Raw genomic sequence first — 144,179 nt, 5'->3', positions numbered from 1 at the left:
CTGTGTATCATATTGCAACTAGCTACCTAGTCTAGCCTATGTGTAGTTATGGAAGCCAATTTACAAATACTTATGTTAAATTTATGATGTGATAACAGCACTGATACAATAAAAGGAGCATGTTGATATTAATATTCACAGCACTCTTTTACTGACTTAACCAGCTCTTGCTCCTGGTTATGAAGAAGTTGGGAAAGGTCAGTTAAAGTAATACTAATTTTGAATATGTTCAAAATTTCAGGAGTTCGGCTGGAGTCCCCACCTCAGCTCCACCCGTGCTGCTCCATACTGTTCAGTTTGTCAACAATTTTGTATCAGTCAAGTATCAGTGCATGCCCCATCTCATGTAAGTCTTTCCATTTGCCTCCAAAAGCACTTTGGTGAGCATCTTTTGGTAGTAACACCCCTTTGTATATTGAAAATAAACTGATAAATAACAGTCTAACAAGCTCGAAACAAAACATCTACTTCTGTCCTTGTTTCCAAAGCTAGGAAAAAAATACTCTTCAAATTCTTTCTATTACAAAGTACTTTAACACTGACTCATATTTTGGACCATCTTCATCACAAAATGAATGGAAAATGAAAATACATCATATACTAGGTTATTTACAATATTATCTTCTCACTTCTTCCCAGTGAATACTGGCATTCGTCAGGGATGTGTTTTGACTCCTACACTGGTCACCCCTTGCATGGACTTTGTGCTGGATAAGAAAACCAGCGGCTTAGGTGCCGTTGTTTGCGAGGGATATTTTACTAACCTTCTTGACCCCTTCACACATAACACGACATTGGGCGAAAAAAGCAGAAGCCGGAAGAAAGTCAGCGAACAAAAAAACAAAATGGGGAACCGCGAAACATTCCACCTGCTGTCGGAAGGATACACGGTCAGTGATGGTTTCGTGCACACCCGTGCACAGTGGGGGGGACCACACACCAAAAACAAAAGCAAAGCAATTTCTAATATTTAATCCCTCTTGTCGAGTGGACAATACAAGTATGAGCCTTCTGTTCCTCTGTATATGACCTATGGTCAAAGATGTACAGTCATGAAATGACATGAAGGAACCAGTGCGCTCTTATGTCCTCATCTGCTGGCCCCGCGCAGGTGTCCACCGAACACACACGTGTTGTAGGGGGGCGCGATACACACACACACACGCCACGTGTTGGGGGAGTGAGCTGACACACTGGAACACATGTTGGGGTAAACAGCACACTCGTGGGGCACTTAAGCAATTTTTAAAGACAGCTCGAATGTGGTCATCAGCACTTGACTCTCGTGCCAGCAGCATGAATAGCCCTGCCTTTTCTAAGTGTCCAGTGAGTGGTGTTGGATGTTCATGTGTGGCACCTGGAATCTGGCCGACACCTGCCGAGAGGGGCTTGAATGGGCACTCGCTGTCTTTCGGCCATCGGTGTGCGCGAATGGTTGTGGTGACAGCTGTATGAGGTGGCTCCGATTTTTCACGATTGGCGTGCATTTCCTCCTTTGTGTGCCAGTTGGCTTCAGTCGTGTTATGTGTGAAGTGGCCCTCTGTCTGCAATTGTCCTGGATCAAGAATAAGATCGAGGCATTCAATGACTTCCTCTGTGAAAGGCTTTAAGCTTTGGTGTCAAGATTGTAGAAACAGTCACTCATCTCAGCATTAACACATCTCTGTGTCCTCAGCCTTTGAGATCAAGAGATCCCTGGGAAGAGCTTATGGAGTCATGAAGCTGTTGAACAGTGGTGTTTGGCAATTTGCAGAAGAACAAAGGTCCAAGTCTTTAGAGTCTAGTTTAGTGGTGCCTCCTGTCTTAATGTGTGGCTGTGAGTGTTGGATAATAATAACCAGGAATGACTGGATTTCTTTAGGACAACACCTCTTGAGATGATCCTTAGGTACCACTGGACTGACTATCTCAAATGAATAGTTATGTAGGGAAACTCAAAGGAAGAGTATCACTTGCATTGTGAGGTAGCACTGGCTTTGACATTTTGAACATGTGGCACATTTCTCTGCATATGATCCAGCATACAGATACCTTGTGTGGAGGACCCCAGGGACTGCAGAAAGCCAATTAGATGCGGTGTTAGCTAGATGGCTACTTTAGAGAAGTGGGGATAGACTGGTTGTCTGTCTGCATCGGTATTTGCCATTCAATAACCATGCAGCAGCATTGGTGCATGCTCCCAGACCTGACATGACTTTCTGACAGCGATGATAATCACTGACTGAGAAAGCTGATACTACTGTTTACACCAGACAATAATGCACAGTGCCCTGGCTTTCATTTAGCCAACTAAAATCTAGTTTTTGGATAAAGTTGTTCACAAGCTTGTGATAAGAAATTTCGCACTGAAATAAAGTTAAGACATAAATCTTTGTATTGATTAAGGAAAGACAGGGAAGTAACAGTTAAGGAAGATGTTTGCAGCTGTGAACATTTTGACATAGTGTCATGACCCCAACCTACACCACGTTTAAGGGTTGTTAATTCCAAATATCTTGTTACTGTCTTGGCAGAGTTTATCTGATTTTTTTTTTTTAAATCAATCGACGACTTTACATAACATTTATTTTCACCGGAAAATCATGTGTCATTTCGGTGTTGCACATTTGTAATGTCAACTGCTGACTTTCGGAACCATTCAACACCCATCTTAGCAGCTAATAAGCTGGTAAATATATACATGCGATATATGTTACTAATTGCTGCCACCGTGTCTGACATAATTATTCGAGATATTCCTGCTACAGTCACCTAAATGAAGGATGTTCACTAGCGACACAGCTAGGCTTAGCTTCACTGTTAGCACTGCCGAACAGACATGATTCCAGACAAACCTTAACCGGTTTTCCACTTCTGTTTCGTCTTTCTCCGTAAACACGACTCTCCAACGCCTGAAGACGCATTTCCAGATTATCTACCTCGACTTTTTTGTCCATTCTTCGCCGCAAAATTACCCAAGAGGGTGGTGGCTACTAGATCTTCTTCTTCTATGGCGTTTAATGGCAACTGGCACACTTGCTGTTGCATTGCTGCCACCTTCTGTATCAGTCCGTTATAGCAGTACTAAATCCTAGATGAGTCCATCGTATTTTAAGTATTTAAAAAGTCAACACTTCCCCCTCTCACTTGACTTTATGTCTAAAATACTTCCTACAGAAACGTCTTTCGGGCCTATTCTTCTAAATTCTGAGAGAAGCTCTTGCCTTTCACTGGAATATTTATTTTACTGCATGAGAACATGCTGCACTGTCTCTGGCTGTTGACATTATAAACATAGTCCATCCTGATGCTTTCCTAGAAGGACGAGCATCAAGAAAGTATGACCAATTCACACAGATACCTTTGCATTGCTGCTACACTACACCCCATACATCCAAGCACTAAGGTGTCTGTCAAAAAAAAAAAAAAAATCTAGACATACTTGGTACATGTTTGGGCAGGGGCCAGGTCAAAAACAAATGCTAAGACATTTGACCAGCTTAGATTAGAAAATTATACCTGTGCCAGTGGTGGAATTGATGATCTCCCTCCCACAAGCAGTGTTATGAGAGGTCACATCCAACGAGGAGCCTTCCTGGTTCACAGGGCATGTCAGCTTCTGGCAACAGCTGGCGAACTTAAGCCAAACCTAGAACCAGTGAGACATGGATGGGAGGAGCACTTTGGAAAACTGTTGCCATCAACATGCCTCAAGCCCTTCCCCCAAAGATTGCTTACAGTTTGCAAATGTGCAGGAAAATGTGACACATTATGCTGTGGGTGCATTCTTCTGGAGTAGTGTGTATTATATTCTGTCATGGAAAGACAGAAAACACTTCTTACAAAAACATGACACAGAAAGACTAACCTGCAAGTACATGTGATATGGTACACTATGGCCTATTTCTTATTTGATTTGATTTGATAGTTTCAATCAAATATACTGCCGTACCACCTCTGAAGCAGCACAGATGATTAAAGAAGATTCCAAAATTTGGAAATTGGTGGAATTGCAAAAGGTTTAGAATTATTAATTACCATAATTTGAGGCAATTCACAACAAAGCAATTGATGGAGTTGAAAGCATCAGATAGAAATGTGACAAAGTGAACAGTTTAACATGTGTGCCATCTCAATTTTTTTCAGGAAGCAAACATTTGGAGAGGGAGGGGGAATTCATGTTTGACACTGTGCAACATTATAAGCATCTGCAATGCTGCATTCACATGTTGGTGATAGAAAAACCATCACCTCTGGTGGCGCTGCCCTGTGGCAACCCAGACTCCTGTTGTGGCTGCTGTGTTTTAACTGCTGTGTTTTTAAACTCTTAAACATTTTAATTGTTTGGATTGTTATTTGTTAGTGTGTGTGGGGAAAGCACCATGGCGTTATTTATGCACCAAATTTTTATAATTCTGATTTTTTGGGAATTGCTGAGGATCTGCCAAACTTTTCCGAACGCGGAAGCAGGTGAGCGATCACTCGCCTACACCAGAGATGCTCTTCTTTCCCTGTGATCTGCTGGAATCATGCCTCCGGCTGATCTGCCGGAGACACTGAGGATACAACAGGCCCGCAGAGCACATCATCGGAAAAGAGGCAGACGAGGAGGAATACACCAGCGTCTTCGCTGAAGAGGCAACAGACCGTCGCTGCCGGGTATGATCCTGTGCAATGCGCGGTCTCTGAGAAATAAGATGGAGGAGCTTTGTACCAATGCCAGAGTAGGCTTTGAGTACCGGGAGTCAGGCCTGCTTGTGATCACAGAGACATGGTTACATGCGGATATTCCAAGCTCCCTTAGTGATGTGGAGGGTTTTTCGGTCATTCGAGCGGACCGGAGCACATCCTCAGGTAAAAGCTGTGGAGGAGGCATCTGTGTGTTCGTCAATGAAGACTGGTGCAGGAATTACACCGTCAGGGAGACAATATTAAGAACGCTTACAGGGCCAGAGCAAAGCCTCCTCTGTCTAATTCAGATCATAACATAATACATCTGATCCCAACTTATAACACTGTGTTGAAGAGCAGCAAGCCACAGATCAGGACAGTGCCTGTTTGGTCAAGTGATAACATAGAGGCTTTAAAGGGATATTTCCTCTGCACAGATTGGGACATTTTTCATACTCTGGACATTGATGAGGCCACGGATACTATAACAGACTACATACAGTTTTGTACTGATTGTGTGGTTACCAGAAAGGATATTATTATGTATCCAAACAACAAGCCTTACATAACCAAGGAAGTTAAAGACTGTATTAACCGTAAAAAAAATGGCTTTTAAGAATCAAGACCGGATGGGGTTAAAAACTGCAAAAAGAACTGAACTAGATGCTAAGGCATGCAAGGAAGAGGCACAAGTGTTGTGTGGGCCGCTGAAGAGGAGGTACTGCTGGCCCACTACCACCAGAGGGCGCCCTGCTTGGAGTGCGGGCTCCAAGCACGAGAGGGCGCCAGACCCAGAGGAAGTGACAGCTGTCACTCATCCTCTGCACCAGCTGTCACTCGTTTATCATCACCACCATATAAGCCGGACTGCAACTCCACCTCCCCGCCGAGAAATCGACTACCAGTACTAAGGTAATTTCTCTGCTGAATTTAAACTGTGACTTACGTCTGATCTGTTTGCAGCCGTTGTCCTGTGGTGCCCTTTCAACTGGGTTGGCGGTCCGTGAGAGAAGCGACGTCTTCGCCTCTCACTCCATCCAGATAAGTGGTTACAGGAGCTGCTAGTGTGTTCCTAGTTTGGAGGTGTAGGTGCTCCCTCCTAACTGTGTTTGGACTGCGAATTACTGAGTGTGCGGACTCACACTCACACATCATCTTTCTGCTTTCTGCCAGCAGTACCAGGGTCGACAGCCGAAGACAGAGGCCACCTGGGGACTCGGGACTTGGCGGCTCCGGTGTTCTTCAGGCCGTTGGTGGTGGAAGCCGTGTGGGACGCGTCTTCTATCTTCGAGCCTGCCCACACGTCACCTGGTGTTTATTGACTGTGAAAATTAAGACACGTTTCGTTGTGTAATATCACAACATTAAATTGTTACCTTTTGGCTTACTCATTGTCCGTTCATTTGCGCCCCCTGTTGTGGGTCCGTGTTACGACACCTTCCCAACACGATTTCTCGGCCATCGTCATGGACTCCGAGGGGCGTCAACTCCAGCTTGAACGGCCAATGGAAGAGCCAGGAGCGCAGGCGTCAGCGGGAGGCGGGTTGAGTGAGCTGCAGCAGATCTTAACCGCCTTCAAGGCCCGGTTAGAATTAGTGACCGAGCAGAGTGTCCTCCTTAATCGGAGGGTGGAGGCTCTCACCGCCAGGGTGGAAGCGTGCGATCAGGGCGCCGCTGCAGCCACTCCTCTGGCTGGTCCTGGGCCTGTATCAGACGTTCCACTGGTCGTTCAACGAACCCCCCCACCATCCCCTGAAGCATACATAAGCCCTCCGGAACCGTACGGGGGCTGTGTCGAGACGTGCGCGGACTTCCTCATGCAGTGTTCGCTCGTCTTTTCACAGCGCCCCGTCATGTACGCATCAGACGCTAGCCGGGTGGCTTATGTTATTAATTTGCTTCGAGGAGAGGCACGCGCATGGGCTACGGCGCTTTGGGAGCAGAATTCACGGCTCCTAACGTCTTATACTGGGTTCGTACGGGAATTCAAACAAGTGTTTGATCATCCCAACAGAGGCGAGACCGCTTCGAACGTGCTGCTGTCAATGAGACAGGGGCGCCGTAGCGCAGCCGAGTATGCAGTCGACTTCCGCATCGCGGCAGCGAGGTCCGGCTGGAATAACGTTGCGATCCGCCTTTGTAAATGGACTGTCCCCGGTCCTTAAGGAGCACCTACTGGCTAAGGATGAACCGCGGGAATTCGACGGGCTGATCGATTTAGTTATACGTTCAGACAACCGTTTAAATGAGCATCGTCGGGAGCAGGCCGGGGGGCGTGACCGGGCACGAGCCGTCCCTCCCCCTTCCGGTTCCGACAAGATGACGTCGTCCCCACGCTTCACTGCCAGAGAGCTCCGTGTGGCTACGGCTCCCCCTGCTGAGGAGGCTAGGGACACGAGCAGGGCCAAATTAAGATCAAAAATCAGACAAAGGAGGCTGGCCCGCGGGGAGTGTTTTGTCTGCGGCTCTTGCGAGCACATGCAGAAGGACTGCCCTAAAACGGTCAATCTACAACGCCCGTCCTTAGAAACTGGGCTAAGGGTGGGTCATAACACGCACGCGGGAAAACCCCGCAAATCAGCACGAATCCCAGTAACAATCCTTTGTGGGGATTTAACCCTTCATGCCCCAGCACTGATAGACACAGGGTCTGAAGGGAATCTGCTGGACAGCAGATGGGTAAAGGAAGTAGGGCTCCCTCTGGTGGCTCTGCCGGCACCATTGCAGGTGCGAGCACTAGATGGCACCCTGCTTCCATTAATCACACATCAGACACAACCAGTGACTTTGGTTGTGTCTGGGAATCACAGGGAGGAGATAGTGTTCCATGTAACACCTTCTACCTCCCGAGTGATTTTGGGCTTTCCATGGATGGTGAAGCACAATCCCCGGATTGATTGGCCGTCTGGGGTTGTGACGCATTGGAGCGAAACCTGCCACCGGGAGTGCTTAGGATCCTCGGTTCCTCCCGGCACCACGGCTAATGAGGAGGTCAAAGTTCCCCCCAATCTATCGGCGGTGCCAAGGGAGTACCACGATCTTGCTGACGTTTTCAGCAAAGATCTGGCACTCACTCTTCCCCCGCACCGACCGTATGATTGTGCCATCGATTTGGTCCCGGGCGCTGAGTACCCGTCCAGTAGGTTGTACAACCTCTCACGTCCGGAACGCGAATCAATGGAGACCTACATCCGGGACTCCTTAGCTGCCGGGCTGATCCGGAACTCCACCTCCCCGATGGGTGCTGGTTTCTTTTTTGTGGGCAAGAAAGACGGCGGACTCCGTCCATGCATTGATTACAGAGGGCTGAACGAGATCACGGTTCGCAACCGATACCCGTTACCTCTGTTGGATTCAGTGTTCACGCCCCTGCATGGAGCCCGAATTTTCACAAAATTGGATCTTAGAAACGCGTACCACCTGGTTAGGGTCCGGAAGGGAGACGAATGGAAGACGGCATTCAACACCCCGTTAGGTCATTTTGAGTACCTGGTCATGCCGTTCGGCCTCACTAACGCCCCCGCGACGTTCCAAGCTTTGGTAAATGACGTCTTGCGGGACTTCCTGCATCGGTTCGTCTTCGTATATCTGGACGATATACTCATCTTTTCCCCGGACCCTGAGACCCATGTCCAGCATGTACGTCAGGTCCTACTGCGGTTGTTGGAGAACCGGCTGTTTGTGAAGGGCGAGAAGTGCGAGTTCCACCGCACTTCTTTGTCCTTCCTGGGGTTCATCATCTCCTCCAACTCCGTCGCCCCTGATCCGGCTAAGGTTGCGGCGGTGAGAGATTGGCCCCAACCGATAAGCCGCAGGAAACTACAGCAGTTCCTAGGTTTTGCAAATTTCTACAGGAGGTTTATTAAAGGTTACAGTCAGGTAGTTAGCCCCCTGACTGCCCTGACCTCCACCAAGGTCCCCTTCGCCTGGTCGGATCGGTGCGAAGCCGCGTTCCAGGAGTTGAAACGTCGGTTCTCGAGTGCACCAGTTCTGGTGCAGCCTGATCCTGATCGCCAGTACATAGTAGAAGTGGACGCCTCTGACTCAGGGATAGGAGCCGTGCTGTCCCAGAGCGTGGAGGCTGATAAAGTTCTCCATCCTTGTGCCTTTTATTCCCGCAGGTTGACCCCTGCTGAACGGAACTATGACGTCGGCAATCGGGAACTTCTTGCGGTGAAGGAGGCTCTTGAAGAGTGGAGACACCTGCTGGAGGGGGCATCGTTGCCCTTCACGGTTTTCACGGACCATCGGAACCTGGAGTACATCCGGACCGCTAAGCGGCTGAACCCCAGGCAAGCCCGCTGGTCTCTGTTCTTCGGGCGCTTTGACTTCCAGATCACGTATCGCCCCGGGACCAAGAACCAAAAACCAGATGCATTGTCCCGGGTGCACGAAGAAGAAGCCAAAGCGGGGCTGTCGAACCCCACCGAGACCATCATCCCCGAGTCCACTGTCGTGGCCACCCTCACCTGGGACGTGGAGAAGACCGTCCGGGAGGCCCTGACAAGGAGCCCGGACCCGGGAACTGGCCCCAAGAACAGACTGTACGTCCCACCAGAGGCAAGAGCTGCCGTATTGGACTTCTGTCACGGGTCCAAGCTCTCCTGTCATCCCGGAGTGCGTAGGACCGTGGCAGTAGTCCAGCAGCGCTTCTGGTGGGCGTCCCTGGAAACCGACGTCCGGGACTACGTCCAGGCCTGTACCATCTGCGCCAGGGGCAAGGCAGACCATCGGAGGACGACGGGACTCCTCCAACCCCTGCCAGTGCCTCATCGCCCCTGGTCTCACATCGGCCTGGACTTCATCACGGGCCTCCCGCCGTCCCAGGGCAACACCGTTATTCTCACGATAGTGGACCGGTTCTCCAAGGCGGCCCACTTCGTGGCCCTCCCGAAGCTCCCGACAGCCCAGGAGACGGCAGACCTCCTGGTCCACCACGTCATGCGGCTGCATGGGATACCATCGGACATTGTATCAGATCGTGGTCCCCAGTTCTCTTCGCAGGTGTGGAAGAGTTTCTGTAAGGAGCTGGGGGCCACCGTGAGTCTCTCGTCCGGGTACCACCCCCAGACCAACGGCCAGGCAGAGCGGGCTAACCAGGAGTTGGAACAGGCCCTTCGCTGCGTCACCTCCGCGCACCCGGCGGCCTGGAGTCACCATCTGGCCTGGATCGAGTATGCCCATAACAGCCAAGTCTCGTCTGCTACCGGCCTCTCCCCTTTTGAGGCATGTTTGGGGTTCCAGCCCCCATTGTTCCCGCTGGTGGAGGGAGAGGTCGGTGTGCCCTCGGTCCAGGCCCACCTCAGGAGGTGCCGCCGGGTGTGGCGGACCGCCCGCTCTGCCCTGTTAAAGGCCCGGACGAGGGCCAAGACCCATGCGGACCACCGACGTTCCCCGGCCCCCACGTACCAGCCCGGGCAGGAGGTGTGGCTGTCGACAAAGGACATCCCCCTCTGTGTGGACTCACCCAAATTAAAGGACAGGTACATCGGACCATTCCCCATCCTCAAGATCATCAACCCGGCCGCAGTGAAGCTCCAACTCCCAGCTTCACTGCGGATCCACCCTGTCTTCCACGTGTCCCGTATTAAGCCACACCACTCCTCGCCCCTCTGTGCACCTGGACCTACGCCGCCTCCTGCCCGGCTCATCGACGGGGAGCCTGCTTGGACGGTCCGCAGGCTCCTGGACGTCCGTCGTAAGGGCCGGGGGTTCCAATATCTGGTGGACTGGGAGGGGTATGGACCTGAAGAACGCTCCTGGGTGAAGAGGAGCTTCATCCTGGACCCGGCCCTCCTGGCCGATTTCTACAGACGACACCCGGACAGGCCTGGTCGGGCGCCAGGAGGCGCCCGTTGAGGGGGGGGTCCTGTTGTGTGGGCCGCTGAAGAGGAGGTACTGCTGGCCCACTACCACCAGAGGGCGCCCTGCTTGGAGTGCGGGCTCCAAGCACGAGAGGGCGCCAGACCCAGAGGAAGTGACAGCTGTCACTCATCCTCTGCACCAGCTGTCACTCGTTTATCATCACCACCATATAAGCCGGACTGCAACTCCACCTCCCCGCCGAGAAATCGACTACCAGTACTAAGGTAATTTCTCTGCTGAATTTAAACTGTGACTTACGTCTGATCTGTTTGCAGCCGTTGTCCTGTGGTGCCCTTTCAACTGGGTTGGCGGTCCGTGAGAGAAGCGACGTCTTCGCCTCTCACTCCATCCAGATAAGTGGTTACAGGAGCTGCTAGTGTGTTCCTAGTTTGGAGGTGGAGGTGCTCCCTCCTAACTGTGTTTGGACTGCGAATTACTGAGTGTGCGGACTCACACTCACACATCATCTTTCTGCTTTCTGCCAGCAGTACCAGGGTCGACAGCCGAAGACAGAGGCCACCTGGGGACTCGGGACTTGGCGGCTCCGGTGTTCTTCAGGCCGTTGGTGGTGGAAGCCGTGTGGGACGCGGCTTCTCTCTCGTCGGGCGTCTTCTATCTTCGAGCCTGCCCACACGTCACCTGGTGTTTATTGACTGTGAAAATTAAGACACGTTTCGTTGTGTAATATCACAACATTAAATTGTTACCTTTTGGCTTACTCATTGTCCGTTCATTTGCGCCCCCTGTTGTGGGTCCGTGTTACGACACCTTCCCAACAACAAGGACAATATTGAGCAGAATTTTGCCTCAATGGACTCTAAAAAACTTTGGGATTCAATGAAAGTGGCAGCTAATATGGTAATAAAAAGGAAAAGCTTTGTAACAGATGATGATCAGGAAAAAGCGAATGAGCTCAATGACTTTTATTTAAGATTTGAGGCTCAGGATTTTTCTTTGGATCGTGCTAACATTTTAAATTCCATTTCATCTATTGATTTGCGCCCCAGGTTAGTAGTTGATCCAGGCAAAATTAAGTTACTTTTTAGTAGGGTTCAGAAAAATAAGTCTGCTGGCCCAGATGGCATCTCAGCTTTTCTTTTAAAGACTTTTGCAGAGGAGCTCACACCAGCCTGGTGCCCGGTTTTCCAGCAGTCTGTAGATCAGCACACAGTTCCTTTACTCTGGAAAAAGTCAATTATTGTTCCAGTACCCAAAAAACCCTGCCCAACTGATTCTAAAAACATCAGTACTGGTGTACCTCAGGGGTGTGTCAGTTCGCCTGTCCTTTTTACTCTCTATGCTAATGATTGCATTAGCCACTTTCATGGAAATCATGTTAAGTTTTCTGATGATACTGCCATCCTCAGTCTGCTTCATAAAGACTCAGATCCATCACTGTACTCTGAGGAGGTGCAGTCTTTTGTCCACTGGTGTGATGCTAATTTTCTTACTATAAATGTAAAGAAAACTAAGGAGATGATAATTGACCCTCGTTCTATTGGTGATCATACCCCTCTGGTAATCCATGATGAAGAAATCAATCAGGTCAGCTTTTACAGGTATCTAGGCATTTACTTAGATAACCAGTTCAGCTGGGAAACACATGTCAATAACTTATGCTCTCATTTACAGCAGAGGTTATATTTTCTGCGCAGACTCAGGGCATTTGGGGTTGATCAGAAAATCTTGTTTTTGTTTTATCAGGCTGTTTTGGAAAGCATTATCCGGTATGGGATGTCATCTTGGTATGGTAATCTTTCTGTCCAGTTAAAATCTAGGCTTGCTTGTCTGGTGAAGACTGCTATGAAAGTTGTAGGGAGGATGGGAAACTCTTCCCTGCAGTCCATGTATGAACAGTCTGTTCTCAAACAAGCGCAGCGAGCTTGTCAGATCCTTCCCACATCCTCTATCCTGAGTATGAACTCCTACCGTCTGGTAGACAATACAGAGTCCCTCAGTGCAGATTGAATCGCTTTAAAAACTCATTTGTGCCCACATCAATTAGAGTCTTAAATATGGTTCCTGGGATAGGTAGTAGGATTGTGCGTTAATGACATGGTGGCATTGTAATTTTAGTGTTATTTATTCACTGTTAGTATTTTCCTTAACCATATGTGGGAGATGGCTGTGCAATAGGGGTATGTGTTTTTAGGGATATATGCAATATGCATGAATTATTTATGGGAGACCGCTGTGTAATACGGGTGTGTGCAATTTGGATATGTGTATTAGGGATGTGCAATATGTATGATTAATGTGTGTATTAAGTTATGTAATATGTATGAGTTATGTAATTATGTCATGGCAGTTTTACTTTTTACTTGTGCAGCTCTTGGAGTCTAAGACAAATTTCCCGGAAGGGACAATAAAGTGTATCTTATCGTATCGTATCGTATCGTATCATACTGGCCATCATAGCAGAATTCCTGTCTTCTGAAGCTGCAGACTCTGTGATGGCGTGAGGCGTTGTCATTTTTCAATGCTAACAAGCAATTTACATCTTTCGAAGATAGAGTTTTAGCATTTTGCACAACATTATATTAAAACAGTTAGCCCGGGCTCTGATGGCAGCTTAAAAAATACATCTTGTGAAGTTACAGATTACTTCCACTCTGTGATATCACACTAATTTTCTACATTTACCTCATTAAAACCAGGCCCATCTTTCCTCTTCATTAAATTTTCTCTCATTGGAAATAAAGTAACTTTCGGTTTACCATCTGCCGCTTAAAGCCAAAATGTGAATGCAGCATTAAAGTCATGCGTTGATGATTTCATTTTGGTTTTCATATAAATGTGTTTAGTATGGGATTGTTCACTGTAAAAAAGTTCCCTTGTTTTTATGGAAAACTAAAATTTTTACAGAATTATATAAAATTGCAGTGAATATGTAAATGGTTTTACATAAAATATGTAAATTTTACAGTGTAAACCTGCTGGAATTTTGTCTATTTAGAAGATAAAATCTCTCCAAAATGGTCACCTTTTGTGTAACTATCCTCAAAATGCAGTTTAAACGGATACGTTGTACAGCACCTCTTTTTTCAAACCCTTAATTATTATTTTAATGTATTTGTGAAAAGTCTCATCTCTAATGGTATTGTACAGTTTTTGGTATTACAGTTTTTCTGTGTTTAAATTACAGTAATCTGTAAATTCCACAATGGTATATGATTATTTTAACATGTTTTTACTGTTAAATTCACAATTCACTTTCGTTCCACATTTTACACATTTTTGTTGTAAATTAAACATGACTGACGTTTTTCTTTTTACAGTTTTTTAATGTTATGATTTCACTGGATTTCCTTGTTAATTTCGCAGACTTGTTTTACAGCGTGGAGATTTTTAAAAATTACTGTAGAATTAAGATTAATTATGATTTCACATAATGAAAATCCAAGGAAGAGTTTTATTATTATTATTATTATTATTATTATTATTATTATTGATCATTTTCTGCCACAGAGTGAAGCTTCCCCTTATCTGCCTGGTGCAGAAGATGAGGAAGAAGATGATAATGATGATGATGAAGAGGAGGAGGAGGAGGAGGAAGAGAAGAAGAAGTGATTTTGAGGCCAATCAAGTTTTTATTTGTTTTTTATTGAACAACAAATAAAATAATAAATATAAACAGCAGACATTGTCAACATTCATTCAGTTTATTTTTTATTTTATCATAATCATGATTTTACCATTAACTGATGTGTGTAAAAACACATATAGTTGTTTTTTCCTTAACAGTGTATTACAACTGAGATTTATTTATTTATTTATTTTTATCATTTTAATAAAATATTTCCAGCTTAAATGAATATGGGTTTAGCAGTTCCAGTTTATCATCCAGTTTCCAGACTGGATGAGAAGAAACTCCACATTGTCACTGGTCTAGCTGTTCTAAGTGATCATCTGAGGAACTAAAACAATAATTTTTAATTTCACTTCATTCAGAAGAATTAATATTCTTTAATCAGGAAAAAAGGAGGCAAGTGCAGATAATAAGTTGAACCTGAAATGTGCCTGATGCAGGAATATAATCTGATTCTAGTGATTTGTTCTGTGTTATGCTGTTGAATGTATGGAGATAATTTATTTTACCAACTCTGTGACTTTTGGTTGGAGATCACGATTGTTTTAAAGGTGCACAGTGTTTTGTTCCATCCCTGATGCCTCGGTCCTGTTCTGTGGGTGCAGCAGCTGAGAGTGATTGAGGCATTTTTGATTGAGATATAATGCAAAATGTACACCAAATGGGCTTTTCAACATTTAATTAAAAAGTCATCAATCAGCAAGTACCAAGTCAAGTCTTAAGTCATAATGGCCACCAATTGTTTGCAAGGTGAGTTGAGACTTGGTTATACTTGGTTAAAAGACAAATACATTTGAAATCCTTCATGCAGACTTTGTTTTGCAATCAAATTTATAATAAAATTACACACAAAAGGTAGGTAACAGTAAATGTAAATATCAATGAATCAAAATTGAGGTAGTGGTGCATGTCACTGTTTTTACATTGCAATTTTACAAACATAAAATTAATGTATTCAGACAGGAAGGCAAACTGGGTTGTACAGGACAGTCAGGTGCTTAACAGTTGAGAACATAAAGTAGTTGAAGAAAGGGATTAAATAAACAGAGATGGCCAACACATATACAGGGCTGGAAATTTGAACCTGCCTGGTCATACCCACAGACACACACACGCACGCATGCATGCACACACACACACACACACACACACACACACACACACACACACACACACACACACACACACACACACACACACACACACACACACACTGCTTTGTGAACGTGGCGAACGTTTTAGACATAAGCCAAGTTTATCCCAGACAGACAGACAGACAGACAGAATTACCGCTATATGTATATAGATATAGAGGAGGGAAATCCGCACCCCCCCAGCCGTTAGAACCGAACTGCGACGATGGTGGACAGGCAGAGGAAATATTAGCACACATGGGAGGGGCCACACAGCCCCCGCCCCCTCTCAAAGTCTACATTATTTTAAATGTTTAAAAATCTTGAGCTTTATGATGTCATCCATTGGCTGCAACGTCATCCACACTGCTACACTGTAGCAGTTTTCAAACTTGGTGAGAAGAAAATCCACACTGTCACTGGTTTAGTTGCTCTGACTGATCAACTGAGGAACTTTTTGAGCAAAACTGCATTTTTTTTTTTTACTTTTAATTTCACCTCATTCATTGGACTCCACATTCTTTAATCAGGAATATAAGGGGAGGTAAGTGGATAATCAATGGAGATAAACCTGAAATGTGCCTGATGTAGGACTATAATCTGACGTGCACCTTGTCTTTGGAGATCCACAGGCTCTAGATTTGGAAATGTTTATTAAATAGATAGCTGACATTTTTCAAGGGTGGTAATAAATTCAGCAAAGTTTCCATAATGATTTTAACAGAAAGTGCAGGAAATTAAAATAAGAAAGTTTTGTGAATAACTGTATTTATTATTTGGCACACACACACACACACACACACACACACACACACACACACACACACACACACACACACACACACACACACACACACACACACAGAGGCCACTTGGCTTTTTAATGCATAGATTGTTCGTTGTGTGTTGTGCTGTTGATTGTGGTGAGGGAATTTATTTTATCAACTCAGTGACTCCTGGCTGAAGAACATGATTGTCATAATGGCCACCAATTGTTTGCAAGGTGACTTGAGACTTGACTTGGGACTTGTGTAAGGGAGGCCAGCAGGTGTCGCTGTGCAGATGTAGTTAGTAAACCTCACTCCCAACAGCTCAAAAAAAAGGATTCTCTGGTCACAAGGCCAGAGCCCTGGGTTTTGGCCTTCTGGTTAGAGAGTCCGACTCCCATGCCAGAGCTTGTGAGTTTGCATCCCGAGGGGAGCGAATGGGCGGAGTTATAACAACACAACACAGAGTGCAGCCGCAACACTTGCAGATTGATGGCTTGAGAATGACTTGATGGTGACTTTGTCCCACCTCTGAGATGAAAGAGGACTATCAGAATCTGGTGCAGCTGTGTGCTCTGTCAGTGCCCTCCACTGTTTTTCTTGGCAATTTTCCCTGTTTATTAGCAGATTTACAGACCGAACTGTGAAGATAGTGGACAAGCAGGGTAAATATTAGCCCATATGGGAGGGGCCACATAGCCCCGCCCCCTCACACTGTCTACTTTTTTGTACATTTAGAAATGCTGTAGCTTTGTGATGTCATCCACTGGCTCAAACGTCACTGTTGCAGGACAGCAGTTTCCAGGCACAAAGAGAAGAAAATCCACATTGTCACTAGTTTAGCTGTTCTGAGTGATCATCTGAGGAACTTTTGTTTCTCTGGGTGCCTTTATTGTTTTTCTCACTTTGGTTAGTTTCGGCATGCTTGAGTAAAACAGGCATTTTTAACAACATTCAGAAGAATCAACACTCTTTAATAAGGAGGTAAGTGTTGATAATAAGTGTAGATGAACCTGATATGTGCCTGATGTAGGAATATAATCTGATTCTGATGGTTTGTTCTGTGTGGTGATGTTGATTGTGGAGAGGGAATTTATTTTGCCACCTCTGTTAAACCTGGCTGAAGCTCACTCGGGAGATTCATCCTTTATCTGGCTGTCTTTGTGCGCCTGATGGAATGACGGTGAAGCGTAAAACAGCGCCCCCCACAGACACCTTAGAAAAGACGACTGTCAGGGTCGGGAACAACTGTGTGCTCTGTCACTGCCATCTAGTGTTTACATTGGCAGTTGCGTCTGTTTGTGAACAGGACCAATCTGTGAAGACGGTAAATATGAGTGCATATGGAGGAGGGAAATCCGCACCCCCCCACCCGTTAGAACCGAACTGTGACGATGGTGGACAGGCAGAGGAAATATTAGCACACATGGGAGGGGCCATACAGCCCCCGCCCCCTCACAAAGTCTTCATTATTGTAAATGTTAAAAAATCTTGAGCTTTATGATGTCATTCATTGGCTGCAACGTCATCCACACTGCTACACTGTAGTGTTGCAGGACACAAGTTTTCACACTTGGTGAGAAGAAAATCCACAGTGTCACTGGTTTAGTTGCTCTGACTGATCATCTGAGGAAGTTTTTGAGCAAAACTGCATTTTTTTTTTTTTTTTTACCTTTAATTTCACCTCATTCATTGGACGCCACATTCTTTAATCAGTGGAGATAAACCTGAAATGTGCCTGATGTAGGAATATAATCTGACGAGCACCTTGTCTTTGGGGATCCACAGGCTCTAGATTTGGAAATGTTTATAAAATAGGTAGCTGACATTTTTCAAGGGTGGTAATAAATTCTGCAAAGTTTCCATAATGATTTTAACTGAAAGTGCAGGAAATTAAAATAAAAAAGTTTGTGAATAATTGTATTTATTATTTGGCGCGCGCGCACGCGCGCGCACACACACACACACACACACACACACACACACACACACACACACACACACACACACACACACACACACACACACACACACTGCTTTGTGAACGTGGAGACCGTAGAAATGTAAAGAGTTTATCAATGTCACTGTGTCAGTCACAAAGCAGATATTTTTAATGCATTTTAAAGATCATCTCTTTATGTGTAAAGCCCTTGACTCTGTAGAAATATATTTCATATATTTTTTTTAAATAATAAAATTAACAAATTATAGATAGAAGTGCAGAGCATCATGGATAGATGAATGTGAGATTTTGGTGCAGCTGTGTGCTGTCAGCGCCCTCTATTTTTGATATTGGCAAGTGTCCATTTGCAGGATATTAACTGACAAATCTGTGATAACAGTGGACAGGTGAGGTAAATATTAGTGCGGGGGGGGGGGGGGGGGGTCTGGATGTGGAGAGGGGAGCTTCCATTGACCCCTCCCACACACAGTAACACAATAAAGTGAGACTGCTGTGGGATCTTTGTGACATCACACACTTGACTCAAACGTCATCCACACTGGTACACTGAAGTGTTACAGGACACCAGTTTCCAGGCTCAGTGAGAAGAAAATCCATTGTTTGTCACTGGTTTAGCTGCTCAGAGTGCTCATTTGAGCAACATTAGTTTCTCAGTTCGCATTTGTTGCTGTTTTTACTTTGTTTTGTTTTGTCAGTGCTTGAGTAAAAGAAGCCCTTGTTTAATCTTCTGTTTCACCTCATTCAGAAGAATTAAAGAATTAAAATTCTTTAATCAGGATTATAAGGAGGTAAGTGTTGATAATAAATGCAGATACCCCTGAAATGTGTTGGATGTGGGAATATAATCTGATTCAAATGGCTTGAGGAAAGATAAAACAGAGGTGGGATGAAGTCACCATCAAGTCCCTTTCAAGTCATCAATCAGCAAGTCCCAAGTCAAGTCTTAAGTAATAATGGCCACCAATTGTTTGCAAGGTGACTTGAGACTTGACTTGGGACTTGCAGACTGATGACTTGAGAATGACTTGATGGTGACTTTGTCCCACCTCTGAGATGAAAGAGGACTATCAGAATCTGGTGCAGCTGTGTGGTCTGTCAGCACCCTCCACTGTTTTTCTTGGCAATTTTCCCTGTTTATTAGCAGATTTACTGACCGAACTGTGAAGATGGTGGACAAGCAGGGTAAATATTAGCCCATATGGGAGGGGCCTCATAGCCCCGCCCCCTCACACTGTTTTGTACATTTAGAAATGCTGTGGCTTTGTGATGTCATCCACTGGCTCAAAAGGCACAAAGAGAAGAAAATCCACATTGTCACTGGTTTAGCTGTTCTGAGTGATCATCTGAGGAACTTTTGTTTCTCTGGGCGCGTTTATTATTTTTCTCACTTTGGTTTGTTTTGGCGTGTTTGAGTAAAACAGGCATTTTTAACAACTTTCAGAAGAATCAACACTCTTTAATAAGGAGGTACGTGTTGATAATAAGTGTAGATGAACCTGATATGTGCCTGATGTAAGAATATAATCTGATTCTGATGGTTTGTTCTGTGTGGTGATGTTGATTGTGGAGAGGGAATTTATTTTGCCACCTCTGTTAAACCTGGCTGAAGATCACTCGGGAGATTCATCCTTTATCTGGCTGTCTTTGTGCGCCTGATGGAATGACGGTGAAGCGTAAAACAGCGCCCCCCACAGACACCTTAGAAAAGACGACTGTCAGGGTCGGGAACAACTGTGTGCTCTGTCACTGCCATCTAGTGTTTACATTGGCAGTTGCGTCTGTTTGTGAACAGGACCAATCTGTGAAGACGGTAAATATGAGTGCATATGGAGGAGGGAAATCCGCACCCCCCCCACCCGAACTGTGACGATGGTGGACAGGCAGAGGAAATATTAGCACACATGGGAGGGGCCACACAGCCCCCGCCCCCTCTCAAAGTCTACATTATTGTAAATGTTAAAAAATCTTGAGCTTTATGATGTCATTCATTGGCTGCAACGTCATCCACACTGCTACACTGTAGTGTTGCAAGACACAAGTTTTCACACTTGGTGAGAAGAAAATCCACACTGTCACTGGTTTAGTTGCTCTGACTGATCATCTGAGGAACTTTTTGAGTAAAACTGCACATTTTTTTAGTTTTAATTTCACCTCATTCATTGGACTCCACATTCTTTAATCAGGAATATAAGGAGGTAAGTGGATTATCAGTGGAGATAAACCTGAAATGTGCCTGATGTAGGAATATAATGTGACGAGCACCTTGTCTTTGGGGATCCACAGGCTCTAGATTTGGAAATGTTTATAAAATAGGTAGCTGACATTTTTCAAGGGTGGTAATAAATTCTGCAAAGTTTCCATAATGATTTTAACTGAAAGTGCAGGAAATTAAAATAAAAAGTTTGTGAATAATTGTATTTATTATTTGGCGCGCGCGCACACACACACACACACACGCACGCACGCACACACACACACACGCACGCACGCACACACGCACACACACACACACACACGCACGCACACACACACACACACACAGCTTTGTGAACTTGGCGACCGTAGAAATGTAAAGAGTTTAACAATGTCACTGTGTCAGTCACAAAGCAGATATTTTTAATGCATTTTAAAGATCATCTCTTTATGTGTAAAGCCCTTGACTCTGTAGAAATATATTTCATATATTTTTTTAAATAATAAAATGAACAAATTATAGATAAAAGTGCAGAGCATCATGGACAGATGAATGTGAGGTTTTGGTGCAGCTGTGTGCTGTCAGCGCCCTCTATTTTTGATATTGGCAAGTGTCCATTTGCAGGATATTAACTGACAAATCTGTGATAACAGTGGACATGTGAGGTAAATATTAGTGGCGGGGGGTCTGGATGTGGAGAGGGGAGGTGCCATTGACCCCTCCCACACACAGTCACACAATAAAGTGAGACTGCTGTGGGATCTTTATGACATCACACAGTTGATTCTGTGTAGGCTCTCAGTTGTCCAGGTGGTTTCCATAGTAGAGAAGCTTGAATCTTTGACTGGACTGGGTTGCTTGACGCGAAGACGTTTCGCTTCAAATCGCAGGAGCTTCCTCAGCTAAAATTCTTGCTCTGGTGGTCTGACTTCTGTCTTGACTCTTGTAGAGAAGAATAATCAAGAAGTCACAAAAGCTGGAGTTTTATCCCCTGTTTACAATGGGGTACTCAGGTCAAAGCAGTTTCAGTCTTTTGTTCATGGTAAAGAGTCATTCACATCATCAGCAGAGTCATCAAGGGAGCCATCAGGAGAGGGACAGCTGCCCTGTCATTAGGAGGGTACTAACTAGAGCACAATAGGTGCTAATTAGAGCTATTGTTTAGTCATCAGCCTATAGCAGTCTGCCTCTCGGTAGGAGGGGTCTGGTTAGGTTTAAAACTCCAGCTTTTGTGACTTCTTGATTATTCTTCTCTACAAGAGTCAAGACAGAAGTCAGACCACCAGAGCAAGAATTTTAGCTGAGGAAGCTTCTGCGATTTGAAGCGAAACGTCCTCGCATCAAGCAACCCAGTCCAGTCAAAGATTCAAGCTTCTCTACTATCACACACTTGACTCAAACATCATCCACACTGGTACACTGAAGTGTTACAGGACACCAGTTTCCAGGCTCAGTGAGAAGAAAATCCACTGTTTGTCACTGGTTTAGCTGCTCAGAGTGCTCATTTGAGCAACATTAGTTTCTCAGAGCGCATTTGTTGCTGTTGTTAATTTGTTTTGTTTTGTCAGTGCTTGAGTAAAAGAAGCCCTTGTTTAATCTTTTGTTTCACCTCATTCAGAAGAATTAAAGAATTAAAATTCTTTAATCAGGATTATAAGGAGGTAAGTGTTGATAATAAATGCAGATACCCCTGAAATGTGTTGGATGTGGGAATATAATCTGATTCAAATGGCTTGAGGAAAGATAAAACAGAGGTGGGATAAAGTCACCATCAAGTCCCTTTCAAGTCATCAATCAGCAAGTCCCAAGTCAAGTCTTAAGTCATAATGGCCACCAATTGTTTGCAAGGTGACTTGAGACTTGACTTGGGACTTGCAGACTGATGACTTGAGAATGACTTGATGGTGACTTTGTCCCACCTCTGAGATGAAAGAGGACTATCAGAATCTGGTGCAGCTGTGTGGTCTGTCAGCACCCTCCACTGTTTTTCTTGGCAATTTTCCCTGTTTATTAGCAGATTTACTGACCGAACTGTGAAGATGGTGGACAAGCAGGGTAAATATTAGCCCATATGGGAGGGGCTTCATAGCCCCGCCCCCTCACACTGTTTCGTACATTTAGAAATGCTGTGGCTTTGTGATGTCATCCACTGGCTCAAAAGGCACAAAGAGAAGAAAATCCACATTGTCACTGGTTTAGCTGTTCTGAGTGATCATCTGAGGAACTTTTGTTTCTCTGGGCGCATTTATTGTTTTTCTCACTTTGGTTTGTTTTGGCGTGTTTGAGTAAAACAGGCATTTTTAACAACTTTCAGAAGAATCAACACTCTTTAATAAGGAGGTAAGTGTTGATAATAAGTGTAGATGAACCTGATATGTGCCTGATGTAGGAATATAATCTGATTCTGATGGTTTGTTCTGTGTGGAGCTGTTCATTGTGGGGAGGGAATTCATTTTGCCACCTCTGTGACACCTGGCTGAAGAGCACCTCGGCAGATTCATCCTTTATCTGGCTGTCTGTGGGCGCCTGATGGAATGACGGTGAAGCGTAAAACAGCGCCCCCCACAGACACCTTAGTTCATTTTTCATTACAGAAGAAAAAACGACTGTCAGGGTCGGGTACAACTGTGTGCTCCGTCAGCGCCATCTAGTGTTTACATTGGCAATTGCGTCTGTTTGTGAACAGGACCAGTCTGTGAAGACGGTAAATATGAGGGCACTGTGCCCGGCACTGCCCGGGTTAACCTGTTTTAGACATAAGCCAAGTGCCAATCATTTTAATCAAAACAACTGCCCAACATTTGTTTTTGTAATGCTGATGTCTTATAAATATAATAGTTAATGGGCTAAAAAAAGACAAACACATTTGAAGTCCTTTATGCAGTATTTGTTTTGCAATCAAATTTATAACAAAATTACACACAAAAGGTAGGTAACAGTAAATGTACAAACAGACGAGTTAATTTGAACAACTGTTTTTATCGCCCAACGTGCAGAAATGAAAAAAATGCTAGAAAGAGTTACAGAACAAAATATCTCCAACACGTGAAGCTGAGGTGGTCTCACTTCGCGAAGCACATGGGGCCCGTCAGTTCCATTCCAGGATTGTCTGTGCAAAAGTGGAGCGTGCACTCTCTTACGTGCAGCATGCATACTATTTGTTGATAGAGTTGAATCATATCCACTGATAACAAACCTGACTCCTGAAGACTGGTGAATGAAAGAAGATGATATGCTTCTAATCTCTCTTGTCTCCTCTTAGGTCCTCTGCAGACTGCTCGTACTGTCACAATGAATGGGCACCTTAAGAGGACGTTTGACGAAGTGCACAAGGACCCATGTTGCTCCTCACCCTCAACCTCCTCCTCTGCTACTTTGGGTTCTAGTCCCAGCAACCAAAGCTCACCAGCAACAAATTTCAGTGAGTGTCCCAGTCCAGCTAAAGCACTACGTGTATGTGTGTGTGTGTGTGTGTATGTATATATATATATATATGCTAGTGATCACGTTGGCCTGTGACTCCATCTCTGTTTCACCACCTTATAGCTGTACTTTTGTGCTCGAGATTTCACTTTACAGGATGTAAGGGTGTTGAAATCTTGTTTGCAGTATCCAGTGTTGCCACAGTTACTTTGAAAAAGTAATCCAATTACTGATTACTGATTACTCCTTGAAAAAGTAACTTAGTTACTTTACTGATTACTCAATTGGAAAAGTAACTAAGTTAGATTACTAGTTACTTTTTTAGTTACTTTCCCCAGCTGCCGACAACAACCCTCTGCCACCTCAAAATGACAATACCTGTTTTGCCAAAACTCACTTTATAGTCACCCTTTCTTGAATAAAATGAAAATAAATATTTGTTTTACAAAAAGTAAAATAAAGACCTCTTTCTTGACCTCATATTTAACTATTGACAGCACTGCAACAGTAAAACTTGCAGTTTCTAACCTACATTGTTTATAAATGTAACTATAAAATTCATTCTAACATTTAAATTATCTCTAAACATTTTACTTGTCGAAATTATTATTATTTTAAGTAGTATTAGTAGTTGTAGTAAAAAAAACAGCTTCAAAACTGGACCTTTAATCTAGGGGTGTTGTGGGGGCGTGGGGCAAGGATGTGCCCCACGCCCCCATTCCATTTGGATTCGCCCCTGGTTTGTCGTTTGAGCACAAAGAATGGATAACATTTATATATGCAGAAAACATGACCAGATTTACAGGTAAGAAAGTTTTATTGTTTTCACATAATGTGGTCCTCAGAAAGAGAGTTTAGGTGCATCTGAATAGCAGCAGATCGAGCGGCTCAGCTCAGAATTCTAAATAAAGGAGAAAGAAAAGCACGAGTCGTAGCTGCTGCTGCTGCAAAAAAAAAAAAAAAGCGGACGAAAAGCTCACAGCTCGCTTAAAGTGGGCAGTTCAGTCGAACCCCGACCTCCTGCCCACGGACCAAGTTTAATGCTGCTATCGACCCACAATGCAAAAATAATAGTAACGCACAGTGACTTGGAGAAGTAACTTTAATCTGATTACTGATTTGGAAAGATTAACGCGTTAGATTACTCGTTACTAAAAAAAAGTGGTCAGATTAGAGTAACGCCGGCTCAATGGCAGTATCATAGTGTCATTTAATTGAGTATGATTGGCCTTATGAATATGTCCTTTTTCAATCTGTTCAGCAGCACTTTCACGTATCCGAAGAAAGTGGCAGAGTATTTTGCCACCTAGTGGTGCAATTGTGGCAGTGTGCTTTTGACAAAAAGTCATGTACTCAAGAGTAAAAAACATAATCAAGACCAACTGTTTCTCTATCCACAGCAACCTCCATCCTTAAGAAGTCCAAGAAAATACAGCGGACCAATGTGACCTTTGGCCAGGTGACAGTATTCTCCTTCCCTCGGTGTCAGAGCTTCATTACGGTTCCCAGTCAAGGAGGCTGCACTCTGGGCATGATGCCGCACCACAGCACATGCCACAGATACACACTTCCTGAGTTCGTCATGGAGCAGCAGTCCCAGCGCCGGCAAAAACTCTTGAATCGACTCAAGGAAGACAAGCTAGAGGCTCTCAAATGGAAGGTGAGTCTTCTGCTGGTCAATATTATCAGTTATCAAGTTGTTCACCAATGAATATGGCTTTATACAATATGGTGTATGGTTTTCTGAAGGGTGTATAAAGCCATATTCATTGGTAAAACAACTTGATAACGATTTTATCATATACCTATAAATGATAAATGTTGTATGGTTTTCTGAAGTGTGTATAAAGCCATATTCATTGGTAAAACAACTTGATAACGATTTTATCATATACCCATAAATGATAAATGTTGTATGGTTTTCTGAAGGGTGTATAAAGCCATATTCATTGGTAAAACAACTTGATAATGATTTTATCATATACCCATAAATGATAAATGTTGTATGGTTTTCTGAAGGGTGTATAAAGCCATATTCATTGGTAAAAACAACTTGATAACGATTTTATCATATACCCATAAATGATAAATGTTGTATGGTTTTCTGAAGGGTGTATAAAGCCATATTCATTGGTAAAACAACTTGATAACGATTTTATCATATACCTATAAATGATAAATGTTGTATGGTTTTCTGAAGGGTGTATAAAGCCATATTCATTGGTAAAACAACTTGATAACGATTTTATCATATACCTATAAATGATAAATGTTGTATGGTTTTCTGAAGTGTGTATAAAGCCATATTCATTGGTAAAACAACTTGATAACGATTTTATCATATACCCATAAATGATAAATGTTGTATGGTTTTCTGAAGGGTGTATAAAGCCATATTCATTGCTGAACAACTTGATAACGATTTTATCATAAACAGTAGTCCCTCATTTATCGTGGGAGTTACGTTCTAAAAATAAGCCACGGTAGGCGAAATCCGCGAAGTAGTCAGCGTTATTTTTTACAATTATTATAGACGTTTTAAGGCTGTAAAACCCCTCACTACACACTTTATACACTTTTTTCAAACAGGCATTAACATTTTCTCACTTTTCTCTCCAGTGTAAACACTCAAAGTTCAAACCTTAGTAGAAAAAAAATAGAACGTTTTCCTATAAATAATTACAATGGCTTTTAGAACTAATGAATTTAATTTTAACGATCAACCTACGAGGTTGGACACGTAAGAAATTATTAATAGTGACTCACCAGTATTTCATAGTTCCTCTTCGTCGTGGCGCTGCTCTGCTGATTGGCTGATTATTCGGGTGGTATGAAAAATATTACCCGTCCATGAAAAGGGTGTATTGCTATTTATTCTTTAGTGTTTTATCCAATCATATTGGCGTATCATTTATAGGTATATGATCATTTACTTAAACCCTCCTCATGGTACAAAGGTAACAGTTTCATATCTAAAGGTGAAGACTGCGTATCTCTCTCTTTGAAAATGATCCTTTTTATGGAAGTATTCATTCCTATGGAGTTGATCTAATTCTTTATTCAATGGTATTATTCAATGTTCATTTTCCATGATGAATTAGAATTAGCCAAACGTGGCTTTGCTAACCTTCAAATAAGAATTTCTTGAAGACTCTGATAGTTTATGAGCCAGTTATCAGTTTTGACCTAATTGTTCCCACATAAGGTGACAATCCAGCCTCAGTGTACCATGGCCTACACAAAAATGTATGAAAACTATCCCAGGGTGGTAGCTGTCGCCAGCTGGGAGTCAGTGAAGAATTACACAGAGGTCAAAATGTAAAAATGCTTCAATCATGTTGAAAACTATACTACATTATTTGTCTGATCATAATGATTCCAAAAAGGTATAGATTGGACTATCTATGACTTAATGTTGTGGAGTTAGGGGGTTAAAACAGCAAAAATGGTGACAAAGGTCAGTTTCAGTTTGTACAGGGGTCAAAAGTTAAAGTTGCTCCAATTTCAGTAAAAAATGATGCAAGTTACTGGTTGACATAAAAGGATTAATAAATTAAATAGTCTTGACTGTGTTGAATGTTTGGTCTCCAAAGTAAAGGTTAAACAAGGTCGATGTCCACTAGATTCTATGACTTGTGACATATGTTACTCTGTAACATGATAACAAAGCATGTCAGATGGTACAAACTATTCCTTTTTAGAACCCTATTAACACAAACAGTAACTGTGAATTGTTACATCACCATAATGTTCTCTTTTTGTCTCACCAGCTGACTAACAAAGGAACCCAGAAATGCCAGTTTGCTGAGCAGCTCACAGTCAATGACATTCATGAGAGCTGGGTCAGCATCAATGACGTAAACCCGGACGAGGTCTCGTTTCCCCTGGCATACACACCTAGTCGCCGTTCTGCACTGCTTAAAGCAGCTGGTGTGCAAAACTTAGACATGGAGGAGGAGACACAGCTGGAGAACCTGAGGATCTCCAGGCTGAAACGTGGTTGTGACTGTAAGGGCGTCTGCCAACCTGAGACCTGCAGCTGCAGCTTGGCGGGCATCAAATGTCACGTAAGAACAGTTTGCCTGTAAAACTTCTGCTCTGTTGGATTTAGTGACTCAATACAAGCGCCACCTGTTTTATGTGTATTTGAGTAGTAATGTAACTACTTCCTCACAGGTCAAACGTTCTGCTTCGATATGTGGCTGCACCATGGACGGCTGTGGGAACACCAAAGGTCGCATCCACTCCAACCCCATCAGGGTGCAAGACCACTGCATGCAGACCCTGCTGAGACTGAAGCTGGAGAAGAGACTGAAAGAGCGTTGCACAGAGAAGATGGAGGAGGGGGACGAGGAGGACGAGGAGTACGAGGATGCTGCTGAAGCCCCCCTGTTGCAGACGGTTCCCTGCAGCCACCCCAGGAGAACAAGCCCTTTCCTTTATCTTTCTTTGTGTTTTTCATCATGTTTTTGCTATTTTGTTTATTCTTTGTTCAGTTATTTTTTAGCATGACTGAATACGCAACACAAGAATAATCAATGTCACTTTAAATAACAATCAATTTTTCTATGCATCTTTTTTATTAGGAGTAATGAAGTATAAACCTGAAGAGTCCGACCCCTAAAAAAAATAAAAAATTTAATTTACAAAAAATATTGGCTTTTCACTTGAACTTAAACACTGTTGAGACAACTAACAAATAAGTATTCAGACAAACAAATAAACAAAAGCATTATGTTCACAAGACAGCAAGGTGTCTTAGTGGTTAGCACTGGTTGCCTCACAGCGAGAAGGTTGTGGATTTGCTTTCCATCTGGTCCTTTCTGTGTGGAGTTTGCATGTTCTCTTGTATTTGTGTGGGTTTCCTCCGTGTGCTCTGGCTTTCATATATACAAAGACAAGCATGCTGGGTGAACTGGAGACTTTAAACTGACGGTGGGTGTGGATGTGTTTGTCTGTCTGTCTGTTTCAGCTCAGGTCACTTAAAAACATATAAATACACTCTAAAAATTCAGATAGAAGAAATCAAATTTGAATAACATATATTATAACACTATGCCCTGTGATAGACTGGTGTCCTGTCCAGGGTGTATTTGTCCTCATGCCCTGTGGCTGCTGGGAAAAACAGCCATCCTGGGACTTAACTGGAGTATGTAGGATATAGAAAATGGATGGCTTATGGATGGCCATTTTGCTCCTCAACATAATGATTCACCATGTTGTGTTTCTTTAGCATTTGTTTGAATTTATTTATTGAGGTGGATATTTTAAGGCGTCAGTTTAAGGAACAATTGGACACTTGGCAGAGATCGAGTCCCTCACTTCCAACCCTGCCAACATTGTGGTCCAACTTCGGTTTCATACAAATATACAAAAAAAAAAAAAAAAAAAAAAAACAACAACAACAACAACAAAAAAACAAACAGACTGTGTACTTCCTCAGTGTAATGAAAAAAAAAATCACGTCAAATTAGTCCAGCTCTTCATGCCTCCACACAGCTTACAGTGGAGTGGATTTGTTTTGTGTGTGTGTTTTAGAAGAATTAGCACCATCAATTGCTCCTTCAAATCATCATTTGTCAGCAAAACAAACTCAGCATGTTTAGCTAAACACCGCCCCCACTAGTGGGCAGGGTTCACAGTGTGCAGTGGTACAGAACGTATGGAACCAAATTTGCACACAAAATGCAACTAAAGACAAATGGGACAAATAATCCATGTCACGTGACAGAGAAACCACCAACCAAATGACAAGGATCCACTCCACCATTATATAACAACTGTTTTGTAGCTACTCCAGAAAACTGTGGATTAAAATCTCACAGCTCGCTGAATGCGTTGGAAGTGGGCAGTTCAGTCAAACCCCGACCCCCTGCCCACGGGCCAAGTTTAACGGTGGAATTAACACACAATGCAAAAATGATAGTAACACACAATGACTTGGAGAAGTAATTTTAATTGGATTAGAGTTGCACGTTTGTAAGTTACTAGCACGTTACTGACATCACTGCCAGTCAGCAACAACCTCCAAGTCTCCATTTGAATATGTCGAAAGTACAGACTTCAAACAATATACCAGTTTTTATATTTTGTTGCAACTCAACACAAATGGAACAAATAATCCATGTCACGTGACACACAAACCACCAATCAAATGACAAGGAAAACTTGAATGATGATTAATAATTTTCGCTATGTTTTTTTCCTGAATGTTATGGTCAGTTTTGGTGCATGTTTTTGCAGAAACGCACAGCAAACGGGACTTCCACTTTCTCGTTGGCTTTCCCTTGGTGCAGCAGTTACAGGGGAAATAAACACGACTTCTCCTTTATCATTGAGGGATAAATGTATGACCTAAACCAATCAAAATCACCAGCTTTAGTTTTCACAAAAAGGTTTGATTTTGTGATTCATAAAAGTTTTCAAACATGTGGTCTCTTTCCACAAACACGATCACCACAGACATTCAGTTGTCAAGTTGGAGAAGTCATTATGAAATTATTCCTTCATTCATTCTCTGTACCTGCTTATTCCACAATGAGACGTTAAGAAATTATTATTATGATGATTGTTATTAGGATTACATCTCCCAGCTGTCTTGGGAATGCCTTGTAATGCCCCAGGAAGAGTAAGTACTTGGCTGAGGATAGTGAAGTGTGGGATGAGCTGCTTAGTCTGCGGATACCACGATCCAGACACAGATAATAATCAGAAAATGAATGAATGATGGATTATCTATTATCTGGGCCGAGGTCATGGTTTAGTAGTAGAAGTACTAGTAGTAGTTGTAGTAGTAGTCAGATAATAATTGTTGTTATTGTTCCTTTATTGTCATAATGAAATCAACATAATTTATTTCATGATATGTATGTTGTGTGGGCCGCTGAAGAGGAGGTACTGCTGGCCCACCACCACCAGATGGCGCCCTGCTTGAAGTGCGGGCTTCAAGCACGAGAGGGCTTCATAGCAACCGGGAGTGACAGCTGTCACTCGTCATCAGCACCAGCTGTCACTCATCCACATCACCACCACCATAAAGGCCGGACTGCAACTCCACCTCCCCGCCGAGAAATCAGCTACCAGAAGAGGTAATTTCTCTGCTAACCTTAACTCTGACTTATAGTCTGATACCTTTTTGCAGCCGTTTTCCTGTAGTGGTGCCTTATCTGTGGGATTGGCGTTTGGTGTGATCACCGACGGCTTCGCTTCACACCCCAACCAGATAAGTGGTTAGACAGGAGCTGCACGAGTGTGTGATTGGAGGTGGAGGTGCTCCCTCCCAAAAGAACACAGACTGTGGGATTACTGAGTGTGCGAACTCACACTCATCTATACTGTTTTTGTTCTCTGCCAGCAGTACCAGGTCTGACAGCTGGAGACGGTGGCCACCTGGGGATCCAGGACTTGGCGGCTCCGGTGTTCTTCAGATCCGTTGGTGGTGAGGGCCGTGTGGGATCCGGCTCGGTTCTGGACGGACGTCTCCTATCCTCAAGCCTGCCCACATGTCACTCAACATATAATTGTTTGTAGTAGCAAAACTGTATTTGTCTGTATTCCGTTGTGCACTTCACAACATTAAATTGTTACTGTTTGGCTTATCCATTGCCCGTTCATTTAACGCCCCCTGTTGTGGGTCCGTGTTCCTACATCTTCACAACAATGTAGTTAGTTTGTCATTTACAAGGCAACACATGGTGATGTCATCTGTGTCTTCATTTGGAAAGCTGAGGTTTCTTCAGTGCATCAATTGAAATATGTGTGTTTTAAAGACAGGCTTGTTTATTCATTCATTGGAAATACAACACCTGATCAATGTTTAGTTGTCCAAAATGTAATTTCAATAGGTGTATCTGTGACCAATTCCTCATAATAGCCATTCTCATTATTTACTCAATATAACTACTGGATTAAGTTTTGACCTTGACCTTCAATCTCCTTGACAGAACCTCAGTCATTCTACTGAGTTTGGTCCAAAGTGGATCAAAACTTTGCCAAAAAGGATGAAAAACTACAAATAATTTATTAGGCAGTGTATATTTTGCCGGATACGGTAAACACGCACCTAGGGATATTTGACCGGATCTCCTCACTGATTGGCTAGTTCAAATGTCATTGTAGAGGGTATTTCAACATGGTGGTGCCCTCGGCATTGAGTGTTGGTGCTAATTTTTCATCTTTAAATGCCATTTTGGGTGCGATAAAGTTGTTTGAATTGGAACAGAAAATCACCTACTGGTGCAGGGATTCTCAGACGCTAAAAGCAACGCAAAAACGTGGCATAGCCATATCCGAAACAATTTCCACCATGTGGCGAAAATTATTTCCACAGTGCCTGAAATTATTTCACAATGAACTACATAAACAAAAATAACCACACAACGAACAAAAGACAGAACTCTGAGTGGAATAAAATCATAAAATAATTGAATTTATTTGAAATGTCCACAAAGGACAAAACAGTGACACATAAAATAATCCTGGTGTGTTACAGTAAAGCTTTAGCTTTGTGTAACAGCCATGTAATAGCTAACTAGCTAACTAGCTGTGTAGGAGTCATCAGCCGATCACTATAATTCCAAAATGCACAAATTGTCTCAACCAGCTCATTCCATTGTAAAGCACACACACAAAAAAAATCTAATTATACACAGCATTATATCAACAAACCACATTTTTCCCCGCAGTCATCACAAAATGCAAAAATCAAAACATGAAACAGCAAAGAAAAACACATTTGGAGAAACGACGCCAAACGTCACGGGACAAAATTTACAACTAATAGTTTGAGTATAATGTGTGAAATAATGGTTAAAAGGTGAACCAAAGGAGAATCTCCTACCTGCGTGTGAAGTTTGAGCGGTGATAAGCTTCTGAAATGTGACTTTTGAGTTGTAACGATCGATGGTCACCGCGGCCACAGGCCGCAGCTCAGCGCCTCAGCTCCACTTAATGACACAAAAATGACAAGGAGCCAACAATTTACCACCACAGCTTCACCACATGACTGCAAGAATGGATTTCAATCTGATCAATGACCAAAAATTGTATTGATCTTCAAAAAATGCAGATGTCTGTGACTTTATTTAAATTAAACCTGTAAAATTTATTCAAACTATAACAGACGCGTATGTGATGGAGATACAATTTTATATAGTGTTTGCCTTTTTATTTTATTTCGTTTTAGAAAAAAATGGTGGAAAATATTAATTGTTGAGTTGATTTGTCAGCGTATTTGTTTATTTGACATATCTGTTGTGAAAGTGTAGTGACACGGACCCACAACAGGGGGCGCAAATGAACGGTCAATAGATGAGCCAAAAAGTAACAATTTAATGTTGTGAAGGTGCACAACGAATACACAGACTGTCAGAGAGACAGCTGTCACTCCCGGCTGTGTCCGTGGCGGCAGCGCCCTCTCGTGCCTGAAGCCCGCACTTCAGGCAGGGCGCCCTCTGGTGGTGGGCCAGCAGTACCTCCTCTTCTGGCGGCCCACACAACAATATCATGTGAGTTCTTAGTTTGTTTTTTTAACACATTTGCAAAAAAAAAAAAAAAAAAAAAAAAAAAAAAAAAAAAAATTTCACATTGTCATTATTGTGTGTAGAATTTTAAGGGGCAAAAATGAATTTCATCCATTTTGGAATAAGGCTGTAATATAACAAAATGTGGTGGAAAAAGTGCAGCGCTGTGAATACTTTCTGGATGCACTGGATCTGACGCACTGGAAGGAATCAACCAAAAGCAAACTGAAATGCTATTTGGGCCTAAAAAACAAAACAAAACAAACAAAAAAAACAGTGGCACAATACTGATTCAAAGCTCAGGAAATCCTTGACTATATGCTGAGTCAGTGAGTACAGCCTCACCATGAAAAAGCCAGTGTTGTGAAAGTGTAGTGACACGGACCCACAACAGGGGGCGCAAATGAACGGTCAATAGATGAGCCAAAAAGTAACAATTTAATGTTGTGAAATGTGCACAACGAAATACAGACAATCTCAGAATATAATTACAGTCAAATCACAAAGGTGACGTGTGGGCAGGCTCGAGGATAGAAGACGTCTGTCCTGAGAAGAGCCGGAACCACACGATTTCTGCCGCCACTGAACCTGGTGAATACTGGAGCCGCCAAGTCCCGAATTCCCAGGTGATCACCGTCCCCGACTGTCGGATCTGGTACTGCTGGCGAGAACAAAGACAGTCAAGTGTAGGTGTGTGCACACCCAGTAACAACAACGGTGGGAATGCCACCTCCACCTCTCACTCAATATGTAGCAGAGTACCGCAGTGATTCCTCAGGGAAAAAGAGTGCCGTCCAGCACTCACTCAGCTTCCACAGAAAGAAGGACCGGTACTCCTGCAAGCACTCACAATGTACAGATATATCGTAAAACAAATGGCTGAGGATATTACCTCCAAAGAAGTACGATATCTCGGCGATGAGGTGGAGATGACGTCTGGGTTTTATGGAGTGCGATGATGAAGAATGAGTGACAGCTGTCAGGAAATAATGAGTGACAGCTGTCACTCCCGGCTGTGTCCGTGGCGGCAGCGCCCTCTCGTGCCTGAAGCCCGCACTTCAGGCAGGGCGCCCTTTGGTGGTGGGCCAGCAGTACCTCCTCTTCTGGCGGCCCACACAACAGCCAGCACAGACAGACCTGGTCCAAAGAAGACAGACTGTGCACTCACTGTGGTCCAACGGACTAAAACCACCATAAACCCAAACTCTCTGTACACCCCAGCACACACAACACAGAAACACACCTGTCTATTAAAAAAGGTTGCAGTGTTCAGTTTCTATTTGTACTTAAACTTTTAATTGCAATGTTTACATATTTCTACCTTGAAGTTATTTCTGAGTTCTAACTTCTATATACTCCTTTTAACAGCAAAACACATTATTCTTAAAATTTAAAGTTAATTGTCTTGTATGTACATAGGCCCTTTTAATGCAAAATTATAACAATGCACAATTGTTTACATGCCTTATGTTTTATAGTCTTTCTCATGAGGTGAAAGCACAATTTTTATTAGTATTTATTTTATTATTTGATTGCTGCATTCCTTTGTTTTATGTTACACCTGCTTTAGCAATGTAATGCCAACAAAGTGCATTTTGAATTGAATTGAATTGAAGTGAATGAGAATCACATGGATTTGAGGGTGTTTTTTGGAGGTGGAGCTGTCCACGGTGCTGACCTGTTCTTTCAGCCTTCGTGCTCAGCAGCGGACAGACGTCCCGATTTATAAAATCTCAGAAAACAGCTGCAAAGCGCGCGGGAAGGAAAAAGTTTTGCGCGTTGGGGTGGAGACAGATTTGCGGTGATTTACTCAGAGTAAATGTGCAGTTCAAGGCGACCTGTAATGTGACGTAGAAAGCAGCATCTAAATCAGGATTTTGTGCGTTTATGAACTCAAGCGCAAATGAAATTAAATCAGCACCTAAATTACTGAACTCAGGTGCAAAGTACCTCTTTATTCATATGTAATATCCACGGAACACAACTCTGTCCTTGAACAGTAGCATCGTTTATTGCTGACTATATTAGTATATACATGATCATTATTATTTCTTTAAAGTCTGATGTATTTTTTGAAACTGATCACACTCGGTGCTGTTAATACGTCATCTGGCAGGCTGCTGCTCCATGGATCAAACACGATCATTATAAATGACAGTTTCCTCTAATCCAGACAAAACCTTCTTTCAAATCATTTCTTAGAGCAGGAGTTCACGTGCACTATGTGTCATGCGCTTCTTTACGCACGGACTGTGAGACAAAACTGTGTTCACATGCTGACAAAGAAAGAAAGAAAGAAAGAAAGAAAGAAAGAAAGAAAGAAAGAAAGAAAGAAAGAAAGAAAGAAAGAAAGAAAGAAAGAAAATCTGCTGCTGATGGCATCGATTTGCGAGTTTGAAACTTTGTCGTTCACTGATGCGCTTGACAGTCTGATGGTCCACATTACCGTCCCAGCACACAATAAATAAATAGGCGAGAAGGTTAAGTGTTCCCCCCAAAAAACCAAGGAACTTGTATTTTCAGGGGAAACTGTTTGTCAGTTCTCTGGATTACTCACTTTTTCAGTCAATCGCCCATCCCTATTTATTACCCACAAAACAGTGTGTAACTGCAGTTTTCCACACTGTGCACCTTTTAAATCTGATGTGGATCTTGTTTCAGCCTGCTGTGGTCTATCATTTAAAGTGAATCATTGTGAAATAACTGACAGACAGTTGTCATATTTGTCTCATAAAGAATCAAACAGACAACTTGATAAATGTCTGAGGCCAGTCTAGTACCCGTACTCTTTTAATACAAAGCTACCCTGTTGTAACATGTGCAGAATGTTTCTTGGCATTGTCTTGCTGAAATAAGCAGGGACGTCCCTGAAAAAGACGTTTCTTGGATGGCAGCATGTGTTGTTCCAAAACCTGGTTGTATCTTTCAGCATTGATGGTGCCAACATAGATGTGTAAGTTGCCCATGTCATGGGCACTAACACACCCCCATACTATCACAGATGCTGGCTTTTGAACTTTGTGCTGGTAACAGTCTTTTTCCTCTTTTGTCCGGAGGACACAACATCCATGATTTCCAAAAACAATTTGAAATGTGGACTCCTCAGACCACAGCACACTTTTTCACTTTGTGTCTGTCCATTTCAAATGAGCTCAGGCCCAGAGAAGGCGGCTGTGTTTCTGGATGTTGTTGATGTATGGCTTTTGCTTTGCATGGTAGAGTTTTAACTTGCACTTGTAGATGTAGCAGCAAACTGTGTTAACTGACAATGGTTTTCTGAAATGTTTCTGGGCCCACGCGGTAAGATCCTTTACACAATGATGTTTTAATGCAGTGCGGCCTGAGGGATCGAAGGTCACGGGCATTCAATGTTGGTTTTCAGCCTTGCCGCTTACGTATAGAAAATTCTCCAGATTCTTTGAATCTTCTGATTATATTATGGACTGTAGATGATGGAATCCATAAATTCCTTGCAATTGAACACTGAGAAACATTGTTCTTAAACTGTTGGACTATTTTTTCATGCAGCTGTTCACCAAGTGGTGATCCTCACCCCATCTTTGCTTGTGAACAGCTGAGCCTTTTGGGGATGCTCCTTTTATACCCAGTCATGACACTCACTTGTTTCCAATTAGGTGTTCTTTGAGCATTCATCAACTTTCCCAGTCTTTTTTGCCCCATCCCAACGTTTTTTGAAACATGTTGCAGGGATCCATTTCAAAATGAGCAAATATTTGCACAAAAACAACAAAGTTTATCAGTTTGAACATTAAATATCTTGTCTTTGGATATCTATATTCAATTGAATATAGGTTGAAGAGGATTTGCAGGTCATTGTATGCTGTTTTTATTTACATTTTACACAAAGTCCAAACTTCGTTGGAATTGGGGTTGTAGATTTACATAAGTTTAATTAACTATAAATGGTCAAAAAAACTTTAACAATTACATTTTTTAAAAATTATTTTATTTAAGTTAGCAAAGTGAAATGGTTTAAGGCAATCGTTTCCTCAAATGGCTTGACTTCAACTAACTCATTGAGTTTTACAGTGTTCTAATAAAATTATTATAGTAAAATTAAATATATCTCTTGTTGTTTCTCCTCTTCAATTCACAAAAAAAAAATGATTTTGTGATTCATAAAAGTTTTCAAGCATCTTCTCTCCTCCCACAAACATGATGATAAGCATAAATTGTCAAGTTGGATAAGTCATTATGAAATTATTCATAATGACTTCATTTTCTACACCTACTTTTTCCAAGATGAGAAGTTAAGAAACTATTATGATGATGATTATTATCGAAATTACATCTCCCAGCTGGTTTGGGAATGCCTTGTCTTGCCCCAAGAAGAGTCAGTACTTGGTTGGGGTCAATGACGGCTCCTGATTACAAAGTTAAATAACAGCTCAAATAGTTCATTGTACTAAAGTCACAATTAAAGAGTTGTACTGCAAAGGGAAAGTGTAGCAACAAAGACTTTTACTCTGAAAGTCAATTGGGTACCAAATAAAAAGGGGATAGTTTCATTTAAACTTATTGTGAAATTACAGTCATCTGACAACCATCTGCTGACTGTAATGTAACAGTGGGACAGTCCTGTCATCTTTTTACACTCATAAATGGTTGTCTGTTACAGTCAGCACACTGTACAATAACGGCACCCTGCTGCCTGCTCCAGCTGGCAGTCTGTTCATTTGTGACAGTGTGATTTTTGGCTGTGATGCTTCAGATTGTAAACACTTCACTGATCTCTGTATGGATAAAGTTCAAATGCGTGCCCCCCCCCCCCCCCCCCCCACACACACACCTTTCACATGGTCGAGTATCTGTGCTCCATTGAAGTCCAACAGTGTCTTTCCTCTCTTGAACACTTGTAGGAGCTCTACTCCACACTGTGATGATGACCTGTCTCATCTCACCAATTCACAATTCTCAGAAGTCATGAAGAAGAGTGTCTGTCTGTCTGTCTGTCTGTTTGTCTGTCTGTGAACAATTTGCTGTTTGTCAGAGCTGCAGAACGTATTCTGTTCCATATGTGCCCTGCGATGGAGTGGCATGCTGTCCAGGGTTTACCCCGCCTCATGTCCCATGACTGCTGGGATAGACTCCAGCACCCCCCCCCACCCCCATGACCCTTAATTGGAGTAAGCGGGTATGGAAAATGAATGGATGGATGTGCCATGTGTACATGACAAACAGAACATGTGACCAGTTACCAAAACGTGGCTCCTAAGGGGAACAATTTCATAAGACATCTACAGCTGGATGTTTTGTTTTGACCTTACCAATCGATGCACTTGACAAACTGATAAGATTTGGAAGAGCATGAACACTCCATTTATATGTGCCTTTTGAGAACTGACCTGATGGATTGTGTTCTGTGCTGAGGCTGAATGCTCCCCTCAGCTGAGAACAGTGAGGTGGTCTCACTTGGCCAAGCACATGGGGCCCATCAGTTCCATTCCAGGTCTGTCTGTGCACAACCTGAATGTGCACTCGCTTACGAGCTGTGCAAATGCAGCTTGATTTACCATCAATACTGCTGCATCTTATCAACTGATAGCAAACCTGACCCCTGAAGGCTGTTGAATGAATGTCAGTAATCTCAAAGAAGCTTCCAATCCTTCTTTTCTCCTCGTTGGTGCTCTGCAGATTGAACACGCTCTCATGAGTGGGCAACTTAAGAGGACATTCGAGGAGAAGACTGAGGACCCATGTTACTCCTCACCCAACACTTTGGATTCCAGCCCCAACAACCCAGGTACACCAGCAACACATTTCAGTGAGTGTCCTCATCTGACACAACCACAAAATCACAGAAAGAGCTAAGGCTATTTGTGGTAATTTATGTGTTCTCATTTTTATCATGGTCAACTGACTCATCTTTACTGCTGCACCGTGGCTCTGATCACACATTGACACATCCAGGGCGGAGTTGAAGGAATTCATTGAGTTGGCAGAACATAAAACACTTAACACTTAATTTCATACTTCTTCAGTTAATACTGATTTTGAACTTTAAAGTTGCAAAGTGGGTTATTATATTATGCAGTAGGTGGTTGCCTTGGTTTCTGGCTCCATCTCCTTCTCACTGCTTCATAACTTCAGTTTTGTGCTTCAGGTTTCACTTGGCAGGATTTAAGGGTGTTGGAATCGTGTTTTCAGTGTAATTTTATTGGGTACATAGTAACTCCTGGATGATGTTCGGGCCAATCAGTGTGTTGCAGTTGAGTTCTGATGTTACCCCAAATGCAGAGAACAGGCAGGATATTTTCAAACAGTGTTCTTAATCAGTGTTGATTTCAGACCAAGTTCATACACAGGTGAGCAATGTTCAATGCACAAATTCCAAAAATCTGCAGGCTAAACTCAGGAAATGCAGACAGGCAGTGTAAGTGAACAACTGGAGACCAAACTTACAAAACATGAATGCAAAGGCAATTGGCATATCAGCAAGCAAGTAACAGAAAAGTAGGATTTCAGTACACTGGGAGGTGATTACAGCAGCAGGTGCACATACGGCTGAATGAATTCAGGTGTGAGCAAACAGCAATAACACAAACCAAAGAAGAACAGGGAAGACATTGTCAAAATAAAACAGGAAGTGGGACAAACTGACAAACCTATAGAACAAAACCAAACATCAATAAAACTTAGAAGACTGAAACCATAATTAAGGATTAAATCAGAACTAAAAATGCTAAATACTCATAAGGAAGAACTCGGATATAATTACTATACCAGAGAACAAAAACTTAACCAAAACTGGAAGTATTTTATGTACAAACCTGAGAACACAGCACAAGATATGAAAAAACACCAGGGACAGACAGCAGGAACATAAATCTGTGTCCTTTTTCAGTCTGTTCAGCAGTGTTTCCACTCACCACAAGAATTCAAGTGGCACAGTGTTGTGACACCTAGTGGTACAACTGTGACAGCATCTTCATGATGAAAAGATATGTATTCAATTTTTTTTTCTCGATAAAATCAATTCACATTATTTCTCCATCGACAGCCATGCCCACCCTTAAAAGGTCCAAGAAGACATGGCAGACCAGTGTGACCTTTGGTCAGATGATGATGTTCTTCTTCCCTCGCTGTCAGGGCTTCACTGCAGTTCCACGTCAAGGAGGCTGTACCTTGAGCATGATGCTGCACCACAGCACACAACGGATGTACACACTGACTGAGTTTGATGAGGAGCAGGTTTCGAGCAAAAATTCTTGAAATGAGTCAAGAAAGTCGAGCTCCAGATGAGTCTTTTGCTTGTAATTGTTTTCCTTTAACTATCCTAATGGCACAAAAATTACAAGTCTAATGCCGAAGGGTGCCCATCTTTCTCTTTAAAAAATGACTTTTGTTAACCTTCAAATGCACATTTCATGAAAACTCAGGTACATTCTACAGGTTTTTAGACTGTGCTGCAGTACACTGGTGCTGCATCTGTTTGTGCATACAAGAACAGAAAGTGCAGCACAGAAGACGTCACTTGTTTGTAGACTGTTAGCACAGCAAAGCATAGAACAGATTTCCTGTTCTGAATGAGTATGACAGTATATATAAAACTGAACTGAACAAAAAGTTCAAATGGGTTTATTTATATGTTATTCTGTCTGCCACAATCACACACACTGTTTTTGTTTTTAATCTCAGTCAAAGTTAATGTTCTTGTGTTCAGTCTCATGAGAGCTTCACACTGACCTTTGAACTTTCACAAACATTTGAAGCTGCAGAATTAACAGTGAAACAGCTTAACCCAAGAGATTCATCATGTTAAAGTCAGAAGACCTCGACCGGTTTATTGTGCATTCAGACTGACAGTAAAACTGATTTCAGGTTAATATAAGTGAATTGTTTCATTTCTACTAATGTCCTTGTTTTGTCTCACCAGCTGTCAAAGAAAGAAAGTTAACAGTGCGGGTTTACTGAACAGCTCAAAGTTGAGAATATTCCTCAGAGTGCGCTCAACATCAGTCATAAACTTGAACAAGCACTGGATTCCCCGATTCCAAAAAGGTATAGTTTGGACTATCTATGATGGAATGTTCTGGAATTATGGGCTAAAAACAGCAAAAATGGTGACAAAGATCAGTTTTAGTTTGTACAGGGGTCAAAAGTTAAAGTTGCTCCAATTCTAGTAAAAGGTGATGTAAATTATTAGTTGAAATAAAAGGATTAATAAATGGAATAGTTTTGACTGTACTGAATACTTGGTCTCCAAAGTAAAGGTCAAACAATGTTGACGCCCTTTGGATTCTATGACGTGTGACATATGATACCTCTTAACATAACAAAGCATGGCAGATGGTGCAAACTATTCCTTTTAAAAATACTATTAACCAATAATTTGCATCTTTTTTTTAACCAAAATTGAAGCAACTTTAACTTTTGACCCCTGCATAAACTGAAACTGACCTTTGCCACCATTTTTGCTGTTTTTACACCATAACTCCAAGGAATTCAGTCATAGATAGTACAAACTATACCTTTTGGAATCGTTATGATCAGAGAAATAATGTGGTATAGTTTTCAACATGATTGGAGCATTTTTAAATTTTGACCCCTGTGTAATTTTTATTGACCCCTGTAGCTCATTAGAGGTCAGCTCCAGGATGGCTCCATATCTGAAAATAAACATTAAGTTAATTTAGAATATGTGTGCCAAATTCCATGCTTTTATCACAAAATAAACAATTTTTATGTAAATTTTAGCTAAGCTGCACCACTATGGCATTGGAGAGCGAGGTTTACTGACAGCCATATGCACAGCAACGCCTGCTGGCCTTTGTCACAAATACAGTGGCAGAAATTACATTTTCTTATATATCTTTTATAATCTCATGATTTGTTAGCTTCCTGATGCCAGATTTAGAGCTACCATTAATTATGCACGAAAGACTTAATATAAAATTGAATTGATCAAGTTGTTATATATTTTTTTTTTAACAAAATAAGAAGTATGAGCCATTTGGAAATTGCACTGTTGAGTGGCTGTTGTTCTGATTCTCTCATGAGTAGCATAGCAGGAGTGTTCAGAGTGAAGTGAAGAACCACAACCTTAAGCTTTATCTAATCAGTATTTTATCTTTATCATCCTTTGTCCACTGCACAAATGTGTGTCGGCCCTAAGCTGTCATCAGTGATGATGGACATCATTGTTATGTGTTGGGGGGTTTGGCTGGATGTTTTTGTGTTGTTTTCTTTTCTTTGCTCTCCAGGTGGTATGCAAACTGGTTTTTGTCTGTGGAGAAGGTGCTGGCAGAAGAGTCCTTCACCCTCATCAGCATTATTAGCTGCACCTGTGGATGATGCTCACGTGTAAACTTAAAGACTTTCAGCTGAAGCAGATAATGAGATGGCGTTCTGCATTTAAGCCATGAGTGGTTCAAGCAGAATTGCCGGGAACTCGACCTTGTGACGTTCGTTTGTGAGACGCTGAGGACCGCGCCAGGGTTTGACACATCGTGCCTGTGAAGGAGGACGGGTGAGGGACACATGCTGTCAGCACACATCAGAGGTGATTATTGTCTGAATGATCGTTAATAGTAATTTGGCATTTTGTTACGCAGTATATTTGAACATTGATGAGAATTGTGCAGTTTGCGTCTCACTGCCGTGGCGTACGGACTGATGATCCTCCACCTGTTGTGAGAAGCTGCTCATTTACATAAAGCTTAAATTCAGACCTGAATGTGTTGCTGATAGTGTGTGCCTTTGAAGGATATTTGTTGTAGCTGCTGACTTACCTCACCTTTCCCATCCTTCACAGAGTCAGTTTGTCGTATCCACCTGGGGGGTGTTCGGTGGTGAGTCTGGGTCCAGAAGCGTCGGGGTTCGATACTTTTGGGCGCTGGAGAGCGCGCCGTCCTTCACTCCGCCAGACAAACCGCACATTTATGTTGTACACAAATTATTGCACAAAAGGGAAATAAATGTGTTTTGTTTTTGGAACCGTTTTCTGGTTATTTTAGCGCTGGGTTCAGTCAGACGCTGGTCCGCTCCTCAACTCGCGTCTGCACATAACACATCATGGTCCATTAAAGATAAAATATTTATTAGAATAAGGTTGAGAGTGCGTTCTTCACGATATACTATTGTTCTGATTCCCAAGTATACAGTATAAACCCAAAAACAGTAATCCCACATTTTTGTTTTCCAGTGTTTTGAAATGACCTTGAATCCAAGCATCAGGGGTTCTGTAAATGACACAAAAAATCTATAAATTAATATAGCAAACAAAATATATGTTGAATTCAAATGTTCACCATTGTCTAATATGTATTTGAAGTCAGCATCATTTCAGTGTTCAAAACTAACCTTGGTTTATTGTCCAAAGTCTGGCTGAGGAATAAAGGCAATGGAGTGAAAATAATGCATGAAAGTCCCCCTATTATTCAAGGATTCTTCATTGTCATACCAATACTTGCTTTCACATGCCACGATACAAAATTAGGTTTCAAAAGGTCCCAGGCGTTAAATAAACTAGAACAAGAATGAAAAGAAAAAAAAAGGTATTACCGTAGTCATGAGCACCATGGAAGAATAATTGTGCAAAATGTCAGTTGTGCAAGTACAATTATTGTGCAAATAAACAGGTGTGCAGCAGTGGCGCCAGCAAAAAAAAATAAATAAATAAATAAAAAATTCTAAGGGTGGTTAGTGGGGGCTAGGCAAAATCTTAGGGTGGCATACCCGACCAAAAAAAACAAACAAACAAAAAACTATTTGATATACTGAATTTACAGTATATTATATTTAAACACTGATTTTTTATTATTGCAATCACACTTTAATTACATTAACTTAATATATTTGGGTTATTCAACTATTCATGACAGAATACAATGACTGAGACAAATTTGACAAGACTGTACTGTTATTGTTTCTTGCAGACTAACAGGCCAGCATCAGGGTATGGAGGGCACCCTATATCACCATAAGATGGCGCTGTTGCACTAAGAATTTCAGAGCAGGATTATCCTTCGGTTCTTGTGCCTTTTAGCAAAAACATCCACGGATTCATCAAGATTTATGGCCTTTGACCTTCTGGATTCTATACTCAGCAACCCTAAATTACTCAAACGTTTATCAGACATTGAGTTTCGTAGCACTGTCTTAATCAATTTTAAAACTGAAAAACTGCGCTCACAGGCTGCAGTGCTCACAGGTAATGCAAGTGCAATCTTGCAGATTTTGAACATCTCAGGGAATACCTCGGCATATGCTTCCAGGAAAACAGTAAGGTCTAATAAACTGGATGGTGTATCAACACCACCAGTTTTCTTTCTCTGCAAGACTCTTTTGAGTTGAGGGATTTCATGTTCAAGATCATCTGTCTTACATTGTATGTTGTTGTTGTTGATGATGATGTTGCTGTTGCTCTTGTTTTAACACCGTTTTCACATTATTAACTGTTGTGATTTAAAATATATTCCCTAAATCCACACAAATCCAATGCGCCCTCATGTGGTGGCTGAGGGGTGGCTCACCTAATCTGGTGTTGGCTGTAGCCACCCCCAGCCACCACATGGGGGCGCCACTGGTGTGCAGAAGTCCAATTATTGCGCAACTAAGGTATTAACAGATGTGCACATGGCCGAGGTATTATGACCTAATGAGAGACAACCGCCTCCCTTAAAAAATAAATAAATAAAATAAATGAATGACCAGTAGAGGCTCTTGCTTGCCTCTACTGGTGGTTGGCTCTCACTGCGGTATTGTATCACTTCCTGTTCCGGAGCACAGCGGTGTTTTTCTGTATCTGTTAAATGTGCGCAGTTAGATTGATCTAGTTATCTAGATTACGATTTGTTTCACAGTGTAATCTTCACGTGCCTTAACTAAAGCACTCCTTCTGCTGAATCACCTCTAAATTATTTACACATTATTCACTTTGCGTGTTTTTAGGAATCCGCTAGCTTAGCGCAGCTACTAGCTCTTAGTCGGTTTAGCATGGCGGCTTCTCCTGTCTCTCCCGCACTTTTCTGCTCTGGGTGTGAAATGTTTAGTTATTCCTCGGCCTCTTTTAGCAGTAACGGTACTTGTAATAAGTGTAGCTTATTCGTAGCTTTGGAGGCCAGGCTGGGCGAATTGGAGACTCGGCTCCGCACCGTGGAAAATTCTACAGCTAGCCAGGCCCCTGTAGTCGGTGCGGACCAAGGTAGCTTAGCCGCCGTTAGTTCCCCCCTGGCAGATCCCGAGCAGCCGGGAAAGCAGGCCGACTGGGTGACTGTGAGGAGGAAGCGTAGTTCTAAACAGAAGCCCCGGCGTGTACACCGCCAACCCGTTCACATTTCTAACCGTTTTTCCCCACTCGACGACACACCCGCCGAGGATCAAACTCTGGTTATTGGCGACTCTGTTTTGAGAAATGTGAAGTTAGCGACACCAGCAACCATAGTCAATTGTCTTCCGGGGGCCAGAGCAGGCGACATTGAAGGAAATTTGAAACTGCTGGCTAAGGCTAAGCGTAAATTTGGTAAGATTGTAATTCACGTCGGCAGTAATGACACCCGGTTACGCCAATCGGAGGTCACTAAAATTAACATTGAATCGGTATGTAACTTTGCAAAAACAATGTCGGACTCTGTAGTTTTCTCTGGGCCCCTCCCCAATCGGATCGGTGGGCTTCATAGATAATTGGCAAAGCTTCTGGGGGAAACCTGGTCTTGTTAGGAGAGACGGCATCCATCCCACTTTGGATGGAGCAGCTCTCATTTCTAGAAATCTGGCCAATTTTCTTAAATCCTCCAAACCGTGACTATCCAGGGTTGGGACCAGGAAGCAGAGTTGTAGTCTTACACTCCTCTCTGCAGCTTCTCTCCCCCTGCCATCTCCTCATTACCCCATCCCTGTAGAGACGGTGCCTGCTCCCAGACCACCAACAACCAGCAAAAATCTATTTAAGCATAAAAATTAAAAAAGAAAAAATAATATAGCACCTTCAACTGCACCACAGACTAAAACAGTTAAATGTGGTCTATTAAACATTAGGTCTCTCTCTTCTAAGTCCCTGTTGGTAAATGATATAATTGATCAACATATTGATTTATTCTGCCTTACAGAAACCTGGTTACAGCAGGATGAATATGTTAGTTTAAATGAGTCAACACCCCCGAGTCACACTAACTGTCAGAATGCTCGTAGCACGGGCCGGGGCGGAGGATTAGCAGCAATCTTCCATTCCAGCTTATTAATTAATCAAAAACCCAGACAGAGCTTTAATTCATTTGAAAGCTTGACTCTTAGTCTTGTCCATCCAAATTGGAAGTCCCCAAAACCAGTTTTATTTGTTATCTATCGTCCACCTGGTCGTTACTGTGAGTGTCTCTGTGAATTTTCAGACCTTTTGTCTGACTTAGTGCTTAGCTCAGATAAGATAATTATAGTGGGCGATTTTAACATCCACACAGATGCTGAGAATGACAGCCTCAACACTGCATTTAATCTATTATTAGACTCAATTGGCTTTGCTCAAAATGTAAATGAGTCCACCCACCACTTTAATCATATCTTAGATCTTGTTCTGACTTATGGTATGGAAATAGAAGACTTAACAGTATTCCCTGAAAACTCCCTTCTGTCTGATCATTTCTTAATAACATTTACATTTACTCTGATGGACTACCCAGCAGTGGGGAATAAGTTTCATTACACTAGAAGTCTTTCAGAAAGCGCTGTAACTAGGTTTAAGGATATGATTCCTTCTTTATGTTCTCTAATGCCATATAACAACACAGTGCAGAGTAGCTACCTAAACTCTGTAAGTGAGATAGAGTATCTCGTCAATAGTTTTACATCCTCATTGAAGACAACTTTGGATGCTGTAGCTCCTCTGGAAAAGAGAGCTTTAAATCAGAAGTGCCTGACTCCGTGGTATAACTCACAAACTCGTAGCTTAAAGCAGATAACCCGTAAGTTGGAGAGGAAATGGCGTCTCACTAATTTAGAAGATCTTCACTTAGCCTGGAAAAAGAGTCTGTTGCTCTATAAAAAAAGCCCTCCGTAAAGCTAGGACATCTTTCTACTCATCACTAATTGAAGAAAATAAGAACAACCCCAGGTTTCTTTTCAGCACTGTAGCCAGGCTGACAAAGAGTCAGAGCTCTATTGAGCTGAGTATTCCATTAACTTTAATTGGTAATGACTTCATGACTTTCTTTGCTAACAAAATTTTAACTATTAGAGAAAAAATTACTCATAACCATCCCAAAGATGTATCGTTATCTTTGGCTGCTTTCAGTGATGCCGGTATTTGGTTAGACTCTTTCTCTCCGATTGTTCTGTCTGAGTTATTTTCATTAGTTACTTCATCCAAACCATCAACATGTTTATTAGACCACATTCCTACCAGGCTGCTCAAGGAAGCCCTACCATTATTTAATGCTTCGATCTTAAATATGATCAATCTATCATTGTTAGTTGGCTATGTACCACAGGCTTTTAAGGTGGCAGTAATTAAACCATTACTTAAAAAGCCATCACTTGACCCAGCTATCTTAGCTAATTATAGGCCAATCTCCAACCTTCCTTTTCTCTCAAAAATTCTTGAAAGGGTAGTTGTAAAACAGCTAACTGATCATCTGCAGAGGAATGGTCTATTTGAAGAGTTTCAGTCAGGTTTTAGAATTCATCATAGTACAGAAACAGCATTAGTGAAGGTTACAAATGATCTTCTTATGGCCTCGGACAGTGGACTCATCTCTGTGCTTGTTCTGTTAGACCTCAGTGCTGCTTTTGATACTGTTGACCATAAAATTTTATTACAGAGATTAGAACATGCCATAGATATTAAAGGCACTGCGCTGCGGTGGTTTGAATCATATTTGTCTAATAGATTACAATTTGTTCATGTAAATGGGGAATCTTCTTCACAGACTAAAGTTAATTATGGAGTTCCACAAGGTTCTGTGCTAGGACCAATTTTATTCACTTTATACATGCTTCCCTTAGGCAGTATTATTAGACGGTATTGTTTAAATTTTCATTGTTACGCAGATGATACCCAGCTTTATCTATCCATGAAGCCAGAGGACACACACCAATTAGCTAAACTGCAGGATTGTCTTACAGACATAAAGACATGGATGACCTCTAATTTCCTGCTTTTAAACTCAGATAAAACTGAAGTTATTGTACTTGGCCCCACAAATCTTAGAAACATGGTGTCTAATCAGATCCTTACTCTGGATGGCATTACCCTGACCTCTAGTAATACTGTGAGAAATCTTGGAGTCATTTTTGATCAGGATATGTCATTCAAAGCGCATATTAATCAAATATGTAGGACTGCTTTTTTGCATTTACGCAATATCTCTAAAATCAGAAAGGTTTTGTCTCAGAGTGATGCTGAAAAACTAATTCATGCATTTATTTCCTCTAGGCTGGACTATTGTAATTCATTATTATCAGGTTGTCCTAAAAGTTCCCTAAAAAGCCTTCAGTTAATTCAAAATGCTGCAGCTAGAGTACTAGCGGGGAATAGAAGGAGAGAGCATATCTCACCCATATTGGCCTCTCTTCGTTGGCTTCCTGTTAACTCTAGAATAGAATTTAAAATTCTTCTTCTTACTTATAAGGTTTTGAATAATCAGGTCCCATCTTATCTTAGGGACCTCGTAGTACCATATCACCCCAATAGAGCGCTTCGCTCTCAGACTGCAGGCTTACTTGTAGTTCCTAGGGTTTGTAAGAGTAGAATGGGAGGCAGAGCCTTCAGCTTTCAGGCTCCTCTCCTGTGGAACCAGCTCCCAATTCAGATCAGGGAGACAGACACCCTCTCTACTTTTAAGATTAGGCTTAGAACTTTCCTTTTTGCTAAAGCTTATAGTTAGGGCTGGATCAGGTGACCCTGAACCATCCCTTAGTTATGCTGCTATAGACGTAGACTGCTGGGGGGTTCCCATGATGCACTGTTTCTTTCTCTTTTGCTCTGTATGCACCACTCTGCATTTAATCATTAGTGATCGATCTCTGCTCCCCTCCACAGCATGTCTTTTTCCTGGTTCTCTCCCTCAGCCCCAACCAGTCCCAGCAGAAGACTGCCCCTCCCTGAGCCTGGTTCTGCTGGAGGTTTCTTCCTGTTAAAAGGGAGTTTTTCCTTCCCACTGTAGCCAAGTGCTTGCTCACAGGGGGCGCCTTGGGGCAACTGTTTGTTGTGATTTGGCGCTATATATAAAAAAAAATTGATTGAATTGATTGATTGATAAATATATGTCTGGTAGAAAATTGAACCTCTCAAGAAAGTGTGATATACTATACTGTATAACATTATGATAAATTATATTTTCTCAAATATTCATTTTGGTATTGGTAACTTGTTTGCAGATGATGTAAGTTTATGAAAAAAAAGGGAAAAATGTTGAATTTATTGTGGGAAAGTTACAAGAAGCTGTAACACAAGCAGAAGATTGGGGAAAGAAGTGGGGCTTTAGGTTCTCTGTTGTTCATGTTTTTTTTTTAATTCAAGCCATGTTCTAATACACTGTAATAAATATTCCAGAGAAAGGCAAGAAATTGTTAGAATTTGGAATAGTCCTGAAAGAGGTTGTAGGAAGTATTTTAGATAGGTGGGGAGGGGGCAGTGTGTTTTTAGTACTTGAAAGACATTGGACTCATCGAGAGGATTTAGTACTGCTATAACGGACTGATACAGAAGGTGGCAGCAATGCAACAATAAGGATGCCGGCTGCTGTTAAACGCCATAGAAGAAGAAGGAGAAGAAGAAGAAAAAGAGTCGCTGTTTTTCCGGTGACAGCAGGGAAATGACAGCACAGTGCAACTCGGCCTTTTCGTTCAGCTGATTTCAGAAGATACATAAAAATAAGGTTTCCTCATTCACACAAGACTTTAATTTGTGATCACTGACCTCAATCCTCAGTAGCCACGAGCATTTGTATACTGTAAACAACTTGTTTTGCCTCTACGTATGGAATTAGTCTACTTAGCTTTGCAGCTAACGCCAATTTTGTATTAAAGCTGCGTAGCTAGACAGGTTGGAGTAAGTTTCGAAAATGTAAGACTTAAATGTTAAGTTTTGAACTTTCCTGACGGTGAATACATTTTTGGAGTTGTCACAGCTGAGTCAGTGTCGTAGGTCGTTTTGCTGTTGCTGAAAGTTTGTGGTTGTTAGCAGGAGGCTGTCTGCCTTTGAACTTGGAGAACTGATTCTTTATGAGCCTCCGGGAGCTGCAGCAGCATGGCAGATGACAAGGATGTGTTGAGGGATGTTTGGTTCGGCCGGATCCCCACCTGTTTCACTCTGCACCAAGATGAGGTTACTGAGAAAGAGGCCGAGCCTTACTATGTAAGTGTCCACTTTGTGCTTTCTTTCATCCTTTCCTAAGAGTCCCATCCTGAAATTACAGCTATGTGATCGACAGAAAATATGTCAAGTGATGCTGGTCATCCATTGTTATAACACTGTTGCCTCACAGCAAGGAGGTCATGAGTTTGATTCCCACCTGTGGCCTTTCTGTGTGGAGTTTGCATGTTCTGCCCATGTTTGTGTGGGTTTTCTCCGGGTGCTCCCTCCCACATTCAAAAGACATACAGGTTAGGTGAATTGGAAAGTTTATAATTAGCCAGGTCTCTCTTGCAAAAGAGATCTCTATCTTGGTGGGACTAACCTGTTTAAATAAAGGTTAAAAATATCCAAGGTGATCCCCCCCCCCCCCCCAAAAAAAAAACAAAAAACTAGAACCCATGAAATTGTAATAAATCCTACAAAGGATCCCCAAAGTTTATCTTTGTTGCTTTGCATAAAAATCATGTTCTTTCAAAATTATGCTCCAAATGGTATGAATTGTTGGCGAAATAGGCCATTTGCTCATTTTTAGATTAAGTTAGCTTTAGCATTAGTTCATCCTAGATTCACTTTTGTTTAAGCTCTGTTTTCACGTTCATGGATATGCATATAGCAAAATGCTCCCTGGGCTAGACCGTCTTCGTTTCAGACCTGGTTTTTCCAGTCTGTATGTTTGAAGGGCTGAAGCCTGGAGAGTTTTGTGGGGCACAGCCCTTAGAAGGGTGTAGACCCTTACTTGAGACAGTGCCAGTATGAGTCAGCCATGTGATAGATTGGTGACCTGTCCAACGTGTACCTTGCCTCTCACCCAATAATGGTTGGGATAAGCTCCATACCATCTATCTCAGGGGTCTTCAACTCCAGTCTTCAATGGCCAGTGTCCTGCACCTTTTTAGATGTGTCCCTGGTCCAACACACCTGAGTCAAATGGCTGAATTACCTCCTAGTTCTCCAGAGTGCTGCTAATGACCTCATTAATTGTCTGAGGTGTGTTGAAGCAGTGACACATCTAAAAGTTACAGGACACGGCCCTTAAGGACTGGAGTTGAAGAGCCCTGATCTATCTGGACACATTCATACATTCTTTTCTTCTACAAACTACAAGACATTCAAGTAAAATTAGTTCATCTTGTCACCACTTGTCAGGATCACTGACAACCAAGTGACACACATACTTCTTAATTTTATGTGTATTCCTAAAAATTTAACAATTAATTAAAGGTGGTTGTGTTTTTAGCTTTTTTTTTTTTTGCTGTTTTAACTGTCAGTATTCCTCACAAACTAATTATTTTTAAACTAAGTGGAAATGTCAGTAACGATCCATCTGTGGTTCAATGATAATTATCAGTTTTGGTGTGAGTGTTTTAATACACCTCAGAATGAAAGCACATACTGTAATGAGAAATTATGCTTTTTTTTGTTGGTTTTTATGTTTATATTCTTACACTTTGCATCACCCCTGTGGGACTGACATAACACCAAACCAGTCACAATCCTTATTTGGTGATTTTTTTTTTTAAAGTACGTATATGATGTGGTAATTCTTTAACCATCCCTGTAGGGTAATTTTTATAGCCTGTGGGCCAGATACAGATGTGGATCAAATATTAGACCCTGTTTGGGTTTGGAGTAGTTTGGGCTTTAGCATCTACCTCAAGAGACTGGAGTAATAAGGAATGGATCCTGATTGTTTAATTGGAAAATAGCCTACTGTACCTACTGAGGTGTGTTTTACCATTCAAGTGCCCGACTACTACTGTGCCTATGTGCCACAAACCTGACAGTGTACAAATTTGTTCTGGCCTAAATCTGGATAGTGATTCACATGTAGCAAATCATCAGGTCTTGGCTTAGGCGTTTGTTTGGGTATATTCAGTAAATCTTGGTTTTCCATGCCGTTCCAGATCACCAACCAAATAGGTTTGTTTTTGTTGTAACACCCAGTATTTCCAGATATGGAAACTGTCAGTTATGTTTTGTTGTATACTAGTTGTGTTGCTACTTGTCCCACTTTGGTAGCTGCAACTACCACACAAGAAGAGGAAGAAACCCTCAACTTATGCCTGATATAATTGGAAATTCATTTACAGGCAGCATGGGTACCTAACACACAATGTAACACCTATATAACACATTATTCTTGTTTTAAAGGTTGCATAATACTCTGTGAATTTACTCCTACATGGCAGTTTAGCTTGTAGTGTTCAGTATACAGGAAGTATTTTGACTGAGTGTTATTAGTAAGTATTAATAATGCTTCTCTTCCTTTTTAGCTGCTGCTGCCCAGGGTGAGCTACCTCACTTTGGTTACAGACAAAGTGAAGAAACACTTCCTTAAAGTGGTGAGGGTGGAAGACGTGGAGGAGATGTGGTTCGAGTATGAAGGGACGCCCCTAAAATGGTGAGAGACAGCTTGTTGGATGAAAACTGTGAGAACAGATGATCAGTTCTAACAAGGTAAACCAGGGTCGCCATCCTTCTGTCCTTATTAAATCAAAATCTGTTCCAAATGATTGATTATAGATTCGATACTGTGACCAGTCTTGTGAGTGTCTCACGCAGACCTTTGAACGTGGAAGTAGCAGCATAACTGCTTCACTCAGCCGTTTCAGAACTTTAAAAACAGGCGACTGACCAGTGATTAGTACATTTAGATTGATGCAGGGGTCCTTGTATCTGTATAGTCACGTATTGTACTTTAAATTTAATTTGATTCATTGGTGAATTGTTACACCATTGTTTAGTGATTTATAACATGCGCAGTAAAAATATGACATGATTATCCTCTTCTTATTTCAGAAGAAACAAGTACCGCTGTAGCTTCCTTCATGTGACATATGTGGGGAAACTCAATTTTACGTCAGCACTGACTTAATTGAACAGTCTGAAAATAGGTAGTTGCAGGATGCCACCTTGTGGTTATCTGCTGTATCAACATTTTCTGGCCTAGCACAGCCACACAAATTGTCATTAGTCTGCAACCACTCTGTTCCCTTTCAATGTCTAAGGGGTTGTGGCAACACATGGAGGGCACAATATCTGTGGGTGCGTTTTGCTCAACCTATCATGACAATCCGTCAAAACAACGAAATGTAGTGTTAGTTGAGCAATACAAAAAGCTCATATGACCTGTAGTTTTGTTCGCTGCCACTGTGTCGGGTTAGATATGCTGAAAAGCTACTGCAAACATTAATAACATAACTGTTCATAAAAGCGAAGTGAGTCAGTGAGGATTTTTGACCGCCAAATAAAAACTGCAGGCACAAATGGATTGCACATCTACATCACCTTCTGTGGTGCATGTGTTCCTCCATAACACAGCTGTTTGGGGATATGCTGAACAAGAGTGTTAGGAGTTTATGGATAGCAATTTGATGAAAATGAATACTGTATTTTCCGGACTATAAGTCGCACCGGAGTATAAGTCGCACCAGCCACTTTATCCATTATAAAGAAAAATAAACCATAAATAAGTCGCACCGGAGTATAAGTCGCACCAGCCACTTTATCCATTATAAAGAAAAATAAACCATAAATAAGTTGCACTGGACTATAAGTCCCATGGACATACAGGTATGTTAACATGAAAAGTTCAGATGATAATATTGTGACGGCTACCGTTTTCGGATGCATATTTAACCAGTCTTAACTTGTAATCTGCAGAGTATGATTTTCTTTTTGGTGGCATTTTTTCGGGCCTTCTCCGTTGTCTTGTTAAGTTATCAGTAACGTTGAAATTTTTATTTTTCTATGGTAGTCAGAAGTCGCAGGAACAGTCACACAAGCCTCGAGTGCCCTCTCGTGAGCTGCATTTTACCTACGGATATGTTTGTATTTTGCGGACCACATTGCGAGCCAAACCATGCAGCGCCTGCCTGCGCAGCTCATGACCGCCCAGCGGTGTCGATACAGCTCCTTCCAAGTGCAGACGCTAATCCTCTGCCGTCGCTCAGTGCTCCCATGCAGCTCTCGGCGTCAACTCTGCTCACACTGATATCCAAGGGTTGAAGCTGTTTTGTTAGCTGTCCCGGAATAAACACCATGTTTGTCTGCTTCAAACGCTTTTCACAATCATCAACGCCAGCTCCTTCCAAGTGCACACGCTAATCCTCCACCGTCGCTCACCCAGTGCTCCCACGCAGCTCTCAGCGTCAACTTAAACACTCTGCTCACACTGATATCCAAGGGTTGAAGCTGTTTTGTTCGCCATGCTGGAATAACAGCAAGCACCGTGTTCGTCAGCTTCTCACGCTGTGGGTGAGGTGAGGAATACGCGTCCAACGTTCTGTTCTCTGATTGGTTATCGCGACCAGCATAACCTATAGGACGGCCACCATACTACAGTGCCCATGATGCATTGCATTTCCTTTTCTGGTGGCCATTTTAAAACATAGATTGACTCTGTCACGTAAAATTGTTTTGTTACAGTAAATTAATTGAGATCCTACCGGTATATTTTTCATTTATAAGTCGCACCGGAGTATAGGTCGCACCCCAGGCCAAAACATGTAAAAAAGTGCGACTTATAGTCCGGAAAATACGGTAAATGGACTTTGAGATTTTTTTTCATAAGAGCAATAATTACAGATATTTTTTTCAACAGTGGAAAATGAGACAAAAAAAGAAAGCCCCTTTGTAAACAATCTAAAGCTATGTTCAGACTGCAGATGAGATGTGGTCCAGATCAGATTTTGTTTTTGTTTAACTCATATGACACAGATTTGTTTGTTTGTTTTTTTAAACTCGTGTGACTCAGATCTGTTTTTTTTGTTTTGTTTTGTTTTTTTGCAGTGCGACTTCAGCTTGAACAATCAAATCAGAATTTATGTTGTTTTCATGTCACTTGTTATGGGCTTTTGTCACAAATATGCGTAGGTGGTAGTCATTGTGTAAATATCCACATTCTGAAATTATGGATGAAATCAAGTTCATTTCACAATACTGGCACTCCTGGTTCCAACCAGAGCATACATTTGTACAGTGAGGAAAATAAGTATTTGAACACCCTGCGATTTTGCAGGTTCTCCACTTAGAAATCATGGATGGGTCTGAAATTTTCATTTTAGGTGCATGTCCACTGTGAGAGACATAATCTAAAAAAAAAAAATCTGGAAATCACAATCTGAGTTTTTTTTTTTTAAACAATTTATTTGTATGTTACTGCTGCAAATAGGTATTTCAACACCTGTGAAAATCAATGTTAATATTTGGTACAGTAGACTTTGTTTGCAATTACAGAGGTCAAACGTTTCCTGTAGATTTTCACCAGGTTTGCACACACTGCAGCAGGGATTTTGGTCCACTCCTCCATACAGATCTTCTCCAAATCTTTCAGGTTTGGAGTTTCAGCTCCCTCCAAAGATTTTCAAAGATTTTAAGTTCAGGTCTGGAGACTGGCCAGGCCACTCCAGGACCTTGAAATGCTTCTTACGGAGCCCCTTCTTAGTTGTCCTGACTGTGTGTTTAGGGTCATTGTCATGCTGGAAGACCCAGCCATGACCCATCTTTAATGCTCTTACTGAGGGAAGGAGGTTGTTTGCCAAAATCTCAAAATACATGACCCCATCCATCCTCCCTTCAATATGGTGCAGTCGTCCTGTCCACTTTGCAGAAGAGCACCTCCAGAGTATGATGTTTCCACCCCCATGCTTCACGGCTGGGATGGTTTTCTTGGGGTTGTTCTCATCCTCTAAACATGGTAAGTGGAGCTGATTCCAAAAAGCTCTATTCTGGTCTCATCTGACCACATGACCTTCTCCCATGCCTCCTCTGGATCATCCAGATGGTCACTGGTGAAGTTCAAACGGGCCTGGACATGTGCTGGCTTGAGCAGGGGGACCTTGCTGCTCTGCAGGATTTTAAACCATGACAGCATCATGTGTTACTAATGTAATCTTTGTGACTGTGGTCCCAGCTCTCTTCCGGTCATTGACCAGGTCCTCCTGTGTAGTTCTGAGCTTTCTCAGAATCATCCTTACCCCACAAAGTGAGATCTTGCATGGAATCCCAGACTGAGGGAGATCGACAGTCATCTTGTGTTTCTTCCACTTTCTAATAAATAATCATAACAGTTGTTGTCTTCTACCAAGCTGCTTGCCTGTTGTCCTGTAGTCCATCCCAGCCTTGTGCAGGTCTACCGTTTTGTCCCTGGTGTCCTTAGACAGCTCTTTGGTCTTGCTATGGTGGACAGGTTGGAGTGTGATTGATTGAGTGTGTAAACAGGTGTGCAGAATAAGAGGGCTTCTTAAAGAAAAATTAACAGGTCTGTGTGAGCCAGAATTCTTGCTGGTTGGTAGGGGTCAAATAGTTATTTGCAGCAGTAACATGCAAGTAAATTATTAAAAAATCCAGATTTTTTTTTAGATTATGTCTCTCACAGTGGACATGCGCCTAAGATAAAAATTTCAGACCCCTCCATGATTTCTAAGTGGAAGAACTTGCAAAATTGCAGGGTTTTCAAATACTTACTTCCCTCACTGTATGTAAACGTTTGGGCACCCCTGATGATTTCCATGATTTTGCTTTATAAATCATTGGTTGTTTGGATCAGCAGTTTCAGTTAAATATATCATATAGCAGACAAACAGTGATATTTGAGAACTGAAATAAAGTTTATAGGACTTTCAGAAAGTCTGCAATAATTCTTTAAGCAAAATTAGTCATCTCAGGTTTGTTGGTTTCTGAGCATGGACAGCCCGCTTAAAATCACACCACAGATTTTCAATAATATTCAGGTCTGGGGACTGAGATGGCCATTCCAGAAAGTTGTACTGGTTCCTCTGCATGAATGCCTTAGTAGATTTTGAGCAGTGTTTAGGGTCGTTGTCTTGTTGAAAGATCTAGTCCCGGCGCAACTTCAACCTTGTCCCCAAAATAAAATGATCTACATTATAAATTAATTTTAGCTCATAGTGTAGCCTGCTATCTGATCAGCCAAATATGTGTGCGGCTGTGGTTCATTCATGCATGCCATGAACAGCACCAAGCCGAAAGTAGACAGAGATGATCTGTTGACAGCCACCTCACAGACATTAAGCATTGAACACCTTTTACTGGGTGGTCTATGACTGACAAAGACGTCACACACAGAAATATGAATGTAATTGTTTAAAACCATTTCAGCGACGTAAAAAATAAAAAGTAATGTGACTTGTCTTCAAGAAGAATTCATTTTTCTGATAAACTAAAGCCACCTGGAGACTGTGACTCAGAATAATAATAATAATGATGATGGTGGTACATAGTTATGATTGTAATCTTAGTTTGGTAAAACTCAAAAGCGCGTGTGCTTTCAGTGAGATGTTGCAGATCATAACAGCCCAAACACACGCACACTGGTGTCGCCGACCAAATGGTCTGCCCTGTCTTCACTGCGCATGCGTCATCAGCCGCAGTTCACCGAATATCACCACGTTTCTGCTTAAAACTGCACTCCAGTCATCATCTATCTCAGCGACAGATATCTGAAGCTTTTGTACAACAATCATTTCAACATAAATTCAGCATTATTTCATCATAAGACTGAGGAAGCAATCAGAGTGCCACAGCTGCAGGAGCTGCAAGCTTTTGCGTTCACTGCTTTTCCATCGTTTCATAGCGTCACCAATTATCGCCTCGTTTCTGCTTAAACCTGACTTTTGAATGATTTAAGAGGTTTTACCTTGTCATCTAATGGTTAATAATCCCATTTATCAATTTGATCGCTTTGGGTGAAGAAAGTCCGCCTCAAAGGAGCTGCTGTGGTCACAAATGACACATGTGCAGTGGCGGACCAATTTTTAGGGGCGCATCGGTTGATATGCGACACCGGAACTGAATGTGCACTTTAAATAGCCCAAAAAGTCATGGAATATACAGACAAATGATGTGGAAACAGCATGACAGTTGAAAGGCAGCACTACGTGCACATGGTGTGACCGGGCCTGGTGCCAGACAACGGTAAGAGACAAGATCAGGGTGTGTGTGTGTGTGTATACGCAATCTGATGGGGTTTTTTTTTTTTTTTTGAGCATGCTGGTCAGTTCAGGATGGTGAACAGTTCACACTTCAGACGTATCGTTATCTTTGGCTGCTTTCAGTGATGCCGGTATTTGGTTAGACTCTTTCTCTCCGATTGTTCTGTCTGAGTTATTTTCATTAGTTACTTCATCCAAACCATCAACATGTTTATTAGACCCCATTCCTACCAGGCTGCTCAAGGAAGCCCTACCATTATTTAATGCTTCGATCTTAAATATGATCAATCTATCTTTGTTAGTTGGCTATGTACCACAGGCTTTTAAGGTGGCAGTAATTAAACCATTACTTAAAAAGCCATCACTTGACCCAGCTATCTTAGCTAATTATAGGCCAATCTCCAACCTTCCTTTTCTCTCAAAAATTCTTGAAAGGGTAGTTGTAAAACAGCTAACTGATCATCTGCAGAGGAATGGTCTATTTGAAGAGTTTCAGTCAGGTTTTAGAATTCATCATAGTACAGAAACAGCATTAGTGAAGGTTACAAATGATCTTCTTATGGCCTCGGACAGTGGACTCATCTCTGTGCTTGTTCTGTTAGACCTCAGTGCTGCTTTTGATACTGTTGACCATAAAATTTTATTACAGAGATTAGAGCATGCCATAGGTATTAAAGGCACTGCGCTGCGGTGGTTTGAATCATATTTGGCTAATAGATTACAATTTGTTCATGTAAATGGGGAATCTTCTTCACAGACTAAAGTTAATTATGGAGTTCCACAAGGTTCTGTGCTAGGACCAATTTTATTCACTTTATATATGCTTCCCTTAGGCAGTATTATTAGACGGTATTGCTTAAATTTTCATTGTTACGCAGATGATACCCAGCTTTATCTATATATGAAGCCAGAGGACACACACCGATTAGCTAAACTGCAGGATTGTCTTACAGACATAAAGACATGGATGACCTCTAATTTCCTGCTTTTAAACTCAGATAAAACTGAAGTTATTGTACTTGGCCCCACAAATCTTAGAAACATGGTGTCTAACCAGATCCTTACTCTGGATGGCATTACCCTGACCTCTAGTAATACTGTGAGAAATCTTGGAGTCATTTTTGATCAGGATATGTCATTCAAAGCGCATATTAAACAAATATGTAGGACTGCTTTTTTGCATTTACGCAATATCTCTAAAATCAGAAAGGTCTTGTCTCAGAGTGATGCTGAAAAACTAATTCATGCATTTATTTCCTCTAGGCTGGACTATTGTAATTCATTATTATCAGGTTGTCCTAAAAGTTCCCTAAAAAGCCTTCAGTTAATTCAAAATGCTGCAGCTAGAGTACTGACGGGGACTAGAAGGAGAGAGCATATCTCACCCATATTGGCCTCTCTTCATTGGCTTCCTGTTAATTCTAGAATAGAATTTAAAATTCTTCTTCTTACTTATAAGGTTTTGAATAATCAGGTCCCATCTTATCTTAGGGACCTCGTAGTACCATATCACCCCAATAGAGCGCTTCGCTCTCAGACTGCAGGCTTACTTGTAGTTCCTAGGGTTTGTAAGAGTAGAATGGGAGGCAGAGCCTTCAGCTTTCAGGCTCCTCTCCTGTGGAACCAGCTCCCAATTCAGATCAGGGAGACAGACACCCTCTCTACTTTTAAGATTAGGCTTAAAACTTTCCTTTTTGCTAAAGCTTATAGTTAGGACTGGATCAGGTGACCCTGAACCATCCCTTAGTTATGCTGCTATAGACGTAGACTGCTGGGGGGTTCCCATGATGCACTGTTTCTTTCTCTTTTTGCTCTGTATGCACCACTCTGCATTTAATCATTAGTGATCGATCTCTGCTCCCCTCCACAGCATGTCTTTTTCCTGGTTCTCTCCCTCAGCCCCAACCAGTCCCAGCAGAAGACTGCCCCTCCCTGAGCCTGGTTCTGCTGGAGGTTTCTTCCTGTTAAAAGGGAGTTTTTCCTTCCCACTGTAGCCAAGTGCTTGCTCACAGGGGGTCGTTTTGACCGTTGGGGTTTTACATAATTATTGTATGGCCTTGCCTTACAATATAAAGCGCCTTGGGGCAACTGTTTGTTGTGATTTGGCGCTATATAAAAAAATTGATTGATTGAATTGATTGACTTGAATATGTACTGACCACATTTAACATGAATAATGTGAACAGGATATCAAAAAAAGGATCTGGGCAGTAGATCAGAATTGCATTGACAGGTTTTCTGCAGATCCTTAAAACGTCATAAAAGGCATTGAATTCATCCAATTAAAAAATAAGGCCTTAATTGGTGTTAATCATAAATCAGTGTTTCAAAAGTCTTAAAAATGCCAAGCAATAGGAAGTAGGATTCTATTCATGTTTTCTTCTGATATTGCAGTTACAAATATCAACGTAAAAGGCAGTATCTTATATTATTTTATTCATTTATTTATTGTTGGGAAGCTCAAAGCAGATACACCAACAACTTCAACATCATGTAACGTGATGACATGGAGAAGGCTAAATTTATTGAAAATGGGCTTTTCAAAGAAAATTTTTGCAGTGCGGCTTAAGCCAGTACTAGAAAGCTTGTTCAAAGCACAGTGCAGGAAGTTTTTGAAACTGCACGATAGTAATCATGGCAGTGGAATTTCACATGCAATGTGAGAAACGCAAGGGTGCAATATTAGCGTGCCAAGAGATGCTAAGTATGTCTCAAGTCTGCTTTGGTTCTGCCCTCGTTATTGAACCAGTGCCCTGCATGCGAACATGTTCAGACACTTTAGAACACAGCGACACCACTTATGGAAATCAGGATTGTGCTAATTTATTGTACATCCAGAAACATGCATTTGGTTTGTCCCAAGATAATTCTTCAGTAGCTACTATGTCTCATGAGGTAACTGCGAAGTTCATAGCTTTTATGAAAGGGAGAGGGGAAAGTCCAAAACTTATTTTACTAGATTGTTTGCAAATATATCAATTAATACATTTTGTAATTTAATTTACAAGTTGAAAAGAGTGATAGTCTTTGAATTCATTTTTTTCCCCACAAATATATCAAAAGGTAGCATTGCAATTCAAGCATGGACAAATGATACAAGCAAACTTATTTTTTTCCTTTCAGGGCAAATTGAAGATTAGCTCAGGCATCATTAAAATGACTCGGAGGTGTTATTGGATTTGGGTGCAAGTAGGTGAAAATGTTTTTGATTTCCAAAAAGGGGTGAAAATTATTACAGTGCACACTCCCACTGGTTCACTGTGCCCTGTTCCATTACCTTATGTCAACATATGGATTCAATAAGTGATTCAAGAGCTGTTGATAAAGATCATTTGTGAGATGTGACGATTCACTCTCCGTGTTTAAAATTCTGTGGTGCAGCCAAGAGGGAAAATAATCATGTGAGTCGTACATAATAATCCATGTAATGCATTTTGGTGAGCCATAAAGTACTCGCTTACCACCTTGAGACCACAGCACTGACATCTCCAGACAGAATCTACTGCAGTGTCATTCATTTGCATCTGGGAAAATAGCATCAGCTGGTTTTAGTAATTTCCACATTGGTTTCTTACCAGTGATGTCAACATGCTGTTTCCTGCTTTGTCACATCTCTGCAGCTGATGTAATGCCCAGATCAAATGTTTAAGAAGCAGCAGTGCTCAGCCAGACTTTTTTCAGCTTCATTCATCTACTTCTGTGACAGATGCTAGACATTTTTATTCAACACTACCGTGAATGTTTGGATGCTGGCGCAGTCTTTGTTTTGGTGATCTTCCACTGTTTGTTGGAGCTGAAAAGAAACAATGAGGAAGAGTTTAACATGCACGCTTTAATGTTAAGAAATGGTTCCATCCAAACCAGGTGAGTGGTGTAGGGATTACAGCACCATTTAGTGTGGTTTTTCCTTTTTTTAAGGGACCAAAACTAATCAAGCAGGTGACTGACCTTGTGATTGCGTTCGCCAAGGACGTAATAAGATCACTGGCGCTTATTTATTTGTCTGTCTGTCTGTTATCAGGATTACGTCAAAACTACTGCACAGATTTTCACCACAGATATTCGGCCATGGAACAACCTATTAAATTATGGAGAATCTGGATCCGGATTCCGAATCAAGTTTCATTTTATGTAGGCTTTGAAATGTTACTTTTAGCAGGATTATGTCAAAACTACTGCATGGATTTTGACAACATTTTCAACACAGATATATATTAGGCCAAGGATGACTCCATGAAATTTTGGAGGTGATCTGGATCAAGATCCAGATTATAGTTCAAGTTTCACTTTATAAAGACTTTGAAGGGATTACTTCAAAAGTACTTCATAGATTCTCACCACATTTGCACCACAGATAGATATTAACCATGGAAGACTGCATTAAATTTTGGAGGTGATCCAGATTCTGGATCAAGATTTCACTTCATATACACTTTAAGGATTTCTTCAAAACTACTTCACGAATTCTCATCATATTTGCACCACAGATAGATATTAGGGCATGGAAGACTCCACTAAATTTTGGAGGTGATCTGGATCCGCATCCGCATTCTGGATCAAGATTTCCATTTATATAGGCTTTGAAGGATTTCTTCAAAAGTACTTTATAGATTCTCACCAAATTTGCATCACAGATAGATATTAGGGCATGGAAGACTTCACTGAATTTTCGAGGTGATCCTGATCGGGATTGGCAGATGTCAGAAATCTCTGATTGCTCTTGTTTTATTTGCAATTGAGTGGACACATCTAAAGTCGAAGGTTAAAAAAACATTGTCTGTTACAGCTGTCAATTTGCAAGGGATTTTTAGTGATCAGAGTAATCTGAGTTTTCATCTAGGAACTGTGCATACAAATGTTTCTAAGGAAAATGTGAGATTTATCAAGGTGTACTTTGACTTGAAAACACGCTTAAGGGTACTGCACCTTGTTGTGACATAGTGGCTTTTCTGAGGTACCATTCAACATGAAGAAATGGTAGTACAGTTGGATCGGCTAATAAACACAGAGGAGTAATGACATTATCTCTGCAGTGTAATCCACAAGTTTATTCATCATGCTTTGGAATATACACAGACAGATGTGAGCAATTACAACCCCAAATCAGAAAAACTTGGTATGATATGGGAAATGCAAAATGATCTTTACTTGGCCTTCTCCAGCTACTGGGGGTCCTTAAGAGCCAAGCCACCTGTGTGCTAGATCATGCACAGAGAAATGGGCAACATGGTGAAAATGTCAATAGCTGACATACCCTCACAATGTAAGTGATGCTCCTCATCTTAATCTGTCTTAGTAAACCCTTGTTTGATACAAAGTCATTCCAGCTGGACCCAAGGGTACCAAAGACATCCTGTCGTCACCTTAGGTAACTGGTTAGCGTCTGGGTCTCACAGCCATACAGCAAGACAGGCAGCACCGAGACCCTCGAGACTTAGACCTTCGCCTGCAAAGATATCTGCATCGCCAAATGTCTTTGTCCGATGACCTCATGGCTCCATAACCTCTTCCCAGGTGCCTCTTGATCTCAAAGGCCCAGGACACAAAAACATGTACGTCACTGCTAGGATACGTGAATCTCTACATTTCAATTTATTCAATTTATAACGCACCAAATCACAACAAAAGTTGCCTCAAGGTGTCTCACAGTTCAAAATTAAAATGAATGAGTAAATTAAAAGATTAAAAGACACTTGTAAAAGAATAAAACGGATAAAAAAAAAAAAAAATCTATACATTTTGACTTTTTCAACATATATAGATACACTTATGATGGCTGAGTCCAGAAATTGTTAAAAGTCTGAATCTTAGTCTTGATCCACGACAATCTCAAACACAGACACTCTGATTCCTCACTCAGCTTCTCAAGTGCTGCAAAAAGAGTATCCATGGATCCCTAAAGATCACAGCATCGTCTGTGAAATCAAGGCCAGTAAACCTTTTCTCGCCAACAAAAGCACCCATGTCACTGGTTTCCATACATAAGAAACACATATAAACAAAGGCTATACATTTGATGACACAGAACATGAAATATATTGGCTTCGTACTGTCTGCCATGTAAATGTAAGGATCCCTGTTTGTTTTTGTTTTATTTGCATTTTCCATATCTTGCCAATTTTGATTCCGATAGAAATCATCGGGAGCCCACCTGGGTCACCTGCAAGCTTGTGACAACTTAACTGGCTGTCTGCAATGTCCCGGGATCCCTGTTGCAAGCTGATTGCATTAGATTTGTATCCAGTCTATTATCCTAAAGCTCATTGCGGCAATACAGCAAGCAGGTGGCAAAATATTCCATCCCCTGAATAGGTGCCACCAGTGGCAAGGTCACTGCCAAATTCAGCTCTGTCCCTTTTCACGCCTTTGGATGCAGTTTGCGTTCCGATTTCTATCTGGAGCTCACCTGGAAACTGACAGGAACATGTCAGGAACATGGATGCTAAGGCTTTAGAAAGAAAGTACAATGTAAGTGAGGAAGCCGTCATTTATCTTTTGGCCGCTTGTTTGTCTGGAAGAACTGCAACTGATCGCCTGAATCTGTCACACTTGATCCTATATGGAACCATTATGGCTCAGTGATTTAATGATCCACACATTGATTTGGAATAAGTCTTACACCAGATGCCCTTCCTGATGCAACGCTAGATCTGCAACAATATGAAACCTAATGTGCTTGTTGTAGTGAAACCTGTGAAATAAATTACTGAATGGCAACAATGAGGTTTTTCCAACTCTGCTACCAATGCGCTGCATTATCAGACAGTGAAGGGTTGTCGTCTTCCTGTTGCACTTGTATCCTGTTTGTGGATCACAAAGGAGTATTTTATTTAGTTTTGCCTGCTCTGCCATTGACTGTTATGAGCTCAGATAAGGCAGAATTAACTGCAGCCATCCCAATTCCAATGTGATTTCTTTATTTATTTTTTCTTTTCCCTCTGTCTTTATTCGTCTAGCTATTGCAGGGCATTCCAAAACGTGTCAGTAGTACACTTGTTTTGTTTCCACTTCAGTGATTTAGAAACCTCTTTCTGCATCCAACAGGCTTTGTCTTATCTCTTTTGATTTATCTATGTCGCAGACAAATTTGACAGTTTTTTTTCAGCCATAAAGGGAAGATTTAGATGGTAAATGGTCATTTTTGGGAGGTTCTTGAAGTAAATGACACATCATATTCTCTATCTCAATGGTTCAGGCTTGAGTACAAGGATATTTCACAACTGGTAAAAAAAAAGTTCTAATAATTGATTTGTAACTTCAATTTGTTTATCAGTCAGTTATTCCAGGCACATTTGACAGATTTAAGTTTTTGATATACTGATTTTCTGCTCTACTGTGGTTCATATAACTGTTAGTTGAATACTTGGGTTGTGGACTATTTTAAATTGAAGGTGTCATTTTGGGTTCTGTGGTATAGTTTTACTTTTTTTTTTTTTTTTTTTTTTCCGGGCAGCTTATTGGGGGAAAAAATGTTAAGAAAACTATGTGAGTTGCTAATCCTCCATTGTCTTGTTTGCTGCTTCCTGATTCCAGGCATTATCCAATTGGTGTTCTTTTTGACCTTCATGCCTCCGCTGTCTTGCCTTGGAACATCACTGTGCACTTTAAGGTACAGTTAGCCTGTTGATCTGTCTGTGCCAATGCTGTTTCTGTTTTAGGTGGAAATTTAATATGTACTTTTGTGTATATGTTAATGAAGACTCAGATGTGTTGTCAATGACCAAATTATACAACTGAATATTAGACGGGGCCTTTGTTGATGAACAATGAATTTACTGTACCTACTTTATTTCTATTTTTTATTCCACGCGAGGTGTTTTCAGACAGGCTCTGTCAGGTGCACAGCAGTAGAAAAAACAGGCACGTATAATTCTAACTGAATGTGCATGTACAGAAACGTGGAAAAAGGATTAATATTTATCTGTTTTTTTTTTTCTTTCGTGATGACACGTTTTTAGTTAGTTCATGCTAAAGGTTGATATCATAACAGTAATCTGGGTGCAGATTAAGTGTCTGACATGATGCACGCTTTCTGTGACAGTCGAGCTGCATGTCCACTTGTGCTGAATTGACACTGGACATTTTAGAAGCCCAGAATGAGCCATCAGCCACAGGAAAATTATAAGACAAGTCTGATCTGTTCAGATTTGAACACGCATAAAAGTTTCTGATGAACTAGGAAGACATCAGTTGACAAGCAACTCATTTTGCGCTTTATAATAGCATTTTATAAAATGACCTTTATTAATAAAAATCATGGCACATAGCCCTGATCATTGCGTGCCCTTTGGCTGTGATATGATGATATTGCTCTTTTTTTTGTCCAGAGTTCATGTCCAACCTCATGTAATTCTGGTCATGTTACAGTGTATGATCTGCTGTTGCAACTGCGAAAACACCATGTTCATTGCGGGGCAGTCATGGGGTGGTCTGAGAGGTGTTTTTGCGTGGCCTTTGTGGTATTTGTGCATTTTCCGGGTTGGCGACTCTTCTGTGGAAATCAGGGCCAGCTTAATACTTCATGGCGACCATTGCGATTTTGATGGTTTGTGAGAGGATACAGAGAGGACTTTGTAAGGTCCTGGCAGGAGCTGAGCGCCTCTTTGGTGTCATGTGATATTCGATGCAATTACATGACCGCACAAAGATTGCTGGACAGACCCCGTCCCTGTGTAAAGGGGGTTTTAGTGACTTTCAAATATGATGGGGAATTTAACCTTGACACCATGACCTATGTAAATACTGTCAGGTCTGTGTGAATATCTGTTTGCTTTGAGAGCCTTCTTGCCCATATTGGCAAATGAAAGAATTACTTCTGAGATAAATGAGGTTTTTCTCAGAATTTTCCAGATCGTGACCTGCTTCACTGTCCGTGCAACTCTGTGATCGAGGCTCACTTCATGTCCAGCATCAAGGAGGCAGACGCTCTGAAGCATAAGGGCCAAGTGATCAATGATATGCAGAAGAAAGACCACAAGCAGCTGTGGATGGGCCTGCAGAATGGTGAGGGAAAACGCACACATTTGTAAAATCAGCTGTGAACAAGCAAGAGTGGCCTCCATTGGTCACCAACGCCCGGTGATTAGCAGCAAAGCTTCACAATAAACTTGGAAAGCATATTTGTATTGCCAGCGTGGCCCAAAGGAGATTTGCGTCTCCTCATCTGTATTGATATTTCAGTATGTCAGGACTGATTATGCAGTAGTTTTTTGGATGTACTGATGAAAATTTTGCAGACCCGCTCACTTGCTGACACAGTTATGGACTCTATTGTTCCGGTACAGGGAATAATCATGATGAACGATGACCATACAACACAGTCACACTCACTCTTGCCCTTTGGCACAGAAGAAAGACCATAAGCAGCTCCTGGGGAAGTGACACACAAGCACACAGTCATATTGTTCATGAATACTAGCATCCTCAAGATCTTGGGCACACTTGGGTTAAAAATAATGATTTGTTTCTTTACTGATTAATCTGTCACTTGGTTTAAAGATTAACTGATATTCTAGAAATTGACAGAAATTATTAAATTACCAAAAGCAAAAATCCTTTCATAAATATTTTTGCCATTAAACGTAGGGAAACATTTTTCATCATAATTTCCCTGGTCTTAAGGTTAATATTTCTGAACAATAAACATTACACCACTGGTATAGTAACAGTCATGGGCTGTGTATCATTGGGGGGTGGATTGTGAGGATTGCAACATTGATTATGAATAGTGTAGTGTTATTTCGCAAAATGCAATATAAAATCTAAAGGAAGAATGTTGAGAATGTAGAACCCAAAATTCTGCAAGTGAATTGTTGAACATTTCAAGTGATATTGTATCATTTTAATTTTGTGTCTTTTGTTCTATAGCTCTATAAGAAATTCTGATGTACTGGGATTTGAACTGTACAGTCACTTTTAAAACCTTCATTCATAGCCAGATAAAATGATAAAATATGTTAATGTCCGAAATCATTGATGCAACCCCAGGCAGAGTCAATTGAAAGTCTATCACGATCCTCAGTATCAAGTTGAGAGTGAGTTTAGACATGTGACAGTTTATCAAGACTGGTTATGAAACCCATGTATCTGTTAACTGGTCGCATAACTTGTGCGAGTGTTTTAAACTGTTCAATACACTCGCACACCTGTTGGAGTCTGATGGGGAGTGATGGCCACCAAGGTAGATCTTTTTTCTGACCATGGAGACCCCATTGCGACCAGCCTGCAACACTAGTGAGAGTGACAGCGAGCAGAGGCCGTATTTCAATCGCAACTGGGTCGTGGACTTTGTGTAAATGGGGTGTTAACAAATTCCCTCCCACACATAAATGCGTGTGCAAACATTGGAAGTACATTCACTGATTCACAGGTGTAGCGTATTTTCAGAAAATAAACCACACCTTTTTATTTGTATTATCTGCTCTTTAATTTTTTTATTTTTTGTAAATTTTGTGCCCTGTACTTTTTGTCATCGGTATTTGTTCTTTCATTATTGGAGTTTTTGTATAGTGCCTCATATAGTTATTATAATAATTAATATTAGTAATAATAAATGCTTGATTTTTTGGGGGGGCAGCACAGTGGATTAGTGGTTAGCAGAACCTTGCCTCACAGCAGGAAGGTCACAGATTGAGTCCCACCTGTGGAGTGTATGTTCTCCCCGTGTTTGCATGGGTTCCCTCTGGGTGATCCGGCTTCCTCCCACATCCAGACATGTAGGTTACGTAGATTGGAAACTTTAAATTGTTCGTAGGTGTTCGTGCGAATGTTAATGTGTGTGTCTGTCTATATATGGCCCTGCGACAGACTGGCATCCTATCCAGGGTGCCCCCTGCCGCACGCCCTGTTACTGCTGGTATAGGCTCCACCCCCCAACGATCTAATCTTGGAGCCCCTAATTGGAGTAAGCGGTTGAAGACAAGTGAGTGATTTTCTTTTTTTTTCTCCTTTTTTTGGTATACGAGTAAAAGTCGCACTGGAGTATAGGTTGCAGGACCTCCCAAACTAGTTTAAAAAAAAAAAAAAAAAAGAGACTTATAATCTGGAAACTATGGAACAAGTTTGCAAAAAGCGAAGGTGCCCATTTAAATTTACAGGTGTGTGTGTGTCTGCTTGCAGACACACACACACATACACCAATCTTCCGTCAGCTGATAGGAGTCTTTGAAGCCTCCACTTCCACAGCCTCTCCCACTCAAACCCCCACTGGCTTCCGATTGTGTTTCTCTCCTTCTGAAGCTCCAGCCCATTTTTCAGACATCTTGATTTCCTGTTGGCCTTTTGCTGTGATTGCAGTGTGTTGTGTAGGTGAAGTTGTCAGTGATGTGTGGGTGAGGTGGCACTAATGTGCTTGTGATGTGGGTGCGGTGGTTGGGGGGCCCTTGGAACCCTTCCTCAGTTTGGGTTTCTGTGAACCTCTTGCTGTCTAAAGTAAAGCCCAACATTTCCACAGCATTATTTGTATCAGTCCAGTAATAGGTACAATATGTAACACAATGCTGCTGGTCCGAGAAAATAATAATAGGGCTGCAATTAAGTTATGTTCGATGTAAAATCATCTTTTTTTGTAAAATGTATGAATTGCCAAGAAAGCACCAAAAAACATATCATCAGCTGTCACAAAATCAAACCAGTTCAGTTAAAAAATGTTGAATACAGATAAAAGGAAAGTAATTTTTGAGAAAGCATAGCAGTACAAAGTTGACAAATTTTCCTTAATAAATTAGCCACATCATTTTTTTTCTGTTTGTAGACAGTTAATTGCTGAATTGTTCCAGCTCTAAAGTCCATACTGCTTTACTTTCATGTTCTTTTATTTGCACTGCTGTTAAAACTCAGCCTTTCCTTCAGTCGTTTCGGAACAAAGCAATGAAAGTCCTCATCTTAACGTTCTATAAAGATTATTGCTGCATTAGTCTTACAAAGAGGTCGCCCAAAATTCAACCATTTGTTGCACAGACGTACATGAAGCACTAGCTAATAGTCTGACCCCATTGTGACTCACAGCCATGGTAAGGTTTGCTTTAGCCCACCAGGAAATGGTAAAATCCATTGTGCTCCACCTGAAACATGTAAATAATCAAAAGAAATCCTTTCAGGAAAGCAAACGGTTTATACCTACTGAACTGCTGGGAGGCTTAACCTGAAACAGATGGAGTGGTGAGTATGGAGTTTGCATTTACAGCAAAGAACAGCAGCAGCAAATTAGTTATGATTTCAGAGTAACCAGAGAACACACAAATGCATTTTGTTCAGTTTAAGTAGTGCAAAGTGTAGCTACTGAAATTATTTTAATTGTTTTGCAGGACACTTTTGGTTTCAAGCCGCAAAACTCCCATTGGTTATCTTTCCTCTACTAATCCTAATTTCTTCTTAATCCAAAAGGAAATAAAGAATACAAAATTTGCCTGACAGATGGAGGTTTTTCTGCATGTTTGTGTGTGTGCGTGAGTAGTTTAGGGAGTAGATAATGATAATGATGTTCTCTCTCTTTGCGCCACACATATGAACAGAACATAGTCCTCTCTGTTGCAGACCATTTGAAACTGAGAGATGAAACATTTTCTTCAAGTCAAAACTTTAAACAGTCAAATGAGATCATAAACGGAAAAGGGTGAAAGAGAGGGCTAAACTTTTTCTACCCAGGAGAGGAAAGTAAGACACTGTGCTTTTCAGAAAATTCATGTGAAAGTGAGAGATGAAGGGAGGTGGAGGGTGTGAAACTAGTGTATGCTGCGCTAGTTTCACTCTGTGTGTGGAAAGGCAGAGGACAAAGGTTAAAAATGTTGTTTATGCTATATTTTTCTTGTGAAAAAACACTGAATCTCTATCAGCAGATGCTGACTTGGTGTTCTTACCTCACTGACCATGAAGTCAACGAAGTAGTGCACCACATACAAGATCAATTAATTGTTGCTTGTGTATTTGCTCAGCGGGTGGGTAAGGTTTATGTCTTAGTTTGTGGTGTGTTGGAGCAGCCACTACATGTATTATTTTGATGTGGTGCTCTATACATGACTTGAATTGAATTCATTGTCGATGTCAACAGCTTCCCGGAGCTGTATTAGAGGCAACGTTCATTCAGCGATTGCATGATTAAGTCACACATCTTTGCACTGTTCATTGATTCATTTAAGTAGTTAAAAAATACCAAGACTTTATTGATGTTCTGTTATAGAGAAATGATTGGCAGACATTTTGGTTTTGTTCCAGTGGAGCTTCTGTGCTGCCTCAGCTGCAACCTTGAAATGGCCAGATCTCAGTGGGTGGGTACACCTTTTCGTTTCTTCACCAACATGGTTAGCATACTGAGCCAGTGGCAGCTGCTGTGGCAGCCCAGTGTCTTCCTTCCAATGGTGTTCGATGTCACACCTGTCAGTGAGCATATTTTGAAGCTGAGGATTACACTCAAGCATTCTCTTTGTGTTATGTTAGTTGTCTCAGTCTGCGTTCCGTGATGCCTCAATGAGCGAGACTTTTTATGTGCAGCGCATTGTGTGGCAGCACCCTGACATTGGGGTGAATGTGAGGCATTATTGTAAAGTGCTTTGAGCATCTGATGCAGATGGAAAAGCGCTATATAAATGCAGTCCATTAACCATTTCTCATGGAATAATTCTGGAGACTTCTGCAGAACTGTGGGGTCTACAGAAGTGCCCATTTTGTGAGTTCTAACTACAGATTTTGTGGTTTCCTTGAGGGTTCACTTGAAGTCTTGTAGACTCCTGTGTGCTCAGTGCTCAAGATTAAATATGCCAAGGATTCAAGATTCTCTCTCTCAAATCTACAAGGAATCTGGCTAGACCACTTGCAAACATGGACTGAAATAGGTGATGCCAATGAATTGTGGGAGTTTTTCCTTGTTCAGATAGTGAAAGTTGCTGAGGATTGTACTGCAGTTGCTAGTGTCCACAGGAGAAGGTGTTTCATATCTGAGGGCACTCTGAATGTCACTCTGAGGGGTCATGGAAGCTGTAAAACAGGCTATGATTGCCCTAATAGTAGATAGGGAGTCATTTGTCAGAGGAATCTTAGATCAGGAGACTCATCTGTGGGCTACTGACTCCCCAGTTTGCTTACAGAGGAATCAAAACACTTTATTCCTCCAAACAAACCTGTACCATGTCCAACTGCAGGAGTGGTAGATGGCGGCTTGGCCCTGATAGGTACCGCTTTTGTACTGTCTCATTGGACTGATTACTTGAAGCTTTTCTATAAAGCTGAACCTCCAATTTGAATGTTTATTATTTCAGGTGCCAGAGTTCTTGTGACTGATTCTCCAGTCAACTGTAAACCAACTGGTGTTTGAAATGTACATGCATGCAAGGATTTTCATAACAGGATTCACTTCCAGTTACTTGCCATTCAGCAACCACAGCAGTCTGGTTTCACACCTAAGAAGGCAACCATCGACCACATCCTGCATTAGTTTATTTCATGTTTTGCCCAAAATACTGAGTAATTGAGTGACTAAGTGCAACCCCCTTGTGCACTGTACCCTACTTTGGACTCAGATTTTTGTACTGTGTAAATAGGGTTACAGATTTGGACACTCCCCAAATATGCTGGTATAGTCCATATGCCATCGACAGACATAATAAGTCCCTCTATCTCCAAGGTGCTTAGGCCCAAACTGACCAACCCTAGCATGGTACAAACAAAAGTACCTTAGAATATGATGAGCAATGATTTTGTACCTTTCTAAAATTAAATTGTCCACTGTTTTCACCTTAAGGTCCATTATGTACCTAATAGGGTACTTTTTGAAAAATACCTCTTGGGTGCATGAAATTGTACCCCTTTTTTACTGCCTGTAGTCCCAGTAAGAGGACTGATCACTATAGCAACAGTGACCTCATTTAGATGACCTTTTTGTTGAGGTCATGTGGTCCTCCAATGCAGACTTTTACCTGGAGCCTGACGAAGAGTTTGCCATTCACAGCTTCTTGTTGAAAATGTTTTACTGTTATGCCTTTTAAACTGTCTTTATAATGTGTGTGTGTGTGTGTGTCTTAATCCAGATAAGTTTGACCAGTTCTGGGCTATGAACAGGAAATTGATGGAATATTGCTCCGAGGAAGAAGGCTTCAGATACATTCCCTTCAGGATATACCAGGTCTTTCACAAACTCGCACACCAGCAGATCGTTCAGTTTTGTGTTCTGAATTTTGAATTGGAGATGAGATTTGAAATTTTATTTTAACTGTCAGACCTGTAGATGGCGACAGAGGGCTGTGAATGTTTGATGTTTGTCTGACACATTCTGATGAGGCAGTTTGCTCCACACACAAGCAACAGATTATGGTTATTTCAGAACTTGCAATCACATAATACAAAGTGCTGAAAAGGATAGCTGGGTTGCTAATTTATCAAAAATGACAAAAGCCTCCTCTCTTGCATTTGTCAAATAAAAACCATCAGATTCAGAATGAATTTATTTGATGTCCCCTGATATTTTAAATATATTAGTGAGTATTTATTAGTTCACACTGTGTGTGAATTATAAATTTGACTAAAATGAAGTTAACTATTTTTTTTATCCTGTTCAAAAGAGAGTAATCATCCAGTAGCTATAATAATTGCTATAAGGAACAAGTTGTGTTCATTTGTAGCAACTTGTTGAGTTCTAGTTATGTTGTTTTTCAGTCTTGTTTGTAGATATTAGTTTCTGTTCTCCACGTGGATAACACAATGACACAAGGGGTTAGCATGCTTAGCTCCCCAACAGAAGGTCATCTGTTCAGGCCACTCATGCCGCATTGTCCTTGTACATCTGGAATTGCTTCAGGAAGGGCATTCAATCTAAAACGTGTGCCAAATCAACATGCAGACCAAAAATGGTCAACTGTGGTGACACCCCCCCCCCCCACCCCAATAAAAGCAAAAAATGAGAGAAACTATATATTGTGAAATCTACACATTTGCTGAAACAAAGTAATCTTTTTCATTTGTGCACTTCTTTTAAGTTAAGGTTCAGTTTACCCAAATTGTATCAAGACCCATTTTTGTTCACCAGCTGACCTCAGAAATTATGCCCCAGTTACTCTGCATCAGAGGTATGGCGTCAGATCAGTGTAAAAAATGCGTTTGGGTGTATATTATTTCACAGGCGTAGCTGTTAACTGCACGTGCACAAATTATCTCTGTGCGCATGTTAAAAAAAATGTGTTCAGCTGTATTATATTATTTACATGCATAGATATTAACTGTACACGTGAGGGGAAAAGGTGCTCAAGGGGATTTCTACTCTCTCGCTCGAAACTTATGGCACTGTGGGGGTTGGGTTTTGGCACTATGGTGGAGGGAACCAGGTCGGTACTGGCTCTGCTATGATTGGTCATCTCTGGAAAGTGAGGTTTGATTGACAGCCCTCCTGGTGGTTTCACTAATTAACTGATTCCATTTGCTCAAAGTTATGTTAATCAGTGAAATCACCTGGTGGAGTAGGTGGTTGCAAAGAAAACCTGCACCCTCTTGGCCCTTTTTGGCATCAGTGTGAGACCTCTGTGTCTGAATGTACAGAATTCTCTGTTGGAAGTATGGAAAAATCATTCTCTGTTAAAAATTGTTCACTGCAAGGACTCTTAATTATCTAATGTGCTTAGAACGTTTTTTTCTAGAAAGCTATGTTAATTGTCTTTTATGTAGAATATAAATTTTGATTGCTGTGAGTGCTATCAACTCCACTCTCACTGTTATGTCTCATCATATAAAATTTAAGTACTCTTCATAACTTAAAGTCACTATGTGGTATGTGTAAAACTTTGAGACACTGTAGAATTTTGATCAAAATGTTTGATTCTTTTTTCCTTTTTTACACCCCCCAAGATCATCATTGGCTCAAAAGAAAATCAAGTCTAAGCATCCGTTTTTTTTTATTTTATTTTAAAACCTCCTCCATCCCTTTAAACATCCTTGGGTCCTGGATGCCAGTCAGCGAGGCAGACAACCTTTGCCAAACACCTGAATAAATGTAAACTGACTTTACATTTATTGATGTTGTTTATGGCCGGCAGTAAAAAAAAAAAAAAAAGTTGAGATGGCAGCAGTCTCCAGGTTCAGTCCAGGATAAAGCAACTTATCCAAGGGAGCGGTCAACTTTTAGTTTGGGTGTTTCTGCCACTGCAAACTTTGCCTGACTCAGGTGAAAACTCCCCCTGAAGAACAAAAAAGAAAGAAGGGAAGATGAATAAGCAGCTGATCCTCGCCTGGGAAACATTATCTCACTGTGAGCCAGACAGTGGGGGAAAAGTGCTACGTTTTAAATCCTATTGAGGGTGCCTACGCAGGCCAGTGGTGGAAAAGGATGGAGGAGTGTGGAGAATTAATTAAGCAGTTTCCAGAAATTGGAACTGTTCACATGGACTAAGAATTTCAGCAACATTTGCACTGTGATGCATAAATATGAGTAATCTCAATTTAATACTTTTTTATTCTTACTTAGTACTACCCCCGTCTTCACCCTCAAGCCCTTTTCTCACTTTCATAGATAGCATCCCATAAAGCCCATTGATGGAAAGCTTATCCATACCTTGGAAATTTTTAGGGGGTCCAGGAAGGGTGTCTGTGGTGAACTGGGATATTCTACCATTGCGGTCTTGGCCTAACTTTCAAGATGTTTGAAAATTCATTTTTTTTCTGTATCAACCTTTGCCATTCTTCTGTAATCTGTTGAATTTATCAATCAATCAATCAATCAATTTTTTTATATAGCGCCAAATCACAACAAACAGTTGCCCCAAGGCACTTTATATTGTAAGGCAAGGCGATACAATAATGATGTAAAACCCCAACGGTCAAAACGACCCCCTGTGAGCAAGCACTTGGCTACAGTGGGAAGGAAAAACTCCCTTTTAACAGGAAGAAACCTCCAGCAGAACCAGGCTCAGGGAGGGGCAGTCTTCTGCTGGGACTGGTTGGGGCTGAGGGAGAGAACCAGGAAAAAGACATGCTGTGGAGGGGAGCAGAGATCGATCACTAATGATTAAATGCAGAGTGGTGCATACAGAGCAAAAAGAGAAAGAAACAGTGCATCATGGGAACCCCCCAGCAGTCTACGTCTATAGCAGCATAACTAAGGGATGGTTCAGGGTCACCTGATCCAGCCCTAACTATAAGCTTTAGCAAAAAGGAAAGTTTTAAGCCTAATCTTAAAAGTAGAGAGGGTGTCTGTCTCCCTGATCTGAATTGGGAGCTGGTTCCACAGGAGAGGAGCCTGAAAGCTGAAGGCTCTGCCTCCCATTCTACTCTTACAAACCCTAGGAACTACAAGTAAGCCTGCAGTCTGAGAGCGAAGCGCTCTATTGGGGTGATATGGTACTACGAGGTCCCTAAGATAAGATGAGACCTGATTATTCAAAACCTTATAAGTAAGAAGAAGAATTTTAAATTCTATTCTAGAATTAACAGGAAGCCAATGAAGAGAGGCCAGTATGGGTGAGATATGCTCTCTCCTTCTAGTCCCCGTCAGTACTCTAGCTGCAGCAATTTATGTGGAGCTTTTAACAATGTCATACATGCCAGCACAGTTGTGCTGAAGTTGTATTACAGGTGTGTTGCGTTACTGCTTCAGCCCTTTGTTGTACACATTGCATTGTAGAGCTGGTTGCAGGGGTGGTGGCCAAGCGCTTAAGGCTCTGTCACACCTCAAGGATTTAGCGTGAATATGCCGACATATTAAAAATATCCTGAATACGCTGGCGTAAGTCTGATAAGTTATGGGTAAATTTTGTATAAGTTACCGGTTTGTTTTGTATAAGTTACCAGTTCTTAAAGCCTATCTACCAAATGAAATTTTTTCCAAAACATTGTGATTCATGAGAATACATAAGACCCCACACTTGCTTGATCACAGATAGGCCCAATATGAAACACATTGACATCATAATGTTTACAGCCCTCTTGTGACCAACTATAAGGTCAAGGTAACAGCTGTTTTGAAGCATGATCAGGTGTCTAATTATGATGATGAATATCAGTTATGTGCATTTAGGAGTTCTTTGCAGGTAATGTTTTGCATGAAACCTGGGAAAAATGTGCAAATTGTGTATCCTAGAATATTATGTGGGTTCTTTGTGAAAATTGTTTGCTAAATATTTATGTAATGATAAAAACTTCCTCAGATATTTGACATTTGTAGTGATAATGTCTTATTTATGATGGTATTTTCTCATTCACTGCCCACTGATCACTGTGATGATATCTTTCTTTGGTAATAAAGACCATTGCCAACACCTCAGATCAACAAGTGGCACAATATTTTATATATACACGTGTGTGTGTGTATATTTTTATATATATATATATATATATATATATATATATATATATATATATATATATATATATATATATATATATAATGTGTGTGTACAAGTTAGGTAGCCATTTAAAAAATAAAAGTGATTTAGCAGTGATTATACAATTAAAAGATTTGTTTTCTGTTTTCATTAATATTGTACCCAAAAATAAGCATTCTGACACCAGGATCAACATTATGTCTCAAGTACTGACAAATTTACATAATTTTACAGAAAGGCAGCCATCTTGAAAATAGCATATTCAGATCTTTAATGTCAAGTATGATTTATAATATCCATTTTACATTAAAATGTATGTGAAAAGAGAGGCTTTGGTTTGGTTTGGGGGAGAGGCGGAGAGCTGGGGTCGCATTGCTTATTGCTCCCCAGCTCAGTCGCCATGTGTTGGAGTTCACTCCAGTGAACGAGAGGGTCGCGTCCCTACGCCTTCGGGTCGGGGACAGGTCTCTCACCGTTGTCTCGGCCTATGGGCCGAGCGGCAGTGCAGAGTACCCGACCTTCTTGGAGTCCTTGGGAGGGGTACTAGATAGCGCTCCGAGTGGGGACTCCATTGTTCTCCTGGGGGATTTCAATGCCCACATAGGGGGCGACAGTGAGACCTGGAGGGGGGTGATTGGGAAGCACGTCCTCCCCGATCTGAACCCGAGTGGTGTTCAGTTGTTGGATTTCTGTGCTAGTCACAGTTTGTCCATCATGAACACCATGTTCGAGCACAAGGATGTCCATAAGTGCATGTGGCACCAGGACACCCTGAGTCGGAGGTCGATGATCGACTTTGTAGTTGTATCATCTGATCTTCGGCCACCTGTCTCGTACACTCGAGTGAAGAGAGGGGCAGAGCTGTCGACTGATCACCACCTGTTGGTGAGTTGGATCCGCTGGGAGGGGAGGAAGCTGGTCAGACCTGGCAGGCCCAAACGTATCGTGAGGGTCTGCTGGGAACGACTGGCGGAACCCTCTGTCAGCGCGGTCTTCAACTCCCATCTCCGGGAGAGCTTCTCCTAGATCCCGGGGGAGGTTGGAGACATGGAGTCCGAGTGGACCATGTTCTCCACCTCCATTGTCAATGCGGCCGCTCGTAGCTGTGGTCGCAAGGTCTCTGGTGCCTGTCGCGGCGGCAATCCCCGAACCCGGTGGTGGACCCCGGAAGTAAGGGATGCCGTCAAGCTGAAGGAGTCCTACTTATCTTTGTTGGTAGGTGGGACCCCGGAGGCAGCTGACAGGTACCGGCAGGCCAAGCGTGCCGCAGCCCGTGCGGTCGCAGAGGCAAAAACTCGGGTCTGGGAGGAGTTCGGGGAGGCTATGGAGGAGGACTATCGGTTGGCCTCGAAGAGATTCTGGCAAACCGTCCGATGCCTCGGGAGGCGGAAGCAGCTCTCCACCAGCACTGTTTACGGTGCAGGTGGGGAGCTGTTGACCCTGACTGGGGATGTTGTCGGGCGGTGGAAGGAATACTTTGAGGATCTCCTCAATCCCATCGTCACGTCTTCCGAAGAGGAAGTAGAGACTGGGGACTCAGAGGCGGACTCATCCATTACCCAGGCCGAAGTCACCGAGGTGGTTAGAAAGCTCCTCGGTGGCAAGGCTCCTGGGGCGGATGAAATCCGTCCTGATTACCTTAAGTCTCTGGATGTTGTGGGACTGTCTTGGTTGACACGCCTCTGCAGCATCGCGTGGCGATCGGGGACACTGCCTCTGGATTGGCAGACCGGGGTGGTGGTCCCTCTGTTTAAGAAGGGGGACCGGAGGATGTGTTCCAACTATAGGGGGATCACACTCCTCAGCCTCCCTGGTAAGGCCTATTCCAGAGTACTGGAGAGAAGAATTCGACCGATGGTCGAACCTCGGATTCAGGAGGAGCAGTGTGGTTTTCGTCCTGGTCGCGGCACACTGGACCAGCTCTACACGCTCCATTGGGTGTTCGAGGGTTCATGGGAGTTCGCCCAACCAGTCCACATGTGTTTTGTGGATCTGGAGAAGGTGTTTGACCGTGTCCCTCGGGGCACCCTGTGGGGGTGCTCCGGGAGTACGGGGTCCGGGGTCCTTTGCTAAGGGCTATCCGGTCCCTGTACGCCCGCAGCAGGAGCTTGGTTCGCATTGCCGGTAGTAAGTCAAACCTGTTTCCAGTGCACGTTGGCCTCCGCCAAGGCTGCCCTTTGTCACCGGTTCTGTTCATTATTTTTATGGACAGAATTTCTAGGCGCAGCCAGGGTATAGAGGGGGTCTGGTTTGGGAACCACAGAATCTCGTCTCTGCTGTTTGCAGACGATGTGGTTCTGTTGGCTTCGTCAAATCAGGACCTTCAGCGTGCACTGGGGCGGTTTGCAGCCGAGTGTGAAGCGTCCGGGATGAAAATCAGCACCTCCAAATCCGAGGCCATGGTTCTCGACCGGAAAAAGGTGCTTTGCCCTCTTCAGGTCGGTGGAGTGTCCTTGCCTCAAGTGGAGGAGTTTAAGTATCTCGGGGTCTTGTTCACGAGTGAGGGACGGATGGAGCGTGAGATCAATAGACGGATCGGTGCAGCATCTGCAGTGATGCGTTCGCTGTATCGGACCGTCTTGGTGAAGAGAGAGCTGAGTAGGGGGTAAAGCTCTCGATTTACCGATCGATCTACGTTCCGATCCTCACCTGTGGTCATGAGATTTGGCTCATGACCGAAAGAACGAGATCGCGAGTACAAGTGGCCGAGATGAGTTTCCTCCGCAGGATAGCTGGGCGCTCCCTTAGAGATAGGGTGAGGAGCTCGGTCACTCGGGAGGAGCTCGAAGTCGAGCTGCTGCTCCTCCACGTCGAAAGGAGTCAGTTGAGGTGGCTCGGGCATCTTTTCCGGATGCCCCCTGGACACCTCGCTGGAGAGGTGTTCCGGGCACGTCCCATTGGGAGGAGGCCCCGGGGAAGACCCAAGACGCGCTGGAGGGACTACATGTCTCGGCTGGCTTGGGAATGCCTTGGGGTTCCCCCGGAGGAGCTGGGGGAGTTGTGTGTGGATCGGGAGGTCTGGGCGGCTTTGCTTGAGCTGTTGCCCCCGCGACCGACTCCGGATAAAGCGGAAGAAAATGGATGGATGGATGTGAAAAGACATTTTTATGTAACTAAAACATAACTTGGTCAAAACGTTTGAAAAGTGTCAGTTGTCAGGTAGCCATTTTGAAAAAGGTTGCTTTTGACAAGGTTAAAGTGCTTGGATCAAGTGTTTGATAATCTTCTTGAAAGGAACACCAAGAACTCTACTAGGAACTAAATTTAGGTGATTTGTTCCAAAAGTGCATAATTGTTCTTTCCTGAATCTACTGGACTGTATGATTTCTTGTTGGCCATGCCTAGTACAACCACAGTCTGAGCAGATGGACAGTGATCATTTTCACTGGAGCAGTTGAGTTTAAGGGCTTTGCTGAAGAGCAACCTCATTGCTGTACATTGCTGTATTCATCCTTCCCTGAATCCTGACTAGTCTCCTAGTTCCTGCTGCTGAAATGCATACATCCCCACAGCATGACTCTGCCACCACCATGCTTCACTGTAGGGATAGTGCCTGGTTTCCTTCAAACATGATGCCCGACATTCACTGTGCTCATTGGGAACTTCAAAGCAGCAGAAATGTTTCTGTACCCTTCCCCAGATTTGTGCCTTGAGACAATCCTGTCTCGGGAGTTATACAGACAATTCCTTTGACTTCATGCTTGGCTTGTGCTCTGACTGTCAACTGTGGGACATTATATGTAGACGCATGTGCCTTTCCAAATCATGTCCAATCAACTGAATTTACCCCAGGTGGACTCCAATTAAGCTGTAGAAACATCTCAGGGATGATCAGTGGAAACAGGATGCACCTGAGCTCAAACTGGGCTTCATGGCAAAGGCTGTGAATACGCACTACATGTGATTACTTTTTTTTTTTCTTTTTAATAAATTTGCAAAAATCTCAACAAAACATTTTTCACATTGTCATTATGGGGTATTGTGTCTAGAATTTTGAGGAAAAAAATAAATGGAATCCATTTTGGAATATGACTAACATAATAATAATAATAATTTCCAAATGTATTGTGTTTAATATGAATTGGCCTAGACTTCAAATGTTCACACCATCTATCAAATTTTACCAGAGTTTGATCCTTTGGGATTCTGGCTGTGATTGTTACTTGTATTGCACCTTAAGCCTTCACTGCACCAAATTTATTAATTATCTTGTTGTCAGTAGCCTTAAGGGCGTACAGTCATTATGCTACACCACATCATCCTTCGCTGGATGTTTCAGGAGCTGGAGTAAACTACATTTTAGAATGCCAAGTCCTACGTATACAGTTATTTTGGTGAGAGTAACTCAAAAGTAGTGTCGGAGTCGTGTAACGCATTGCAAACCAGACAGTGATATTATAGTGTAACAAAGTACTGTGCAGTAATTAGTAATCTATAATGTTATATTTTGGAAGTAACTTGCACAAACACCGTTAGTCCTCCCTCGCATGTCCTCCCTCACCACAGTCATAAACCTCCTCTTTGGTTCCCTCTTCTCCTTCTGATTGGTGGCTCCATCCTCAGCATCCTTCTTCCTATATACCTTGATCATGCAGCAGATGGGCAAAATAATTGTGTATTTTTGTGATAAAAGCATGAACGTTGGCGCACATATTCTAAAATAACTAAAGTTTATTTTCGGATGTGGAGGCATCCTGCAGCTCACCTCTAATGGCCTACAGAGGTCAATGAAGAATTCCACTGGGGTCAAAATTGAATGTGCTCCAATTTTAGTAAAAAGTGATGCAAATCATTGGTTGAGTTAATAGTTTTAAAAAGGAATAGTTTGCACCATGTGACATGTTACACATTACAGTGTAACGTCATAGAATCCAACAAACATCATGCCATATACTCACACTCCTGAAAATTTGGTGGTTTTATCTCACACACACACTCACACACACACACACACACACATATATATATATATATATATATATATATATATATATATATATATATATATATATATATATATATATATATATATATAGACTTAACCACAGCACTGAGTCTCTCCTCTGTACATGTTCAAACCACTAAATCTGTCCTCTCTCACCTCATCTCCAAACTGTCCTGCCTGTGCTGTCCGTGTGTTAATCAAAATGTCTGAAATGGTCTCAAAATGAAAAAGCAGGACATTTGTTTCACTGTTTCCCATTATTTCATAATTTGTGTACAGAGTAGAGTAATGATTTACGCATTATGAGTATCAAATATTATTTAATAAGAACTTGTAGTTTGATACAACATATTGTCTTTAACGATAAAGTTTGTCTTGTATTCACTGAGAACCATTGACATTACGATAGTAAATAATGCTGGAATGATGAGAAGGACGAAACATTTTGGGATTCAAATGCCACAAGGATGAATCCACAGTACACAACTCACTACATATTCCCCCTCACACATACACACACACACACATGCTCAGTCCTTCAAAGCCTGATTGTGGTCTTTAGTGTAAATAACTTGCCGTGTTTGATGCAGGCAGAATTAATGACAACGCTCGAGACAAATTACATAGGGCTGATTTACGTCTGGCCTGCAGTCCTCAGAGAGATGACACCTCATGTGTACGGAGTTTAGATTTCTGCGTGTGTGTGAGAGTTGAACAATTTTGAACCACTTTTATTTGACTCAATGAATCACAGTGTTAAAAAGAAAAATGGTTTAAATTGTACAACTAGCATTTCATGTAGTCTTTTGTGTGTGTTTTAAAATTAAACATTGTGAATCTTTTTTTCCTTTTTTAATTGGTTATTTTTCTTTTTTGCAAGTGTTCTGCATATTTTTCTGTTTTGAAGCACAGTATTCTGTCATTCTGTGGAATGTGCTCAACAAAATACTGTTGGTAATATTTATAACTTCTTAAAATGGTCAAAATTGCTGTTGTTTTTTTTTTGTTTTTTTTTTTTTTTTTGGGCTATTGCTGTTGAATTTTGCCTTTGGCTTGTGTATTCGTGCACACCACAATTTTAGCTGTAGCTGGCGGTGGGACTGGTTTTGGTGCCAGGGTATTGTCCTGCTGCAACAGTGACGCCACATTGTGATTCAAGGAGCCTGAGGGGGCCGAGCGTCTCGCTGTGCGGAAAGTGAAAATTACTATCCTTCTTCTTAAAGACCGCTTACATTGTTACTCCACAGGTATACCTGTGTCCATGCTCCGTGACTAAGTGCTTACTCACATGCCCTAGACGCAAGAGTAGGCAGTCCAGCTCCAGCCTCTTGTTTTGTGGCACTGTGGCAGTTGTCTGCTTCAAAGAATGGTTTATTGCCTCGCAGATACCATGTAATGGCTGACTGAGACGAGTGGGAGGTGGTGACTACACAATTACAAAATATGGGAATGCTGGAAACAGTTGTGCGTAATCATGCCAAAGGCAACAGGTGATATGTTTGTACCAAGAACATGCCACCTTCATTACAGTAATGGGTGCATTACAAGCTAAAGCATACATTACTAATGCTTTGCAGCTAATTCAAAAGATCATAAACAGTATTGTAACTTGTTTTTAAAAAGGCTGTTTTGGTGTAATAACAGAATAATAGCTTGTATTTAGCTCTCAAACTCAAAGACTAATCCATTCTCATATTACATTATTATATTTCAGTGCATTTGTTTCTGTGTATAGTACAAAACTAAGTCTGTTTTGTTCTTTATTTTTATTTTCTGGACTCAAAAGTGTAAACTATTGTTTTTAATTGACTGATTTAACTGGATGAAGTGTAGTGACAGCACACTTTGTCAATATTATATTTGCCATTGAGGCACAACTAGCCTTATATTTTCTGAGCATGTAAAGCAGTGGTGTCCAAAGCATTCCAGAAAGGGCCAAGAGGGTGCAGGTTTTGTTTGCAGCTACTGCGTCCAGCAGGTGATTTCTCTGATGAACTCATCCCATCTGCTCAAAGTGATGTTAATCAGTGAAATCATCTGCTGGATTCAGTGGCTGCAAAGAAAATCTGCACCCTCTTGGCCTTTTCTGGAATGCTTTGGACACCACTGAACTAAAGGGACACACCAGGCACAAGTGTGACTTGACCATCACCATTATCATGTGACTGTAACTTTTAGGAGACTAAAACCCTCTCACTCAAAAGGCATGTGTGTGGCATGTTTGTGGTAACCATTGGCATGTTGTACTCTTCAGCACTTATGACTTTATTGATCTCACAGTGGAGAAATTCACATGTTACATCAGCTCTAAAAAACACACAAGATGAGTGAGGGTAGAGGAAAATGTGCATCAAACAACGTGTGCAAAGATAAGCAATAACAATAATAATAATAAACTTGCAGCCAGTTCTGGCGCCAGCTGGCATGTCACTGCTGCTTGTCTGTGGCGCTTAAAGAAGTGTGAAACGTGGCTGTCATCTATCTCCCTCCCAATTTTATCATGATTTGGAATTACTAAACAACGTGCAGTGGTGGTGGTCAAGTGCACTTCTTTCAGTGTGGAAGTTTCTCAGTTCAAGGCCACCCCTGCACATCCAAATCAACATGGAGGTCCACCTCAACTCTGCTGTGGTGACCCTAAGTGAAACAAGGGAGAAGTTGAAGGACAGACTTTTGTGGTCTCCCCAAGGCAGCCTTGGGTTTGATATATTGGGATCCAAGCGTGGAAATAATCACTCAGAATTTCAGGAATTATGAATGGAATGTGTGTACTAATATCATCAAGTTCATTGTGTGCCCACTGTGTTGTCTTTGTGAAATGCTGTGCATAGGGCTGGGAGTGGCTGGAAGTCCACTGAACTCCAGAATAAAATTACAGCTTTTCCTGAGTAATATGCCTGCTTGGGGGAGGAATAATGTACACTGCATCTGGAAATTATTCACAGTGCTCAACCTTTTCCACATTATGTTACAGCCTTATTCCAAAATGGATGAAATTAATTTTTCCCCCTCAAAATCCTACACGCAATACTCCATAAAAGCAATGTGAAAAAGTTTTAAAATTTTTGCAAATTTATTAAAATTAAAGAAAACAATCCAAAAAAACCTCCTAAGAAATCAAATGTGCATTAGTATTCATGTGCAATGTGCAAAGTATTCACAGCCTTTACCATGAAACTCAAAATGGAGCTCAGGTGCATCCTGTTTCCACTGATCATCCATGATGTGTTTCTGCAGCTCATTTGGAGTCCACCTGGGATAAATTCAGTTGATTGGACATGATTTGGAAAGGTTGACAGTGCATGTCAGAGCACAACCCACACATGAAGTCAAAGGACTTTGTAGACCTCCAAGACAAGATTATATTTCAAGGCACAAATCTAGGGAAGGGTACAGAAACATTTCTGCTGCTTTAAAGGTCTCAATGAGCACAGTGCACTCCATCATCCATAAATGGAAGAAGTTCGGATCACTAGGACTCTTCCTTAGAGCTGGCTGCCCGTCTAAAGTGAGCGATTGGGGGAGAAGGGCTTTAGTCAGGGAGGTAAGATAAGATACTTCTCCATTAGTCCCACAATGGGGAAATTGACGATGCTACAGCAGAAAAGGGATAGTCACAGAACAACAGTGCAAGGTATGCAGAAATAGGGTAAAAGAAAATGAATACCAAAACCACACCAAAGTCAAGTTCTGTGCAGAATAAGAATATGTACCGTAGAATACACTATATAGAAGCACGGTGGCTTAGCGGTCAGCACTGTTGTCTCACAACAAGAAGATCATAGGATCGATTCCCACCTGTGGCATTTCTGTATGGTGTTTGCATGTTCCCCCAGTGTTTGTGTGGGTTCCCTCCAGGTGCTCCGGCTTCCTCCCACATCCAAAGACATGCAAGTTTGGTGGATTGGAAACTTTATAATTGTCCAGGTGTGTCCCCTGTAAAAAAAAAAAGAAAAAAAAAGAAAAAAGATATCTATATCAATGGAACTAACCTGGTTAAATTAGAAAAAAATTTAAACACAAGCAAGAAAAAAAAAAGTGGGTTGTAATATTGCACATGAGTGACCATGAACTGGATGGTCACTGTCAGAGCTCCAGCAGTCCTCTGTGTATTCCTTTCTGCAGCAATCCACCAATCAGGCCTGTATGGTAGATTGGCCAGATGGAAGCCACTCCTCAGTGAAAGGCACATGGCAGCCCGGCTGGAGATTGCCAAAAGGTACCTGAAGGACGCTGACCATGAGAAACAAAAATCTCAGCATTAGGCTGTGGGAATGTTTTTCAGTGGCATGAACTGGGGGACTAGTCAGGATTGAGGGAAAGATGAATGCAGTAATGCAGTAATGACATCCTGGATGAAAACTTGCTCTAGAACGCTCTTGACCTCAGACTGGGACAACGGTTCATCTTTCAGCAGAACAATGACGCTGCTGAAAAATAGCTTCATGTATTTTGGCAAAATAAACAAAATACTTAGCCTGTTGGTAATATTTGACAAATTCAGGGCATGGAAATTGACAGGAATTTTGCTTAAAATGAGGACATGTTTGAATGGTGACACGCATTAACTGGTGTGCAACACTTAAATGATGAATAATTTTGAATTCATGTCAGTGCCCTTGATTGGGTTTTTTCCTCTGCAGGTGTGCATTTCAGGTTGTGAGGTGTTAAAAGCAAGGCTGGAATTTTAATTTGCGAATGGACGTTCTCAAACTTCACAAGAGCGCTTTCCTTCAACCTTCTTGATTCATGAAAACTAATATTGACTGTCAGTGCTGTACTGCCATTGTTTTACTATCAATTAGGAGGATGGAATCTCCTCCATCAATTACACTATGTCTTGAGTTCTGCCGTTCTTTTTACTCAGCGAGAGCGATTCATCTCTTTTCACCTGAACCCTCATGACTCCTTACTGCCTTTGTGTCTCCATGTGTCTCTCTGCCAGCTAAGGTGTCACACCAACTGAAAAGAAAGTGTCTTCATCCAAACAGTATCATGCTACCTTCTCTAGGGATCAATAACTTCTTTTTTGTGTGCCACCTGGCTCAATTATTCATGGATACCTATTTAAAAATGCAATGAAGGTGCTGTCACTTAGCACACTCTCTCTGTTCTGGCTGTCGGCGCTGATCTCTCACGAAATGCTGCGCTTCCTGTCAGTGACTCAGTCTTTCTGTGTAACCTGAGCACCGGCTTCACGCCTCTACTGGCACCTTCTTGCTGGTTTGCGCCTGGCCTTGTAGGATGCAGTTACCATTCAGCTACTTGATCCCCATCTTCACCGGTTTCCTTTTCACAGTTCCATGATTAGATACTATTGTGTGTCAAACTCTCTATCCGACACATCTGAGGTTGCTGGGGTTGGGTATCTGCTTGGGCCACAGTTTCTCTCTTTGTCCGGTGCAGGTCAGTACATACAGCAAGGTGTTAACTAACAGTTCAGTGGACTGAAATCCAACTAAGCTTATTAACTGTCAAACTACCCTGACTGGCATTGTTTAAGTTTTTCAGGTATGTTATAATGAAGTATTTCACAGATATAAATTTGTGATAATTTGGCAATTCTTTTACAAAATGATATTTCCTTACATCACTATTCAGAACAAAGAGTATTTAAAAATTAAGTGTAGCAGATGAGTCTTGAAATCCTCCATGACGGGATGCTAGTCTATTTCAGGGTAAGACTAGCACCCATTTACAGCTGAAAGAATTGGAACAATGCAGATGAAGGACACAGATGGCATGACCAGGAATCATACCCAGGCCTACATATTGGGTCCTTATCCCCTGAGACAGTTAAAAATTAGTTAAACTAGTTAAGTTAAAAAAAAAAAATTCTGTCTTGTTTTGAGTCTGTTATGTCGTCAGATTGAAACTCATCAATGCTCCATTTGTTTTGCCACATCTCGTGCGGAAACATAATAAACCACCATTTTGATACATACAGTACTGAAGTAACAATCAAAAAATAAGTGAAAGTGGATTTATCACTTGCTTGCACTGTGATTCCAATGTCACGTGACTTGCTTTCAAATATAAACACCCCTGAATCAAAGTCTCTCTTCCCTGTTTCTACCCAGAGGAGACAACCTCTAGCCTTGTTTCCACAGAGTGGTCCAGGTCAGTACGGCATGGCACAGAATGCTGTTTTGTGCATTTATACATTCAGATTTAGGGAGGGGTAACAAAATAACCAATTTGTACCACACCACTTTTTGGCACCCTTGGTTTGGGCTACCAAAATAATGGAACAGTAATAAAACGGAGGAGCTAACCCACTGCTGTCCATTGATTGGCTCATAGCAGCATAGGTGGGTGATTCTTTAACTACGGGCACTATTGGCCTTGTAAATGTAATTTCCACCACACCACTGCCTTACAATATAAAGCACCTTAGGGCAACTGTTTGTTGTGATTTGGCGCTATATACATGTGCTCTGATGTCACTGTTTATCTCCATAGAAACTACCCAAACAATCTTTCATATAAACTGTTTCAAGAGACATTACAGTGTTGTGGTGGAAATTACGGCAATAGTGTGGGACAACTACATTTTGTTTAAAAAAATCACAACAGTTGTATGACATTGAATACCCCAATTATGTTTTGATTATTTTACTGATATTTTATTCAGAGATATTTTAAAACATTAGAAAAAAACCTTTCTTTACCATTCATTTTTATCATTGAAGATCAAAAGTCTGGGTGTGGGACAAACACAAAACGGCAATATTTGGATATAATGATGCTGAAAAAAAGTGAAAAAGTCATCATAGACTACTAGAACAAATTTCTTAACACACTTTCATTGTAAAGATAACTATAAAAGTGTGAAATTTCCACTTTTTTTCTGTTTTTCATACAGTATGATCAAAGTACATAAGTGCCTGTAGTCTAAGAATCACCCAGGTATGCATCATCACCTTGCGACAGCTTGCATGCTGCACAGAATTCTTCCAAACTGATGCGCCATTTTAAATATCCACACAACGAAGAATGTCAATGAAAAGCAGCCAAGCTAGGTCACATGAGGAGGTGCAGACTTTCCTGGTCATCATTGTGGAGGAACAATGATATAACGTCACGCTTCCCATCTTTATGACATGCATGTCAACATCTGCCATGCTCCAGCTACCATACAAAGGGTTGTGCTGTTAGTGAAAATGCAAGAAAAGCCATGTTTAACCTTTCGAACCGTACCATACCGTGCCGTATGGACCCAGAGTGCTCAGTGGAAGCAAGGCTCCAGTTTATTCGACTATACAATATTCCTTCATTTGTTCCAGCTGACAGACATATGCCTCCATTCCAGCAACAACCAACCTGTCTTGTGAGAGAATGCTCTCCAAAACAGAAGAGATTAAGATGAGAAATTGCCTCAACCCTAGCAGTCAGTTTTTCTTCATAAAAATACTTAAAAAATATAAATTTCTCTCTGTAATATAATTACATTTATTCCTTTGTATTATATTAAATATTATATAATATAATTTATATATTATATAAAATAGATTGTCTTTGCACTAAATAATTTTTTGTTATGTCCATCTTTCAGCATCATTAAAAATAAATTTTGACCTGATTTGTCACTGTGGCAAGCAACAAAACTGTAAATTTACAACTTTTGATGGCACATACTACTGTGCTGTGCTGGTCTCTCAGCCACTGGTGGCGTAATTACTGAAATCAGTGTAACACCGATTTTCATTCTACTGCACACCTCCAACATGCAAAATCACAGGCTACACTAGAGAGAATGCTATACATGAGCAAATAATTTATAGAGTTGGGAGGCATTGTACAATTATTCATTAGTGTAATAGAAACCAGAGTTTGACATTAACACCACTTAAGTCATAAATGCTGTCGTTTATTGAAATGTTGATTGATTAATGTTTTAGTGCCAGTGATCAACATTTATTGAATAAAGTTGTCCTTAAATAGTTATATGAAATTTTCCACTTTCATAGCCTGACTTAATTGTCAATTGGCGGGTCACCAAAATGATGCCACTGTTTAGTCATCCATGTTTTCCCATAAATTTAGGTAATGACTTCAGTTACTGGCATAACTGTTCTTTTTAAAAAGTGATATTAATTGCCTTTTTTATGTTCAAGATTCTTGTTATGAGAAACTTTATTTGACTTAAAATGGATATTCAAAACGTTGATGAAACATCTGTAAGACCAAACTTCCCTGACACAGGCAGTTTACTAGACTTTTGTCTGGTGCCTGGTGGTAATTTCCCACCATATTTCCCGTATCTCTCACTCATGGAATGTTGTGGCTGCAGGGATGCAGATCAGAGCAAAGAGAGCCATGAGGATGTTTGCTGTATATTTCACATTTGTTTAGCCCTTGGTGGTTCCAGTTTTACTTCTCAGTTTACATTTGAGGCATTTAGTGGGTGCTGTCACCCACAGTGATTTGCATTGTGGTCAACGGCTGGATAAGCATCAGTTCCTACAGTAGATTACTAATGAGCGAAAGGAGAATACCAGCTATTTTGATGTTTCAGCCCAGTATATACAATTAGTGTACTCATTACATAACTGACAACAATTTTCCAAAGCATGTAACTGGAACAATGTAGTCAGAAACATTTTTTTCTGTAGGGTACAAGTCATTCTAACATACTGTTAAAATAAACTTGTTGATACTTGAAATGTTTTGAATAGCTCACCGTAGTGAACATCATGCATACAAGGGTTTAGAACAATTTATGAGCAAATGATTTGAAAAGTGATGATGAACTTCAGAGAAACTTGCACATTCATTGTAATTTTGTTGGGAACACTGGAGCCATACCGTTTCCAAAATGTATTCCCAACACCAGCACAGCAGGGTTGGTAGCAGGAATAGCACTCGAGGAGTTCAAAAGACAGTTACTCAGCTATTACCAATATGTTTCCCACCCCCATCTGTGTTAGAAATTTGGTGTAAATTTGATCATTTTTGTGTGAAAAGTTTCAGTTTTGACCTTTTGGCAATTTTGACCTTGCCAAGAAATTCCAGAACACATACGTATGCCAAGTTCAAAGCAAGTTGGAATGAAAAACTTACATTTTGGCATTTGACCCCAATGATCTTCACCTTTATGAAAACAATCCACTTTCAGTGCAATTCTAGGGTTGACCTTGATCCACATACCAAAGGCACTCTGTGGAGTAAGGGAACAATCAGACAAACATTGCTCAAATTATAGCATGATTATGCCTGTCATGATCACATGCTGCTTTCCACTGTTGGGTAAAATCTGTGATGAATGAACTCAGCCGTATTGCTTTAAAAAAAAAAAAGAATCAAATGTTGTTACAATACCCTTTATTTATCTAATTTATTTAGCTGGAGGTCAAATGAAAAAGATGTTGCTGAAATATTTGGAACCCCCCAAGAAAAAATGTCTGGACATCAGGGTTTGTGTGCCAGCTATCTGACTCCCTGTGTTTTTACTGTCTGATTTTGGATCTTAGCAATTATGTCGTTGTACCAGTTAGCAAAAAAGGACTCCTCATGTAGAAATCTTAATGTTCTTTAATAATCAAATTTTATAATATCCTTGAGCACTTTTGCTTTTCATCCAAGTACCACAAAGTAAGTGAACCTGGCATTGTCATAAGGCCCACTTTAGTTATTTCATAAAAGCTGTAGCTGTGAACTAAGAATTCTATTTCAGGAATCATCAGAGAATCAGAATAGAATCAAAAGCTTTTGTTGAATTAGATTTGAAAATGGACAGGTGACACATCCTTGGTTTGTTTTGGGTGTCTGAAGTAGACGAGCTCAGGCTAATGGAGATTAATCTAGTCTTGTATCTTGGCTGTCATGCTCAATGAAAATGAGGCATAAATCAACTTTCAGTGTGAATGTGAGAATGGTGGATGAGTGGATGAATGTGCTACTCTTACTATTGAATACTTGCCTGTTCAGTGTGCTCCACCTCTGACCAATGTAAGCTGTGATTCGATCAAGTGACTCCAAACAGAATAAAGGTGGGGGGTTAGAGATGTGCATGCGTGCAAGCAATACACACTGCAATGTGAAATACACACAAATGTGCAAGTGTAGGTCACCAACAAAGCAGCACCCCAGAAGCTAAGCAGTGTGTGATCTGTTTGGATGGTACTTGGATGGGAGACCTCTTTGGAACACCAGCAGGTGTGTGTTTCTCCAGGTAAAACTGGAGTTGCATCAGGAAGGGCATCCGGTGTAAAACTTGTGCCAAATACTAATGTGGATCTGGCTGAATCCGCTGTGGCGACCCCGAACAAAAAAAAAAAAACAGGAGCAGTCGAATGGACAACAACTTTCACCAGGACTGGCAGTGTTCGCCAGTCCTGGTACACAGGACCCAAAATACTGCACAGTTGCAATCTGTACCTCATCTGCTCAGACCAGATCAACTCAGTCAGGTGTGTTCAGACAATCAGATGCTGGCTGAACATTGGAACACACCTGATATAGTGCTTTATGTGCAGGTAGAGCAGTGAGAAATGGAAAATGCAGTATTTTGAGTTCCGTGGACCAGGATTGGGAACCACTAACTTAAATAATCCATTGACTGACTGCATTCAGTAACTCCATTAATCAAGTATTTTCCCTGCTAATTGAAGTAACAAAAACACAATAACTTTTCTGATTTGCTGTACAGTACTTTCAAAGCGAGGACCTTGCACAGGTTCATAATTTGGTAATTTATAGAGAGTAATGTGAAACCTTATTTTTCTGTCTATTACTCAAGCAACACTTAATGACTTCCAGAGTGATTCTCATTAGTGTAGCATGTCTACGTCATATCTATCATACTTTTAAAATGTTGCTGATTACTGTCCATTTGTCATCATCAGCCATCAGGTTCATTCCCACATGATATTGATTGAGAGCACTTGTGTGCGTGCAGACCCCTTCTAGCTTAACCCCCTCAAACGTAACCTTGAAATTCCCCTCAAGTTTCTTTGTACGCAACTGTCCCATAAACAGTGCAATGTGTTCTCATTGTTTGAAGTATTATCACACATCCGTTGATGTTGAAATCCAAGATTTTTTTTTTTTTAGTGGCTGTGCTGGAACATCAAATGGACATTTTGGGGATTTTTGTTGTGTGTGTGTGTGATCCACGTCCAGTTAATGAATTCTGTGATGCAGACACATAACCTCTAAACATGGGGTGAATTTTGGTCCACCTCTGTTATAGACACACCTGCATGTACATGAAACCTGAACCTTGTTTGACCATATATGGTGAGCAGGTGTTGCTCTATATTTAATTTTCTGTGTTCTGATTGGTTACAGACATTGAGTGACAGGCCATTCATCCAGAAACTGTTCCGACCTGTTTCAGCTGACGGCCAACCACACACACTGGGTGATCTGCTTAAAGAGATGTACCCTGCTGCCGTGCCAGATGATGGTAGGTCTGCACACACTCCCGCTAGTTGAGGTGGTCTTTGCACTTTTTCATTTGGATGCCAGTACTGATAAAACAACAGCAGAATAATCCCCAGTTTTCTAAATATTAAGAAGTCCACTCGTTTTCTATTGTGTGTGTGTGTGTGTGTGTGTGTGTGTGTGTGTGTGTGTGTGTGTGATAAAGAGAGACAGCACCTTGAGGATCATTAAACATTTGAGAACTACATTTTAGAGGTGTGTAGAATAATATGAGTGAAATTTTCATGTAACTTAATTTATTTTAGCGATGTTAACATATTGGCAGGTATCATAGCTTTGCTGACACTGGCTCCACCTCACAAAACCGTAACCACTCACTAATGCTGAGGCAATAATCTGATCAGAATTTTTAATTCCATACCAAAGCCATCCATCCAATAAAACCTTGTCCCCAAAAACATGGTTTAATAACAAGCAAACCAACATTACCCCATTGTCTTTGTTCTGTAGGGCTGAAATAATGGTGCATTTGTCCCACCCAGGTCATGCGGTGTCTTGCCAACCCTCCACCTCTTTACCTATTTATGGGCTGGCCATTGAGCTAAATATAGCCACTGCAGACTGCTGTAAATTAATCGGTAGAGAAGAACAAATGTAAATATTGGGTTAAATCCACAATAAGATATTTTAGATATGCCTGTAAGACACATTACATTAAGGTCCACTCATGTAAAATGGTTACTTTTAACCATAGTAAAAGTGAAGGCCTTTTTATGCTTCTACTACTCTGTAACTCAGTGGCCACACCATTGCTTTGATGTAGTTGTGAACATTTCAAAGTGCTCTGTTGGGGTTGGTGGGTGTTGCAATGCAATTCAGCGCCAGAACAGTAAGGGAAGCAATGTTTTGTGTGAAGACTTTTTTATTATCCCATGAAAGTCGCTGATTGTGAAACTGGAAAAGTGATATTCTGGAAAGCAGCCTCCGTCATCTTAACATTGAATTACAGTGTTTGGGAGGTGCACGTTAGGCTACAGAGTGGGTATCGGAGGGGGTTCACAACGATACAGATGACTGCGTGGCTACAGAGTTGTGGATATGGAGTAGCATAAATTGGGTTTAAGCCCCTTGGGCATCTCCTTTGTTTTCACTCAGGCTTGCCACAACAGATCTGAGGTGGATCTGCATGTTGATTTGACAGAAGCTGGCTAATTTAAGTGAATTTGTTAAGGTTTTTTGAATAAATTTTTTTAATGCAACATAAAAGTTGATTCCATTTGAGTGAAGGTAAAAATGTTCTTAGTTGTTATCAGACATCACACCAGTTTAGAATTGAAAAGGAGTCAAATGAAAGTAAGCAATGCAAGAATCTTGTGTTTTTGATACTTGATGATTCTGGAGCCTCTTAAAACACTTAATGCTACATTTACATGTTGGCAGTAAAAAAAAAAAAAAAATCATCATTGCAGTTGTCATGGCTGAATTTCTGTAGCCTTCAGCTGCAGACTTTAGTTGACGAAAAACAAACCTTTCCTCCTCCCTTCGCTTGTTTTCCGGACTCACCTGGGTATTTGTTGCTGTCTGGAGCACCAGGCAAAAAGAGGAGATCGAGGAAATGCGGATCCAGGTCTGGCATCCAGGTCAAACATAGACAGGCTTCGCGCTTCGGTTTCGCCCCCGTGAATTCCTGGGTCAGGTGTTTACGGATCATCCCTTTCCTCGATGTGCGAAGTGGCAGCGGTGAGCCCTCATCGCTGTCCTTCTGGATCACTGCATCCAGTGTGCTGGAGCCATTGTCCTGTTGGAATTGTGATCGTTGGGATGCTTTGCCCTCTTATCTTCCCTTGTGTACACCGGTAAACCATATGACTTCCCGACTCAGCTGGAAACCATGTGACCGCATCGCGTGCCTTCGTCCAATCCCACTGGGTCCAGCCAGTATGGAGACTGTGATCATCATCTCGGCTTGGCTTACTAAATGCCCGCTCCATTGCAAATAAATCTTTCTCCCTAAGCAAACTTTTTACCAGATGAAATTTGGATTTCCTGTTTACTACAGAGACATGGCAGAAAGAAGGAGAGTTTAGTCATCTAAATGAACTCTGCCTTGATGGATGATCGGTTTTCGGAATGCCCCACCCCTCTCATCGAGGAGGAGGTCTTGCATTATTGTACAGGAAAAAATTAATTTGCAAAGTTCTGAGTACACAAACCTTTTCTTCATTTAAATCTCAGATGTTTAAGGTTGGTTCTTCTTGTCCTTTGTACTGCTTGCTGGTGTATTGCGCAACTGGCCCTGCTGCTGTCTTTTTAAAAGATTTTAGTGACTTCTTATCTTCAATTTTTAAGTTGTTTTAATCCTTGGAGATTTTAACATTCATATTGATAACAGCACCTCCTGTCCAGCAATTGAACTTTTAACATTGACTGAAACTTGTTATTTTGAGCAACACGTTTCGGGTCCTACACACCAGAAAGGCCACACCATTGACTTAGTTTTTTCATTGGGTCTTAATGTTGCCAACCTTTGTGTAGAGAATGTACACTTGAGTGATTATTTTTGTTTGTCATTTAAGTTGTTTTTCACTCCTGAGCTTGCATCGCCTGAGGTTAGATTTCAAAGGCGCATTATCACTGAGGATACCGCTGTCAGATTTCAGCCATGTTTGATGCTAATCTGCTCTTGGACTGTCCTGATGTGGATGGTATTGTTCACAGTTTTAATAGTCACTGTGAATCCATTTTGGATCACGTTGCACCAGTTAAATCCAACCTGGTGACTAAGAGGACAGCTTGTCCTTGGCTTAATGATTCAATTCAAAATATGAAAAGACTTTGTCCAAAAACCAAGCGCCTGTGGAAGTTGACAAAATTTGAGGTCCATAGACTGCAGCTTAAGGAACTGATGTCTTTGTTAAATGACTCAATAAAAAAGGCCAGAGCTGAATACTTTTGTCAGCTGATAATCATGAATAAGAAAAAACCTCAAGTTCTGTTTGATACTATCAATTCTATTGTTTGTCCTGCGACAACTCCTACACCTGTTGTGTGCAAAGCTAACAATAATACATTTCTTAAGTATTTCACTGACAAAATTCTTGACATTAAGGCAAAATTGCCAGTGCTTTCTTATTTTTGTGACTACTGTTGAGCCTGCTGCCCCCAAGTGGTCATTTTTCAAACCTGTAACGCAGGTTGATGTTGCTGCTGTGGTGTCGAAAATGAAGTTGTCCTCCTGTCCTTCCGATCCTCTTCCCTGTAAACTTTTCTCAAAAGGGGCACAAATATAATTAATGCCTCTCTCTCTACTGGTGTTTTTCCCAGCTTTTTTAAACATGCTTTTGTGGAACCTCTTATCAAAAAACCAAACCTGGACCCTACAGATCCTAAAATCTTTAGACCAATATCAAAACTGCCATTCTTGTCTAAAGTCTTAGAGAGGGTGGTCTCTAAACAACTCACTTCTTTTTTAGAGATGTTCAATATTTTTGACGTTTTCTAGTCCGGTTTCCGCAAGCATCATTCAACGGAAGCTGCCCTGCATCAAGTGTCCAGTGACATTATGATGTCTGCGGATTCTGGGAAATGCACTGTCCTTGTTCTGTTAGATGTTTCTGCGGCCTTTGACACAGTCGATCATAACATCTTACTAGCAAGACTGCAGGACTTGGTTGGAATGTCAGGACCTGTCCTAGCACGGTTCTCTTCCTATTTGTCAGGCAGAAGTTTCCATGTCTCGGCTAATCAGATCCTGTCTGACTCTGCTGATCTGTTGTGCGGAGTACCCCAAGGATCAGTTTTGGGCCCCATTTTATTTTTGCTTTATGTCCGTCCCTTAGGAAAGCTAATTCAGGGATTTGATGATGTCTGTTATCATTTATTTGCTGATAACATCCTGTACTCTTTTAAGGTCTCTGAGATTCACAAACTGACTTCCTTAACAAATTGCCTGTATGGTCAGGCTCCCCCTTATATTAGAGACTTGGTGTGTCCCTACACTCCCTCTCGGAGCCTGATCTCCCACTTTCTATTCGCTCGCTTGCCTCTGTTGATGCATTCAAGAGTAAACTCAAGTGTTTTAATCTACACTGGAGGGAGCTGTTTATGATCATCATATTTGCGTTTTATTGCATTGATTGTATGTGTTTGTATGTATTTCTTTTACTACCTTTTTTGTGCAGCACTTTGTGGCTTCCTCTGTCTGTGAAAAGTGCTATATAAATAAAATTTACTTACTTACTTACTTACTAAATTAGAACTCTGCTGAAACCAACCTCTCGTGTGAGTCACAGACCACGAGACGGCAAGAGATTCACAACTGCGAAACAGCGAATGGATAGTAATTTAGTTCATTGAAAGATAACAAGCGTTTTTAGCATTTTACGCAGGGTAATATTTAAACAGGAAGCGGTGGCTCTGATGGAAGCTTAAAAAGTTATCTTTTTATGAGGTTGTAGATAAATTTGTCTCTGTAATATCACACAGATTACTCACATTTATCTAGTAGAAAACAGATGATATTCTGTGCTTACATAATCCATCTTTTGCTGCCTGTCTTTTGTCCTCGCTAAATGTAAAACAATGTCTGGTTCTTCCTTTTCGTTGCCGTAGGTGGTAAAAATTGAAAAGTGCCGTTGCGGTGCACAGGTGCTGGGCTCACAGGCAGATGTCATAATTTTTCTCAGAGCCTCTTGTTGAAAACAATGGAACGTCCAATTTATCATCTGCCGCGTACAGCTGAAGTGTGAATGCACCGCAAGTGTCCACAAGTGGTCAGGAAGCACTCAATCAATCACTTTTGCAATATCTTATGTTACAACACTTTTACAAAACATCTCTGGTTTAAAAATATTTGTAGGAACAGTCCCACGATCTTGGCCTTATAGCAAACAAGGTCCAGGTTCTTGTCAATTAATTGTTCGAATACATCAAACTCAGAAACACCATCATATTCAGTACACGCACACACACGTTCTTAAGCAGAGAGCTCACAATGTGCGCTGAGTGTCTGCTGTACACCACACACAGGATTAGGATTTGTAAAAAAAAAAAAAAAAAGCCAGCTTCATGACTTAAAGAAAATTTGTTTTTTGTCATTTGTCCAAACTGTCTAAAGCTTCTCTTTCTTCACTTGCCCACTACGTATGTGTTTAGGTCTGTCCTTCTTCTTTTTGCTTCATGAGTCAAAGCATGCCTGCATAGTTGAGTTAATGCTGGACTTAAAATTGTATTCATTTAGTCTCTCTCTCTCTCTCTCTCTCTCTCGCTCTTTGTGTGAATTTGAGGCATCATTGTAAAGCATTTTGAGCTTCAGCATCAAATGGAAAAGTGCTATTTAATGTTGAAAATAGTTTTTTTCCTTTTCACTGGACAGTGATGTGAGTTGAGGGGTAGAGGATTTTACCTAAAGCAAACCACCAAAAATATTAATTGCAATGAAAAACTGTATGATAAATTTAGCATATAAACTCTCTGTGCACTTGCGGCATTCAGTTGAGTTGCAGCTGTCCTGAAAATGTGGTGATGTTGAAGGAAGAGATGAGAGGAGACAACAGGAGGAAAGAAAAAGGTGCAGGCTGAGCAACAGTCTAAACAGACATTGTCTGCTGAGTAGAGGAAGTAGATAAGGGCACAAAACCCGCAGGAGAGTCACCTGCACGGAGTAGCCACAGCCATTAACACCCCTCCTCTGTCTATCTCACCTTCACTCTCATTCCGTTTCATCTTTCTCTTCCTTGTTTATGTCTCACACTTGCTTTCATATTATCCATGGATACATCAGAAGGCATGCACAATTATAACATTTCTCAAACTATTGTTATTGTTATCCTTTAAAAAGATAAATTATCTAACACTTCAAAATCTAAAGTTTTTTTATTTAGCTTTGTAAGAACCAAATAATTTGCAGTGTACCATGATAAACAAAACTTTAGATGTCAAAGTGTTAAATCATTTATCTTGTTTTAAGGGTCAGTTTCTTATTTTAAGTGTTTGACATGCTTATTTCTAGATTTGATGATCTTAGTTCAAGACATCTTGTCAAGTGAAATTATCTGTCCAGGCAGAAAGATAATTTCCCCTAGCAGGGGTGTAGGTTTGCATATGGACCATAGGGACAAGTCACAATCAATATTTTGGGATGGCAAAATAGTCCCTACCAATATTTAGCATTTTTGTGTATATAACAAAATCATTCACTATTTTTTTGCGAACTCGATACTATAATTTTAGTCGTCATGTTTTGTGTTTTCGACGTGCCAGAATGACAGGGTTACCCATGTTGCAATTTCATTAGCTCACGTTCTTCTCACATGGACGTAAACAAAGTGCATCTCGTGGCAGGCAGTGCTTCATTTGTAAAGTGGGAGGTCCCGGAGCAGAGATGATGGGTGGCTCCGGTGCAGTGTTGCCAGATGTACGATAATTATCGTATTTGTACGATAGTTGTGCCCTCTGTACGATGTACGATCAATAATGGGAAAAAATCCAATATGTACGATAATTTCAGTTGGTTGGCCAAACACACATCTCTCTCTGACACCCAAGAATCATTTTGCAGGCGTTGCACTCAGTCGGCATCAAAGACACACCACACACAGGGCTGCTGCTGGCTTTGGGCGACCGTCATTTGAAAGCCCGCCCCCTCTCATACAGAGTAATGAGTTCCATCCAATCTCTGCCGTGACAGGAAGATTCCCCAGCCATCTTTTTTTTTCGAAACTTTATTTCAACAAATGCAATAACAAACGAACAAAACACAAGAGCAAAGAGAAAAATAAAAAAAAGTTCAACTTCCTTATGGAAGTGTCAACATTTTTTCTGTGTTCAACAAAATCTGCACAAGTGGCCATGGCATCGGATGACAACAGCGACCTCGAGGTTGAATTCGACTCTTTGTAGTCTGGTAATTAACATGTTTGTGTCCCTTCACAGAAAAAAAATGTTTCTAGTCTGGTAGTGCATTTGCGTTGTTTTTGTGCCATAGTTTCCCCATTACTATAATTACTTTTTAAAAATGTGACATAAAATTCTTTGTAAATAAAAAAAAAAAACGCTAAAATAGCTACGTTGTATGCGTTTTGTTTGTGTACGATAATTTCTCCCAAAATACAATCATTTTGAGGTTTTGGTACGATAGTTTCATATTTCATATCTGGCAACACTGCTCCGGTGCAGAAAAACAAGAAGGGCGGGGTGGAGGGCTTGCGAACAATGCTGTGCGCCACACTTACAATAAACTGCACACCCACACAAACACGCACACACACCTTCACAAATGACACTAACATCCTGCCTTTTCCTCAAAAATTACTACATTTATGTTTGCTGTCTGTCTCTGTACTTTTCTGTCACTTTTGAGCTCTTTTTCATACTTTCCCTTGTTTCAAAAGTCACCGAACGCACTGTTGGAAAGAACGGGTTCTTGGCTTGCTGTCAAATTTTTCAGAGTGAGGGCTTATATGAGAACTTACGGTAATGAGAATCAGCGGTGCACTAGTTTGTTTTTTTTTTTTTTCAGCGGCGCACTAGTGTGAAACTTCCGTGTTTTTCCTTTGCGTTATGACATCACAGGCTTACGTTTACCGTAATACACCATATATATCATTGGAAATCTTTTTTTTTTTTTTTTGGCAAATTAGGTTGCCAGATACCTACAACTGCATTATTGATGAAGAGAATAGATTATACATCTTGGTTGCAAAAACTTTTTTTTTTTTTTTGTTAGCTCCACAAGTATTTTTTTTTGTTGTCTTGTTCTCTCAGGTGTAGGCCTATAGAATAGATTAGTGATTTTGGGTGCAATTTTGTTATTTAAGCTATTTGTTTGTTTGCCTACACACTTAATAATGTAAATAAAGTGTTAAATTATTCAGCATTATGTCATCATATGTTATGTATTATGCTGTACTTGTGCGTCTAATGGTATGAGTGGGTTAGGGGGTGGTGGTGGTGGGCAGGGGGGCCGGGGGGGGTATTGTCCCTACCAAAGCTGAGACCAAACCTACGCCCTTGTCCCCTAGATTTAGTTTTTGTTATCTTGTTTTTAGACACTGCTTTTTTGCAGTGTGCTTGGGGACACTTGGATAAAAAAACAATAATTACAATAATTTGGCCATGTGGCTTGTTTCTGTGATGGATGAATCATGTATATGCCTCACTGTTGACAACCACAGTTACTTCAAAAGGCCAAGAGGGCACCCATGATTCGCCTGGCTGTGGCAGATTGATGGTTACTTATGTTTGGAAGAATAAGACGAATCACTAGGTGTGGCAGCAAACACTTAGGGGTATCGGGTCAGGACACTAATTGCGATGGTTCAGGTGAGAGTATGATGAAGAATATGCAGAGTCTCTTCAGAGAGTTGACTGTTTATATAGTCATACATTTAAATCTGTGTGGTTCTGCAACAACAGAGAACAAAATACAGTGATTAACAACCACAATCCACCATCAACACCAATCGGCCAGAAAACACAAGTACATACAACTTATATCAGAACTGAAAGCTATTAATATTAGCATGAAGATATGAAAAGCAATACTGAATAAATGCTCAATTACTTTGAACAGGTTTTTAGTGTACACGCACATAAATAGCGCATAGATGGACTTAGCTGGCTAAGCAATAACTTGGCAGAATGAATCAATTAACTCCTATAACTCCCTATATTGCACTCATGACGACAAATAAACTATCACAGAACATAACAAGCTTGTAGAACTTTGTAACTTACATAGTCATGGACGCACACAACAAAGAAACATCTGTCCGACATCACCAGAAAAGAAAAGTCAAACCTTGCCATAATCACTCTTGCCTTATTGCTCTACATGTGTAAGTGCAGAGGGAGTGATGCATTCACATACACAAGGAAGTGTAGGACATCAGAGACTCAAATGAATGGTACACAGCAGCACGGTCTTTTATACAACTTATAAGAAGTGGGGATGGACTGGTTGTCTGCCTGAGTGGCTGCCACCCAGGACCCAAGGTGGTCCCTTGGTGTGGTGGGTGCAGTGACGCATGACACTGGTGCATTTCTTCCAGACTTGGCTTGCAGTCTTTTATGAGTTTCAGGTAGGATGCAGATACGGACATGTTACCTTTACTATAAATGCAGTGAGTGCAGCAACTTTCCCTATTAAAATTCATTTCAGTATTATTCTGCCCTTACTAGGATGCAGCAGTTTTCTAGCTTGGCAGATAGTTCTGGAGGAAATCACTGAAGAAATTAACAAATTGAAAATGTGGTTTGACCGAAACAAATTGTCATTAAACTTAAATAAGACAGGGATGAAGGGGAGGTGTAAGAGTCACCAGGTGTTCAAGGAAACAGTTATTTAGTTCTATATTTATTTATTTATTTATTTATGTTCATTGATAGATGGTTTTATATTTTCTGTTGTGTTTATAATCAGGTTCCTTTCGTCTCTTTCTCTAAAACTGTATTGTAGTTATTATTACTAATATTGTATTAGTTATTATTACTAATGTTGTTGTTGCTATTATTATTATTATTATTATTAATATATAACCAAAATAAATTAAAAAAAATATTACAATTTGCAATACATTTGACTCTTTTACGACAGCAAACACTGAGCCATTAATCTTTATACAGAAAACAAATGCACGCAAACGTGCTGAAATGCTAACTTTAACATTGACAATGCCATAGACATGCTAACGCATTAGTATCTGTCCCTTTTTAAGTTATAAAATACGTCTGTTTCAGAAGACCATAAGTCAGTTTAACATAAAAAAGGTAAATACTACTCACAGACATATGCTCTTTGGGGTTTTAGCAGGGAAAAATGAAGATAAAGCAAAATAAAACAAAGAACTAACGAAGCAGCGGGTCGGATCAATGCTTCATTGCTTCAAGCTTCAAAGAAGAGCCACGCTGCAGAAATGGTTACAGACCCTGCAGGGGTTCTGTAATCAACGTAGAGACATGATCATTTTCGCACCAAACATCCCCAAAAGCAACGGCCGTCCTGAAGGACAGATAAGGGAATCGTTAAGCAAAAAGGCTATTGATGTCAGTAGATCGAATCATTTCTTGACAATACCTGAAAAGAACCGGTTCTTGGTACCCAACCCTAATCATGGGACCCTCTAAACAACCCTCAAATGACCTAAAAACAAAGATTGTTCAACATCATGGTTTAGGGCAGTGCTTCTCAATTATTTTCTGTTACGCTCCCCTTAGGAAGAAGAAAACATTTCGTGCCCCCGGCCCACTGTCCGCGGTGACTATAAATAGTATCATTTGTCCATTAAATTATTATAAGTACACCTCTGCATAACATTGTATCCTTATTAACATTAAAGAAAAAAATGAAAGAACTTTAGATCAATTTACAGCAGAGAAAAAAAGAAAGAACTTTAGATCAATTTACAGCAAAGAATAACTTTATTAACATTGTATTTTAGTCTTTAACAGACAAAAATTGCATCACTTTGCTTTAAATTAAATAAAAAAAAAAAAAACCTTAAACTATAAACATTTTTTGACTGACTGCCATTTGATACTGACAAACAAAATTAAATTAAATCAATAAATAATAATAAATTTAAATTGATCAGACAACTTACTCGGGAGCACAATATATAAAACACTTTAAAAGACAAAACAAAAATGAATAAAAAAATTTGTGCTGATTTTTTATGATTATGTTTTGTAATTTTTACTTATTTTTATTAGTTTTTATTTTTGCAGCACTTGCGTCATCCAGTAGGCCATGTCTACTGCTGCTCAGCTCCTCTGCTATGGTGCTATGATGCCAACGGTGCTCGCTGGTTTACTGAAGCAGCATTCACAAAGTGGGATGATTGCTGGCAATATTCGGCATGTTTTCACTGAAAAAAACTCAAGCGGCTTATCTGCGTGATTGGGGTGTAATGTCTTTAAGTGACGCCTAAATTTATTTGGCTTCATGCTGTCCACTATTTGAGAAGGACTGGTTTAGGGGAAAGATACAAAAAGCTATCTCAGAGATTTCAGCTGTCAGTTTCCACTGTGAGGAACATAGTGAGGAAATGGAAGACCACAGACACAGTACTAGTTAAGGCCCGAAGTGGCAGACCAAGAAAAATCTCAGATAAGCTGAAGCGAAGGATGGTGAGAACAGTCATAGTCAACCCACAGACCTGCTCCAAAGACCTACAACATGTTCTTGCTGCAGATAGTGTCTCTTTCAACTATACAGTGCACTTGTCACAAGATGATGCTGGATGAGAGAGTAATGCAGAGGACGCCTTTTCTGCGTACACACCACATACAGTCGCTTGAGGTATGCTAAAGCACATTTGGACAAACCAGCTTCATTTTGGAATAAAGTGCTGTGGACTGATGAAACTAAAATTGAGTTCTTTGGACATAACAAGGGGTGGTATGCATGGCAGAAAAAGAACACAGCATTCCAAGAAAAACACTTGCTACCTACAGTAAAATTTGGAGGTGGTTCCATCATGCTGTGTGGCTGTGTGGCCAGTGCAGGTACTGGGAATCTTGTTAAAGTTGAGGGTCACATGGATTCCAGTCAGTATCAGCAGATTCTTGAGAACAATGTTCATGAATCAGTGACAAAGCTGAAGTTGCGCCGGGGCTGGATCTTTCAACAAGACAACGACCCTAAACACTGCTCAAAATCTATTAAGGCATTCATGCAGAGGAACAAGTACAACATTCAGTACAATATGGCCATCTCAGTCCCCAGACCTGAATATTATTGAAAATCTGTGGTGTGATTTTAAGTGGGCTATCCATGCTCAGAAACCAACAAACTTGAGATGTTTTGTAAAGAAGAATGGTCCAAAATACCTTCAACCAGAATCCAGACTCTCATTGGAAGCTATAGGAAGCGTTTAGAGGCTGTTATTTCTGCAAAAGGAAGATCTACTAAATATTGATGTATTTTATTTCTGTTGGACTGCCCAAATTTATACAGTACACCTGCCAGATTTTGTTTAAAGAATTATTGCACACTTTCTGTAAATCCTATCAACTTCATTTCACTTCTCACATATCACTGTGTTTGTCTGCTATATGATATATTTATCTGAAATTGCTGATCCAAACAACCAATGATTTATAAAGGAAAATCATGGAAATCATCAGGGGTGCCCAAACTTTAACATACCACTGTATTTGTTGATTTTGTCATGGGTATTATCAGTGCAATTTGAGATTTCATTTTAAGGTTTTGGTGAAAAATACACAGGTGCTATCTATCTGCAGAGATTCTCCTATCTCTTTAGCTTTTCCTGTTTCTTCCTGTCTGTACAGATTTCCTGATCTAAGATGTCTTTTCTCCTCTTTGATCCTTTATTTGTCTCTCAGGTGCCATCCAGTATCTTCCCTGTCTGCTGTCGACGTCTTTCATGTCTTTGATTTTAAATCTCTACATTTCTCTCCTCTCCTCCCTCTGACGCGTCTGCCTGCCTGTCTGAGTGATCAAGGTGAAAGTGGCCCTTTGTCTCCTGTCGTTTGTTTAGTTTCCACTTCTTCCTCGGCAGGTAGATGAGTCGGTGATAGCTAGAGATTATGTTGGCGTGTTTGGATTAGAAGGACCAGGACGTGTTCATGAATGGGGTGGGACGCAGTGGGTGGGTTGCTGGTAGCATTGTTCTTGGAGATCAGAGGACATCTCTGCCAGGACCCTAACATTTAAGACATAAAATCTGTGTTGTTTCCTGATCTTTCAAACATCAAATAAAAATGTTTTTCAAACATCCCTTCCCCCTTTATAATGTCTTGAATTGGCCCCTTGAGAACCCCGAAGCCATTTTCTTCAAACAAATAGTGGTGGATTGAATTAAGGGAGAAAAAGCTGGGGATTCCCTAAATATTCTCAAGCCTTGGCCAACCAGTCAGACCAGTCTCTCCATGGTTTTGTCACTGAAAGGTTGCCAATACCCCATGCTTACAGAAAAGAACATATTACTGTAATCAGCGGTCAGCAGTGACATCTATCGGTGCTGTTGTCTCTTGTTTCTTGAACCAGGTTGAGAATGGTTCTTGCAGAAATTTGGCAGTGCTCTGCTGTGAAAAGGCAAACATCTTCTACATAAACGCGTGCATCGACAGACGTTTCTTGTAAGCAGCACGCAGATTTTGTTTTCTTTTTGGTTTTTATTGGAGGCGAATTTAACTGTGAAAAACCCCTAACATTGATTATTGTCTGTGAATAATCAGAGGAAAGCCCCCACCCCATCCTTTCGCCCCACCCCAAATCCTCCCTCCGCCTCCGTGACTGACAAATCCACACAGCCACCCTCTTTTCCTCCAATGCCGCCCTCATCTTAGTCACATCTGTAGTACAGCTCACTGACTACTGGCAGGCTTCCCCTTGTATGTGCCATCAGGAGCCAAGGCAACATGTGCTCATGAGCCGAGCAGCTCACCTCAGAGGCTTGAGGGGGAAGTGTAGGTTTCAGTGGCTGTTTTGATACAGGTCATAGTGGGTTATGGTTCATGTGAGTGGGTGTGCTAGATATGCACCAGAGAGGGGAATTCACAATAGCTCGAAAGCTTGCTCGGTGGTTCGGTCTACGCTTGATAACAGTGGTCAGCAAAACCTTTTACTCTCTAATTCTCTTTACTGTAAATACGTCGTTGTGCAAAGGTTCTTCAGGAAATGTGCCTTTAAATTGTCACTTTTTTTCTTAACTCTCTTATAGCCACTGTGTGTGCAGTGAAAGAAATCTGTGTAAGAAGAAGAAGAAAAAAAAAAAGATTTTATAAATACTCATAAAGTAACACAGCAAAATCTTAAGTTTAACAGCCCAGGGATGTGAAATTTCTTCAGAATTGCGGAATCCCCCCCAAATGGTTTGACACACATGTGAACTATGAATTAATTGCAGAGTTTACCTAAGTGTCATTTTACGTCATGGTGACTTTTTAAGTGATAAATAACTGCTTTAATTTTGATGGCGTTACAGTAAAATCACAGTCTGAATGGAACAAATGCCGCTGGTCTACACTCACGCAGCCTATATAAAAACAACAACAAAAAACAGCCTCACTGAGCTAAGGCTGTCACTGCACGCTCCGCAGCCTGTTGAAGCCTCAGCACTTATGGAGCCAACCAGAAAAAAATAAAGCAATAAATTCTCCATTAATGTTTAGAGTTGAGGACAAAGTGTCCGTCGTCTCTTTTCTGTGCAGCCATGAGCCCAGTGAACCGAGCGTCACATGCGAAGCGCATGTGGAAAGGATGAATGTATTTATCCTGAAAGGGTAAATAAAATAATTTTCCTCACCTTCTCTCCAGACAATGTAAACATCCTCATCGCTTGTTAAAAGAACTCAGATCAGTTTACTTCTTTTTTTGTTCATATTGAAATTTAATGCAACTATTTTATTTTAAAATATTCTGTAATACATTGGACACCTGGTTTTCATTTGGGACCACAACCAAGAGTTCCTTATTTTCATTACTCAAGTTATTTTTAAAAATAAAAAGCAAAGCAATTTTGTTTTATTTTATTTTGCTGATCCAAAAAAATTATCTGATCCACGGCTTTAAAACCATATCCGATCTGAACCATGGCTTTTGTGATACATGACACCCTGAGTTCAATTGAAAATTTGTGGCCTCAGGTCGATGCAGATCTGCTGAGATATCAAACTCACAAATATAGGGTGGTTTACTCACGTCTCTGCCGATAGATTGCTAATTCTGAAGCAAAAATACTTGAGACGGTAAGACAGCCATTATTGAAGTGAATGTTGAAAAATTTCAGTACAACTCTAATGCTTTTACTGGTGTGCAAAGATTGGGCCTCCCGTAGGGATAGATGTGTATTATTTACTGGGTTGTCATGATGTGCAACTTAGCTAATAAACGCTGAGACTACTGTATTTTACTAACTTTTCTCAAATGTTCTCATGAAAGTGTCATGAAATTTCTTCAACTTATTGCTCTACAATGCAGGAAAATGTGTTTCAGAGCATCTAGGCCTTATGCTGCGTTCACATCGGGTGCGACCAGACGCCACAAATTTGCTTCGGTCACGTGGCGACGGACGTGCCACCATCTCCCACTGTGTCGCTCTGCTTTCGCTGCGAAAATTCGCCCCAGTGCATCATCAAATAGGAGGAGCTTCCATTCTGCTCGCCAGCTCCGGTTGTCAGTTAAGTTAACATGACGGACCTTGATCACACATTGCGAGTTGTTGTGGAAAGCTGGCAAACGTCATGAGACGTTCCCAATTCGGGGAGTATCATTATTTGCTGCAGGAGCTGCATCTGGATGACGGCCGCTTTCAGTGGTCCTTCTGCCTCTGCAGGACCCAGTTTGAGGACCTCCTTTCCCGTTCACACGCGCACATGTGAACAATTTTTAAAAAAACCTCCGCTGCTTGCTGTGGAGCTGCTCCTCGCTCCAAAAACTCTGTCATAATTGTGTTTAGAAACCAGTCACCATTTGTTTTATTATACATCTGTGTAGTTAATAAAATAATCTTTAGGGACGATTCGCTCACGCGCACATAAAAGAAAGAAAAAGAAAGAAACTCCTCTCCCCCTCCTGCGGGGCTGCTGCTCGCTCCAAAAACTCTGTCATAATTGTGAAATAAAGGACAAAAGAGACATAAGTCCTGCTCACAGGTTGCTACCAGAGACAGGACATGTTCACATCTTCAGTCAAACTCCAGACATCTCCACGTCACTACATATTCAGTCCCTGATTGGTCATCGCGGCGCGACAAGACGAAAAAGTTCCGATTTTTCAACTTGGGGAGGAGGGCAACGTGCCGTGATGCTACGCAATATCGTGCTACAAATGCGCCAGTCTCTCAAAATTGCTTCACTTGCGTCGCTTCATTCGCGTCCATCGCGTCGTGCTGCGTGACTTGGCGCCAAAACGCGTCCTTCCATAGGGATTACATGGCAACCTGTCGCTGCAGTCACTCGTGTCGTGCCCGGTGTGAACGCGGCATAAGGGTTTCCTTTTCCTCAGATTTCTCTGTTACTGAATCACATCCCTGAATGGCCACATGATCTCTTCTGTGATTTCAATTCCTCTAATGGAGCAGATAGAAAATGACTGTCATGCTCCGGAGCATGGAATAAACATTTCTTGAGTTTAGCAACGCACTGCTTCTGCCTCACTGCATGCGAGAAAGGAGTGAAGCTAATCCCACTGCATGTATGGGTATTTTCCAACCGGCATTCTTGAATTGGTGTTGCATTGTAGTACTTGGCAATATTTTACTGGAATCTAGTTTTTCCTCTTTGCTGTGGGAAGTGGAAAAAGTTGTGGCCGCTGCTACTACAACCACTTAGGTGCTCGTCATTCAGTTGATGCATACGTCGTCCCATATGGATGTCATGAAACACCTATGAGAATTATTTTACATTATTTTTTTAGTTTTAATCTCCATTTGAACCCACCAGAGTTATCTTACAAGACCCAAGTTGCCTTCAGACAAGTCCAAAATCCATCAAAGTGGATATTCCTTTGTAAAATTAAACATTTAAAAATGGTCATAGAATGGTAACGTATTGTGAATCTGCCTCGTTCAAGCAATCATCAAAATCTGGGTGAGCACACATGAAGGAGACAAGTAAGGGAAGACGAGAAAATATTCATTAAAGCTTGAGTGACTGACTGGTGAAACTGTACAAAACAGGTTTTGACTGTTGTTTCAGAAGTCACTGCTTTATAGTGAGCAAAACAAAAAATCTAGTTTGCAGGATCTGCACTGTCTATGCACCCTGGTGCAAGATTACCTCTTATTAAGATAACAAATAATCCCTAAAAGGAAGTATTTTAACTTAATATGTGTAGCTCACTTAAACTAATTCAGAATTCTTGTCTATCAACACCAGCAAACCTAGGCCGAATCCTTTTTCTCCTCCCTTAATCCTACCCCTTGTTTTTGACAACGTGATGTCAAAGGTCCATAGGAGCACCTGCGGACAGGTAGTTCTCTGCAAGAATGCAGGAATGTCACACCTCTAACCAGGGCCCTTTATGCTGCGTGTAGACATAACGACAACAAGTCACGAATTCCATGAAGTATATATTCTTGGCTGCCGATCACAAATGTGATGATTCGGGGCAGGGGCGTCAGGTGTCTTCAGGAACTGTCGCGACCTGTTACCACGCATTACGATTAATGGCACGTGTCGCTGGCGAATGATTAAAAACCATTAAGCATTAACGCGCAACAGCGCATCATGTTCTGTCACTAATCTGTCAGGAATTTTGTAAATCAGGCGAATTGTCTCCACACACCCCATATTCATTGTACTGTCAGCTGCTGAACCATTCACATCGCTCCAGATTGCTCCTCAACATCCAGATGAATCTACAGCTGAAGAAGAACTTTGTGATTGCATGCTTAGTTGGGCTCTGTGCCATAGAGTTGCTCAAAAAGGAGGAGAAGGAGACGGAAAGAGCCAGACTGGAGGAATCTCAGAATCGTTCTCCCGGTCATCAGGCACAACACCAGGTGGAACACCTGCAGGAGCGTCATTAGGAGCATCAGTAGGAAGTGTGGAACAACACTTAGCCGACTTGGCGTCGCTGTTCCTCTTCGGCATACTGCATCAATGAAACTGAATGCGGTGCAGCAGGGTTTTAATTGTGCACACATGACAGAAAACAGTGATTCGTAGTGGCGCGCAGTGAAATGTGACTCCGCGTTATAATTTGTGTCAAAACGTGACCGTTTCCGTGTCAGTTTGTAACAACGCGTGACAGTATGGGCTCCAAGAACCATCACAGGAACCATTACGAATGCTGTCATGCTCTATTAAGGATCACCACTAATCAAGATGCTCAGTTGCGAACTCCACAACATGAGGCGAAATGAGGGTGGTATGTGACATTCGTGGAAGATTTTTTTGACAGCCAAACACATGCTCCATGAATATCACACACCTGCACACACTGTTAAGAAACCTAATCAGATGCGTTAAGTCATGTTAAGAATGTCAGGAATGTGCCACGAATGTCAGAAAAATGACATTTGTAATGCATGTTGCCCATGTGTAAATGAAGCATTGGGTCCACTGAAGCTTCGGAACATGCCAGGTGGCAGCTGTGACTGGTCCACTTTTAGGTCCTGATTCAATCTTTACAGTTTTCAGGTCCTGCAATAGAAGTTACACAAACACAAAGCCTAATAATATTAATTAGTCATAACAACATCATTACTTTAATAGAAAAGGTCATTTTATGTACCATGTTTTTATTCTTCTTCTTCCTTCTTCCTTTGTATGACCTTTATATAGTTTTTAATTCTGCTGTTTCTTGGAAACTTGTTGGTCTGTCATCTTGAGGTCCAATTATTTGATCAAAATTAGCAGTGAGATGTCAGCTGAATTCAAAAAACACACACATTTCATATCTTCAGCTTCACGGCCATGTAATATCATTAGTAATTAGTAATATCATCTACACAGATGTACGTATATCTCACATTCTGAAAAGCTGAGATTGTTCTGACCATTTTGTTCTGCAATACATTATTTGCAAGTACCATAAAAGGGGAATTAGTGAAAGTATAGTCAGATGACTTTGACACGCCGGTGAGTCCATGGACCCAAGGGGGTTATGGTCATATACGAGTAGAGTAACCCATCTTATCTGAATTTTATATTAAAGCATTCATCTACTTCAAAATAAAAATCATTCACTTGCTCCATACTATGGTGTTGCAATGTGTGCTGTAAGACAGAACTGTGAAAATATGCATAAGAAGACTGTACATAAATCTTGGCAGTATTGTAACCAAAGCGATGAATGCGTGTGATCGGTGACCCACAAATGCTGTATCACACTTCACAAACAAAATTTTTAGTTGAGCAAATGCCTTTTTTTTTAACAAATGAAAAAAATAATATATTTACAAAAACACATTTATTTGTTAAAATCAACACACAAGTTACAAATCAGAAATTTGTGTTTGTGGATCACAAAACACGTGTGCAAACCAAGGAATATTTGTGCATTTGCAGGTATTAATCAGACAAATTTAACTCCATGCTTTTTCAACTCATTGGCAATGGCTAGTATATCAGGGAGAGAACATAAATAAACGCAGATTATTTTATTACGTCCTTGGTGGACATAATAAAAAACTAAGAAATCACGTGTACATAAGTTATGCAAAGCAAGATGCTGATGAATGCAAAGGTTGCTGTGGCATGCAGATGTTTTGCTTGGTAATGCAAAAATTGTTCTATATAGAAATTCATATGACCTTTAAGGGTCTCTATGGTAAACAAGTGTGCATTTTTTATTTATCTATTTTTTAATGTAGAGAATAGTAATAAGGATGTAAACTAGGGAACAGTTTCAGCCACATCACATGTAAATGACACTTCTAAATGCACTGCTGCCATCTGCTCCATCAAATGTTATGTTTTCTTTAGTCTCTGTCAGTTGGTTCACTATTTCAAGCACTTTTGAAGTGTCCCGTCTTTGAAGTTTACCAAAAACAGTCCAGATTTGCCCTATATTGTAGGCCATACATAGATTTGGATCTGTTCTGGACATCTTTTGAAACTAACAGTGATCCAACATGATGAACGCCACACTTATACGTTTGCCGTATATTTAGCATTTGCACCACAGTCACAACCCCAGCCTTCTCTTGCGGTCTCTGTTTTGTTCTGAAAATGGTCCATTGAGCCATGACACTCAGTCAGCTGCTAGTCGTGCAGCCTGACTGTGTGCTTGGCTGCGATGAGTGGCATTGCGGTCTTCTAAATAGTGGTTGGCTTTGGTCGGCTGACAAAAGCATGTTGTTTTGGCCAGTGGTTGTGAACCACTTAAACCACAGGGTATGTGTGAGTCTGTATAAATTAGTTGGATCCAGATTAACTTTTACCAAACTAAACAGCTTATTGTTAGTAAGCTGAAGTACATTTCTGATTCTGTGGAATAAGTGCTGCACTACCAATATATACAACCCCTGGCAATAATTATGGAATCACCGGCCTCGGAGGATGTTCATTCAGTTGTTTTTGTAGAAAAAAAGCAGATCACAGACATGACACAAAACTAAAGTAATTTCAAATGGCAACTTTCTGGCTTTAAGAAACACTATAAGAAATCAGGAAAAAAATTGTGGCAGTCAGTAACGGTTACTTTTTTAGACCAAGCAGAGGGAAAAAAAATTTGGACTCACTCAATTCTGAGGAATAAATTATGGAATCACCCTGTAAATTTTCATCCCCAAAACTAACACCTGCATCAAATCAGATCTGCTCGTTAGTCTGCATCTAAAAAGGAGTGATCACACCATGGAGAGCTGTTTCACCGACTGACATGAATCATGGCTCCAACACGAGAGATGTCAATTGAAACAAAGGAGAGGATTATCAAACTCTTAAAAGAGGGTAAATCATCAATGTTCCAAACGATGTTGGTTGTTCACAGTCAGCTGTGTCTAAACTCTGGACCAAATACAAACATGGTTGTTAAAGGCAAACATACTGGTAGACCAAGGAAGACATCAAAGCATCAAGACAGAAAACTTAAAGCAATATCTCTCAAAAATCGAAAATGCACAACAAAACAAATGAGGAATGAATGGGAGGAAACTGGAGTCAACGTCTGTGACCGAACTGTAAGAAACCGCCTAAAGGAAATGGGATTTACATACAGAAAAGCTAAATGAAAGCCATCATTAACACCTAAACAGAAAAAAACAAGGTTACAATGGGCTAAGGAAAAGCAATCGTGGACTGTGGATGACTGGACGAAAGTCATATTCAGTGATGAATCTCGAATCTGCATTGGGCAAGGTGATGATGCTGGAACTTTTGTTTGGTGCCGTTCCAATGAGATTTATAAAGATGACTGCCTGAAGAGAACATGTAAATTTCCACAGTCATTGATGATATGGGGCTGCATGTCAGGTAAAGGCACTGGGGAGATGGCTGTCATTACATCATCAATAAATGCACAAGTTTACGTTGATATTTTGGACACTTTTCTTATCCCATCAATTGGAAGGATGTTTGGGGATGATGAAATAATTTCTCAAGATGATAATGCATCTTGCCATAGAGCAAAAACTGTGAAAACATTCCTTGCAAAAAGACACATAGGGTCAATGTCATGGCCTGCAAATAGTCCGGATCTTAATCCAACTGAAAATCTTTGGTGGAAGTTGAAGAAAATGGTCCATGACAAGGCTCCAACCTGCAAAGCTGATCTGGCAACAGCAATCAGAGAAAGTTGGAGCCAGATTGATGAAGAGTACTGTTTGTCACTCATTAAGTCCATGCCTCAGAGACTGCAAGCTGTTATAAAAGCCAGAGGTGGTGCAACAAAATACCAGTGATGTGTTGGTGCGTTCTTTTGTTTTTCATGATTCCATAATTTTTTCCTCAGAATTGAGTGATTCCATATTTTTTTCCCTCTGCTTGGTCTAAAAAAGTAACCGTTACTGACTGCCACAATTTTTTTTCCTGATTTCTTATAGTGTTTCTTAAAGCCAGAAAGTTGCCATTTGAAATGACTTTAGTTTTGTGTCATGTCTGTGATCTGCTTTTTTTCTACAAAATTAAACAACTGAATGAACATCCTCCAAGGCCGGTGATTCCATAATTTTTGCCAGGGGTTGTACAACGGGATTTGGTTAAAGGTATTTTCTTCTGTGTCCTGTGAAAAGAATAGACCTTTGAAGCTGTACACATTTTTTTCACCAGTACACTGATACAGTTTGTCACTCAAAAGTATGCAAAAAAAGCTCAAGTAAATTATTGAGCAGTTGTGTCACACGCAGCTCTCTGCCTGCTGAAAAGTAAAAGAAGAGTTTGATGAAGCACAGTGCTGTATTCCCCACAGCTAGTGTGCCGGGAAGCCATGTCCAGACCAAAGATATTAGGGCTTACGTAGCGACTGCTAGCTGTATGGGACCAACCATGACTGTCCTTTTTGAGCATTTTATTACATATATCTGAAACAGTACAGCTTGCTATGTGGTTATTTGTAATCACAGGCTATCTAAGAAGTCTGTGCTCTAGCAATTCCATTTTGAACCAAAGACAACTTTAGATCAGTGGCCTCTGCGTGGCTGCAAACCCTCCCCATAGCCTGACACGCACCTGCCAAATGACGGAGACTGCAAGGGCTGTGATTGGTCATTTTTACGTTTTCACTCCTTCCTCTCCCATCATATTTTAATAGTTTTTGCAGTGTGTCTGCCGACTATATGTCGATCATGAATCAAATACGTTTGGCAGGAAAGTCTGCAAATGTAATAATTCCCTGGTCTACCTGAATCCATTATATGTGAGTTTTACTGTATATAGGCACAGTGGCTTAGTGGTTAGTACTGTTGCTTCACAGCAAAAAGATCTTCGGATCACTTCCCACCTGGTCCTTTCTGTGTGGAGTTTACATGTTCTCCCTGTGTCTCCATGGGTTCCTCTGAGTGTTCCAGTTTCTTCCTATGAGTGTTCCAGCTTCTTCCCACTTCTGAGGCCATGCAGGTTAGGTGAATTGATCACTAAATTGACTGTGGATGTGTTTGTTTGTTATGCAACCCTGTGACAGGAAACTGAGACTCAGGATATTGCGATATTTAATTTTACGATGTAATCATCAATTTGATCAAGTACAAAATGAATATAATTCAAAATCAATAGCTGGTTGAAATGAAGTGGACATGTAGTGCCACATTTATACAGCAGAGTACGCATTGTATTCTCGACTCAATCTGAGTTTTAACCTGACATCACCTCCATTTCTCAAACATAAGTGAAGGTAGACTGCAGGCGACTTCTCGGAAGATCAAATTGTGCACTGATAATTATTTATTTAAAGGAGCAGTAACCAGACAGTGCAGAAATTAAGGATGGAGCGAGAATTGGTTGTCTTTAAATTTTACGCTCTGCAGACTGTTTGCGAGGCTAACTTGTGGTCAGTGGCAAATCCAGAATTTTGTAAGAGGCGGACATGGATTTGTGAACAAGTTTTGCTTCCCTATGGGGCGACTGGGGGCATCAACCCCAGAAATTTAGAATTTGATGTCATTTCCTGCATTTTGGTGCATATCCATCCATTTTCAATACCTGCTTACTCCATTTAAGGGTCATGGGGGGCTGGAGCCTATCCCAGCCATCCTAGGGGGTGAGGCGGTGTAGTGAAAAGATACTTTATATATATATATATATATATATATATATATATATATATATATATATATATATATTATTAATTTGAACTTTTATTGCACAGTCTTGAAGGTGATGCTATGGTGTTATGAGAGAACATCTGAAATATCTGTGGCTGAAACAGTTAACACCTTTTCTACACCTTGTTAAATCATGGTCGGGTACAAATGTATCTAGCTGAGTCACTTGTTGCTATAGAGGTTTTTTTTTTGACCCATGGGTTGGGGGGCACTGGATCTGCCCCTGCATTTGGTTGGCCGAGGTGGGGAGTCAGAGCACCTTTGAAGCCGTGTCACTGGGCCCCACACTCAGCAGCTCTGGTCAGGACAAACCGCTGCTCTTTGAACGTCCCATTGCTGCAGGGAGGCACAAATCTGTGTCCAAATTTTACTCTGAGCACAGAAAATATTCATCCAAGATAGAGAAACATTTCATTGCAGAACGCGAGGGAGCACACAATTCGACATTGTCCATCCTGATTAAAATGTTTTAACCACTTTTCATGTAGCCAGGTCTGTGCTTATAGCAGGCAGTTTACTTAAAATAAAAGTGCTTTAATTACAGTATGGTTCTCCTGCAGTGGTGGGTTCAAATATGATGTGCATTTTTTTTTTGTTTAAAATGTGACTTATGATGTACAGTATAGTCTTTAGAAGTGATTTTTAAAAATAGTTTTCAAGGCAAGAACCACAGTCAATACTGAATTGAAACTTGATGACAAAACATCCTTTGATAACTCCAAGATTGTGGGTTGAATGAAAGAAAGTCATTGCATTGATATTTTTTGACTACCAGTGCACATGCAGTAAAGGCATGTGTGTTTTAGATGGTTGTAAGAAAGCATGATAATTCACAGCCAGGTAAGATATATTTGTCTTTCATTGTTAGGGGCGTTGTCCATTGTAGAGTTTCCCCTTTTCTCATAGTGATACTGTAAGAGTTCACTGACTACGCCTGGCAGTTGACTAGCAGCACCAGGCCTAAAGGTCATAGAGGGGAAAGAAATGACACCTAACAATGGACCTTCTCTTTGAAGCAGAGAAAGTGTGCTCTCGCTATAACTTTGTTTATGGGTGGGTCACACTTTTAACTTTCTGTATTCTTGAACTGTAGATGAACTGCACTCTTGAACTATAGTTGAACATGTACTAAAAATATCACTTTTTTCTGCGTGTGCATTATTGATAGCCAGTATTATGCATATGTGCAGCCAGTTTTCAGTAGTAAAAGCTGTAGTTTTTGTTACTGTTGTTTTTTTAACATTCTTTTTTGTCCAGTTTAATAAATTGTGCACACAGTACTATCCTACTAGTCTCTTTGGACACGTGCTGCTAATATTGGCTAATCTGGCAGATATTGCTAACAACTGCCTACACCACCCTATGACTCTATCAGAAAACTGTGCAGTAAATTAAATCACTAATGTAGCTTCTGTGCCATCTGTGCTCTTCCATGAGGTCTCTTTGCTAGACCGTAGCACTCTTTATGGTTGGAGGCATCCAGCTTGTTTTCCAACTTGTGGTGTTGTGTGGAAACCGGAAACCATTAACTTTGGGTGTGGCGTCATTACCAGCTGCGACTGCCGAGTTTACTGGAACAAAGTATTATAGTCTTGTAGTCTACACTGGTATTACGACATGTCACAATATTAGGGTGTCCCAAAAATGCCAACTTTAAAAAAGTTTCGAGTCTCACCCACCAAAAAGTTTCCTTTTGGTGAGTCATTCTCATATGTAAAATTGTTTGCCAATCAGAAATTATTTAGAGGTGGCTCAAGGTCACCAAACATTGGAAATCTACCTGCGACAATCGGCATTGGTGCAATATTTGAAATGTCATATATCTGCCACTGTTAGAACTATTAGATCACTACTTTTCATTTGTGTACAATTTCCTTTGGTAATTTAGAAATTAGCAGCAGATTTGGTGCCTGATGTTTACTGCAGTGAATATACAATTCCAAACTTGGCTGGTTTTGCCAGTTTTTTTGCAGATCTGAAACCTGGAAGACTGGGAAGTGAAAGAAAACTATAGCACTGTATGGACACTCACCAGTTTTGGTCTCTCTAAACACTAGAAACATTAATATATTCCATATGAAAGCATCACAGTAACATATTACATACCTTTAACCAGCAGCTGATTTTCAGTATTCATATAAGTATTTTCATTGCACTAATTATACAGAAATGATAAAAACGGCCCTAACAGTGTTTTTTCTTTTTTTTTTTTCAACATTTATGATTAATCTGTAAGCACTTGCAGAATGCAGACAGTTATCAACAAAGTACCAAAAAATATTAAACAAAGCCATAAAGGCAAAATAAAAAGTAAGTAAACACAGTATTGTAAATATGTAAATAAATTGTCTAACTGACCAGTATCATAGGCTGACTATGAAGCCCAGCTTCTACACAAGTTTGGACCTGTATAGTCGCTGCAGTAAACATCTAGCACCCAATCTGCTGCTATAATTTCTAAATTACCAAAATAAACTGTACACATCTGAAAAGTAGTGATCTAATAGTTCTAAAAGTGGCAAAGATATGACATTCCAATTATTGCACCGATGTCGATTGTCGCGGTTAGATTTTCAATGTTTGGTGACCTTGACCCACCTCTAAATAATTTCTGATTGGCAAACAATTTTACATGTGAGAATGACTCACCAAAAGGAAACCTTTTGTTGGGTGAGACTCGAAATTTTTTAAAGTTGGCATTTTTTGGGACACCCTACGCAGTATGCATTACTTGTTATTATGAATACTGGAAGAATTACTACAGTATATCGTAACATAACGTGTGCTACAATACACTGTTTCAAAAGAGCATTGTGGAAGGAGAGCTCCTCAGCTTTTACTTCTGCACTGCTACATGTTCGTCGAATAACTTCACCATTCTACATTGCTACTACATGCCACACCCCAGCAAAGAGTAGAAACAGTTTTCATTTTGTTATCATAAGCACAACTTATTTCTGATAGAATCGTAAAATCTCAAAGAAAAAAGAAAATCAATTCCGGTAACTGTGCTGAAATTCATCCATGTATTGCAGTGTTTAGTATCAACACCATGCTCCTCCATCTGCTCTGTTTGTTACGTGGTTCAGGTTTCTTTTGACATGTGACAGAGACAACGCACTGAGTATCAGCATGTCAAAAAAGCTCGAGTCAGTTGAGTGTCCTCTCAGTCTCTAAGAGATCACACAGAGAAAATAATTATTAAATGATAAGTGCCACAATATAGGACCCATACTGCACTGACAGATGAAAACACCATAATTAGAATTTTAGTCTATAAGTACATTTACAAGTACATAGCGTTTATAAGTACATAGCATCAGCTCAGAGCTTACAGGAAGATAACAGGAAGTCAAATTACAGTTTCACCAGTTTACCCAGTTTGACATGGCTGCTTCCTCTCTCTGTGTTAGTAGCATTTGTCACACTGCTTTCTGTAGCATCTCAAGCATGGAGGCCTTTTAAAACTATTTGGTGCAACAGAGAATAAGCTAAAATAGGCACTAAAAGTTACTGCATTACTCTGCTCCTCTGCCATGATGAGCTATAATTTACTGCATAGTTCAGCTATAGGAAAATTCCACCCTGCTCTCTCTGCCTTTACAGCACCAAGTCATCAAACTGTAATATTGTTGTTATTATTAATTATATATATATGTATATGTATGTAAGTATATATATGTATGTGTATATGTATATGTGTGTATGTATATGTATGTGTGTGTATGTATATGTATGTGTATGTATGTATGTGTATGTATGTATGTATGTGTGTATGTATGTATGTATGTGTATGTATGTATGTATGTGTGTATGTATGTATGTATATGTATGTATGTATGTATATGTATATATATGTATGTATGTATATATATATACATACATATATATACATACATATACATGTATGTATATGTGTGTGTGTGTGTATGAACTCTTTATTTCACCAGTAGACATTCAATTTATGTTTTGCCTTTATCTGAGATGTTTTAACAGTATTGGTTTGGTTCATGTTAAGTTCTCCCTGAAAACTTGACCTGATCTAATTAGTTTTTTCCTTTTGTTTTTTCTTCTTTTTAAATGTGATAAATTAGCAAAACCACATCATTGTTATATCCACCAGCCTCGAGCAGATTGCAGCCCACTTTTGACCTCAATGTGCACAGCTGCAATTTAAATTGTATTTATTTTTGTAGTGTGCAGATTTCTTGTATCTTCTGTGATGCCGTTTGCCAGCAAGTCAGCAGGTGTAGGGTGGAGCCGCTTCTTAAATCTTCAGTTAACGCTCTGCCTTAACCATCCTCCTGATATTACGTGGAACTAAATGTCATGTAACCGGTGGGTGACTGACGAAGAACTATGTGCGTGTGAAGCAAAGTATGCAAAAGGCTATCGTTTTTGTTCACGCCACACAGTCAGATTATGTGGCTTGTTGTGGAATACCATTTGCAGCTTTTTAAATGTTTTAAGAGTTCTTAAATTTGAAAACATAATATTTCTCAATAAAATATTAATTTTGCAGGCTTTAATATTAATACAGTGCCTCCAGAAAGTATTCACACCACTTCACTTTTTCCACATTTTATGTTACAGCCTTATTTCAAATTCATTATTCCCCTCAAAATTCTGTTCACAACACCCCATAATGATGACATGAAAAAAGTTGTATTTTTGAAAAATTATTAAAAATAAAAAACTAAGAATATATATATATATATATATATATATATATATATATATATATATATAAAACACACCCTTTGCTCAAGGTGCTTTGTTGATGCACCTTTGGCAGCAGTTACAGCCTCAAGACTTGATGATGCCACAAGCTTGGTGTACCTGTCTTTGGGCAGTTTTGCCCATTCCTCTTTGCAGCAGCTCTCAAGCTCCACCAGGTTGGACGGGGACTCTCGCGGCACAGCCATTTTCAGATCTCCCCAGAGATGTCCATTGGAATTCAGGTCTGGCTTGGCCACTGAAGGACATTCACAGAGTTGTCCTGAAGCCGCTCTGTGCTTAGGGTCATTGTCCTGCTGAAAGATGAGCCATCACCCCGGTCTGAGGTCAAGAGCACTCTGTAGCTGGTTTTCATCCTGGATGTCTCTGTACATTGCTACATTCATCTTTCCCTCAATCCCGACTAGTCTCCCAATTCCTGCTGCTGAAAAACATCCCCGTAGCATCATGCTGCCACCACCATGCTTCACTGTAGGGATGGTGCCAGGTTTTCTCCAAACATGATGCCTGGCATTCAAGCCAAAGAGTTCAGTCTTTGTCTCATCAGACCAGAGAATTTTGTTTCTCGTGGGCTGAGAGTCCTTCAGGTGCCATCTGGCAGGCTGCCATGTGCCTTTTACTCAGGAGTGGCTTCCATCTGGCCACTCTGCCATACAGACCTGATTGGTGGATTGCTGCAGAGATGGCTGTCCTTCTGGAAGCTTCTCCTCTCGCCAGAGAGGAATGCTGGCACTCTGACAGAATGACCATCACATTCTTGGTCACACCCCTGGCTAAGGCCCTTCTCCACGATTGCTCAGTTTAGACAGGTGGCCAGCTCTAGGAAGACTCCTGGTGGATCCGAACTTATTTCATGTATGGATGATGGAGGCCACTATGCTCATTGGGGCCTTCAAGGCAGCAGAAATGTTTGTGTACACAGTAAAATTTACTCTGCTGGGATAACATTTGGTCCCAGTCCAAATAGAGTTAAATATACTCTATCACAGTGCTAAATCAACTCTATCACAGTGTAAAATCAACTCTTATTGGAGTAGAAACACTTGATTGATAAGACAGTAGAGCTGATTTCAGTCTATAATAGAGTATATTTTACTTGGCAGAATTTACTGTGTACCCTTCCCCAGATTTGTGCCTTGAGACAATTCTGTCTTGGAGGTCTACAGACAATAGGGCAGTGCAGCCTCATTTGAACCCATACATGATATTGACCTCTTCTGGGTATAGCCTGCCGTTGCACAATATAAACACATTTAAGTGGTTATTTCAGAAACACCAGTGATCTCGGTTTTGTGAGGTTGCTTCATAAATATTTAAATGCTATATATTAACTGTGTAAAAAATTATTAAGCAGACAGAAAAATATGGCCTTTGGTGCCATTCATTTTTTTTGTTTGTTTTTTACCTAAACAAATAAATAAATAGTGGACATTGCCACATTCTTCCATTGCAAAATAAAATCCTTCTTTGCCTTAAGCAGCTGTTGGTCTCATGGAGGGGTGGGGCCATCATTTGATGGATATTTGAAGCAAGGGAAACCGGGCTTGTTGCCAAGGCTAAACACAAGCTGATAAGGCCATCATTCAAATCCACTTCTGGTCTACTGTGGGATTATAGTGAAGGACTTTAAAATTAAAGCCCTCTAACACATTGTCAGAAAGTAAGGAAGCTACATTTTTATCCCAGAAGCTGTCTCATGCTTTCATTGGATTTTCTTTGACATTTTATTATGGAGAAGATGAGCTTTATCCTGACAAGCACGTTTTGCCCTGACAAGCATGTTTTTCTTAAACAATGGCAACTATAAAACGTAAAACTGGCTTACTTAGACAGAGGCCCAGGTCGGTCACCAAGCCACTCCCTAAAACTGGAGTGGCCCCGTACCCTGTAAGACAAAATAAAGTTAAGACAGCCACTTTAGTTTCATTTTCACTTTTTAGCATTCAGTACCTCATACAGACTTCTTTACCTTGCATTACTCAAAAATATAAATCTAACCATCAGTCATTTTATACCTTATTTTTTTAAATATTAAGAAATGGATATCTTTCAGATGAAATGGATCAAATAGCCTATCTGTTTATTTAGCCACACCAACAAGTGAAAACTGTGCAGTGATCATCATAAACGTGTATGTTAATATTTGCCTTTGTAGTCAAGGTTATCAAAATAAATTGTTGCATGTATTCTTTTCATCAGGGAAATTGTAATCAACTTTTAAAATATCTTAAAAACACTAAATTATAGTACATTAACTGTTCTGTCAATAAGTGGCCGTATGTTGTAAAATATCTACTTTACGAATTACAGAGAGTCCCAGAACAGACAGAAGGTTAAGAAACTCGCCACTCATTACTGACGACTTGTATTAGTGGTAGGCGGAGTCATTCACAGCGGGTCATGTAGCCAGACACACACCCACACTGTCTGAAACTACAGACTGTCAGAGCGAAAGTTAAAAATTGGAATCACATAAGCGATGAGCGCAAAAAAATCAACTGCCATCCGACTGTGGCTCCACTTGTTTGCAGTTTAAGACACATCTGTGAATTCTTGTGCAAACAGCAGTGATATTACTGTGTAATTTAATGTGCACACTACCCCTTCTTTACTCATCTGTCTCCCTTATTTCATCTTTGATGCTTTTAGTCACGTCGTCTTTCTCCTGCATTGGTGTTCTGATCTCTTTTTTACCTCTTCACTTCTTTTTTCCTCATTGGTTCTTTTCTCTGCATATTCCTCTTTGTTTTTATATTTATCAACTCTTCTTGTTCCTACATATTCCTTTTTTCACTTATTTTGCTGTTCTTTCTTTAATTATGTCTTTTCCTCCTCTATTTGATTTCCTTTTCCTCTTTCCTGTTTTCTTCCAGACTCACTTCTTTATCTTGTCTGTTCTCTTCTTCTTTTTGCTGCTTCGCTAGCTGTTCTTGTTTTTTTCCTTTCTCTTGGATTGTTTTTTTCTGCGTATCTATGGTGGCAAGGGCTTTGAGCGTCGAGTTGAAACATAGTACATAAGATCACCTAAGTCCTTTAATAAGTTTGACATTGGGTGTGTTTTGACTCTAACTGTAGATACCAGGGGGCTGAATTTCTGAAACATTGTGTATTTGATATCTTGACAGTGACTTTGTGTATCAAAATGAAAGTTGGTACACAAGGTCACCTCACTAAGACCTCAGACAAGTTCATTGTTGGGCACATTTCAGTTATAGTTTTGACCACCAGGGAGTCACGTCTCAGTAACAAAGACTTCATATTTAAAGATTAAGTTCAAAATACAAAGTGATCTCAGTAAAACCTCAGACATGTTTGACGTTGGTTGCATTTCCTTTGTAATTTTGGCCACCAGGTAGCAAACTTTCTGAAACGTAGTGTATGCTACAACTTGACAAGTGGTTCATGGATTGTAGATTATACGTTGCCAAAACCTCGCACACGTTAGAGGTTGGGCTCGGCTGCACATGAAAGGATAACTTTGGCCCTTGTTTAATTTCTTCTTTGCTCTCTCATTTCTTCTGCTCCCTTCCTGCAGGTGAAAAGAAACATTACCAGGTTGTGATCCAGGGAATCGAACCACTATTAGAAACTCCTCTGCAGTGGCTCAGTGAACACCTGAGTCACCCCGACAATTTCCTGCATATCTGCATCATCCCCGTCCCCACTGACTGAGACCATGTCTTCACTTTTGACTGTCAACAACAGTGAACAGTGATTCACGCACCAGTTTTGGTGGTCATCCCCAGGAGTACATTCTCTAATGGACTGTAATGCGATGGGGATCAGTAGTTCTTCTGAGAACACAAAAGGCAGATTAACAAACAATATCCATCTTATTTATGTTTCTTCTACTCATCCCTTCTGTGTGTTTATAGGATGACTAAGGACAAACTACTGTAAGCTCATCAACGGTTCTGCTCTTCCTCCTGCACTCCAAGAACAAATGCTTTTTTCTATCTGTAAACGGGTAGTTGAATAACCAGGGAACTGTACCCCCCCCCACACACACACGCAATTCTGTGTCATATCTTAACCTCCTCTCCAGTTTTGTAAATGTCTAAGTTACATAGATCCATGGTTTCTAAAGCTTTTTATTCACATTTTGAATGTGAAGCAGACCACAAATCTGTAAATAATTATAGCTGAAATTATGTAGGACTAGGTTTACATGCAGGGGGCACAGTTTTCTTCTTCTTCTTTTCAGTGCTTCATTGTCTACAAGCAGATTGACTTTAGTACTCATTCTATGTTGATTTTTACAAAGCATTTGATAAAGTTGGAGGGACTACCCCGTGGAACATCTTGAGAATTTGTGGGATACCCTCAAAGTTGTGGGACATAATGCGTGGCCTATACACAGGTACTGTGAGTGCTGTGCAGAGTAGAGGCAGAATTTTTGACTTTTTTTACAGCGAATTTTGAAATGAATCAAGGATTTGTTCTGGCTGCTACTCTGCTCGATGCTTGCATGGACTTAATGTTTGGGAGGGGTCTCAGAATCTGGTGATTGGGTCCCTTCTCTAGGAGGAAAGGTTTACCGTCCTTAACTGTGTAGATGATCTGAACTTTAAAGTCACTTGAACCAGGGTTTGGAGCTGATAAGAAGCTGAGTGATGCGATGGAGTGTGCAGCCCTGCAGATATTCCAGCGCAAGGCAGAGATCCAGCTTTTCAACAACTTGTTAAACTCGGACATCAGCAATGTTTATTTATGTAAGGTGTGTCAAACTGACTGTGACAGTGTGGCTGCAAAAGATCTCATATGTCATGATGGTTCAGTGATTCTGGTCTGACTGTACGGTTGTGGGTCCTGGATCACTAAGACAAGTATGTCTTCAGGACTAGATCTCACTGGAGAATCTTTCAGCATCGCTGGAATGACTTAATGTCAAATGAGCAGTGATTAAGGGATACCCAGATGAAGAGTATTAAATGTAAGCACTCTGGCCACAAGTCATTCTTGGGTTCAAGATTTCTGTCTATGGAAGAATGTCCATCAAATTAATTATTTGGTCATAGTCCAAAAGCGAGCATGAACCAAACACTTCAAATTTGTCCCTACAGGGAGAAAAATCTACCTGGTTAGTGCGCAAAATACTGGAAGGAGTACAAACCCCCCCCCCCCCCCCCCCCCCCCAAAAAAAAACCCCCTGAATTACCAATTGGAGATGTGTCGCTGGAAATGATCACACTTCTTTTTTTTTGTTTTTTTTATTGGTTCTGCAATTGTGACTGATGCACACCACATGTGAATGATCGATACTGACCAGAGTGATCTTAAAAAAAATTCAAGCATATTGGAGATGCTAAATGCAATGAAACGGATAAGCTGAAAATGATGTTAATTCAGTAAAATTTTGTCTCCAGAGACTCTCTTGTCAATTAAAAGGGACACCTAGATAAGCCTAATGCAGTGTTACACAAGTCATACAATAAACCCTCTTCATAAGGATTATAATGTTCTGTTATTATTGAATGTGTTTTACAAAGATGTTGATTAATTTTAGTCATTTTGGAGGCTGTAATTTATGTTGCTGCTGAACTGAGAGAAGGACCTAATACAATATATAGTTTTCCTCAGCAGGGGCAACATACATTGGGGTCAATTAGAGTAGAGGTCATGTAGGTGAGGGACTGTGGTATGGAAAGGTAAAAAATAAATAAAAAGTGAACATATGACCATAATGTGATGAAAGTCCATGATGACATTTCATTTGGCATTGAAATGTTTTGCTATTTGCCTCATCATCCTTAAGGAGATGCAGGTATAAAATATTGGGCAACTTTGAGTCGTAATAACATGGCAAACCCAGCAAAATTAAAATAGTCTTATAGCCCCCATTTAATACCAGGATAGAAATGTTTACAGTGGGGCAAAAAAGTATTTAGTCAGTTCCTGATTGTGCAAGTTCACCTACTTGAAAGATGAGACTGTAATTTTCATCATACAGTAGTGTTCAGAATAATAGTAGTGCTATGTGACTAAAAAGATTAATCCAGGTTTTGAGTATATTTCTTCTTGTTACATGGGAAACAAGGTACCAGTAGATTCAGTAGATTCCCACAAATCCAACAAGACCAAGCATTCATGATATGCACACTCTTAAGGCTATGAAATTGGGCTATTAGTAAAAAACAAAAAGTAGAAAGGGGGTGTTCACAATAATAGTAGCATCTGCTGTTGACGCTACAAACTCAAAACTTATGTTCAAACTGCTTTTTTAGCAAACCTGTGAATCACTAAACTAGTATTTAGTTGTATAATCAACGTTTTTCATGATTTCTTCACATCTACGAGGCATTAATCTTGTTGGTTTGGAACCAAGATTTTGCTTGTTTACTAGTGTGCTTGGGGTCATTGTCTTGTTGAAACACCCATTTCAAGGGCATGTCCTCTTCAGCATAATGCAGCATGACCTCTTCAAGTATTTTGACATATCCAAACTGATCCATGATACCTGGTATGCGATATATAGGCCCAACACCATAGTAGGAGAAACATGCCCATATCATGATGCTTGCACCACCATGCTTCACTGTCTTCACTGTGAATTGTGGCTTGAATTCAGAGTTTGGAGGTCATCTCACAAACTGTCTGCGGCCCTTGGACCCAAAAAGAACAGTTTTACTCTCATCAGTCCACAAAATATTCCTCCATTTCTCTTTAGGCCAGTTGATGTGTTCTTTGGCAAATTGTAACCTCTTTTGCACGTCTTTTATTTAACAGAGGGACTTTGCGGGGGATTCTTGCAAATAAATTAGCTTCACACAGGCGTCTTCTGTCACAGCACTTACAGGTAACTCCAGACTGTCTTTGATCATCCTGGAGCTGATCAGTGGGTGAGCCTTTGCCATTCTGGTTATTCTTCTATCCATTTTGATGGTTGTTTTCCATTTTCTTCCATGCATCTCTGTTTTTTTGTCCATTTTAAAGCATTGGAGATCATTGTAGATGAACAGTCTATAATGTTTTGCACCTGCGTATAAGCTTTCCCCTCTCCAATCAACTTTTTAATCAAACTACAATGTCTTGAACGTTTCCTCAGGCTTTCAAAGAGAAAAGCATGTTCAACAGGTGCTGGCTTCATCCTTAAATAGGGGACACCTGATTCACACCTGTATGTTACACAAAATTGACGAACTCACTGACTGAATGCCACACTACTACAAGTAGTTTCTCAAAAGTTCAAGGGGACATGTTATATCAGTTGTTTAATGTGGCTAACAGTCCACAACTCAGATAGTCCCCAATAGCAAAACAAAATAAGCATCTTTCTTTCCACATGAAATCAACTAGTTTCCGATACATTTCCCAGGTCATGTCAGAATTTTCTTAAAAAAAAAAAAAAAAAAAAAAAAAGCTGGGGGCACAACATCACTACAATTCCACAACACATTTGAGTTTGTTAACCCTCAAGCGACTGAGTGGGGTCGCTTATGACCCTAAGCGTATATTTTTGTGCACCATTTTTCTAATAGTAATCAGAAAAAAGTTTCCTACCATGAATTTGTCATTCTATTTGTCTGCATTTGTTGACAGAATTTTGCAAGGATCGACTGAGCCATGTGGTAAGTATAATCCAAACGTTTGCAGGGCGACTTATGACCCCGGGAAGATCTATGAAATTTTCAACATTATAGCTTCAGGTGGTGTTGTAATTTGTCCACTCTAATCATTATATTTTACTGTTTTGCAAAGAACCATAGAATAGCAAGATTTACAACTGCACAAGCATTGAGACTGATTCTTGATGCCCAGATTGAGGATGAAAAGGATGATGGACAAATATATTAGAGCGAAATAAACACAAAGAACCCTAAAACAATCATTTATGTAGAAGTATTCCCATATAAAGTCAGTGGGGTCATAAATAACCCCACTCGGTCATATTAGTCGCTAAAATAGCTTGGTCGCTTGAGTTTGAGGTTAATTAGATTATCAGAAAGGTGGAGGATTGCCAGCCACTAGATACACAAAGGGCAACAGCTGTAAAACATGGTCTCGACATGTTCGTGATCATTTCAAGAAACCTAAAAACTGACTGTGGCACTGCCAGCACAAGGGGGAGACAGGTTGGGTTGTGGTAATTCATGGATGCTTTTCCAGATCCTCTTGTCCTCGGTAGCCATTGTTAAAAAGCTGTACAACTTGACTGTATGAAGCATAAAAAAAGGTATTATGTGCATGGTTAACAAACAACAGTACAGTGCTGTCACTTTTTAATTGATTCTCGACAGTGCATTTTTGGACGTTAGGACTTTTTTTGTGCAACTCAACCCACTTGTCTCCTGTCAACTCTAACAGCATCTGGTTTCATTTCTTTTCAAGATGTGAGATAAGAAGGCAGTAGTCAGCGTGGGGGTGATTATATAACTTGTGCTACATATGATGGAGAGACAAGATATAAATATTTCAAAAGCCGACGCAAAAAAGCTGCTGCACAGATTATCAGTTTAGTTTATATTAATATGAGAATTATTTTCCTCATCATCATTGCGACCAAAGTCCATCCATTAAAAAAAAAGTTTCACTGGCAGAATGTGGCCTGCTCAGCTGCGGTATTATTGTTCCATACAAAGTGTTATGAGAGAAGGATTTTCAGTCAGCAACAAGGTGGAGGACCGCGCGGCACCTCAGGAGAGGAAAACAGAGAAGCATCCAAACTGTGTACAGCAGGGGTGCCCAACCTTTTTTGAACAAAGATCTACTTTTAAAGTCAACAGTGTATCGAGATCTACCGATACATATGGAAGCAACAGCGTAGCCACAATATATTGTGCGCCAATATATAATAACACTATTTTCTGGCAGGTTTTAACAATAATAATGCATCATTGATGTAAATGTGCATGGTAGAATAGAATAAGCACAAGTAGGCCTAAGACTGGCCTCAGGTTGGAAAAGTTGTTCCCTATCCTAATTGGGACTTCTGGCCCTGAGAGGAGGAAGCTAGTCTCTCATAGTCCAGATAGCAGGAGCTGAGTGCAGCCATAAGCAGGCACTCAGGCACTCTGTCTACATTAGATTCCAGATTTGGACATTCATGTCAGGTGTTGCTCTGGATTTGAGCTCAATGTCATTTTTCAGTGTGAGGATCCAGGCTGAAGAGTGATGCCACTTTGGATGATATACAGTCCACATCTATATTTTCCACAAATGGAAAACAGAGAAAATTGACAACAGGCTCTTTGGATGCAAAATCAGTGAAGCGCCTGTCAAATTCTGACAAGATACTCTGCACGTGATCATCATAACGTGGACTCTTAGGCTCCACGGTCTTTGTCCTGGTACTTACGTTCTGTGTCCATGTGTGGAAGGTTATGCAGGTCACACTGTTGCAACCTGCTTGACAGCACATGTAATATGCTTTTAAACTTCCTTTCAGATCCAAAAGCTGTGCATATTCAGCATGGTTTGAACGTTTCAGAAATTCTTTAATTTCAGACAGAAGACCATTCCAGAAAAGGCTGGACTGAAAGGCGCAGGACGTGCAGGAGCAGAAAAGATCCCAGGAGAGTGCAGGAGGCCTGAAAAAAACCTGCTTGTGTACCGTGGTGGCTGCTGTATCAATTTTATTACATTTTATTACGTTACTAAGCCATATACTAAGCGATTTTGCAAGTTTTCCCACTTAGAAATCATGGAGGGGTGCATGTACACTGTGAGAGACATAATCTAAAAAAAATAAATAAATAAAAAATCAGGAAATTACAATGTATGATTTTTTTAAATAATTTATTTGTATGTTACTGCTGCAAATAAGTATTTGAACACCTAGCAACCAGAAAGAATTCTGGCTCACACAGACCTGTTAATTTTTCTTTAAGAAGCCCTCTTATTCTGCACTCTTTACCTGTATTAATTGCACCTGTTTGAACTTGTTACCTGTATAAAAGACACCTGTTCACACACTCAATCACATTCCAACCTCTCCACCATAACCAAGACCAAAGAGCTGTCTAAGGACACCAGGGACAAAACTGTAGACCTGCACAAGGCTGGGATGGACTACAGGACAACAGGGAAGCAGCTTGATAGAAGACAACAACTGTTATGATTATTTATTAGAAAGTAGAAGAAACACAAGATGACTGTCAAGCTCCCTCGGTCTGGGATTCCATGCAAAATCTCACTTTGTGGGGTAAGAATGATCCTGAGAAAGCTCAGAGCTACACAAGAGGACCTGGTCAATGACCTGAAGAGAGCTGGGAGCACAGTCACAAAGATTACATTAGTAACACATGATGCTGTCATGGTTTAAAATCCTGCATGGCAGCAAGGTCCCCCTGCTCAAGCCAGCACATGTCCAGGACGGTTTGAAGTTCACCAGTGACCATCTGGATGATCCAGAGGAGGCATGGGAGAAGGTCATGTGGTCAGATGAGACCAGAATAGAGCTTTTTGGAACCAACTCCACTTACCATGTTTAGAGGATGAGAACAACCCCAAGACAACCATCCCAACTGTGAAGCATGGGGGTGGAAACATCATACTCTGGGGGTGCTCTTCTGCAAAGGGGACAGGATGACTGCACCGTATTGAAGGGAGGATGGATGAGGTCATGTATTGCGAGATTTTGGCAAACAACCTCCTTCCTTCAGTAAGAGCATTGAAGATGGGTCATGGCTGGGTCTTCCAGCATGACAATGACCCCAAACACACAGCCAATGTTTTGTAGTGGCCTGCCCAATCCCTGGACCTAAATCCAATTGAGAACTTGTGGGGTGACATCAAAAAAGCTGTTTCTGAAGCAAAACCAAGAAATGTGAATGAATTGTGGAATGTTGTTAAAGAATCTTGGAGTGGAATAACAGCTGAAAGGTGCCAGAAGTTGGTTGACTCCATGCCTCGTAGATGTGAAGAAATCATGAGAAACTGTGGTTATATAACTAAATACTAGTTTAGTGATTCACAGGATTGCTAAAAAAGCAGTTTGAACAAATAGTTTTGATTTTGTAGCGTCAACAGCAAATGCTATTATTATTGTGAACACCCCGTTTTCCACTTTTTTTTTTTACTAATAGCCCAATTTCATAGCCTTAAGAGTGTGCATATCATGAATGCTTGGTCTTGTTGGATTTGTGAGAATCTACTGAATCTACTGGTACCTTGTTTCCCATGTAACAGTAAGAAATATACTCAAAAACTGGATTAATCTTTTTAGTCACATAGCACTACTATTTTTCTGAACACTGCTGTATATCATCACAGCAGTCAGAAATTACAGGACTTTTTTTGTTGTTTCAAACTCAGCAGTTGCTTGTGGCAGGTGCGTGGTTTCTGTTTTATTTTTTGTTAAAAAAAAAATCATTGTATCCACACAAAAGATTTATTCTGGCCTATATAAGGTGCCTGAGCCCAGTGAAGCAGACCCCCCACCTACATAAAAAAAAAAAATCTAAGCAAACAAGCTGTAATTTCCGACAGTACCTGAACGCAGCAGCAGCGATCTGCACGGTGTTCCAGGTAGGGAATGGGGTCTTGCCTCAAGTGAAGGAGTTCAAGTGAGGGGACAATGGAGCTTGACCAGAGAATCGGCACAACAGGGAGAATATTGCATTTGTTCTACCATACCGTTGTGATGAAAGGGGACTTGAGCCAAAAGGTGAAGCTATCTACTGGTCTTTGTTCCTACTCTCACCTATGGTCACGAAGGTTGGGCCATGACAGAAACAACTCGATCACGGGTACAAGCAGCCGAAATGGGTTTCCTCAGAAGGGTGGCTGGTGTCTGCCTTAGAGATAGGTTGAAAAGCTCAGTCATTCTTGAGGAGTTCGGAGTAGAGCCACTGTTCCTTCGCATTGAAAGGAGCCAGCTGAGATGGTTCAGGCATCTGGTAAGGATGTCTGCTGGGTGCCTCCCTAGGGAGGTGCTCCAGGCTTGTCCAGCAGGGAGGGGACCCCAGGGAAGACCCAGGACTAGGTGGAGAGATTATATCTCCACACTGGCCTGGGAATGCCTTGGGATCCCCCAGTCAGAAGTGGTTAATTGTAGCCCAAGAAAGGGAAGTTTGGGATTCCCTACTGAAGCAGAGCCCCTACAAACGTAAACGTTTGTTAGCTTTAGCTATCTGCTTTCCAATTGCTAATGATCCAAAAGCCACATCGACACGTTAACATTCCTGTCGTCTCTCTGTGCCTCATAGTGACCAACAACAGCACACCAGCACTGAGTTTGACAAACATTACAGGCTTTGCTTTTCTTTCAAACTCTCTATACTCTGGCAGTGATACAGGCAGTTAACATAGCTACAGCCAACAGCTAAAAACAGAGCTACACACTCATGACGAGTAAAAAAAACAAACACTGCTTTTCTTTCAAACTCTCCGTGCACTGACTATGACATAGCTGGTTAGCACAGCTACAGCCAGAAGCTAAAAGCAGAGCTACTCACCCGCGACAAGCTAATATGAACACTACCTGTACCTGCCAGTCTATATAGTTTGCCCATATGTTTTACTGGCTAAAGTCATTTTTCACCCAGTATGGCGCTATGTCCATTTGCATGTGCCTTTGGAAACTCATTTGCATGGTTTAAACAACACCAGACCAGAGGTTTATTTTTAAATGTTTTAAGAATTCCAAGGAAAGTAACACTATCAGTTCATCAACTGTGCACCTGTGAGGAATAAAACAGCCTTGTTAATGTTTCCTGTTGCTCTGCCATACATGTACCTAAAATACATGTTAAATAACTGTTAAATCTCAAATGTGTAAGTTTGTGGGTGACTGTCAGTTCGGCTTTAACAATCATTATGAGCCTGCCTCACAGAGCTCAGACAGGTTTAAAACAGTCTAAAAATGTTTGATTCATGATGTTTTCATCTAGATTTTAATTTTCAATGGACAGATTTAAAAATGAAATAAGCTAATGATTAAAGAGGTCATATTGTGACAAAGCACCACATTTTCATGTGTTTGATATTTAATCCGATATTGAAAAATTTTCACATTTTTCTTTTTTCAGTCTCAATATTTCAAAACTTGTTGCTTTGTTGCCAATTCATCTCCCGAGCTTTAGCCATTTTCTCTTTTGTTTCATCAAATTTTAAGCTCCCAGTTTTGATAATTGAAATCAATGAAATGTTGAGACCACAAAGTAATCCATAAACAATATTTCACAAAAATATTTACTAAAAAAGACCCTTCAGTGGCTCCCTTGTTTGCACTCGGGGTCACCACAGCAAATCCAAGGTGGATCTGCGTGTTGAATTGGCATAAGTTTTACACCAGATGCCCTTCCTGACGCAACTCCACATTACATGGCAAAATGTGGCAGGGTAAGATATGAACCAAGAACCTTCCGTACTGAAACCAAGCGCACTAACCACTTGGCCACCATTCCTGCTCCACAAAAATATTTACTATGGTTGTGAAATGTATTTGTTGTAACTGTTGTTCATGTCCTTACATTGAGCTCATTCAAGTTATATCCAAGACTTTATTAATAAATGTAGAATATTTTGAAATTCATGTGCTGGCAATTATAATATACAGTACAACTTGAATTTTCTTTCACACAGAATGACATTCCATGGGCTAATGTGGTTGGTTTCGCAAGTGAAAGGCAACACTATGATTGGATCGAATGACTCTGTGCTTTCCAGGCTGAAAAGAAAAAAAATCCAGAAATGTTAGGTAAGTTTTGGAACCTTTCACTACTCAGTACTGAAACTTTTCTCTCCGATTTAGTCACATGTTCCAGATACTGACTCATTCCAACTACTAATGCGCAGTTATTTCCAGCCCTTCTTCAGTGTTGGTCAAAAATTGGCGGCTTTCTGTTCAGTCTGATTGAGTGAATATAATCAACATGTAATATCAGACGTGATGTTTCAAAAAACGTGCATGTGTTTTGTTACACGCCATGTGTGCAGAGTTAAGATGCACTCTTTCATTGGGTAGGAAGTCTGCAGTACCCATGGATACTCTTCACCCTCAGGTGGGGCAGGGTTCTTGTCCTGTGCATGCCTTCTCTCACAGGAGTACTTTGGGCTCTTCAGTGGTTGCTGTTGCAGCTGGATGTCATGTGACCCTGGGTCACATGTGGTATAATTATTCATTTTATCACAAATGTGTTTTATTTTGACATTTTACGCTGTACATGCAAACTCACATGTGCACATGAAGGTCATGTGGTCAGATGAGATAAAATAGAGCTTTTTGGTATCAGCTCCACCCGGCGTGTTTGGAGGATGAGAACAATCCCAAGAACACCGAAGCATGGGAGTGGAAACATCATACTCTGGGGGTGCTTTTCTGCAAAGGGGACAGGACAACTGCACCGTATTGAAGGGAGGATGGATGGGGTCATGTATTGTGAGATTTTGGAAACAACCTCCTTCCCTCAGTAAGAGCATTGAAGATAAAGTCTGTTTTTCTATTAAATCAAATACTTATTTCATGCAATAAAGTGCAAATTAATTATTTAAAAATGACAGTGTGATTCTCAGGCTTTTTTTTTACATTCTGTCTCTTACAGTTGAAGTGTACCTACGATAAAAATTACAGACCTCTCCATTGTGTGTAGGTGGGAAAACTTAAAAAAAAAATCAACAGTGTGTCAAATACTTATTTTCCCCACTGTATTACGATGATTACTGCAACAAGCTTGACCAGAAAATTAAAAAATAAAGAACGACTTGTACCATAAAATCATGTATAACAATACTCTATAACTGTTTATATCTTTTTTCTTCAATTTATGGGGGTTTAATGAAAAATTAATAAACAAATAAATACTACCTCTTCAATTTCATGTGGTCCTATCCAACAGTGTAACACATGCACATATAATGAATGTCAGACAGCATTGTAAGTTCAACAATCAACAATGCTTGAGGCAGTTCAGAAATGCCTATTGTTATATTGGGGAGTGGGGGGACTGTTAACTGTAGCTGCCCACACTTTACCTCTTTTTAGTGCAGCAGATAAGAGAATATTTAGAGGGGAATCCTGCAAATGGTGACAAAAGCATCAAATTCGGCAGAAATACACCTCAGACAATCCTCTTTTGAAAAAAAGGACTGGCCACTTGAATTTTCAATCGGTGGTCAGGTAGGGGTCAATTGAAGAATTACACAGAGGTCAAAATTAAAATATGCTCCAATCATATTGAAAGATATTCCACATTATTTGCCTGATCATAAAGATTCCAAAAAGGTATAGTTTGGACTATCTGTGACTGAATTCTATGGAGTTAGGGGATAAAAACAGCAAGAATGGTGACAAAGGTCAGTTTCATTTTGTATAGAGGTCAAAAGTTAAAGTTGCTCCGTGATGCAAATTACTAGTTGAGTTAACACAGTTTTAAAAAGGAATAGTTTGGACCATGTATCATCCTTACTTATCACGTTACAGGGTAACATATGTCACGTGATAGAATCCAATAGACATAGACCTTGTTTGACCTTTACTTTGGAGACCAAGCATTCAACACTGTCAACACTATTCCATTTATTAATCCTATTAGCTCATCTAATAATTTGCATCACTTTTTACCAAGATTGGAGCAACTTTAACTTTTGACCCCTGTACAAAATGAAACTGACCTTTGTCACCATTCTTGCTGTTTTTATCCCGTAACTCCATAGAATTCAGTCACAGATAGTCCAAACTATACCTTTTTGTAATCTTTATGATCAGGCAAATAATGTGGAATATTTTTCAATATGATTGGAGCATCTTTTAATTTTGACCTCTGTGTAATTCTTCAATTGACCCCTACCTGACCACCAATTGAAATGTCAAGTGGCCAATCGTTTTTTTCAAAAGAGGACTGTCTAAGGAGTATTTCTGCTGAATTTGATGCTTTTATCACCATTTGCATGATTGTTTCACTTATCTGCTGCACTATTTAATAAGATTCTCAGTGGCCCAACTCAATGGTGTAACGCACCATAATGTTTAAAAACGCAAAAGTACTTTTTATCTGATTACTCGATTGATTGATGAAATAATTGATAGAATACTTGATCACAAAAATATTCGATAGCTGCAGCCCTAGACTCCAGTGTGTGTGTGTGTGTGTGTGTATGTGGGTTACATATGTGAGTGAAGAAGCTTAATAATCACTTAGTGCTCAAACAGTTTTAAAATTAGTATAGTATTACATGAAGCAACTTAAACTAATTTAAATAACTTAAACTATATTCATCATCAATTAATTATGCCATTTACCACACAAAAATTTCCCTGGTGGAAGTCACTTAATCCAGCTTTCAGCTACAGTTTGCCAGAAGGCATTTGGGAGACTTGAGCCAAGATTTGATCTGTTTTATTCTTTGAAAATCATTATCTGTTCAAATCCACCATGAAGCTGTATAACCTGCGATGCAACAGCCAAACGTTATACAATGCACAGTTTCTCCAATCACAGCCGCAGCAGCCGTCACTCCCGCAGAGGTGTCACGGGTGTCTTGGTGGCTTTCCTCACGTGTCTCTTTCATGCATGGTCACCCATCAGATTTACCAGACAGCGCCATGCTGTTTGCATTTGTTATTAACTGATGTATTGTCAGGTCCATACGTATTTGGACAGTAATCTGCTTCTGTGAACTCCTACAGTTGAGCTGAAATGAAACAATCGAGATGATGTTGAAGTGGACTTTTAACTTTAATTAAAGGGATTAAACAAAATACATTGCATAAACCTGTTAGCAATACAGCCATTTGCATATATAGCATCTCCATTTTCACAGCCTCACACTTAATTGGACAAACTACTGCTGCTGTCAGACTGTACAATAACACTGTGAAATAACCATATGCAATAATATGTCCACAAATCATGTGCAATATTAATCTGTCTACAAATCATGTGCAATAATAACTTGTTTACAAATTCCAGCACTAGTGTCACCTTATCACATCTAAGCTCTACTTCACATATTGTAAATAAGATGCTCCTATTTTTTAATTCCAATCATGTTTATATATGCATATATACTTATATATATATATTTTATTTCTACCTCATTTTCTTATTTTATTGTATTGTTACAAGTATTATTATTATTGCTTATCTTTGCACACGCTGTTTGATGCACATTTTCTTCTACTCGCACCCATCTTGTGTGTTTATTAAGAGCTGACGTAACGTGAATTTCTCCACTGTGAGATCAATAAAGTCTTATCTTAAATATAAGGACTATTTTTTTTAAGAAAAATCATTCCCTTTACACAAGTAAGATCATGGTCACATGAACATCTCCAAGGCACCGAATATGTTTTGGACGTGATTACCTTCAATTACTAAAAAATATAAACAGTATAGTGCTGATTAGTAAAAGTGTGACTTTAATGCCATTATAACACACACACACAAACACACACAACACAAACTGTTTCCACTGCTTTTGGCATTTTACCATGAATTTCTGACATGAATCTCTGTGGTGTTTTACTGCTGACACTCACCCTCCCTCTCTCTCTCATCTCTCCTGCTTAATTATCTGTTGGCATTCCACCGGCTGCTAATGAGATTACTAAACTATCCTGTCAGACAGGCCTGAGGCCGCTTGCTCGTGTGTGTGTGTGTGTGTGTGTGTGTGTGTGTGTGTGTGTGTGTGTGTGTGTGTGTGTGTGTGTGTTTGAGGGAGAGTTTGGTTTCGCGGAATTGAAGTGCATAATGTTAGTGTGTGATGTGGTGTGTGTGTCTGTGTGCATAATTACAGACATCATTTACAGCCCCCTGCAGGTGTGTGTGTATGTGAGGACATTTAATGGAATTCTGTTTGTTTTCACTCACATGTCTGTCTCTTGTTGTACTGCCAAACTGCTCATTTAGACTCTGTGTGTGTATGTGTATTGTGAGTGATGTCACACATATGTCATCGCACCATGCTTTCTCACTGCTTTCTGCCACCAAATATGATGGGATTGTGGGTTTATGGTGTTGAGTCAAGACCAAGGCTTGGCGTGGGGCCTGTGTGTGTTGTTTGTTTGTGTGACTGTGTGCATACACACTGCAGCCCTTGACGCACTGATCAAACTTGTGTCTCATCACGTTGTCTCGCTGACACACTGAGTTTTATGGGATTTCCCGAGCCGCTGTCCGACCCCCGTGCAGTCACGCAGACTGAGGAGCAGAGGGAGAAGGAGAACTCGAGCGAGATGCTTGGTGAAGTGTTTATAGTGGTGCAAGCTTAGCTAAAATTTCCATAACAATTGTTCATTTTGTGACTAAAGCACCAAATTTGACACACATATTTTAAATTAACAAATACTTATTTTCAGACGTGGAGGTATCCTGGAGCTGACCTCTCATTACTTACAGGGGTCAATGAAGAATTACACAGGGGTCAAAATTTAAAAGTGTGCCAAACATTCATATTATTTGTCTGATCATAACAATTCCAAAAAGGTACAGTTTGGACTATCTTGTCTAAATGATGTGGAAAAAACAGCAAAAGTGATGACAGAGGTCATTTTCAGTTTGTACAGGGGTCAAATGATAAAGTTGTTCCAATTTTGGTAAAAAAGTGATGCAAAGTATTGGTTGAGTTAATAGGAATTTTAAAAGGAACACTTTGCACCATCTGTCATGCTTAGTTATCATATTCCAGGGTAACATATTTCATAGAATCCAATGGACATCAACCTTGTTTGACCTTTACTTTGAAGACCAAGCATTCATCACAGACAATACTATTCCATTGATTAATCCTGAGATATTCATTGATCATATTCTTACCAACTGTTCAACGTTTGTGTTTTCTGAACAATGCCAACATATTATAATTATTATATTTAAAACTGCAAAACATGTCACAACATGCACAGAAACATCCAGTGACTCATCTGTGCAGTATGAACATGACTTTGATTATATTTTCCTTATTCTGTACATGTCACAACATGCACAAGAACAATTAGGGAATAACCCTGTTCTGTCTGATGATGTGTCTGACGTTCATGCTGGGATATACGGTTGAAAATAGAGCTTTAAAAAGGAGTTTTACCGTATAACAACATGAACGTCCCACACATCAGGCACAGGGGGGTTATTCCCATTCGAATCCAATTCCATCGTTTGCACGGTTTATTTTTCTGTAGGTAATTTGGTCGGCCAGGCTTACCGTGAAGCAGCAAGCATCTCTCCATAGCAGTCAGGGTGCGGAGTAATCCATCAAATATGAAAATACGTTAAACGGTAATTCTGTATCAGAATCCATATCAATACTTTTGTACGGTATCTTAAATTCACCCACTTCGGCGGCGGCATGCGACTTTCTCTCACTCTGAGCTAACAGAGCTAACAGCTAGCAGTGTGGGCAGCTGGTGTTCTGACGAATTGTGCATCTTGAATGTTCCTCATCCCGACAATACTGCGCATGCGCAGTTGCGCGCGGAGGACAGGAATGACATTCAACAGTAATGACATCTCGTCAGAACACCGGTCAGGGCGCGGAATAATGTACAAATAGTGACTGGTTTGGAGGGCAGCATAATGGAATGTCACCCCGAGGGATCATTGTTGCCCAAGGCCGAAGGCCGAAGGCCACAGGCCCTGATAAACCAGTCACCATTTGTTTTATTAGATTTTGTGTAGTTAATAAATTTATCTTTACAATTGTGTTTGTTGCCCCGTTATGACAAAATCAGTCCACAATCACTCATAGTGTTGCCCGAAATGGTGCAGAATCTGTTTATCTGTTTAAGAAGGGGGACCGGAGGGTGTGTTCCAACTATAGCGGGATCACACTCCTCAGCCTCCCCGGTAAGGTCTATTCCAGAGTACTGGAGAGGAGAATTCGACTGATGGTCGAACCTCGGATTCAGGAGGAGCAGTGTGGTTTTCGTCCTGGTCGAGGCACACTGGACCAGCTCTACACACTCCATCGGGTGCTCGAGGGTTCATGGGAGTTCGCCCAACCAGTCCACATGTGTTTTGTGGATCTGGAGAAGGCATTCGACCGTGTCCCTCGGGGCACCCTGTGGGGGTGCTCCGGGAGTACGGGGTCCGGGATCCTTTGCTAAGGGCTATCCGGTCCCTGTACGACCGCAGCAGGAGCTTGGTTTGCATTGCCGGTAGTAAGTCAAACCTGTTTCCAGTGCACGTTGGCCTTCGCCAGGGCTGCCCTTTGTCACCGGTTCTGTTCATTATTTTTATGGACAGAATTTCTAGGTGCAGCCAGGGTGTAGAGGGGTTCTGGTTTGGGAACCACAGAATCTCGTCTCTGCTGTTTGCGGACGATGTGGTTCTGTTGGCTTCGTCAGATCAGGACCTTTAGCATGCACTGGGGCGGTTTGCAGCCGAGTGTGAAGTGTCCGGGATGAAAATCAGCACCTCCAAATCCGAGGCCATGGTTCTCGACTGGAAAAAGGTGCTTTGCCCTCTTCAGGTCGGTGGAGTGTCCTTGCCTCAAGTGGAGGAGTTTAAGTATCTCGGGGTCTTGTTCACGAGTGAGGGACGGATGGAGCGTGAGATCGATAGACGGATCGGTGCAGCATCTGCAGTGATGCGGTCGCTGTATCGGACCGTCGTGGTGAAGAGAGAGCTGAGTAGGGGGGCAAAGCTCTTGATTTACCGATCGATCTATGTTCCGATCCTCACCTATGGTCATGAGATTTGGCTCATGACCGAAAAAACGAGATCGCGAGTACAAGCGGCCGAGATGAGTTTCCTCCGCAGGGTGGCTGGGCGCTCCCTTAGAGATTGGGTGAGGAGCTCGGTCACTCGGGAGGAGCTCGGAGTTGAGCCGCTGCTCCTCCACGTCGAAAGGAGTCAGTTGAGGTGGCTTGGGCATCTTTTCCGGATGCCCCCTGGACGCCTCGCTGGAGAGGTGTTCCGGGCACGTCCCATTGGGAGGAGGCCCAGGGGAAGACCCAGGACACGCTGGAGGGACTACATCTCTCGGCTGGCTTGGGAATGCCTTGGGGTTCCCCCGGAGGAGCTGGGGGAGGTGTGTGTGGATCGGGAGGTCTGGGCGGCTTTGCTTGAGCTGCTGCCCCCGCGACCCGACTGCGGATAAAGCGGAAGAAAATGGATGGATGGATGGATGGATGGTGCAGAATCAGTCAATAATGTGACTATTGTTAACTTTGGATGATTTATTGTGACAAGTATTGCAATTATTGCACGCGAATCAGCCAATCAGAACAAAGGATTTCAGTCAGATGTATAATAATACATCTTTGGTCACCGTTCCACCGATATTATACGCCTGATATGTCACATGATTAACCAAACAAATAGAACCAAATGGAGAACAAAGCGCGGAAGGAAAGGGGGGGATTAAGAACCGGCTACGGCGGAGAGCTAACCATCTGCCGCTCCCCTCAATCATTCTCTCAAACTTGCGCTCTCTGAGCAACAAAGTTGACACCATAAGAGCATACAGTAGGCACTGTAACGAATTCCGTGAAGCATCTCTGTTATGTTTTACTGAAAGCTGGTTACAGAAGACGATGTCTGACTCACTCTATGAAATTCCTGGTTTCATGCTCGTACGTGCAGATGGGGATGTAGACTCGGGGAAGATGCGAGGAGAAGGCTGCTGTGTGTACGAGGTCTGTTAGAAAAGTATCCGACCTTTTTATTTTTTGCAAAAACCTGATGGATTTGAATCACATGTGCTTGCATGAGCCAACCTTGAACCTTCGTGCGCATGTGTGAATTTTTTCACGCCTGTCGATTGCGTCATTTGCTGGTAAGCAGCCTTTGTGTGAGGATGGGTGTAGTCTCTCGTCAGATTTTCTTTGCAAGGAAAATGGCGGAACGACTGCAGCAGCGCGACTGCATCAAATTTTGCCAGAAACTGGGTGACAGCCAGGTGGAAACCATTCGGATTATTCAGACGGCTTTCGGTGACGATCCTCTGGGCATCACACAGATTAAGGAGTGGTACAACCGGTTTAAAGACGTCCGCACAATGGTGGAGAGTGAGCCACGCTCCGGTCGGCCATCAACATGCTGAAATGACCAGATCATTTCCAAAGTGAACGCTGTGGTGATGCGGGACCGTCGTGTGACTATCCGAGAAATGAAAAGAGTTGCAGCGAAATTCATGCCGATGGCTTCGGCATGAAGCTGATGGTGGAGCAAAAGCACCACCATGTTGAAGTCTCACAGGACATGCTGGACTGCAAAAAATGATGCCCACCTCTTCCACCATTCGGAAGATTCAGACGGCTTTCGGTGGCTTTTCAGTCGTGTGACTATCCCTGAAATTGTGGAAGAAGTGGGCATGTCACAGCATGTCCTGTGAGACTTAAACATGGAGGTGCTTTTGCTCCACCATCAGCTTCATGCCGAAGCCATC

The 144,179-nt window shown here is 41.1% G+C and overlaps 3 protein-coding genes across 7 annotated transcripts in view; 2 read left to right on the top strand and 1 right to left on the bottom strand.

The window, feature by feature from the left end:
- Positions 1–3,005, bottom strand: part of dctn3 (dynactin 3 (p22)) — a 21,794-nt gene extending 18,789 nt beyond the window's left edge. The window contains exon 1 of the mRNA XM_034174406.1: positions 2,835–3,005. Coding sequence (XP_034030297.1) covers positions 2,835–2,936 — 102 coding nt within the window. The 5' untranslated portion in view covers positions 2,937–3,005. The remainder of the gene's footprint in view (positions 1–2,834) is intronic.
- Positions 3,006–23,452: 20,447 nt separating this feature from the next.
- On the top strand, positions 23,453–40,338 carry LOC117513463 (cysteine/serine-rich nuclear protein 1-like). The gene is made up of 6 exons (XM_034173642.1): positions 23,453–23,582; positions 24,985–25,244; positions 27,355–27,651; positions 27,761–27,985; positions 38,761–38,869; positions 40,127–40,338. The coding sequence occupies exons 1-6, from the start codon at positions 23,453–23,455 to the stop codon at positions 40,336–40,338; spliced, it is 1,233 nt and encodes a 410-aa protein (XP_034029533.1).
- Positions 40,339–49,811: 9,473 nt separating this feature from the next.
- atg5 (ATG5 autophagy related 5 homolog (S. cerevisiae)) lies at positions 49,812–127,044 on the top strand. 5 transcript variants are annotated; one of them, XM_034174402.1, is made up of 8 exons: positions 49,812–49,932; positions 50,243–50,416; positions 52,690–52,817; positions 65,905–65,980; positions 67,212–67,374; positions 73,392–73,486; positions 93,907–94,024; positions 125,449–127,044. In XM_034174402.1, exons 2-8 carry the CDS (start codon positions 50,309–50,311, stop codon positions 125,583–125,585), a joined length of 825 nt encoding a protein of 274 aa, XP_034030293.1. In that variant the 5' UTR covers positions 49,812–49,932; positions 50,243–50,308; the 3' UTR covers positions 125,586–127,044. The 5 variants fall into 5 exon arrangements, with proteins under 5 accessions (XP_034030293.1, XP_034030292.1, XP_034030296.1 ...); XM_034174401.1 differs by having other exon boundaries at positions 49,817–49,932; positions 50,246–50,416; XM_034174405.1 differs by lacking the exon at positions 125,449–127,044 and adding an exon at positions 106,351–106,526 and having other exon boundaries at positions 49,817–49,932; positions 50,246–50,416.
- Positions 127,045–144,179: the final 17,135 nt, after the last annotated feature.

The sequence above is a fragment of the Thalassophryne amazonica genome, chromosome 7 (assembly GCF_902500255.1).
Source record: "Thalassophryne amazonica chromosome 7, fThaAma1.1, whole genome shotgun sequence".
Taxonomy (NCBI): domain Eukaryota; kingdom Metazoa; phylum Chordata; class Actinopteri; order Batrachoidiformes; family Batrachoididae; genus Thalassophryne; species Thalassophryne amazonica.
The sequence above is the reverse complement of the archived record's forward strand: the minus strand, read 5'-3'. Positions and strand labels throughout refer to the sequence as shown.

Excerpts from the sequence above, each read along its gene's own strand:
- LOC117513463 (XM_034173642.1), top strand. The coding sequence starts at position 23,453 with ATGAATGGGCACCTTAAGAGGACGTTTGACGAAGTGCACAAGGACCCA. Across the intron at positions 25,245-27,354 it reads TAGAGGCTCTCAAATGGAAG|CTGACTAACAAAGGAACCCA; the intron begins GTGAGTCTTCTG and ends TTGTCTCACCAG. Across the intron at positions 27,652-27,760 it reads TGGCGGGCATCAAATGTCAC|GTCAAACGTTCTGCTTCGAT; the intron begins GTAAGAACAGTT and ends ACTTCCTCACAG.
- atg5 (XM_034174402.1), top strand. The coding sequence starts at position 50,309 with ATGGCAGATGACAAGGATGTGTTGAGGGATGTTTGGTTCGGCCGGATC. Across the intron at positions 50,417-52,689 it reads AAGAGGCCGAGCCTTACTAT|CTGCTGCTGCCCAGGGTGAG; the intron begins GTAAGTGTCCAC and ends CTTCCTTTTTAG. Across the intron at positions 94,025-125,448 it reads TGCTGCCGTGCCAGATGATG|GTGAAAAGAAACATTACCAG; the intron begins GTAGGTCTGCAC and ends CCCTTCCTGCAG.